Here is a 135,379-nt window from a genome sequence, read left to right as displayed (position 1 = left end):
CAGGTCACATCAGATGATTTATCAAGTTGGGCGTCGCACCTTCCTCCATTCTTCGGGGTAAAACTGCACGAGCGCCTTCACAAGCAGCCGACACCTTTGCAGAAGCAGCTTTTCATTACGAACTTCCCCGAGTGTGATTAAAGGACGCCCGTTATCAAGTTTATGACCCACGTGGCAGGTGGGTCACTATAAGTGAAAGAAATAGCCCGATTAACGTCTGTTGATGTCTGTTTTTTATAACCACGTGCTGCTTGAAACACAGTGAATGAGTCAAAAGACTGTTCGTTATCCATGTTGTTTTTATTTGAACAATTCAGGTCATAAAATATTTACATGCAGAGGATGGAAAATCCCGACAGATGCGGTCGTCATGTCCAAAAGTGGCTTCTGCCTCCTGATCAAAGGCAGGCGTCACCATGGAGTCGTCTGCTGCTTGTTGGGGGGAACAAATGGCCTCATTACAGGAGCGGCGGCGCTGAAGGGGGGGGGGCGGAAAGGGCGCGGATGACCCTCGACCCCATGTGCTGGATGTGCATGTTTATGTGAGCAGCTACAGAGAATAACTGATTTTAAGGACGTACCTAATAACTGTCAGTGTGTTTGTGTCTTCACTCCACTGGGCAATAAAACACCCCCCCCCCCCCACGACAGTTCATTTCCTCGGAGGTCATTAGGACCCTCCAACAATACCCGGCCGGCTCGCTCCTCACAAACGCCGCCTCCATTTAGTTTGAATTATTTCTCCGTGACGCCGCGAGGAAATGCGGAAATTCTAAATGTCTGGCAGAATTTATGAATTTAACAGAGGCGGCCGGCTGTGTTTATTAAAGGGGAAGAGGGGCGACGTGCTGCTGCCTGTCGAGCTGGAGATGCTGCGGACGGAATATTGGAGGTGGGTGGAAGGGATGACATAATTACGCTCGCTCCGAACAGACTCGGCACAAGTGAGAATTGACATTTCATGGTTTAAAATCAGCTTTAAAGTGAAAAAAAAAAGCACACCGTCGGTAATGCCACGTTAATTCAGCTCTTTAAATAAAAGTACCACACTTGATCTCCTAAAACACATGTACCAAAATACTGTACCTTACTTCTAGCATGTGACTCAAAAGCTATTTTACGACCTTGAGTGACAATAGTCAAGACAAAAAAAAGGGTTTTCCTTACAACAAAGCAGATATATATCCACCAAAACGCTCCGTCAAGGCTTACGTAAACTAACATAAACTAACAACTGGTTAAAGTGGTAACCATATATAAATATATATATATATGTATGTATGTATACGTGTCGGAGCAAACTACATACAAACGTGTGTGGTCCTCTGATAGTGCTTCTGCTGGGTTAAATGCATTTATACTGAAGGGTGCACAGATCTTGTGATGGTTCTATAGAAGCGGTACCGTGACGCCAACCTTTGTGCTTCAGAATCAGGCCTGGTGCCGTATGAAGAGCGTTTCCTGTACCAAACTACACAAAAGCAGAAACATAAAGGCGGCCGACTGGCAGATGTGGGTTCACACATGACAAGTCTCTTGAATGGGTTTTAATCTTCGCTCCCATTGGAGCTTTTTAAAGCCCAAACTCAAGGGTTCTAAGGGGAGCGTGTACCTTCACTACTGCTGCCACCTCACAACTCTTCATCGGATAGGTTTGAATAATACGTATACCTGCGACACTTCCATCAAAGCCTATTACTTTTCTCTAAAAGACACACAAGTATTTCACAATTATACAACAACATTAATCTTGCAATAAATATTCACCAGGATAGCGCGACAGGGACTGTAAAACACCTTCAACTGACTGGAAAATGTGTCAACGTTAGCTTGGGTTTTTCCATCGGGGGGCAGCTATTGTTTGATTTCCTGCCCCGTCGTGTGGCGAAGCGGCGGCGCCTCGGCGGAGGCCTTAGCACGGCCAAAATAGGCCGGAGTTGCCTGGAAGTGGCGCTGGTTTCCACGGCAGCCGTAGAAATGGACGCACAGACCCCTTCATATGTACAGTAAGTGCGTTAGTTCCATATGATATGGCACTATTTCTTTACCCCACAGGCACTGGCAGCTTCCTCAGCTAACTTCTAACTTCTTTTTTTCTACAATCAGTTGCTTTTTTTTTTTTTTTTATCTCTGCCCCCTGAGGTGCTAAAGTTCTACGCTGGAGGAGGCCCGATCGGTACCAAAAACACTTCCCCTGGTCGATAAATGAAGCCTTCAGATATGATAAACGTACCCGAGAGGAGGCAACACCCCCCCCCCCCCCACACACACACACACACCGAGAGCGGACGTGAGGGAGGAGATCTCAGAGTCGGGACATTTCACCGGTCAGACCAACCTCTCCCACGCACTCGTAGTCGGGCTCAGCCGTGGCGGCGTCCGGCCCCTCCTCGCCGGCCCCCGCCCTGCGGTCGTCGTCGGAGCTGCTAGTCTTTGGGAGGCGGATGGTTTCGTAGCCGGGATCCGTGCCGTCCAGGACGGGCTCTTCCGGCTGCTCCGGCTGGGAGTAGATGTCTCGGACGGTGGCGTAGAGGTCACTGGAGGACGTGACCAGGCCTTTGATCTCTGCGATGCTGCTGTAGTCGTGCTCTTTGTCTTCCTCCTTCACGGCCTCGTCACAGTTTGTTTTGGCGACGGAAGAGTACAGCGGCGCCTGGCAGACACAGCGCAGATTAACGCGAAGCTCCGCAATAAGAAGCACGGAGCAGGGCTCCTTTGTGCTAGCGCGCCGCTAACGTGCGGTAGCATATCGCGTCATGTTATGTGAATGCCGTTAAATTGTGACGTGGGAAGTTTGGGGGGGTTCATCACACGTTTACCTCTTTGTCTGACAGAGTGGGGCTGTCGATCCCCGGGGCGGGAGACAGGGGGGAGTCCAACTGTAGCAGATAAAAAAAAGAGCAAGAATCAGATTTGGGCACGGCAGGAAGAGCACGATGTGACAGTCAAAACATCCCCGAGGCAACACATCGGATGCTCGTCTTCTCCAGACGGCGGCTGCCGGGAACAGATCCAATATGGCAGCCTTGGCTGAGCGGCGCCCACTCCCGACAGGTGTAGCTTTTACAACGCGTCGCATCCGAAGGTACGGTTTGTTATTTATAGGCCCAACGCGCCGTCTGTGATGCATCAGTCACCGCTTTCATTCCGCTTTCATTAGCAATTAGCCGGGACGCCCTGGAGAAGTTTTCATGTGAGTGAAGGTGACGTCGTTCCTAAAATGTTTGCCCGTGCACGCTGCCACCTCCATGTTATTGGCTGAATTGTGATAAGGCGCAATAAGGTGTTTGCACGTGTGGGGGACGGGATTACGGGGCTGTGTTTACATGTGTGAGGTGGATATGGTGACGCAGGAACGGCGGTAAGATGATTAGGCTAATCTGGGAGGAGGGACAGCCCAGGTGTCCGTCGCACGCCCACGTGCACACATCTAAATCACAGTGAGTCCGATTATGTGGCCCGGGCGCGCTCGAGGTCGACACAAACAACAACGCGTCACCTTCTGCTGCACCTTCAGGGTCTGCAGGCGACACAAAGAACCGCGAACGAGTGTTAGCGCCGTGTCTGACGGTTCAATAACCGCGCGGTCGGGAGTGAAAGGTCACGATCAATCGTTTCTCCTCGAGTCTGCGTCGCTTTTCAGCCTCAAGTCGGTGCGAGAGCGAAAATGTCTGCAGCATTTAGCAATTGGCTCCCCAAAGGGACTCGCATTTTACATACCGGGAACCCCAGCAATGCTACAGACGAGGGCCTGTATGAGTGTGTGTGTGTGTGTGTGTGTGTGTGTGTGTGTGTGTGTGTGTGTGTGTGTGTGTGTGTGAGACAGCGAGAGAAACTCTCTGGCTGTTACTCCAGCCCGAACCATCCATCATGAAGCCAGACTAACTGTCATAGTGATGGTGGCCAGCTGGCGCTCACTTGGCTCTCACACACACACACACACACACACACACACACACACACACACACACACACACACACACACACTTTGACAAGACAAATCACTGACCGGTCCTGGTCGTACGCGAGCGCAGACCACGGGGAGTCTGGAACATTCAGAGTTAACCTTAAATCAGCCCCAGGGAGTCGATGCAGCAGGATATATGTAAACACGCACGTGTTGTCGTGCGTGCGTGCATATGATACACACATCTATGCAGCGTGGGGGTGGGGGTGGGGGTGGGGGTGAGGGTGGGGGTGGGGGTGGGGGTGGGGGTGAGGGTGGGGGTGGGGGTGGGGGTGGGGGTCTAACAGAATTACTGCTGACTAGACACGCCGCCGAGGTAAATGTGCTGTGCACTGGTGTGTGTCTGAGCTCGGAAGATGGAGATTTTATCATGAACGCCGGGGTCAGATGAAATGGGAGCCGCCCGCCATCCGCACCAGCAGCGGTAATTAACTAATTGGATTGAACAGCTGAGACAAAGGAAGAACAGAGGAGGACTAAAGTGGGGGGGGGAGACCAACAAAATAAAAGGAGTTAATGGCAACATGTTATTGATGCTGCTCAAAAACTATATGGAGTTAATACGTATGGAGGTGTATAATGATGATGATGATGATGATGAGGATGATGATGACGATGGCATGTTTAAACCAGCCTGGGGAACCACCAAGTTTTTATAACCCCCCCCCCCCCGAGGGAGCCGTTAATGTACACATGGATGAATCCAGGTGATCCATCTAACGTATAAACACATATTTCAGCTTCCTGCAGGCGCCGGAGGGAAAGTGGCGCCGGGGGGGGGGAGTGGCGGGGGGGGGGGGGGGGGTCATTAGGATTCGGCTTCCGGCCACCGCGGACGTCTGCAGTACATCAAGCGGAGCAGCGATCCATCCAGCGGGTGTCCAGACCCGAGGAGGTGGGCCGACACATCAAACGGCGCCGGCGCGGATTGGCGGGCGTGCGCACGTGCACACAGGAGGTGCGTTAGAGTTCCTGTATGTGGGGGGGGGGGGGGGGGGGGGGGCAGCCACTAGCTCTCTTTATTACCTGAAACTCTCCCTTCACACCCATACTTTATTACACAATCATCCCTCCTCTCCACTTCAGACAGCTCGATTTAGTACCCCCATCAGACCCCAATGGGACGCTCCTGTTGTGTCGATGGTCTCACCTCCCCATTGTGTAGCCCGGCGCCGGCTGACCCGTTCACCAGCACCGGCTGGTTGTCGTTTTCGTCCAGAACCTTCTCTGGTACTGGTGGAGGCAGGTCCTCTGGCTCCTCCGGAGGCCCGTGGGAGGGCACGTTGGCGTTATTGGAGCGCCTTTTGGACTCCATGTCGGCGCTGTGGCGGCTCTTCTTTTTCAAGTCGATGGAGGCGTACTCCGCCCCCGTGCAGAGCGGGCCGCGCTCAGGTGTGACCGGGCTGAGGTGGCCATTGAGAAGGGCGTGAGGGTGATGGGGAGGCACGTCAGGGCTCGGCTGGGTGGTACCGTTAGGGAGGCCCAGATGCGCTGGCGGATCTTTGATCTCCTTGACCGTTTCGTACAAGGAGTCTTCGGCGCTCACGTCCCGCGAGGTGGCGGCGATCTCCTTCACAACCTGGGTGTAAAACAAACGTCGGCATTTTACCGCCTCTAATCAAGCGAGCGAAGCTCGAATCAGAGTTTTAAACACGGACCTCGTAGGTGCTGTCTCCTGAGGCCGGGGGTCCAGCAAGGGCGTTGTCAGGAGGAATGCTGGGGAGTTCGCGGTCCTGAGGACATTTGGAGGACCTGAGCTCTGATTGGCTGGAGAGAATCTCCTCCGAGGGCTGGGGGCTCGAGTCCTGAGTGTCTGTGAGGACTGGTTTGGCACAGAAGAAGAGCGGGTTCAGGACAAGTGAGAAAACACGAGGTCGGGAGGTACGGTTATGTTATTTCCTGGAACAGATTCGGTCCCGTTTTATTTACAGCCTCTGACATTTACACAACGGAGAACGTGAGGGAGAATATCACACAGATGTGGTGCTAGGAAACAAGAGCCAAGGTCTGAAATGAAAAAGAAGGCGGAAATCGTTGCATAACGGCAGCTGCGGAAGCTAAAGTTAATATCGGGAGGACACGTTAATAAAGGACGGGAGCGCCGCGCGGCCCTGGACCGGCAGTGCTGGCGCTCTCATACCCAGAATCGGCCACGTGAGCGGGCGATCTGGCCCCACGACTTACTTGTACCGCTTGTTAGGGGGCCGTTGCGAGAGCTGCTGACGGCCACGTCGGTCGCCGGGCTCTCTGCCGACTGGCTGCCCGTCTCCTTCTGTGGCACCTGCGGGACAAACACGCATGTGACGGGTGCTTCTGGCTCAGACGCCCCAGATGTATGAGCCCTCGCCTTCATCGCCCTGGCCCAGCCTTTTGATTGCGTCACAGGTCTGTATATCATGTCACATATTTGATTGTTATCGTCAGTAATCGATTTGATACTTCAGACTGAGCTGCTGCCACTGGCGTGTGTGTGCGTGCGTGTGTGTGTGTGTGTTTCTTTTTAATAGGACTGACTCACTCAGACACTAAAACCAAGAAAGTGACGGTTTGGCAGGGGGGGATTAGATTGATAGGCCTCCGCGTGGTGCGGATCAAAATCAAATTACGAGGGACGACAGGTCACGGATGCCCGCGGGGACATTTGCGTTGCAGAATCCACAGCACAACAACGCGGCGCCTGGCGGCGCTCCAGCCCTGCTCAAGGACACTTCAGCAGGGCGGATTTTTCTGCCCGTTCTGGGCTTTGCTTTCGACTCCTGCTGCGTTCAGCGGACTCGGGCATCAGGAACTCAGGAAAACACGCTGAAATTACAGCTGCAAATCCCCGAGGGGCGGCCTGATTAGAAGCCAACTTAATTACAGACCGTGTTTCTGTTGGCAAGGATCCCCCCCCCCCCATTCTTCAACTCTGAAAACTTCAGGAAAAGCAGTGAAAACAAGAACCAGTCCAAGTCAGGGAGCTCTTTGTTCAGGTTTGTTGTTTTGCTTCTCTGGATGTGGACCAGAACGTTGTGCCGCAGAAGCCCCACAGCCCCACCTAGTGGCCGCTCCCCCTCACAGCTATTGGCGTCTATGATGTAATCTTTTAACCGTTTTATCACCCAAGCAGTTCGGCGAAGTTCTGTGAAGAAAGCTAACTTTGTCTCAGCATAATTCTTCATTTATTATCTTAATTTCAGTGTTTGAGTGAATACTAAAGGTGTGAAGGCACTGAACGCTTGCTTTATGTCCCCATCCAGGAAAAAAGGTCACTGGTAAATAATTAGACAGAAAAGTTAATACTGGAAATGGACAATGAGGAAGTCCCTGAGGCACGCTGGTAAACAGCTACAGAGAAAGACAAATGGAATGAGTGTGTGAGTGCATGCGTCCTTCATTTAAACAGGACCCGGCACCCTGGGGTGATGCGTCCACCCCATGATTGTATGTTACGGTGAAGAAGGAAAAGGTCTCTGAAGAATGTGCTCGTGGGACTGGGAGGCCTTCGCCAAACCAGAGAGAGAGTGATGTTATAACACAGCAAGCGGGTGTGAAAGTCAGGCATTAGTCACACCCAAATGTTGCTGCGCTCGCTGAGGCGTCGGCGCTACGTGAGCACGACACCCTCGCCCTCGTCCAAGCAACATATCTACGCCGCTTCCCTCTTTCTTGAACGTTCTAAAATATTCTGAACGGGGGGGACGACGGCGCTTGTGAGTGATGGGAGAGGTTCAGGGGTGTCGTCTGCATGACGGAGCTGATCGTGCAAGGTTCGTATGTAACGTGCCGTTGCTGCTTGAAAAATATCCACATTTAATGCATCTGAGGAACCATTACAACTATCAGCCATTTTCCAGTCTGGTTGCCTAGGAAACTCAAGTTTGGGGAGCGAACGCAGCTAGAAATAGTTCAGCGCCCTGCTGGCTGGCTGGTGCTGCCTATGGACACAACCAGTGTAGCTGCCTGTACTCTCTGTTCTTCGTGTTAAGCTAAGCTAAGCTAAGCTAATGCTGAGTGCTTTTGCTAGGTATTCTGCGCCTCACTCACTCCGTTCATGAGGTTCTCGTGATCGCCCTCTTCGGGGCCATTGGCCGCCTTCTTCTGCCTGGGAATCAGAGGATGGAGAGATGAGGGAAGAGAGGGAGATAAAAAAGAAAATGATTACAGGGCTCAAAGGGCAGCGCTGCCGTTGCGATTGGGATCGTCAGCATTTCTGTGTGTGGAAAACAAAGCCATTACTGTCCTGGGCTCAGGTGGAGCCTTCTGTGTTTTCAGGTTAATGTTTATGGGATGTTGAAGCAGGGCTTTTTTTCTGCATCATCTGTATTAATAGACCCAAAAGACCCATCGGGTGCTTCAACACAGCAGCCGGCTTGTTTGCCGGTTTAAAAAAAAACCCACTTTGATAAATGAGACAGGATCAAATAACAAATATGGAGGGAATGGATCACGTTTCATCCCGTGGAATTCGTTCTGCGCGTGTGCGGTGTGGTTCTCACCCCTGGCAGCTGGCGCACAGCAGCAGCAGAACAGAGACCAGCAGCAGGAGGGTCAGGGTGCTGAGCACGACGGCCAGAACCAGCTGCACGCCTCCCGACCACAGCGCCGCTCCGGCATCAGCCGCCACCTCCGAGCGGACCACGCTTGCCTCCGGCCCCCACCACACCCCGCTCAGCACTGGAGCCATGATGCATCACACAGGGGAGGACATTGGAGGTACAAGCTGGAGGGGAAAGGGAAATAACAACCAGCCGGTTTTAAAACGTGCGTGTTTTAAGCTTTAAACACAAAACGACATCAATTATTTTTGGTCATACACTCTAATTTCTTCAATAGAGTGGAATAAGAAAGAATACGACAAAACACACAAGTAATACTATACATCGGGGGGAAGGGGGGGGGGGGTCCGTTTTATCTTAAATTATGTTTTAAATTGGATAAATAAATAAACAGTTTATGTTCCAGTGCCTCTTGTTACCAGCAGGTGGCAGCACACAGCAGAGTGAGACCGCAGTGCAGTCTGCGGCAGAGCCCTGCACACACACACACACACACACACACACACACACACACACACACACTGGTGTCTCAGCTCTGCGCACAAGCATAAGCAACCTTATCACGTCTCCGTCTGACGACCAAAGTTGGAATCCGCCGAGCAGATTAGACCCCCGATGACACCGTGGGTGATGAACGAGGACGGGTGGTGATGGGGGAAGACCCACCCACGAGGCTGCGGGACAGTTTTAGCCCAAGAAACCTCCGGATATGAGTGCTCAGCACTGCAGTACGTGTGAAATGATCAAAGAAAGAGAGAGAAAGTGACAGAGGCCAGTAAGATGGGGGGGGGAAACCGTCATTTGACTGCTGATCTGTACATCCTGCCACAGCAGGAACTAAACCAGAAATACAAATAGAGACATATCTCTCAGCCTTTCCTAGATGAGGTGCAGGAGTGTGTGCTGACGCGCCCCTTTTGTTCATTGTACCGTGCGTGTTCCTGGGGAAGCAACAGTTCAGGAAGTTTTAAATGCAAATCAGTGCAAACGGCTGTTTTGACTTCTTCAAAAGACGGAATTCCCATCGGTGTTGAGATGCTACATTTGGAAACATTCCGAGGTCTGACGGGTGGGAGCGGAGCGCGACCTCACCTTGGCCCCCGCTGATGAGTCAGGTCGACCTTGGTTGGAAAAGATAATAATGAGGGGGGGGGGGGAGGGTGCTGGCGGGGTTAACCAGTCCAGAACACACCAACCCCTGAAGTGGACCTGCCCGCTCGCCAGGTCACGGTGAGGATACGACGGTTTTAAAACATCCTCCTCAAAAGTACTGACCAAAGTACTGAAAGCCTCCCACAGATCCAGTGTGTAAATGCCCCCCAGACCCCCCCAGACCCCTCTTTCCTGCTTGTTTGTGGACAGAATTTGGCTGCATTACGTCACCGGGTCACGGGACCGGCGAGGTTCTGCTCGCTGAAGCCCGACCGGACTTTCACCCGCCGCGTGCTTCGAGGGCCGAAACCCTCACGTCCAGATGCCACAAAGAGCCACCGTGTGCCAGCTCGATGTGCCTCCGCTGGCACTATAAACGGAATAATTACCGGCTGCCACGGCACTTTGTTGCTATGGCAACTGCACCACCTTCTCTCGATTTTCTATTTATGGCAGTAAACAGGGGGGAAACATTCTTTAGGGGAATACAAAGCTTCGGATGGTTTAAGGCAGGTGGTTTTTTTTAAGTGAACACATTGAATCGTGCCTGGAATTTATCTGACGGAGCTCCTCCATCTGTGTGGTGTTGGTTTAAAGTACCTTTAAAGAGTTTAGGAACGTTTTGGCTGGGTTTTGCTGCATTTAATTACAGCTGCTTTAGCTCAGCTGGGTCACATAAACTGTTAGTCACTGTGAAAGTGCGGCTTTTGACTCAAGCCAAAACGGTTAGCAAGAGCTTTCTGTTCCCCCTCCCTGGTCCAAAGACCTCACCCACATGAAACCCCCACCAGGTGCCTGCTGCCTCTGGGCTTTCTATCACATTCGGGTCGGTAAACCACGCGAGTTTCAGCATTTCTTCTTTCCCCATTTGCATCGCTGGTGAAAGACTCAAAGCCTCCTTTTAAAGTCCCGCTTCCTGTATTTGCTCCGAGCTCGGTCCGTGCACGAGCCGGGCTCCTTCATTCCAGTATTCCCTGCTTTATTCCGCCACATCGTTCCTCCAGTGAGGAACCTGTTGAACACTAACACGGATCCAGCTGTGGCTAACATTCCTCACATACTCTCCTGCTGACTCAGACTGTCAGGGGGTAGATTAGATGAACCTTAGATGAGTGCACAGCTCAGGGTTATAAAAGGAGCGATTGGCGTGCACGGCCAAGGTGCACGACTGTACAGTCACACCATTTCTCCCAGTACTCCCAGGCTTGATTGACATAAAGCAGAAGCCTTGGGAAGGAGTGGCTGGCTCCCATTTCACGCCAGAGAACGACAGCCGGGAAAAGACATTTGAAAGGGAAAAACGGGAAAAAAAAACTCACATTCCAGCCGTGCGCAGCTGTGCACAAAAAAAAAAAACACGCGAAGCAACCTGAGCCACACCACACCATGCAACAAAGTAGAGCCGGAGGAGCCAAGAAATGCAGCTCCCGCTTCTCTACAGGGGAGAACTCTACCTGTCGCCTGTGAAATGTATCCGAAACGTGCACGTGCGTGCGCGCACGCAGGGCGTCTGTATCCGTTTAGGGGCGGCGGCAGGCGGGAGGAGAGACGGTGAATTAGCATCCGGAGCGGCGCCGGTGGAGGTTCACAGCTGGACGGCTGCTGAGAACGGAGCTCCGGGAAGCTCTTCAGGAGACGACCTTTTTTTCCACAAAAATAAATAATAATTAATAACAAAGCGGAGGGAGAAGAATGTGCTGCTCCATCCAAAAGTTTGGACCGCTACAGTGCGCGGACGTTCAGGACGTTCACCTCCTGAGTTGTGGATACGAACATGACGCTGGGGATAAAACTACAGCCCCGTTTAAAGTAAAACATCCCATCAAAAGCTCCACAGTGCATCAATGCAGAAGCATGTTTGGTTGTCAGGGCGACGCCCCCCGGTCCTGATTAAAGGAGATGAAGGAGGAACGCCGCAAACAACTAGCTGCTGACCATCTTGTGTCCTGACCAGAGGGCCATTTGGATGGTGGGGGTGGGAGAAATGGGGGAGGGGAACGATGGGATAGGGGACGACTGCCAGGGGAAGAGAACACAAGATTAAAGAGGGAGGTGTCTGTGTGTGTGTGTGTGTGTGTGTGTGTGGGAGGGGGTGATGAGGACCACACTGCAACAAAAACAGCTGAAGAAAACAAAGAACATTTCGAGATGAGAGGAAATGAGCGACGTCCCGCCTGAGCCGTGCACGTTGCCGTGCACGCCGACGCGGGGGACCCCCGCCCTGACCGGGGCGATCCCGCCGAAGCAGACGTGACGTACACGTGACATCAGAACTGGCGTGCGGCGCGTGCCCGGAGCCCGCGGGTCTCGCTCGTGAACCCCCTCCCTGAGAGAGGGGGGGGGGAGAACTGGAAGACAGGTGGGTCTGACGGTCGCGTTGCCACGGCAACGCTGCCCCTCCTCGGGGTTAATGGATAAGGTATAAAGAACTGATCAATCCTGCATCATTTAGCCGGGCTGTGCCCCCCCCCCCACCCGTCCTCTCGCGTTACTGATAATAAATGGAACCTATATTGTGTCCTCAGCAGTTCGCAGCACTTTGCTCCTCTCACATCCTCTCACCTGTATCTGCTTACAGCAGCATTTATATCGATCTCCCACCGGGGACACATAAGAAAATATGCTCCCCCCCCCCCCCGCGCCCCCCCGAGCTGATAAACACTAAACTGCACGGATCCGCATCCCCGCACCTCCCGTGCACTGTTGTTCTCTCTCCATTGTGGAATTCTTTACACAAGGTCACCTGTATCCTGCAGTTACCACGGCGAGTCCTTCAGCAGCGAGCGTGCAGATGTGCGTTAGCATCTGGAAGGCCCCCCCCCCCGCTGTAGGCAGCAACATGTGTCTAATGCCCCCCCCTCCCAACCCCCTCTTCGGTGTAAACATGTGTCCACAGCTGCAAAATCTGCCTTTAGTTACTGTCGCCCTCCCTCCTGGGAAAGAGGCATTTCCTGCCGAGGACGTTGAGGACTGGACCTGAAAGCCATTAGGAGCAGAAGCCAGCGGAGATGGAGCAGAATCCAGCGTTCAGGGTTCCCTAGTGAACAAAAAGGCTTTTGTTTATTTGATCGCGCAGTTCGGGCGTCCACATTTTGCCTTTATATCTAATTTGCATCCCTCCCCCCCCGTTCCTCCTCCCTTATCTCCCCCGTTATCGTCCATTTTGCGGGCGGTCGCTTTGTATTTGAATCATTTGGACTTGATTCCGCGAATGTTCCTTTCGCTGAGCTCGACACTGTGCGACTGTGAGGCGCCATCACACTCTACACAAAGATGCCCTCTTACCCACACACACGTACATCCTGAAACACTCTTTTTTTATGTCACTTCCTCTTTTCTCTCTCCTTCCCCATCCTCCAAAAAACCCAAAACAGATTCATCAGCAGGTTTATTTCGTCTCCTTGTGACGATTCTTTTGATTTCAAATCTAGTTCACCCTCTTTAAAAAGGGGAAGTGGACAGAAATGGGCGATACCTCACCCGGCGACGCCATAAATGTGACAAGGGGAAGAGTATTAACATTAGTTTCTGTCAGGCGCTTTAACAATATTCAGAAATAATCCCTCCGCGGCGCCTCCATCCAGCAGTGAAATGTGCTCCGTGGTCGTCTCAGACTCATTATCTTTGTGACAGCTCTGCCGCTAAGTTAATGATGTAATACTGAATCCTGTGGAAAACACACAAAACCCCAGCGATTGAGCAGCGGTGCCACTTCCTGTGATTTAACAGCTCGGCCGGGCATGTCATCCAAATATGTAAATGTGGGCAGAGACGGAGCGTCGCAATGATTCCAGAGAGTGTCACTCACTGGCTGTTTCCCCAAGTGACCTTTGTTAAAAATATTTTTTTTTTAAAATAAAAAAAGCAGGATGGGGGAGGTTTTGGGGAGGGTGTGGAACAGCTGAACTTTGAAGGTGAAGAGCCTGGACAAGGTCCCTAAATAAATACAGAAGACGTGCATCTGTGCCTTGTGAGGACCCTTTTTGATATGATGCATTCAAGCTGAAAACCCAAGTCTTCACCCTCCAACAGACCTTTAAAGTTGCCAGGACCAGACCCGGTGTCCTCTCTTTGCTATGTAAGTGCGCGCGCACACACACACACACACCCCTCTGATTAGGGAATGTTAGATTTATTCAGCAGGAGCAAAAAAAAAATCCCTCTATCATCATCACCTTGAGATCCAGATTAGCATGACAGTGAGCGGAGAGCTGATCCGGGCCCGTCATTATTCACAGGCCTTTAGGTGTGAATAACCACCAAGATAAAGGGATTATGGGGGAGAATGGAAAGGCTGGCGGATGTGAGTCTGCCGGCAAAATCAGCTAATGAGATGCAACAGATGCCTGGAGACGCGTGATTACACCCCTGCGTTTGCAGCACACAGACGCCCTCGTCATGTTTATTCTTTTGCCCGTTTCTGAAGGGGGGCACGTTCTCATCAGGCTCTTCATTCGTGACATCAGCCTCCTCTACAAAAGGTACGAATCAATCGGTGGGTTTCTGTGTACCAGAGTGGGGGGGGGGGGGCGTGCAGGGGCATCTGAGATGGAAATGTGACCCGTCTGTACAAAACCCGCAGCAGGGGTGGGTTCATTAGGCGACCCAGACGTGATCAGCAGGGGGTCGGGGCCCTTCAGCCCTCTGCAGCGTTGGATATTACACAAGGCATCTCCTCACCAGACGGAACCGGATTCTGGCGTGTTCCTTCAGAGGGGCAGTCGTTGATGAGGGGCAACAAATGAAGCGGCCTTTGAGCCCAGATCTTCGGTCTTCTCCTCCTCCCTCGGGTTCACCTCACGTCCCCTCTCTTCCCTGGGTTTGCTCTCCAGACCACAAAATATTCAACCCGTCTGCTCCCCAGTAACGATATGGTAAAATATGGAAGCCTGCAGAGACTCAAAGGGCATATCTCCGAGCACACGCGGCGGCTGGGGGCGGGGTGGGACGTGGCGGCGGCCACGATGAAATTCGGGATTCCGGGTCTCATATATGAGGAACCTTTCGGGTCAGTTTCCCAACAGGATCAACCACGAGGCAGCGGGAGGGCCTGAAGCTAGATGGTTGTGAGTTCGACTCCCCTTCAGACGTGTCAGTCCTGAGCAAACGTTGACACATTTCCCGCCCCCCCCCCCCCCACCGGGGTCTGCGTCATCGCACCGCTCCACATCTGCAGTGTGGATTCAACAGCCAAGCGCTGAAAGGACGGTTTATGCGTAATAAACAACGGCAAAGATAAAATATTTGCTGCTGTAGCCGCTCTCACATCCGCTAATGGTCCCGGGGGGGGGGGGGGCAGCAAATGAAGCAAATGAATGTGCACCAGAGCAGCAGGCGGAGGGCTGCTGGTGCCAGAAAAGCTGCTGTCAGTCACACGTGCTTGTAAATGGATCTCACACACACACACACAAATTTAGACAGAACTATAATTCATTCAAAAACACACACAGTCAAATGAATAGAGATGAACCAATTAGCCGGTGAAAGCCACACGCTAGTCTGTGTGTGTGTGTGTGTGTGTGTGTGTGTGTGTGTGTGTGTGTGTGTGTGGGACACCTTCTCACCCTCCAGGACTTCGTCTAGCGACGTGTTAAAACGGGTGTAAAACAGGTGAATTCTGCACTGAGGGCCGTGCCACTGCTGTGTGTTTAGGGTTAAAGTCATTGTTCAGGGCTAAACACATTATTTCCTTTCAGTTCCTCTAATATGAGTTGCATATGAGTATTGCTCTACTGCCCAATGTGTGAGATCTTGTATTTGCTCCATACTGAGTAAAAAAAAAGAGGACATTTTGGGGAAGTGGGGCCGTTTTGGCTGATTCTCACAACTTCTAAGAACTCTTTCAGACACAGTTTTGGTGTTCGAATTGGGTTTAGTTGAGGTTCAGAGTTAAGGGACTAGTGGGGATGGTTAGGCCCAGGAGCTGGGTCATGCTTTATGAAAGTCCCCACAAAGATAGTAGTCCAAGGCTGTGTGCGTATAATATGACCAAATCAATAAAACGTGGGTCATTAATTAAAAAATCAAAGGAGGGGAAACAAGGACTGTTTAAACAGGAGCCCATGAAACATGGTGACTACAGTAGGATTCTGTTTTCTCTAAACCACCCGTGTGAATCAGCCTCCGCAGTAACGAGACACGAAACGACCGCGTTAAAAAATAGCTGCGTTGCGTTCAAGACACTTGTGACTTTCTGGTTGCCCTGCGTGTGACCTTTCTTCAGGAAGGAGGCGTTGCTCACGCCAGTTGAGCCTAGCCCGCTAGCTTCAGTAGCTTCTCCTACAGATGGAGGAACTGATTTTAGACTTATATAAGTCTTATATGCGTTACTGTTAACCACCAAGGTTACGACATGATATTGTGGAGATAATGGCTTGATTTGATGGTTACAGTCCTGAGATGAAGCAGCTCTGCAGAGACAGGATGTTGTCTGTGCTTTATGATTTCTCAGAGGAGGAAGCCAATTAAAAAGCACATTAAGACTTTAAACGCGCGCTGAGAACAGTGGAGTCGCTCTTTGCCACCAGAAAGCAAGAGCGCAGTCGACCAGGATTCAAGTTAAAAGCACTCGATCTGGCTGGTGACGATTACGATGATGAAAAGAGAGAAAAAGGCAATCGCGTTGGCTCCCTTCACACTGTTGAACGGAGCCAGAAAAGAGATTGGAGATCCCTTAAGCTGCGGCGGAACACAAATCTGCAAATGTAATTCCTGCAGCGGTTCCTCGAAAAGCACCAGAGGTTGAAATTGCATTCCCCCCCCCCCCCACCACCACCACCACCACCACCAATTTTATCAAAAATCAGGCAAAGACAATAAGAGCTGAGAGGTTACAGAGTCCGTGTGTGTGAGGGGAGCAAATGCAGGGTTATTGCACTGTTGTGAGGACAGCTGCTGATTGTATTCTAACAAGACCTCTAAAAATACCCCGAGCACGCACTCAAGCAGCCACACGTAACTTTCCAAATAAGCACGGGAACCGAGGACAGAGAGGGACTCCCGAGAGGAATCGGCGGAATGTAAACAGGCCGCCCACGTGCACGTTTCCAGAGCGCCTGATCTGAGGTCGTGAGATGACGGCCTCGTTTGGAAGAAGACGCCCCCGAGAACGCTGCAGTTTGTTTGTGCCGTCCACCCGTTTGTTTGCCCCTCCTGTCCTGAGAGGACCTCCAAACGGGGACATCCAGACGGGCACTCCGTGAGGACGCCCTCTGGGTCCCACTTCTTGGACTGCTTTCCCCCCCCCCCCCCCCATCTGTGACATAAATGTGACAGGCTGCACGCGCTCCTGCTGTCTTCTACCACTTCTCGTCCATATGATGCCATTGTTGTGTCATTAGGTCCACGGCCCACATAACCAGCTGCTCTAGAAAGGCCTTTCTGGGTCGTAGGGGGATTACAGCCGGGCTGACGCTGTGGCGCAGCGACCTGGGGACCACGCTGGGACGCCTGCAGCCTCAACGGGAGCACCAGCAAACATTCACCCGCCAGAATGCACAAAAGAGCTCGTTGCACTAATTAGCAGGAACATGTCTAGACAAGGGAACGTAAACAGCAGCTAATTTCCTGTGTTTTGGCTTGTCCCCCCTCTTGTCTTGGGCCCGGCCTTGTTGCTTAGGTCAGCAGGCTCAGGCTTCCTCCAGCTTTCAGCGGCCGCGCTCATTGTTCCGCTGACAGGCCGCCGATAAACGATCTACGACTTAAAACTCTTACGGCACCTTCTGAGGGGTTAAAACCTCTTTTTAACTACCACAAAAGCTGTGATTAAACAGTGTTAGACCGCGCTGCGCCCCGGGGAGAACTGTTGATGCGTGAGATTCATTAATGGCGAGGGGCGGAGCCTGGGCGGTGATGAGCAGCGTGTCTCCCCGTCTCCAGAGAAAAGGAGATTTCACTGATTGGGAAAGACAGACTGTGCAGAAAAGTGTGAAAGGCGGCATATGTTTCAGCCTGGACTCAAACCTGCAGCACGCACGGTGCCCACAAGTGCGCTGACCCGTGAAGAAGAACTGCTGAGCGTGCACGTCTGCGTCCGGGCGCTTTCATCACAGCGAAAGTGCTGAATCTGGACGCCTAATTGACAACTTGACCTTGAAAGACGCAGGTGAGAAATGCTGCTTCTTAAATGTGGAGTTGACCGAGTCGAGTTGGAGTAAAAAGGGGGGAAAAAAGCAAACGTGAGGTTATTTTGGAGCCCGTCTGAGCAGGACGAGACACCTGAGCGGGTCGGGGTGCATCTCAACAGGCGACCGGAACCTTCCGAACTCCTCGACATGCCAGATGTGAGTTGTGGGAGCAGCACGTTTCTGCTCCAGCTGTTTTTTTATCTTCCTGCCGCAGCGCGAAGGGGAGGAGGAGACGCCTCCTATACGCAGAAGTTGCCATCTGGTCTTCATCTCCACCTCAGAGGGAGGAACACGGTATAGAAGGGCTGTAAGCAGCCGCACAGCTGGAATACAGCTGCTAACGCTGCTGCCTGCTTCCAAACAGATAGTTCTACATCACGCAGCGTGTGTGCTGGCTGTTAGCTTAGCCGCACGGCCCAACAAGGGTTTGGGGTTTTTTTTCTTTACGTTTCTCACCGCAACCGTCGATTCCGATGACGATCCGATGATGATGATGATGATGATGATGCACATTTCCCTCCCAGGGAGGCCGACTCCGGCTGCGCCGGCTGCTGCCAACGCTGCAGTACCCGACCAGAGTCTCGCTAAATCTTCAACACATGCACACGGCATAGATGAAAGTTGGGTGTGTATGGAGGAGGAGGAGGAGGGGGGGGCTTTATTGTAACTCCCATGATCCTCTACTCTACAAACTGACACAGCTGCCAGACATATCCTCTTTGCTGGCGCCTTAAACCTCCACTCCTTTCCCTTCCTTTCTTTCTCCTCTCTCTCTCTCTCACACACACACACACACACACCCACTTCACACACTCCACAATCATAACCACTCTGAAAACAACATGTGTCCTGCTGCTGCACCCTGATTGTCACAGACTGACAATTGATGAAAACTCCTGGAAGGACCCGTCCTTCTGCACGAGCCGACTCCAGGACAATAAACAGGAAATGCAGTTCAGATGCCACTGACGAATGGTGACGGAGGGAAAATCAGCCAGCCGGTGGTGGGGGGGGGGGCAAAAGATGACACGGTGTGATCTCTCCCCGCCTGCCAGGACAGAACACACCCTGTTCGTGCAGCCCTTTCCTTTAACAGTCGCACAAACGCGAACCAACACCAACCCCCAATCAGTCGGCGGTTAATTATGTGTCTGATTCACCTTCTCAGCTAAACGGACTCTACTTTCAGAACATTCCAACAGCCCCAAATTCATTTTCTTAAAGGATCATAATGGGGTTGTGCAGGTCCAGCTCCGCTTCAGAGGTTGGAGGCGTATCAGGACGTGCGCCTGCATGCCGAGCTGCCACTTCAGAGGTGCCAGTCCCCTAGCAACCCCGGTGATGAACGGTGAGCGGGGAGCAACTCGCTGGTGTTGCCAGGAGCCCGATGAGGCAGATTCACACTCAGGCGCGAGAGCAAAGCCTTTAAAAGGTGCGCGCTACATGAAACCTGCTCATAAGGGACACGGCTGCTAACGTGAAGGTAAATAGGACACGTCTTCAGCTGTTGCGTTGCTGAAATGACACTTACCGAGACGGTCAATATGTCTGAAATGAGGAATCAATGACGTTGGGGAACGCACGCGTCACTGAAAGCACATCTGGGGTGTGAAAATCATCAGAAACGCAACAGAACCGTCGTCAAATACGAGAAGAGACGCCAGGTGGCACGGAGGAGGATTTAAATTCACTAAATTGCCTGCGACTGCGCTGACAGCGCCATGTTTTATGAAGCACAGCTGGGCCGGGCTATATGCTAACCGTTAGCCATTAGCGAATGCGAGATGACAGGGCGGAAGGCAGAGCGACGGCGGAGCGGAGTCGCTGGCGTGCAGAATGGCGTGCAGCGCCAGCCTGAGAGGAATGAAATGTGAAGTTTCTGGAACAGCTTTTTTTTTTGGGGGGGGGGGGGGTGGGGGAGGCACCACCGAGGGCTTTAGGTTACATCCCTGCACATGTGAGCGCTGACGCTAACCAGGATTTTAGAGCGCTAATCAGCAGATTGAGGGAGGCGTTTAAATGTTGGGAGGAAGTGTCAAACTACAACATCCCCATTATATTCCACTGACCTTAAAAGAGGCAAATATTGCCAAGTCCTTGTTTATGAACTTGTGTTACACTGAAGCAACATAATCCTCACAACAGTTACACAATAATCCCCAAACCTGTTGTGGTGCTTCTAATTTAGTTGTTTCCGGGCAAATGTATTTACTGATGCGTCATTTTGTGTTGTGTGCCGGTGTGGGTGTGTGTGTTTGTGTGTGTGTTGGCACAAAGAAAGGGCAAAGCAATTTGTTTAGAGCGAGATGTTTCAGCAGCGAGGCCATTTTTTAAAATCAGGACCAAAGAGGAAGTAATAACTGTGGGGGGGAGGATGGAACATTATCCAAATCAGACTAAGCAGCAGCAGCAGGAGAGCATTTTGAATGAAAAACGAGTCTTTTAATGGAAAAATAATGCAAAGGAAAATGACTTTCCAACCCCCCCAAGTGACAAATGTAACAAAAGGAAAAGACTATATCTCACGGTAATAACATGAGGGGTAAAGCTCCAGCTGCAGGTAAGGGAAGCGTGAGGATGTGCTTCGTTGGATTCCACTTTTTATTTCCCGTCTTATTTCCTTCTTGCCTCGCCATTCCCCTCGTCGCCACTTTTATCTCTCCTGCAACCCTGCATTTTCTATAACTTTCCTCTCCTTTCATCACTTCCTGTCTGGCTTCCTCGGGTTTTATAGGGGGCTCGGGGGACTGGCCCTGGGTCAAACCATGTTCATGTTGCTGCTCAGCAGAGTCCCGCTGCGCCGGGCCTCAGAAATGTCCATCTCTTTTTCCTCGCTACTCGCATTCCAGCCACTTTCATCCTCCACTTCCTCACCCCCCACCCCCCACCCCCCCCTCAAAACGCTCTTTGCTCTGTCTCACATCACCACTCAAACCTTCAAGTTTCACAGGGCTTTTTTGCTCCCTGGAGTTCTTCACACTCTCAACCCAAATGCCGTCTTCAGGTCATTTTAGGAATAAACCCATAAATGTGTCATTGAACGACCTTGAAACAGTTACAAGGAAACACTCCTAACCACCAAAATAGTACCAGTGAAATGGCCCCAACTCATTTAACAATCAGCTCTTTGTCTCCTCTTCCTCTTGGCTCAAACATAGTTCCTTTAAATCTATTTACTCATTCATTCTCACCCTTCTCTCTATGTGCCTCTCCCTCTTAATTCCGTTCTTTCTATGCACTTTGCCTTTGCAATTGTCTGCTTTTGGATGGTGAAGCATATTTACCAACAGCCCGCGGAGACAAACAAGCATCTTTTCAGACCTTGGAAGTGATGGAGAAAGGAAGGAGGAGGAGGAGGAATGGGGGGGGGCAGAGACAGACAGAGTAAATTCCCTGGATGACTGTCAAGCGTCGGTAAACAATCCTCTCATTTTGGAGAAAATACAAAATCAATGCTTCCAGTGTTGGAGCTGTTGCACACACACGCTACTGTCGTCATCTCTGGTGCACACAGGCATCACACTGAAGCCACGGAGCCCATTAATACCGTCGCCGGACGAGCTGCTCCCAGCCTGGACGCTAGGTTCTGACAATTCTGACCTATACACACATCAGTAATAAAGTGGGCAAGTTCAGTGTTAAATATTAACCAGATAATTAGGGATGGTGCAGGCTGCTGTTTTACTTCCTGCTTATGTGGCCCAGTGATCACAGCAGCGCTGTTTTACTGCCCCAGGACAGTGCACCTTTAGCTCACGCTAGCTGTAGTACCGCGGGTGGCCACTAGGGCTACGCTGACTAATTCGATTCTATTAGAGTCGCACCGCGGAATGTTTAATATTCTATTAATATTCTATTAAAAAGAATCTGTGTGCTCCTTTGTCTGTCTGAGGGTTATATTAATAGGTCACTGCCTGTAAAGATAACAGGGGCATTTCCTCTTATGAGCCGACTTGGGAAAAGGGTGGAGCGACAGACAATAATAAGTTATCATGGAAGCGGTCAGCTTTCTGTGAGCGTGTGCCACTTGGGGATTGACACCACTCACAGAAAGGTTTTTAGCCTTTGTTTTAGAAGAGGCAGAAGATCCATGCAAGACAAAGAGCACCGAGGCGGACGACAACCAAGCATTGAAGAGGGGAAATCAGGGCAGAGACGGGGGCGTCCTGGCGTCAGCCAGGTCTGGGATCCATCCATCGGCCGTCCGTCTGTGCAAGGAGAGAGAGCAGCAACAAGAGCACGACCCCCCCCCCCCCCTCAGCACGCCAGCCCCGATACATGAATCACTCGCCTGACATGCACTAAACACACTCACAGGCATCAGAAAGCTACGTAAGAACCATCTCTTAACCAGCCGGACTCTGGCCTCCTTCACACTCGGCGTTCCCAGCTCCCCTCATCACATGATCGGCAGCGCCGACCCCCTGGAGGCATCATGACCTCGTCATCGCCGGCAGAACAGTGCAGAAAAACAGAAAAAAACCAACAACAAAAAAAAACAACCACTTATGAACCTTAAGCAGAAGCTGATGCGGCCAGCAGGCAATTCCACAGAGCTCACACACACACACACACACACACCCACAGTCTTCACACAAAGGCATGTGCACCAGTGTGTAAACAATCCTCCTGTGAGCGCACGTTGTGCATGTAGGTGTAAACGCCGCCCTGGGGGGCTGGAAGCAGCACAATGTGCACAGACGACCCTCCCGGTAGGTCACATGATACAGAAGAACAGCAGCGATGCGCATGCACGTCTCCGCTCACCCGTGTCCAAAATGTCCACTAAGAGAGGCTCCAGCCAGTTCTGGAAGCTCAGCTCACATTCGGCGAAGGGTTTTGGCGGCGGGCGGCGGGCGGTCGACGCCAGTAAACACTCGAAGGCGATCGAGAGATACTGTCCGAAGGAAACTCCTCCTTTCCAGCCATTTTCCTTAACGCTGGTTATTTTGCGTTCACCTCCTGATGTGATAAGCTGCTTTAATTTGTATACTTTGTACTTTAGCTGTGTGTGTGTGTGTGTGTGTGTGTGTGTGTGTGTGTGGGCAGGATCAGACAAGAGCTTTCTTCTGTACATCAGGACAAACAAGTCCCGCTGCTATGCTGCATTCCCGAGCATTCTGACCTCAGCTGTCTCCTCTCACGCAGGTGAGGCGAAGCGGGGATTAAAACGCTCTCCCTCCCACCGTTGACGGGCGGTAACGCGCTCCCACGGCGCCGCCGCCGCTGTTGAGCACGGATGAAGCGGGTCACGGCGTCCGCTCTCCCGAAGAGCTCGATGGTGTCTCTCTGACTGACACGTGTTGCGTCGCGCTTAAAGGATTATAATCATTTTCTTCTGATAACCTGCTGTGGGCGTTTCCTGTGTCAAAAATCTGCCGCTCGAAGGAGGAAGCGGGAGTCGAATAACGCCGAGCCTGTCGGAGATCTCGTTTAACACGCGTCAGGAAATGCGACTTCAATAAAAAGTGACGCTTTTGATGTAAAGCTCGTCGGGCTGCCTGCCTCAAAAAAAGTTTATTAGCAGAGTTAAATATCGCAATATCCCGACCGAAAAGCAGGTTCTGAACAATCCAACGCCACCTAAACACTACTGACTCGACTATGAAGTAGCTGGTAACTATGGTTACGTTTCCTCCATTAAATGAAGGTAAGGACTCGCATTTTTCAGCGAGACTGCGGCTGTAATTAGAGCAACGGCGTTCAGATGATTTAGAGGCTCTGAAGCCGCTCGGGGAGGCTCCAACCTGCTGCGGCGTGAAGCTGGATCCAGAAACGGAGAGAGAGCCGCGGGGCAGCGGGACGGTTCCCCGGCCGTTCCGGCGCATCACACACTTCCTCGCTCTATGATCCCCGGAGGCGCAGCGGCTCAGGTGTGGAGAGTGTGTGTAATCTGTGTGCTGACATCTGGACGGGCCACCGTCATTTCAGCGTCTGGGTCTTCTTCAGCCTCGCCGCAGCATCAGAGCGAGCAGCTCCTCCAGGTCGTGGGGGGGTTCTCCAGCATCCCGGGGGGGTCTAACGGGTTCATTTCAGAAGCCTTTAAGACCGCACGGGCCGGCTAAAGGCAGCTTTGGGTAGTTTTGCTTTGTAATAAAACAGGGAGTTACATAATGATGTCATAGCTCCCAACTCCATCTGACCCCTGGAGAGCATCAGCTCCAGAACCCAGCCTGGCTTCCTCTTCTGATACTAATTAACGTGTCATGTTGGGTCTTTTTAATTTACACTGGGGTTATAATTGGTTTCTGCGCAGTACTTCCTCGAGCCTCTCTGCTACGTGCGTTTTGGAAGACGCGTTGCATTAATTGGAGCACGCAGGAGGCGCCTGTAGACAGATTTCAGGGTATTTTGAGGCCAAGCTAAGCTAAACAGCTGCCGTTTTAAAGCATGTTGGTTGCTCACTGTGCCTGTGAGGGACGGAGCTGCCGGATCACAAAATGTTTGTGCGGCTTAAGTGTAATTTTCTAAAACGAGGGCCGAGCGGACGCCAGGCTACCAACCCAGGCTCTGCCTCTAACTTGGCGTGCAACAGCTGCACGTGCCCGACCGCCCGAATACCAGCACCACGGCGGAGGCTAAGAATAACCAAAAGTCACAAATGTCACAAAGAATTTGCCGTCACGCCGAATCAGACGCGGGGTTGGTGGCCGTTTTCAGGCTAAATGTTTTCTCGAGGCGGTGGCGCACGCAGAGAAACAGCTCAGCGCTTATTTTAAGGGCTGGTTAAAGATTTAGGATTCAAGACACGACTGCGCGCAGCGGTGGGGTTTGTTCAGCCCGATTCTTTAAAGGCGTCGGAGGGGTTTTCATTAACGTTCATCGAACGATACAAGGAAGCCATCAACAAAGCCCAGATTGTGTTGGCTCGAGTGAATGTCAACTTGTGTGAAAGCTCGTCTGCAGCAGAGGAGACGGCCAACAGCTCCCATTCACCAACATCAGCCGGCTGCACACACACACACACACACACACACACACACACACACACAGAGTGCGGAATAATGTGTGTGTGGTGGGGGGAGCTGAGGTGATTGTTGATAAAGGCAACAAAAAGACAGATGACAAGCATTTAACGGTTGTTTGAGATGAACTGCTCACCAGCAGGAATGAGATTAAATACGTTTTAAGTTGCAAATACATGACTGTAGCCATGACAACCGCAGGGAGGTCTGAGACTATAAAGCCAGTTTGAAAGCATGCAGCACAGTTTAAACACCGAAAAGGTACCGGAAGGTCAATAAAATCGGGCTTTTTCTCTGCTCCTTTTATGAGTAAAATGCAAAATGTGTCTTAAATGTGTATTTGGGACCCAATCAAAACGCAGCTTGTGTGGCACATCTGCTAAATTCTTATTTTCGTATTTGTGGAAGGCAACAAGTTCCAGTTTGATTGTCACTGCTTTAAAAATCGGGACGGAGGCAACTATACAACCTTTGAAGTTTATGCGCGCGCGCGCACACACACACACACACACACACACACACACACACACACACACACACACACACACACACACACAGAGAGAGAAAACAAGCGCATAACTTTTACACCCCGGCTACAGATTGATATGAAACGGGTACTAACCAGAGCAGAGGCGCGTCCTTTTTAACCATCCAGGGGCTCTTCCCGCCGCGGTGTTGCTCCTCGGTTTCTGGCTCGTCTCAAACCTCCCGGTGCTCCGCTACAACGGTGACAGCGAGACGGTGTGTGTGTGAAGGCGAGTGCTTCTCGGCGCTGCGCACATTCTCCGAGCCGCGGAGCTCAGTCTGAAGCTCCGCCAGGCGGGGAGGACGCTGCTGCCGCTGCCGCTGCCGCCACCGCGGGGAGGACGGGGAGGAGTGCGCGAGAGCGGGCGCGCAGGGCCTCCTGGGAAACGTAGTTCACGAATCGCTTTGGAAGAGAAACAAGTAATCAGACAGACAGACAGACAGACAGACAGACAGACAGACAGACAGAAAGACAGAAAGACAGAAAGACAGACAGACAGACAGACAGACAGACAGACAGACAGATAGACAGATAGATAGATAGATAGATAGATAGATAGATAGATAGATAGATAGATAGATAGATAGATAGATAGATATGACAAAAAAAAAGACAAAAATGGCCCGCTGAGCCAAAAGAACATAAAGCCTCATCTCAATTTTGCCAGAAAACATCTCACTGGTCCTCAAGGGGAAATGTTCAAGACAGAAGTTGAACTTTTTGGAAGATCTGCCATAAAAGTAACACTCCTTTCACAAGGGAACCTCATACTAACAGTACAATATGGTGGCGACGGTGTGATGGTCTGGGGCAGAGTTCTCCAGAGAACCTTTGGGATTGTTCCAGGGAACCCGAAATAGTTCAGGGAGTTACTCTGGACCTGTACAAGGAAGTAAAAAACAAAAATAGCTAATCCCTTGCATTGCATGTGGTCATCCCAGAGGGAAATAACTTTGCCTTACTGGTAAACGCATCCGAAATGTGTTAATGTTTAAAGGTCCCCAAGTGAGTTCAGTGCAGCGCAGCTTCACATTTAACATACTTATGATTAATTACTGGGTCTTTTTCCAGTAGGGTTTCCTCATGAAAGCATTTCAATATGACAAGGTCATTTCAAAACTTACTGTTTTGCTCTTGAGGAAGACTGGACAGATGAAACAATAGCTCCATTCCCCTGGAGCATTCATTGTTTGAGTGGCCTCTTCCCCACTTTCTTATGTTGGATATACAGCACAACGGCTTAGTAAATATTCTATCTGCATGTGTGTGTCTGAATGTGTGTGTGTGTGTGTGTGTGTGTGTGTGTGTGTGTGTGTGTGTGTGTGTGTGTGTGTGTTTTAGGTGGGGTAGGAGGATATAGGAAATGCTTCTGCATCTCAGTGGCCACGGGTCTAAATTTAGAGCTCTATGAGTCCACTGTTTAACTGTCACAGGCTGAGTCGGAGTCAGGAAAGAGATACAAAGAGTGTGAAATTAGCTCAAGTTGTACAAGAACTTCACATGCACGAACGCTCGCACACACGCGCGCACACACAAACACACCAACACACACACAAACACAAATGAGGTCGCTATATGACGTTAGTGACCAGGAAATGCAAATGTGATTTTGAAAAGTTCTGTATTTGACTCAAGAGATAAAGAATAGGCCAGAATAAACCTTTTGATTAAAAACCTTTTGATCTATTTCTTCAAAGAAACAATTCATGCTCTTGTGAGACTTCTCAGCGCTTAAAATACAGCATGAACTTGTTCACAATTCAATTTTTTCACAATGTTGACATTTGATCTTTTTTCATCAACTGAATGCAGGCAGGCCTGTTACTGGGGACCATTTTACAGCCTTCTGCGTTTGATTATGGGTTGTGTCTGATTGTCTCGTTGGAAGGCAGCACCTCCTTTATTGACTTACTGCATGACAGCCCCCACTCAATTGTCCTGTCTTGTTGTAATTCTCCTCCCAGACAGGGATTGTCAGATGATCACGGTAAGTGCCACAGTCAGCTTTCCTGTAGTACATCTACAATCTCTGTCATTTCACTGTGAATATACTGTAAATGTGTTTAGGCTTAAATCCATGTTGCAGGTGAACATATATGGTTGTCAATAGTATGACTAGGTGCTAAGCTTTTAGAGCGCAATTTATATTAGGTGAGCAAAAAGTGTGATACTATGTAAATGAAACCCCCAGGTCTTCCCATAGCTGGTACGAATAAACATATCATTGGGACAAAATCCATTTATGCGTTACAACAGCTGCATTTCTCGGCTACTGCAGTAGCAGTTCCTTTTGTCATCTGACTCCCTCTAGTGGCCAGAGGCAGGAACTTCCGGTCTTCTTCACTGATGAGGTCATGACAGAAAACAAACATGGCGGCTCCCAGTAAGAGCGCCGTGGTCCTGAAGGCTGTCAAGAAAATTGTGGTCCAGTTTTGTCCCTTTGAGTCCAATGTTCGGTCCACTCGGTAAGCAACGCGTATTTGACTTTGGTCTGTGTTTTGTCTCTTTGAATGTGCACCGAAGATGACCGTAAAAGACGTGATAGTAGACGTAAGCAGCGGTGATTGCGTTCCTCAACAATCCGGAGTTTTAATGTCATTTATGATGATCGGTAATATTTTCTTATTGTTTAGATCGGCTGTCCTTCTGTAGAGGGGATCTATCTATCTATCTATCTATCTATCTATCTATCTATCTATCTATCTATCTATTTCCTTTAGTTCTTAAAATGCAACTTTATACACAGAGCTTTGCCTACGTTTCTGCATAAATATAAAACTATTATCTCATTTTAAAACATGTTTTAAAAATAGATTCAAGAGAACAAACGGAAATATATTTAAGATCGATCAGGAGAACATTTCTTCTGCATCATCTGTGGATAGTTGAGTGATAACCAAAAATCATTTTAGAAATATAAATACACATATAACACATTTATTGTCTGTTTTAGAACCACGCATGCATACACGCTCCTTAAACAGTAGTTGCCTGTCACATTTTTAAGGTTACTGATGTTTTAAAGACCTTTTTTCTGGCCTCTCAGGGAGTTTCTAGCTGTGGTGGCTTCTGAAAAGGCCAGATCCACCAACCTGAACTGTGAGGTCGTTGCCATGGTGAAGCATGACAAGTCGGAACCCCTGGTGGATGTTACCTATTGTGAGTGTCATTCCAACGTAGAAACAGAGTTGTCAGTGGAACATTATAAAAAGGGTCATATCCCAAAGTTCCTTGTATTTGCTGTGATGTTTTCTAGTTTTTAGTTTCTCATACTTGCAAAATCTATTTTTAGATTCAAACAATGTTTTAATTGTCAGTCTTTAAAAACTGGTGATTTAGCATCCCTAAATAAAAGTTTAGCTGGAATTCAATTCATTCAATTCAGTTGTCCAGATAAAGTAGGTGAAGCAATGACCTCAGTGTTGCCAAATAACCTCTGATTCTCTTCTGAAAGTCATCATGGGCGTCTGTCAGAGGTCGGCGGCAGGAACATTTTCCCATCTGTCAGCTCGGATTAATCGTTGTGGTTTCTGTCCCTTTTCCCTTTGCAGTAGATGGAGAGAAGCTGGTGATGGAGGGGGCTAATCTGAGCAGCAGGGAGATGCTCGGGGCGTTCCAGTCGCGCTGCAGCGCCAAGGACCAAGCACAACCTGCAAAGAAATAATATGTGCAAACTGTGTGTATGTATATTTGTATTTATAATAAAACTGTAACAGCTGTTTCTTCTGTGACCTTAAACCCTCATCCCTCGTGAGTCGGTGCTCCTCAGCCTGAATCACGCATTCCCAACTCTTCCCTCCCATCAGCCAAACCTCTGCAATACACACATTAATTATGATGTCAACTTATGAAACATTGTGCAACCTTATGCAAGACCTGACCTTTGACACAGATGCATTTCCAGACATCACTTTGTTAGTGTCTTTAATCAGATTTGAGCAAATGAACTAGTTTAATATTTGTATTTGTGTAGATTCTCCGCGTTGGAACAGTTCAGTGTGCCAGTGCGTGGCGCCATCTATCGGAGAGAAGACATAGTTGAAGGCCCTATTTAATAGCGGGAGACTACGGTGGCTGCCAGGGATCAAAATAGTATTTCGGCCGCGCAGGTTTATTCCAGATTTACGCAGAAATCCAATCACAGCAACAATTCAATCTTAATTTTGCAAGTAATTCTGGTATATAATTCTGGTAATATTAGGAAACAGTAAAGTCTGTTATGGGTTACTGCGGAAAACCTAACTTTGCGAAAGTTATTAATAGTTCACGCCATATGTTTCATTACCGACAATAGGTTGTTACAAAGTGTCAACAAGTAATTTCTCTCAGACGTGCGCATAAATTTGATTCCCTTAAAGCCCAAATAATGTTAATAAATGCTGCTGACAGAGAGCAGAACTAAAAAGTTAGTTTGAATGCTTTTCTAAAAGGGTCTCCATCATGCCTCTAACTGAAACAGCTTCATTACCTAATGGTTAAGCTATAAAACTGTTTTTTTCAAATACTAGGGTGAAGATTTAGGTTTTTAATGATAATTTAACTTAGATAATTGCGTTTACTATGTTGCCCATATTAATGAGTTATGGGGGGAGTGAATTTAGAAAATAAATATTTTTCTTACTATCATTGGGGTTTTTACATGATGTATCATTGGAATATAAAAGCCCATAACTTACATTAGGAAAGGCCACATTAGGAAAACGCCATTAAACACGCGCCGCTAAAGAGGCGGGACTTTGACGTTCTGGTGCGTGAAGTAGAGGACTGTGATTGGTCCATCGTGTTTGGCCGCGTGTTTGGCCGCCCCTTTAAAAACCAGCGCGTTCCCACAGCAGGAGAGACCGAATCCAGAGACTCTCCACAGGCTGTTCAGGGTCAACACACCAGAGACCGCAAACATGGTTGAGAAGTTTGTTGGGACGTGGAAAATGATTTCCAGCGAGAACTTTGACGATTACATGAAGGCGATTGGTACGAGAGAGAGAGACACGCAGAGAAAGAGAGAGAGAGAGAGGGATGATTGGATGAATATTATTTGTCACTAAGGCAACAGTGATTTGTACTATCAATAGAAGGAAATATATTGTATGTTGAAATAGCCTCATGGTTTTTTTTTCCAGTTTGAAAGATTTTTTTGATAGATGTGTTCATAGTTTTTCAATTGTCTCTGCAGGTGTTGGGTTCGCAACCCGACAGGTGGGCAATCGGACCAAACCCAATTTGGTGGTCAGCGTGGACGACCAGGGGACGGTGTGCATGAAGTCTCAGAGCACCTTCAAAAACACCGAAATCAAATTCAAGCTGAACGAGCCCTTCGAAGAGATGACCGCCGACGACAGGAAGACGAGGGTTAGTGCGAAGGCCTGATGACCGTGAACGCATCACGGCCCGTGCGGTGGTTCGCCGTGCGGGGGACTCACGGTTTATCTCTCTTCTGTTGCCCCCCCGCAGACCGTGGTGACTCTGGAAAACGGCAAGCTTGTGCAGAAACAGAACTGGGACGGCAAAGAAACCTGTATCGAAAGAGAGATCTCGGACGGCAAATTGATAGCGGTGAGACACTTTCGATGAAATGGACTCATTTATGCGTCAAAAGTCACATTTTAAGTGGCTCGTTAACGGGTTTGTAGTGTGATAACGTCATCATGTGGTAGAGAGCACGCACCTACCATAAAAGAGCAGTAATTTTCAATATTAGTGCTACTAAACCAGTAGCCATTAGCGATACTTTATGCCATTTACTGATTAAATCCACATAATTGCATGTAATCATTGCTCAAACTGTCTTTCCATTTGCTATTTCCCCCCCACAGAAGTGCATCATTGGAGATGTGGTCGCTGTCAGGACATATGTGAAAGAGGCATGAGGAGGGTCTCAGTGAGCCCCCTCCTGGCTGGACGACAGGCTCAGTTCAATGAGCGTATAATTCCAAACTAGTCTTCTTCCTCCTCCTCTTCCATTTCTCGTCACTGTTTCTACAGCTGCACTCCTGTCCCCCCCCCCCCCCCCCCCCCCCCATCCCCAGCCTTTCTTTTATTCTTTTTTTTTTGGTGATTTGAATAAAAATGAGAATTTACCCACATGACGTCTGTGTGTTAATGGAGTGTGTTACTTTCTTATATTTAATACCAAAGTCTTTTTAAGAAATTCTTGAGAGCGTTCCAATTATCCCGGCCAGCTGAGGAATGCAGGAAACTAATGGGAACACGGTTCCTAATCTGACAGGCTGATTTCCTGGCTAATCATGTGTTCCCCTCCTCTTTTTCCACCTTCTTGGCCGTTCCCTGCTTCCTAGTGTTGTTACTGCAGAGGTAAAATCATATTTCCCATTCAAGGGTCAGATGTGGAGTTTAGTCGCCACGGCGATACATGAGGCCTGCTGGCAGGGGCTCTTTGAGGAATGTGAACTCCTTTTTTTCCACGGCGGGAGGTCAGTGAGTCGATGTGTCCCCCTCTTCCTTTTTAGGGAGGTTGAACATTTCCCATCGCGCATGGGTCGGCAGCTGCAGCTAAAGAGCATCGCGAGCGGTCGTCCGCGCCCTTTGGCCAACGCTCAAGTGTTTGCGTAGGGGATGCTGGGGTGGGGGGGGGGGGTCCTCCCGCCGAAGTGGCTAGTTTCCCATGATGGGAAAAGGTGACATCGTCGCCGAGTGGAGAACAAACACAGGTGGGCAGAACTTTAACGACCATGTCGTAAGCAGAGCTACGCAAAGATCTGAGTTACGTGTGTGACTCGGTTATTGAGAACAGATCACATGATCAACTCATAACCATTTGCTTCATTGTTTGATTGGGGGGGAGCTAACGTCTGCTAGCAGCCAAACCCTCCAAACAGCAGCAGCAGTGTCACATTTCCAGCGTTTTTGTAGCTCGTCTGTCTGCAGACTTCCACCGAGAAGCAGAACTTTCTCACAGCCAGTGAGAAAAGATCACATCTGCTGTGGATTGACTTACAGGTGCAGTGTCTTGTGATCCACAGGCATCGGCGTCACTTTGCTTGGATATCTGCAGGGTACGAGGCCGACCCCTCCGGATCTCCACCTCACTTTTTTACTGTCAGACATCTTGATTCGATGAGGAGTTTCTCAATTATTCAGGGCTTATTCTGGAACTGGAGCTGAACTTTGTTCAGTCTTTAGGTTCCTGAAAAGCTGGATGAGCTAAAGACATGTGGGACATCACTGATTCCCGGACAGACATGATAGAGAGGGAGGTTTTCCGGGAAGAGTCTCGCTCTTCCTCCACAGCCAAATCCAAAAGAGCAGCAGAGCAGATACAGAAGGAGTTCAGGAAGGAGCATGATAGCGAGATTCCTGCTGAGACTTTACAGGACACAGAAAAACAACAGGAGTGATCTGGAGCTGTGACGCTCAGAGTTCCTCCCGGAGTTTAAAAAAAAACAAGATTCCTGCTTAAAGTCAGAACAGTTTCCTTATAAGAGGGATGTTTATGGCATTTCTGGATATAGCGTTCTTTTTCGTAGTTTGACACATATTGTAATTTTGAAGCATTAGTGCAAACGTCTCTTATTGATTTCATGTTTTATCTACATTGTTGTGCGTGCCAACGTGCCTGATAGGTAAATGTAGAAGGTTTTTTTGCTGACACTAGAATGTTTGGATTGTCCTGGACTTTAGAAGAACTCAGAACCTTTGCGCAACATCTGGAAATCTCTGCTGGACCTGCAGCGTCGACGCCTTTCCTCTGGTGTTGAACTGACAGAGCCAGATATGAGTTGACGGTCCAGTGGGGAGCATGAAGCATACGGCGAAATGAGTTCGTTTTTCCGAGCCGGAACCTGTGACAGGAGCTTTAAACGGGAGGCCCCAGGTCCAGAAAGCCCCAGGTCCAGAAAGCTGTCCAGAAACCACAATGCTGACAACTCCATGCAGTTAGTAGAAAAGAGCTTAAGTGTAGCCCCGCCCATTTTTAAACGCCACCCCTGCCCCTCTGGAAAAAAAAGATGAAGGATTAAAGAAATGTTACGTAAAAATAAGCAGAGCGAAACTACCAAATCAACTAAAGAGGTCCACCTTGTACCCCCCATCCAAGATCAGTCGCCAGGAGCAACGGAGCATTTGGATGGAACTATGTCGGCCGTGGCCCCACCGAGCTGCGGGGGGGCATGAGGGGGGTTTCTTAATCTGAAACTCATAATAGTCTCTCCAGCACGTCTGGGGATGTTATGCAGGTCGGGCAATGTCTGGTAGCACAGAGCCACGCTGCTCTATGATCGCCCAAACACACACACACACACACACACACACACACACACAGATGTCTGGGATTCCAGGATTAAAAGTGGAGGGGAGTTCTTCAGAAACCCTCTGCACTGCATTGATCATAGAATTTACTCATTCACATTTATCCAGACAAATAAAAGAAAGAAAACCATGGAGCCACTCTGGCAGGACGTTGGAGTGGAGCTGACACCATCGCTCCCAAGGAAACACATTTTAGCCTTCGGGGGCCCAATAATAATCGTCGTTTTTCAAATGGCGGAAGGGCGATGTAAATCTTTAAAGTGCAGCTATGCGAACCAGAAGCCACACAATGGTTCCCCCTGGGGGAGCGCTGCAGACCCAATATGGCTCTTCCTGCCTTTACAAAAACGTCGTTACCTGCTGACCCCGAACGCCTCTGTTCATATCTGTTAAACAACAAAAAAAAAACAGAAGAAGAAACGCCTTCAAAAAGGCAGGAAGTGCCGCACACAAGCGCTCATGGCAACCCCCCCCCACCCCCCCTCCCAGTGACATGTGATCTATAATCTCAGTGGGGTGATGTTATGGAAGAGCGAGGAATGGTGTGTGTGTGTTCTGCCAGATGGGAAATAACATGCAGCAGATCTGTGTTTGTGCACATGGAGCCTCCTTTGTGCCCGACCCTCAGAAAGACCCCGATGACTCTCCAACATGCAGAGAGGTTTATTTTCGGGGCCCAGCATGGACGGCAAGAGCTGAACTTCTGTGAGGAGACGCTTCAAAGGCAAAAAAACACGACCTTCCTACAGCCCGAAGGATGCTGGGAAGTCAAATCCCAGTCCAGGTTTTGCTGGGTCTGGTTTCAGGGCAGCACCAGGAGCGTCTTTAGCAGCTGTCTGTGGAGCTGATGACGCCCTCCAACTATGAGCGCGTGCTGCGATGCTCAGTCTTCCCCACAATCACGTGCACGTGCCTTCAAGTCCCCACTTTCTGCTGCTGCTGGCGCCGGCGGAGGTCAAATACATTGTGGGATATTTAGCTTCCCCAAGCCCACACCAGCCCCGTCAGATGCATCCTTGGAAAATGGGCGGAGCAAGTGCCCGTCCAGGAGCCAGCTGCGAACCACTGGATCGGTACCTGGGCAGCGGCCGATGACAGATAGAGCGAGAGGTTCGTATACTCAGCCTCTGGGGTCGGTTCCCAGGTCCCGCTGGACTCTGATCAGTCTCTTTCTGGTTGTTTTTCTGACTTCATATCAGGTGAACAATGCCCCGTGTGGTCACGATAATGGGGTCAAAAACAAGCGTGTCGCTCATTTCCGGATCACCGTCGCTCCGCTATTGACCTGCTGGCTTCTGGTTTTGTCGTTAGAGCTCAGGATCCCATTGTCTCCGGACAATTGGATCGACCTAATCAGCCCTCTGATCTCCAACATCCTCCACCCTGCAACATACGTCCTCCTCCGTATCTTCTTGGAAATCTACACGTTAGCTTTGTGTTGCTGAAAACGTGGACGTTAACCTTTAAATATCGGACGTGCGGAACGGCGGCGGTCCTCAAACGCATCAAAAGGCCAACATCAGAAATGCTCCTGTTTGTCTTCTCCATTAAGGCCTTATAAACACATCATGCTGCAGGTGTAACCGGATGGTGTTTGTCGTATAAAGGTCAGGTCCCGATTCTCAGTGGGGGGGTTTAAAGCCACATCCCTCAAACGTTTAGTGGCGTTTCAGCCGAAGCCGGTAAATAACGCACGCGATGCCGCCATCGTCACTGAGGGCCGGCAGACAGTTTGGCCTCGTCCTGAGGACATTTAGCAGCAAAAACAATGGGGCTATTAATAAAAACGGTCTTCTGTTGGCTTTGAGACGCGTCGTACGGGACGTGCACTTCCCCACAATCCACCGCAGAGTTCGCCGCGACCCTTAATGGGTGGGAGGAGGGAGGAAATGGGAGACGCTATTAATCACACGCTGACCGTTTTCCAAGAGGCCTGTCAGCAGGACTTTCAATAAGATAAACAGACAGAGTAGCCGCCCCCTCTGAGCATCGCATTCGTTTAATAACCACAACAGGCCGTAGCTTTATTGTAGGCTAAGGTGACAATCGATACATGCAGCTATTGTTCGGTAAGTGGTTTCTAAGTGTAAAGCTCTTCAGACCAAGGAGCTCAATGCTGTATTTCCATATGGATGCAGACGTATACGGTCTGTCAGGGACGGCAAATGAATGAGCCAAAACCGACCAAGGGTCCCGCCCGTGGGTTCAGGACGAGCAGGAGGACACGTGACGCACATCTTGGAGGACGTGAAGTCCAGTCTAAATGACTTAGCTCTTATACTGGAGAGAAAAGGGGGGGGGGGGGGGAGTGCTTGATGTGCAGATTTGATCAGTTTTAAACCGCTATTCTGCAGCAGGAATCTCCAGCGGGTAAAAGGTAAGAGATGTGGAAGGTGGAGGAAGTGAAGAGGGGGACTGGGGAGAGGAGAGAAGCTGGCGCTCCTCTTGGGTGTTCCTGTCAGGACTCCGGGGAAGCAGATATAATTCACTTAATTACTTCTTACAGACTCAAGGCGAAGCAGCAGAATCCCAGAGGGTTTTTTTTCCTGCTAAACTGGGCCAAAGGTACACAAAGTTTCCCTCTCACAACTGTGCAGGTGCTTTTTTTTTGTGTCTGCCATCAAACAGATCACAAATCATTATCGCCAGTTTTGGGTTTTTTCATTTGGTGTCAGGAATCTGAAACGTTCTGATAAGATAACATTTGAGTTCAAAAAGTTCAAAGTCACATGGCCCACTGACAGATTTACATAATCGCCACCAAAGTCCCAGTGACTCCAATCACATGACACCCCTCCCTCCAAATCCAGGCCCCGCTGACCCCCTTTACCCTCCGTTGCCTGACGGACCTTTGCAGAGATCTCCAACCCAACACACTAACCTTTGTACACACAAAGCGACGTGTGGCTGTTCGAGGCTTCGGAGCAGAAATAACCTGAAATGTTGACTCAAGCAAGAGCAGAACGCACAGAAACCATCAGGTGTCCTTACTTTCATTTATTGGGCATGAGCATGAAAAAGGCACGAGTTTTAAAGTTTCTCTGATCTAAAGAATTTCCGCTATGCTAAGCTAACTGTTGTCCACTGCGTGGGCTCTCAGAACCCAAGAGAGGCGGCTAAGCATGTCTGTCATGCTAACAATCGGGCTTATCTCATTCAACTTCCGCGACACAAAGTCTCAACAATGTGAGAAGTCTGCACCACAAGGTAAAAGCTTTAAAATACCACCATCAACTGCGGAGAAAATAGTTCCCCCGCGCCGACCTTGGGCTCTAAGTGAATGTCTGAGCTCATGGTGCACTTCCTGTGTAGACACAGCAAACTTTATTTCACAAGAACTTTATGAACTTTGTTATATCACACAGTCTCCTGCTGGTCCCGCATGCATTAATGTGCATGCCAGCTCTGTGAGCGTGTGTGTGTGTGTGTGTGTGTGTGTGTGCGCGGTGGTGGGGGGGTGCAATGCTTGTTTGATGTGTCTAAATCTTGCCAAGTAGTCCTTTTTTTAAACTCAAGTAATTTAATTACAGTTTTACATTTAACTACAGCCTCTTAATTCAAGTTGTCTGATAATTCTGATTTATAAAATTGTTCAGTTGCATCTAAAATTGGTACCATTTCTAAAAGAACAGTCTCCAAGCTCCTAGAACCCCCCCTCCCCCCACCACCACCTAACCTCCACCTTAAAACCCAATCTTATCCCTCCAACATTCCGTTGAAGTCGGGAGGAACCACCTGATTCGGCCACACTAGTGAAATGTGTGTTTTGCTGCTCCCTGTGTACAGATGCACAAACACACACACTTCATAATCCCAGGTTGCCGGTTTCCACGGGGGTCAGCGTTTGCCGGACACAGCTTTTATTTGGGGCCGATTACTTTTGGGCCCCGTCATCGCATGGCCTCTGTTGACGGGGATCACACTCATTGGGCTCGCATCGGCGTCCGCCTCACTGCTTCCATTCAAAACTTCGGGCAGAGTCATTTACAATTTACAGACCTAACGCCTAACATGCCGAGGCTGGCCAGCACAGTCAGCAAATACAGCCCTCCGGTCACCCCTCACCCCCAAACCAGCAGCGTCCCATCACCAGGGAGGAGGAGGGAGAGAAGAATAAAAGGAACTTAAAGGTGGGAGACGCTAAGAGGGGTGAATAAGTGGGGAAAATCTTCTAGATGTATTTATGAAAGCAGGGGTGGTAATAAGAGTCTTTAAAGAAGAAAAAAAGCTGTGTTTGCATGTAGAGGAGGGGTTCATCAGCTGACTTGCTGGCAGCTTTTGAATTAAATCCGTTTCCGCAGCAGCTTTTCCAGAATTTCTGACCCTAATGGCCCCAGTGTGCCAGACCACTGATTTGGCTCGGTCCACCCTCCCCACATCACCAGGCATCAATGAGGAGGAGGGAGGGATGGAGGGAGCAACGGGTGGGGTGGGGTGTGGGTACATTGACAGCTTTTCATGCATCAGGTGTTACCTTACCATTCCAACATTCCAGCGCACCATCAGCAAGCCGCGCCCGCACGATGCAGGAATTTCTGCTTTGAAAATACATAGAGGACAATTTGCTACAACAATAAGTGGTTTTATTTTGCAGCCAGAGCTTTAGGTGAGTCAGTAAAGTGACGCGGATCGTTAACCTCATCGTGGGCGTGCGGGGCCGCAGATAATGGCCTCTTCTGCCCTCTAGTGGCCGGTGTGAACCATTGCATCAACGGCAGAATCCAGCAAGAGACAGGAGCAATAAAGTTAAAAAGGACACCAGGTTGAGTCGTCCATTGTTCTTGGTTTTCATTGTTTCACTTTTGCTTTGCTGCAGTGTGACTTGCCCTTTGTCCTGCAGTCTTTGTACTGATTAGTCTTTTTTCGGCTTATGTGCTGTATTGTTCGACATTACACGCTGTTCCTAAGGAATTACCCTCATAAATAAAGCATTCAAAACACACGAGTCACCTTATTTAAACGGAAAACTCAGCCAATGTCATTTAATAAACACTTAATAAAATAAGTGACTAGTGTATTGAACTTCTGTGAGGATTTAAAATACTATAATGAAGGAAGCGGCTTTAAATGGATTTTACCATTAATGACAGCAGGGGAGACTGATATTACATTTCCCCTAAACTTGATAGTTTTCCACAGCTTTTCTTCAGCAGACATCTTGGTTTAGGTAAACTATATTATTGTAATCAAAGGTATTGTCCTAATCTACAAAACCGTCGGGAAGAAGAGTTTTCAACACCGGCGCAGGTTTCAGAAACCCCCGTATTTACCCCCGGTTGCTCTGCTAAGCTAGCGCTGTGCCGCAGAGCAACCGGAAACAGGCTGGACACCACCGGGGCGACGGAAGATCTGCCCACCGGGGTAAAGAAGCCCGAGCACCGCACCAGACATGTCTGCTTCTGCCGGGAGCGACACCAGCCGTGACCTCCCCGTTAAACCGCCCCAGGCCTCCGCGACCACAGAGTACTGCGCGACGTTGCAGCGCTGGATCTGGCAGTCGTACTGGGGCTACGCCGGCTGGCAGAGCTGGCTGTGCCTCTCCGCCTTCCCGCCGCCGGGGACAAGCGCCCCCGCGGCGGGCGCGCACGCCTCCGCCGCCGGCCAGCAGAGGTTCGACACCCGGAACTGGTACAGCTACCCGGTTCCTGTCAGCTCCCCGGCATCCCCGGCTCATCCAGGCGGTGCTGCGAGCGGGCGGAACCAGGCCCCCGAGACTCCGGCCCGGCCAGGTGTGTGATGGAAAGCTGTTTATTCTGTCGTAATCTGGGTCATTGGTTCTTAAACGGAAACAAGCTTATACGCTTGTACTTTAAACTCTAATTACCGCTTTTGTTGGAAATTGTGCCGCAGAAAAGGTCCGTTACTGCATGTTTTATGGCAGTTTAGTTCATATTATAACGCTGGATAATTGCCCTGTACGGGGGGAGTCAACCGGAAAGATCAACAATTCTGAAAGTTCAGACTCATCTGGATCATCTGGTGTGGAAAGGAGAAGCTTTTCAATACTCGTGGACGCCCTTTTTCTGTCTCCAGGACAGGAGTACACCATTCCCTCTCCTCTGCAGAGGTTCCTGGCGGAGACGGTGGACTTCTTCATCCTGTTCTGCGTGAAGGCCACCATCGTGCTGTGGATCATGCACCTGAGCGGTATGAAGTGAGTGCAGGGCTTATTACGGTGCTTTAAAGGGCTTTGGACCCTGCTGGGGGAAGACAAACCCTCTCTCCTCTGAAGGGACATTGCCAGGTTCATCACGCACTTCATCGTGGAGGAGATCGACGAGAACACGTCGATGGAGGACCTCCAGAAGATGATGGTGGTCGCTCTGGTCTACAGGGTGCTGGTGTGCGTCTATGAGGTGCGTCCAGGAGCCGTCCGCATGTTCAGATTCTTTTCATTTCCCAGCCGTGGTCGTGTTCCTCCTGCGGCGCTGCGTCGCGTCCCGCAGGGGACAGTGATGCAACGTTGCACGAGGAGTTGCCTGAGGTGAAGTCATGCAGGAGCTCCCTGGTGGTGCGTCGGCTGTCTGGGTCCCCTGTGGGAGGGGGGGCAGCTCCGGGACGTCGGGGCTGCTCCTCTCGGGCCGACGCTTTATGACCCGTGGGTCTGCCTGTTTAAAATGTTGTTGTCCAATCAGACGCTCTGCATCTGGGGCGCGGGCGGCGCCACGCCGGGGAAGTTCCTGCTCGGCCTGCGGGTGGTGACGTGCGACACGTCCACGCTGGTCCGACCCAACCGGGTTCTTGTTGTCCCCGCCTCCAGCGTCTCCCTCTCCGCGTGAGTGGTAGACGCCAGGACATAAGCAAAGACCTGGTCCAAAGACGGAGCGAGTCTGCCCGTAACTTCCTGTCCCGTCTCGTCCGCAGGTCCACGGTTCGGGCGCTCAATAAGAACTTCTCCATCGCTTTCCTCTTTCCCGTCTTCATCACGCTCCTCTTCTTCCAGCACAACAGGACCGTGTACGACGTGGTGGCGGGGACCATTGTGGTCCAGTGCCGGGGGGACAGATAGCCCCGGGTCGGCTGGGCGGCCCGATATGGTCACGTTTGAAGGGCGGTCAGAAGAACCGAGCTGCGTTTTTATTTATTGGTTCAGTCCATAAGCTGTTTGGAAACCTTCTCCAGTATTGAGTGTTTTATTTTTGAATTGGATCCTTGTGAATGTTTTCCTGTATCATATAGTGTGCGTATTAATTCTATTTCCTTTATATAAGTTCCTTTAAACAGTATATAAGTGCATAAAAAGAAGAGCTTTTAATTCATTTCAGTCTCTTTAAATTCTTTTAATTCCGGTTCAAGATTAATTCAAAACACTCCATAAATACTTTTAATATATCTCCATATGTTTAGGGTTTTGGGGGAATCTTGTGTTTTTTCTTATAGAGACAATAAGATTGGTTTGCTGATAATGAAGTTTATTTATAGCTCTTGTTGATTTATTGATGCAGAACAGTTTTTTATCTGCGCCGCATTGACTGTTGCAGCGTTACGTCTCCACTTATGCAAATTCTGCTAAAATTGTAAATAAATAACTATTTTGTTTGTGCATAGTGCCTAAATGACGAATGACATTTGAAAAGGTTGGCAGACTTTTCCTTCACATCTAAATAAAAATATTTTAAATAATGCATCAGTTGCTATAACACTTTCTTGCCACAAGAGGGAGACACGATTAGCTCCAAGTGATGGAAATACCAATAAAGTAGTTGGTGGGTGTTGGAATTGTTATTTAATATTTTGGGACGTGCAAAAGGATACATGTTTATATTATCTATGTGGTGAAGACTGATGGAAGCATTGAAATCATTTTGATTTGGTGAAATAATGCAGAAAACGAGTAATGCACAAATTGTCCTGACAGTTTGCGGCCACACGAGGGCGCACGAGACCAGATACGGCATGTAAAGGAAACCATGAAGAAACAGGTTGAGTTGATGGATGTTGGAATAATAATTTAAGCCTTTTGGGACATGCAAATTACATATGTGACACAGCATCATGGCCGCGTTCAAGTGATTGTTCAGATCTTAAGAAGATGACTTGCACTAGGATTCCTTTAGTCATAAAACAGTAAAAATTGAGTTGCCTTCTGTCAAGAGAACCCCGGAGAACCGCAGGGAGGACTGAGATGAATAAACGAAATGATTGAGAACGACTCTTCTAATACAGTTGTTTTACCCTTAATCTGAATTCTGACTCGTATGTTCACACTTAATGTTACATCTTAAATTTTGGCTTAAACCTATTTTGCAGCTACGCACAGCATAACACACACGCGCGTGTGCGCTTGGGCGACAGATGTTGCGGTCACAGCTGCTTACACGTGCGTCTTCTTGACGTTCACACCCTCCGAAGCAACAACGCTTGTGAATTGCAGGACACTCCCAACAGGTAGCACTCTTCAGCTAACAGCTAACAGGAACGACTGCAGCCACGCCGCTGCTGTTATATTTGTTATATTTGTTTACCACCATTACGATCCAGGACTGTAGCCATGGACACCAGTGTGGCCCCAGTATGACTACGCGCTGTTGGTTTTCAGCTCACAGTGGATACAAGGTTGTGGCACAATTTGTTCAGCAAGGTGTGGTTTTGTGTAGTTTGTGTAATAGACTCTATTGTGTGCAACTATCTCAGAGCATGATGAGGTGATGGCTATGTAGACTTTACAACCAGTTTGACTTTGGATCACATTGTCTTTCTTCCAGTGCCTGGTAAAGTTATTTTTGAAAGCAGGTTTGACTGTTACGGGGTTTTTTTTTTCTTTCCTTTTTTAATCTCAAACGTGTCGCCTCTAATAAAAGTGAGATCTCGGGAGAGGAAGCGCTGGCTGAGTTAAGGTGGGGCGGATGGGACTGAACCACCTCCAGAGGAAGAGAACAGCCACGTTCAGCTCCGCAGACCTGTGCAGTCCGGTTTCTGTCGCTCGCCTCCCAGACGGGATTTGAGTCCAGCTCCAGGTAACACGATCCTTTTTTTGAGATTGGTGAGTTTTCAGTGGCGATAAAGCATCTTTGGGATCTGTCTCGCAGGGTTCTAATGGCGTCCCTCATGGTTTGGAGCGTCACCATGACAGTCGTGGTCGCCCTGACTGGACTCATGTTGTTCCTGTACAGTAGGTCCGGTGCTCCGAAGACAGGTGGGGGGGCGACGCCTGGAGGAACGGCCAACGCCACCGCTTTAGTGGCACGAGAACAACGCGCCAATTCAACCGTGGCGGCCAATCAAAACACGCCTGAGACGTCGTCCCGGCCCAGAATCAAAACACTGGATCTAAAGGACTGTGACTCTGACAGCAGCGGCCGGGCCCATCGCGGATCCTCATCCACGGAACCACAAGGACCCGCGGCTCACAGGAGAGTCCACGACCTCCTCACCTTTCCCCCCTCCAGATTTCCCAGGGACACCCGCTTTAACGCGCTCCTGCCTGCAGGCCAGCGCCAGATGTTTGAAGGGATTTTCCATTTAAATTTGACCTACAGGAGGGACAACGAGCTCCACGTTCACTGGAAACTGAATCTGAGGCCGAACGCCGATGGACCCCAGATGGAACCGGTGGCGTGGATCGGGGAATCGGGTCGGAGATGCTTCAGAGAGCCCAGGAAGCGCATCGACGTGGGCGTCCTGCAGAGATCCTCCAACATGTGGGCCGGCCAGAACTGCTTCATGAGAACCAGCAGCTGCCAGTTCTACCTGCGTCTGCACCGGGATTGCGTCACAGAGCCTTTCCGTGGTGCGAGAGTTGTGGCCGGGGCGAGAAGGAATTCCGGGAATGTGGCTCCGTTCGTGCCCTCGGTCCACACGGGCGCCGTGCCCGATGCCGCCAAACTGGCCGAATTTCTGCTGAGCCTAGACGCAGAGCACAGGATTTTGATGAGCTTCTTCAAGTGGAAGCTGTTTTATAACGGCAGACGAGGCCGAGCCGAGGAGAGGGTCGCGTTTCTCTGCCAGGCGTGAGGTCGAAGGAGGAGGTTAGAGGTCGACCAGACATGGCGAGCAGCAGAAATGAACGTTAGAGCCACGTCACACGTCAGGGTCAGCGGCTCGTCCCTCTGTTTCGACCGTTCGTGCTGTCTGTCGGCGTATGCGCGGCGTTTTAACACTGAAAACACAACTTAGGAGCACTCGATAAGACCCTTCAATTCGTTTTAATAGTGCACGATTTTGGCGGGTTGGCGGCCATATTTGGAGAAAGAAAAACGTCTTTATACTCTAGTTTTTGCTGCTTCATCGACAATAATAACAATAATCGTCAGATTTTAATACTGCGACGTGTTTGTGATACAGGAAACAAGTTTCCCGTGTGTGTGTGTGTGTGTGTGTGTGTGTGTGTGTGTGTGTGTGTGTGTGTGTGTGTGTCACACTCTCTGAGGTGTGGCTGACAGCTTTTGTCCTCGAAGCGAAGGCTCAAAGAAGCTTTCATGACAGCCGGGATTATAGGACAGTAATTGTGCACGTTCCTTTCTCGTGCACATGCCCTTTCAAAAGAAACTGCAATAAGATGCTGGTTCGGAGTCTCCGGCAGGTGATGCGAAACTCACATTCCACAAAAGGGGAAAATTGAATCTAGTCCGGTCGGGGATTTAATCTGGGGGGGGAGAGAGCGCAAAAAATAGCCCCGAAGAAGAATTAGGGGAGATGCTGCTGAGAGGCAGAAAGATCTGATTTCACTTCAGGAAGAGGAGCTCTCACTTACCGATGCAAGTGCATGTTTGCTCTGAGGTGTGTGTGTGTGTGTGTGTGTGTGTGTGTGTGTGTGTGTGTGTGGTAAATAGTTAATAGGAGGCTTGAAGCTGCTGCAGAGCCGAGCAGGGACCCAGGGCGAGGGGGCCTGGTCTTGTTGCTGGGACGTGGACCCCGCTGGTCCATCGGGCGCCTACCTTTGACTCCTGCTTTGAGCGCTAACCCCTCACGAGAGGCGCGAGGCGCTAATGGAAGCGCGCGGCATTGATTTCCGCTGTGATGAGCTCGTCTTTGTGCAACGTGAGCTCGGAAGGGTCCGACTGTCAGAAAGAAAATAGTGATTAAAGGTGTTTGGACCAGATTAAAAGGGGGCGGCTGGCGGGGCGCACACATGAAGAGGAGGTTCGGATCTCAAACTGGGCTAATCAGGCTGGTGGTGAGGGGAGGTCTGACTCCACCAGTTTGGATTTCATCTTTATAATAGGCCTCGGGGGGCACCAAGATAAATCCCCTCCTTTCATGGATAATAAGCCCCCCCCCGAACAGCGCACCCTTCAGCCCACACTTGAGGAATGTGGAAAACAGGTCTTCCTATCTGGATCCAAATACTAGACTTGAGTGCAGATTTATGACTCTGTATTTAATACAATTAATGCCATTGGTGACGTTGTTTCCTGTTTGTTTGTTTTAATTTTGCTGTTTGCTTCGTGCTATGAAACTAAGCGACTCCAGCGTCAGATGAGCCGGGGTCACTTCTGGGTTAATTACAGGTCAAAACACCAACGACACCCTCAAATAAACGGAGACGAAATCGTGGAGATGCTACAGCTGCTTTCTGTGGTGGTTTTTTTTTTTGGATTCCACATTAATTTTTAGAATTCCATTTAATTTATTTCTCATATTAACTGATATCAAATCAAAAGGCTCCCGTTTTATAATTGGGCTGCATGGTTTGAATGTTTCCACACGGAGGCGTTATGGCTCTGGGTGGTTCTGGTGCGTGTGTGCGTGTGTGTGTGTGTGTGTATGTGTGTGTGTGTGTGTGTGTGTGTATGTGTGTGTGTGATGCTTAAGTACCAAGGACAACACCAGACGCGCTCTCCAGTTAAGAGAGCAGGAGGAAAACAAAACTTCCAGCGTTCCCAGTTGCTTCCGAACTAAATCCCATCGTCGCGCACGCCCTCGGGCACGCACGGACCGAAGGCAGTGAAGCCGCGTCGCAGTCGGATCCGCCCGGAGCGGAGCGGAGCGGAGCGGACTCTCCTCCTGCCGGCGCAGGAGCGATGCCCGGGGCGCGATGTGCTCCAGCCGCAAGATCCTGTGGAGCCTCCTGTTCCTGTCGGCGGCGGAGGTGGGCCTGGGTGTGGCGAGCATCATCCTGGGAGCCGTGGGCATCAGCCGGGTCCGGGGGCAGCTCCGGACGCAGCAGGGGGACGCCTCGCCCGTGTGGAGCGGAATGTGTGTAGGTCACGGGAATGTGGGGATAACTTCTGTCCTTTCTGTTCTTCCTTTCCCTCCTCTGGCGTCGTGGAATTCTCCAAATGAAATCACCTTTTCTTTGTTACCAATTTATTCTGTTGGGACGCGATATTAAACTTTATAGGACAACTTAAAATAGCGACTTAAACTATTTATAAAAATGTTTTTTTCTTCTTTCTTATCTTCTATTACTGTTTTGCTACGCCGGTTTTAGGAACAAACAAACCCCGTCGAGCTTGAACCCTTAAGAACATGCAGATTTTTTTTTAATTGCAGGCGATTTAAATGATATAGTCGGAGCTCTGCTCAGATTTATTTGGGTTTCACTTCCGTGTGTCAACTAAACGAGATGCCGATGAGAGCTCCGTAAGCTGCTGCAGTCATTTAGTCTCCACATTCATCCCTCTCTGCTGGAAGTAGAGATCAATTTCCTTCACTTGTGCTGGACCGGACCGGACTGGGAGTTCAGGCTTTTACGCTAATATCTAACTTCCTGTTCTGGCAAGGCCGCTCCAAGCTTTAGATTCTGCTCCTGAGGGGAAAAGGGTGGCTTAAAGTTATTTTTGGTAGATGAAAACAACCATCTTTCTTCATTATGACTGCTAGTTTGTGTGTGTGTGTGAGGGTGTGTGTGTGTGTGTGAGGGTGGGTCTACTAAGGTGTTACGCAACGCCTGTTTATCAAGAGGGGCTGATCAATGGATGGATGGATGACCCGGTCAGATGCTCAGATCCGCCACAGATTGTTGCTTCTTCATCACAGCGGCTGTTCTGAGCTCCACCACACAAAGATTAGTAATGACTGATAGACAGAATCTCTTAATATTGGACTTTATGCGCTAGTATAAAGGCTCTGGGTTGGAGGTGTCCTGTGCACCGTGCATTCCTGCACCTCCCGTGACCAGGATGAGCACCGAGCAGCTGTTAGCAGAGGGCGGAGGGATATATATACTGTAGAGATCTATACTATTGATAGCAGCGGCTATCCCTCTGCCCTCTCGGCTAAGAATTAATGTCTCCTGTTGGTGGAGAAAGCAGAAGTTATTCCTCATCTTTTTCTTCTTGGAAAGTTTGGAACGACACCTGTTGTCACATATCTATCAAAACTTTCCAGGAGCATTGAAAAAGCATTGAAAACCCAAACCGATGATCCAAACACTGACGGATAAAAGGTCATTAATCTTCCACAGGCTTTATGATCTTCAGCATTTAGCTGCGTTAACATTACAGGTTGGCCGGCTCGCAACTTCAGCGCCCCCTGGGGGGAAAACACGCTAATGCAGGCCTGGTTTTGCTCAGTCCATAGGTAGGTGGGACTGATCTGGTTAAATCTATGTAGGAAAGACTTCAGATGTGAGTTATTAACCAGTTAGAACATTAACATGGAGTGAATCAATTCACTTTTTGATGTCACAATCCTCTCTTCATAGTTTCTGGTCTGCGGGTTGTGCGGAGTGCTGTGCGCGTGGAAGAGGACGGGTCTTATTGTAAGTACACCCGCTCGCTCTACTCAAAGACACAATGTTTCAAATGATTTCGCCACTTCTTGTCTTCATGTTCTCCACTGAAGCAGCTACTATCTATCGCTGTCAGCTGTCAAACGCAGTGGAAGCGATAGTCGACGGTGACACCGTGCGCTGGTGCCTCGGTCAGAACCCGTGATGGAACCGGAGGAGACAAGCAGTCACTTCTCTGTCCGTCCTCCTCTCCATCTTTAGTTGCTCGGCGATCACCTCGCGGTGTGTGCGCGGGTCCTCGGGTTTCTCTCCCTCTCCGACTGGCTCCTGCAGGCGGAGCGCTAATGATGGATCAATGTCAGCGCAACGATGTGCTGGAACGGACGCACTTGCCCTCTTTACCCCGGTGCATCGCTCCTCTCTACCCCTCAGGGCTCTGATGCCCTCCACCTTCGGGAATGTCCGACCTTGCCAGCCTGCGGGAGGGTGGGGGGGGGGGGGGGGGGGGGGGAGTTAGAGCATTAGGTTATGGTTTGACTACGGACTCCTTTCCTCACTTAACCGGTTAATGGCTGAAACTGGAGATGCAATTTCCCCATGTTTTTGTAGGCACTAAAGGCATCAGCACAAGGAAAAAGTACCTGAACACACACACACGCACACACACACACACACACACACACACACACGCACACACACACTTTAGTGTGGAGTAGAATTGATTTTTCCATCGAAACCAGCAGGAGTGGGATCCTCTCCAGAGATCCTCTCGTTTCTCTATGGCTGATTACGATTTAAATGAGGCAATCCATCCCAGAATGATTGATGAAATATGGAGACTGAGACAAGGCATCGCTGGATAGTGCGAAAAAGAAAGATGGAGGGAGATTCCCAAGCATTCCGGAGAGCAGAGGTTCGACGGCGGTCCAGTTGTGGACTGGCCTGTCCGGGCTGGTGCAGCACTGGGCCCAGTCACCCTCCATAACTCACTCATCACTAATCTGTGCATCTTCTTTGTTTCGTGACACTTCTGCCCCCCAGATGATCCTATTCTCAGCGTGCTGCATCTGCGGGCTGATCGGTGGGATCCTCAACTTTCAGTTTGTCAGAGCTTTGAGCAAGCGTCCAGACTCCGCGAGTTCCATCCATCTGGCCGCCATGACTCTGGCCTGTCTGGGTAAATCCTCTATCAAAGACACTAGCGCCCCTGCATCGTTGCAATGGGGCGGCGTGTTTTAAGAATCCAGTCTTAGGAACCAAGTAAATTTAACCTTTTAATCTTCCAGACACACGATTTTGTACTATAATCACTTTTGACGCCCTCACTAGGACTAATAGCGCCACCTGGCTTTTAAAATTTGCTGTCACTTCAAGTAAAAAGTCTGGCGCAAACAATATTTAAAACGTTTCTTGAATTGACGGCTGGACAAAAGATTTCATCCTCATTTCCCCACCTTATTTCCAACATTCCAGGGATTACCTCCTGCACCTTATGCACCTGGCTGACCTGCCGTCTGGCCTCCTCCGAGCAGCAGAGGATGTTCCACGAGAGGGAACACTCGCTACACCACTCCCACGAGATGGCTGAGAAGGTCAGTGGTCAGCTGAGCAGGGAGCGGACTCTCCACTGGCTTTGGTCACCTCACTCTGTCCTGCTCCCTACAGGAGATCCTGGACAACTCCAGCAATGGAATTCCGCAGATTTCCTACAACGGGCATGCGACGGAAACACCGTGACTCCGTTGTGCCACTGAAACGCTGACGCAGAAACAGTTTGCGGAGCTCCTGCTGTCAGCGACAACAGAATATTTCCTGCGTCCTGCAGAAAACAGAAGCCAATCACAGGTGGTGAAGGGTTCTGTTCCCCGTGAGCCCGCTCCATCCAACAGGAATCGTGCTTCTCCGTTCTTATGCAGACCTGAATCCAATCCAACACTAACTCAGGTGGCACAGGGCCGCGTGACATCCGATGACCTTTAGGTGACGAGGAGGGAGGACGATAATGAGCAGGAAGAGCAGATTTCACCCAGTCAGGCGCCTCAATGTGACAAGCACAAACCAAGCATGCGAGCTGATTAACTTGCTTTGAAGCTCTACTTCAGGCTAAATGTTTTATATGTCTTCTCATGTGTCCATGAACTCTGGATCCCCAGAGTATCCGTGGATAATTGAATGCTATGACCAGACATTACAGGAATGTGCAGTAGCTGTACTGTATATCCATGCTTGGAATCTACCTGTAGCTCTATAATATACCTACTGCACATGTATTTTTATAACTGCTTCTTACAACGTTGAATTAAATTAAGGGTGAGAAAATGAAGTCGTATAAATGACTGCAAAATATTGCGATATTGGAGCTGCGTTTGAAAGTTACTGCCTGCATGTAACAAGTCCAAAAGTCTGGACAGCTCAAGACGATAAAGTTGTCGATTAGACGATCATCACACATCAGAACACGCTCAATGATGCTAATGGCAGGAGAAGCTGCAAGGAACCCTGGCTGACTAAGAAACAAATGTCACTGTTTCTCTATGAGAGAACAGACATAGCAGCCCTGGAGAGGATCTCTTCTGCTGCACGGTACGTGTGTGTGAGTGTGTGTGTGTGTGTGTGTGTGGAAGAGAGCAAGACAGAGAGGAGGGGAGAGAGAGAGAAAATGCTGAAATGTGTCACTTGCTATAGATGCTCAGTCATCAGTAACACTAGACATTCCATGCAAGCATACTCTCTCTCTCTCTCTAACTGACAACTGAGGTCACCCTGATGATCTGGATCTGTCATTAAGATCCCAGCACAAAATCAATGATCACATCACGTGAGATGAGGCATGCACCACCCTTGCAAAAACACCTTTATTATTTACATAACAAAGGGCATGTTGTCACGAGGAAACGCCCTGTCTTTTCTTTTTTCTTTTCAATTGTGGTTTATATTTAGGTGTAATTTAAAGTAATGCTATAAAAAATCTTTTGTAAATTTGACGAGTTTAGTTATTAAAGTGATATTTACAATTTCACATGGGTAATCACGTTCTGATGTAATTTCACCGCCTGCACAGTAGGCGGCAGAATCGGGCACTTTTTACAAAACGGAACTAGAAAAACGCTTGACTTCCGGTCTTCGTAAACAACATGGCGAACCTGGAGCATGCTGAGGGCGAGCCTAAACATGAGAATATGTCTGTGGAAATCTCCGCCGGGGCTTCTCCGGACCAGCCACCCGAACAGTCGCAAGTAATCGGCCCCAAAGGCGGACGCCGTCCTCAGCTCGATCCCATCGTTCGCAGCCGCTTCCGCGCTCCTGTCAGCGCCGTACTCGTGCCTGGTGCTCAACACGCACCGCAGGCACGTCACCCTGCCGCCCGTCTACCTCAGCAAGAAGAGGTCGGGCATCCGAGGAGAGCTGCAAACCCAACTGCTCAAGTTCTCACAGATGTAAAATTCATCTTTTTTTTTCTTGAAATCGTCCTCTAACTAATGACCCCGTGAAACCCTATTAAACTTAATTAAGAACTAGTGTTTTGGTGGCTTACGGAAGTCATAATTCGGGCACTACAATGTTTTTTTATTGCGCTGAAAATATCTTAAAATTGTATAGCACAAGGTTATGCTGTTTAAATGTAGAGGATGCACAGTCATGTTTTCGGTTTTATCTCCCTTTTTATGCGAATGGTGCAGTGTTCACTTAATAAAAAAATATCCTATCATTGTTTTAATAATCACCCTGCTGTGTGTTCTCTCGCAGTCTAAAAGGAGTCCCTCTGGCCTATGACAACATCCGGATACTAGGCCAGTATGGGGACATCATCAACGATAGCGGCTACATCCACATGGACATACTGGCGGATTTCATTCTCTTTCAGCCCAGGAAGGGACAGAAGCTGCTGGTGAGACTCACAGTCTTATCGTCCATTTCAGTTTTGTTGTGGTACTGTTGGGAAGTTTGGAACCGTACAAGGCAGAACAACAGAAATATGTGTGCCAGATAAATAAAACCGATGCTGTGCAAACTATGGCTTTCCACCACGAGAGCCAGGAACTTTGAGGAATTACTCGGCCCCCGTTTATATCTGAAGACTCGCTTCAGGAGCTTTGGGATGGGCCTGGAATGCTGAACCTTTCTGACCGAGCATGTCTGTCGGCCTCCGCAGCTGCAGGCATTTCTGACATTTGCTGCATTGGCACACCAATAAATAACAAAAAATAAATCACTGCTCTGATTTGAATAGTTGCACCTACGAAAATTGTGACGTGAATCTTTGCAAGGGTCTTTTTCTTTTAGCTGTTATCTTTGAATCCCACTCTGCTCATAGGGCAAAGTAAACAAACTCGGGGTCAGCCACGTCGGCTGCCTGGTGCACGGCTGCTTCAACGCCAGCATTCCCAAACCCAACCTTGTTCCCATGGAAACATGGCGCGATGCAGGGCCAAGAATTGGAGCGGAGCTGGAATTTGAGGTGACTGCGCTCGATGCCGACACTGTGGGGGTGCTGCTGATCCGCGGACGGCTGGACAGGACCAGGTGAGTTGTGTGGCTCTGTGGGTCCCTGTGTGCGAGTTTATTCTTTGATTACAGATGACTGTGTGCGTCTGCGTGTATCTCAGGGTGCAGGAACTGCTGGCTATTGGTGAGACCTCAGAGTCCAGCATCACCGTAGACCAACCAAACCCATCAGACACTGAAGCAAATGGGGAGTTGAACCTAGACCCCACAGACGAGTGTACCATTAAGAAAAAGAAGAAGAAGAAAAATAAGATCAAAGAGGAGACGGAAGAAGTCGCAGATTCTTCCTGCATCCAGCCGGACGCCAGCGCGACAGAACTGAAACGGGCGGTGAACGACGAAAGTGGAACTGGTGAGAAAAAGAAGAAAAGAAAGAAAGAAAAACATCTGAAACCGGAGGAGGTGAAGGACGAGGAGGTTCAGGTGTCGGTCATGGAGGTCCACGGCAGTGACAGTGGTTACCAGAGTGACAAGCCGCACAAAAAGAGGAAACACGAGCCCGCCGCAGATATCACATCGAGCGTCGGTGATGGTCCTGAGCCTAAAAAGTCAAAGAAGAGGAAAAGTGGAATTGAGCAGATTGCCTAAAAATAAGCAATCCAATCCCGAATGTATTGCTTCCTTTGCATATCCCACACATCAGGATCAACCCTGCACTAATAAAGAATGTGCTTGTAAAAGTACAGACAGTTTTAGCTAGCAAAGCCCGTCATGTTTGTCTCAAGTTGCTTGGAAACGGCTCTCGCTATAGTGCAGTTCCGATTCTCACCTGCAGGGGGAGCAAAACATTTATTCGTGTTTGGGTTACACACATTAAGGGTTCCAGCGTCCACTCCGATAAGAAAATAAACACAATGGTCTGGTCCGTAGCCCGGGAAGGAGGAAGACAAGACCGCCTGCCTTATTTAAACAACCCTGTTTCCCCATGTGCCTTAGTTGTGTTAATATCCAGAACGCTCTTTGATGTTTACATCTTTCTGGCTCAGTTGTGTCCAGAATTTTCATTCACTGTAATGGATGATGTAAAAACTAGAGGCAACTGTTTGTGGTGTCTCATCCTGTTATTTCGCAGATTTCATACTGATGTTTGTGGTCTTTAATGGGCTGAAAACCAATAAAAATGGGTCTGAAATATTCAGTGCATATCCCACATGAAAAGGAACAATCCCATTTTTGAATACAGGGGCTTCTTGTTAGATTTTATGCTCATTTTCCTCACAAAACTAGTTCTTAAATGCTGGGCGTTAAGTGTCAGGTGATAAAAGTGCTGAGAGACAGCCTAAAGATCTCAGTGTTTTCTTTACCTCCCACCCCTGCTCATCGGTGGGGAGCCTCATAAACTGTGAGGTGCGAAGAGTTTGAGGGCTTATCAGGAGCTGCAGATAAGAGCCGTAATTAACTTGGCTCGTCGTCATCGGTCACATGTGATCGTACGCATCTGTGCTCCATAAATCAGATCCCTGAAGACTTTGGCATGTTTAGATAAAGGTTGGGGTAAAGCAAAGCTTTTCTTTGGACTGAATTTTAGACCATTTTCTGTACAGTAACTAGAGCTTTGAGGCTAAATAAGCTTAAAATCCCTCTTTTTAAACTTTTATGCAGCAGCTTGTTTAAATAGGGACCAAAGATTTTTTTTAGAATTAATGTCTAAAATAGTTTTTGAATCTTAAATCACCCTACGGGAAGAGGTGCCAGGGATGCATTTTGATCCACTAACTATCCTACTTTATTAAGAATGATACAAAACGTGTTAGCTCTAACCCTTTGGCTGGATCGGCTCCAGCTCCCCCCTGACTGTCATCCAGAACCCCCTGAGTCCAAGCCCATCTCACATACACCTCTCATGCACCTGCACCCCTCCCTCCGTCACCACTTATTTATCTTGCCATTCCTCCTTCAAACTGCCTCCCCCCACCCTGATGTCCGTCCTCCTACTTCCCTAACTTGTGTCCTTGATTTATTGGAGGCGGTGCGTAGTTCACACACATTCCAGTTATGACACACACACACACACACACACCCCTCCCGCCTCCCCCTCCTGTCCTGCCACTGGGCTCTCATATCTGAGCACGGTGGGTAGTTTATCTTCATGATCCTCACACAGAGAAAGGACAAGGGTGAGCAAGAGGGATGAGACAATAAGAGGAGTGTTGATTTTGTTGCACAGGCCACACTTTGGTCTTCTCAAGGAGTCCTCAGTGTGCGTGTGCGTGTGCGTGTGTGTGTGTGTGTGTGTAGGTTGGCTCTTCTCTGTTTCATGTGTCAGAATTTCCAGGCCAGACAACTCCTACATAAAAGCGCCCCAGAAGTCTGAAGCAGAGCTGCCGGTTCTCATAGCCACTGATCCAGGATCAGAACACACACGTATATGAAAAACAACCTCTGCCGCACATTAACGGGCTCGTTACTCACTCGTATTCACTCCCGCACACCCACCGCGTTCACCAACCCACGATCCCCGAACCCCCACCCTCGCACGCTCTCACTGGCCAGGCTTAATTAGTTACATGGTCAGTGCTGCGGTCTGTTGCAGCGCCCCAAAAGGCCGCAGGTCATAAAAGCTTAAGCGTTCCACCAGTCGTGCAACCGTGGCTATATATCCTCCAACGCGGTGCTGCCCGGGCCGAGTCGCACGCACCAAAGCTCGTCCCTCACAGACCCACTGACATCCATGAAATCCCTTTATGGTGTTTTCAAAGGCATTTTTGGGGGATTTTTTTTCGTCCCTTCTGCTTTGCATCTCTGTTTTTATGCTCCCTCAGGTAGATAAACAGCCCACGCTCAGCTCGCACGGACAGATTCAGGCGGTAAACTTTTTCCCAAGGGGTCAGTGTCCACGCACACACACACACACACTCACACACACACACACACTGATGCATCAGCACATGCACACACCGTTAACCCTGAAAGTCAACATTACTTCTTGCTTAGTGACTCGGATTCCCATAGTTAAGTTTGTTTCCTTGGCACCCGCCACCCCCAGTAACCTAGGAGATGACAGATGTGTGTTTACTGTTACCCAATTTCACCAGAGGGAACTGAGCTTGTGTGTTTTTCCTCATGGTAAAAACCCATTTTGACACCTCTGGGAGTCATCCATTAGCAAGCTAATGAAACTATTAATTACGCAACATCAGTTGTCGCTGCGATTCTGTCCCATGTTTCCTCCCACCTGAGGTCCTCTGTGGGGTTAGAGGTGGCCGTGAAGGCAGATACTTAGATTACATTTTTAAAAGTTATTTTAGAAGTATTTAAGTCAATCAGAAAAATATTACATTGAGACATAAAACGGGCCGAACATAGAGCCTTGAGGGACACCACATTAACCTGGGGTTTGTATTTTCCCATGTTTGTGTTACACTGTGTGTTAAACTCAGCTGTGTTTGGTGAGTGTGAATGCCTGCACTCCTCCCTTGCTGGTTTTTCTTCTGAAATTAAAAGGTTTTAGACTAATCAGCAGTTATTGGGAGGCTCTTAGACGTCTAGACAGTGTTCAGATCCAACTGTAACTCCTCCACTCACGTCACCATAGAGATGAGGCAGGGACACAAGCCCCAAGACAGGGTTTTATCACATTTGTGCTGGTTTCATGAAACATGAAGCTAAGGCAAATTAGCACAGGCCTGAAGGTGAAAATAACTATTTGTCTAATGTGCAGAAGAGGTTTTATGAGTATCTGCTAGCTCTGAGATATAAATTTACTGAAAGGAGGGGAGTAATGAGGAGGGGTAAGAAGAGCACAGACCCTCAGCTTCAAACTCCCAAAAAACAAGTCAGCCCAAAACAGAAAGAGAAAAAAGAGGGTGTGGGACTGTTATTCCGAGGAAAAAGTGTCTCGTGTTTAGTCACGAAGTTTTGGAGGACAAACCCAGGATACAAGTAAATGTTTTACTGGCATATTTTTCTCGTGAACGTGCAGAGCTGCAGGTCCAGGACAGAAGAACCTGGGCGGCAAAAACACACAAATTCAAGAAGAAAAGAAGGGCCTGCGTATAACAAACACGCCTCACATTCTAAGCGGAAACACTGTTAAAAATTAGCCATTAAATGGGGTCTTCATAAACTGAGATTTACCAACAACGATCTGCTAAAAACGCACGTGCTGACTTAACTTTAACTTATGTTAAACATTCCAGAGGAGCTAACGTGTCACCCCAAACTTCTGAGGACGTGACCAAGGTGATGCTACCAAAACCGTTTTTGCTTCTTGTTGTAAAACACAGTTTGCAGCGTGTGAATAAAAAGGAATCGACTCACAAAAGGCAGGGGGAATGCTTGGATGTGGGAGACAAGCCTGTGGAGGGCGTCTCTGACATCTGTGTCATCGTCACGGGCGGCTTTTCTGAGTGTGCGCGCGGTCGAGAATATGACTGTTAAAACAAGTGAAACACGACACCCTGAAAACACACAGTGAAAAGCCTTAAAACAATAAACAGCAGTCAGAGGGGCTGGGGGCTGAGCTGAGGAAAGGTGCTGACATGGATCGGTACATGTGGGTGTTTTAGTCTAATCCGGAATGGAGGAGCTGGGGAGGCGTGGGATTAGATCTGGAAAGGCTGGTGGAGATGCAGCGGGGTCCCGTTCCAACTTCCACATGCACGGACACACGTTTCACCGCCACCCAGACGCGTAAACACCCGCCGTGACTCAACGCCGGGGCGGCCAATGGGAGGCCGGGAAGCAGGAGCCGGTGGGATGAGCGAGCCAATGAGTCGGCGTCTGGGTGTGGAGAGTCGGACTGACAGAGGTCAAGAGTTAAACTCATCCCCTGCGCTGCCCCTCGTCTCCTCCCACCCTCTCCAACGTTCAGATACTTTACACACGCACAAGAGAGTTTTTATATTCAGCCAACATGCAGCTACGCGTCAGGCCGTCTGCGCTGAGAGGAAGTACAATCTGCCGCCGTCTCCGCTAATCTGTGCAACAGGGAGGATCTCGGGAACACTGAGGAGGAGACGAGTGAGAGGGAGACGCCGAGAGAGGAGCAGAACAAGCAAGACGTGTCCAGTTTCAGATTTACAGTGGTGGTGGGAGAGATTTGGCTGTGTTCTTATAGCACACTGAGGACTGGGCAGGAGGAGGAGTGAGGCAGATTTACATGGTGAGAACAGGTCTGAACTGGAGCAGAGCTCTCCTGGATTTTAAGGGAACTACTGGAGGACGACTGGAGGAGCCGTTGTAAAAGATAGGGCCAGAATTTAGAAAGAATTTACAGTCAGTAATTCAGATTACAACCCCCAGTCTGCGCTTCTGCACACGCAGCAGAAATTACACCAATGCCACTTAAAGGGAGGCGAAAAAAGCGACATAAATTCAGTATAAAGTCAACAGAAGCTGCAGAAAAACAAAACCCCACATAAAGCCCACCGGCACCGGCGGCTGCTGATGATTGCATGTAGCTAAACATCAAGCTTCCTGGAAGTGATGATGCTAAAAATGCTGATTCTGGCAAAATCTAAGATACCGAGGAAGCAGATTTTTAAATGCTTGACGTGAAAAGACAGATTCTTAAAGAAGGTGCGATCAGTCAAACATCCACTGTTGACAGCACAAACGATATTTTATTTCTGTGTAATAACAACAAAGGAGAGCAGGAAATGCCCCCCCCCCCCCCGTGTGTGTGTGTGTGTGTGCGTGTGTGCGTGTGTGTGTGTTTATGCCTCTTTTGGGGTTTTACTTCTTATTTAAGACCAATATTTACCCAGCAGCCCCAGGGTGAGATTACCTCATTTTCTCCCACCCAGCTGTGCTTTCTCAACGTTTCCATGACAACTGCCGGGACGACCCATCGTGTTTCTCCGTCTGCCCACGAAACAGAGAGCAGGAAAGAGAAGAAAAGCAGGAGATCAAGAAGATATGAGTCAGGTTTGAGGAGCAAAGTGCCTGAAATCACTTTAGGGGAATAAAAGCGATTGAATTACTGCTGCTGCTGTCTTAATAGTGGAAACGTATTAAAAGTTTTGAGTTTTATCGAGTCACACTATGAAAAGTCAACATCTTGGAGTGGAGTAATGTTTATCCTCACCAATACTTAGCTTTTACAACCAATTCTTCTCTTAATCTTAGATAAAAACGATGCAAATGCGTGATGATGCTCTTACTCACGTTGCTAACTGTTGCATTATCACAGCATTATCACAGCATTTTTACTTAAACATTTTTGATGCAGCAAAGGCTCCTCAGAACCCTCAAAGATATCATATGCATCCTCACAGGTCACTGCCTTTAAAAACAAATCAGAATCCACAAAACTATTAATAAAATCATTTTGTTTTGATGAATATGCCTGTGGAATAAATAGCCACCAGTGGGTTTTAAAAGCACCGTATTAAGCTGAGCTCAGCATGTTCCAGACTGCTCCCCCTAACCACAATAGTTGAGTTGCCCTTGAGTCGGTTATTTAATCCTCAAACACCAAAAGTCTGGAGAACGTTGTGTACTTTCTCGCTCACACTTAAAGCAAATGAGCAAATGCTAATGAAAAATGTGAATTCGGTAAATGACACGTCAAGCCGCCCTAACCACCATGAAAATATCTAATAACTAAATTGCGCCACCTTGCATCAGTCAGCATTGGCGCGAAGTCAGCAGCTCCCTCGGTGAGTGTCTGAACTGCTCTGCCATGGGAACGGACAGTTATTTGCTTTAATTTGCAACAGAAAAGCCGATGGTGTATAGTGACAGTTAGGGAATGTTCTATTTGGTCTTCTCCCGGCCTGTTTAAGTGATAAAAGTGTCATTATGTAGCCTCTGAAGCGCAGGAGAGAGTGCAAACAGCACCGAATGACCCTCTGTCAAGAGCCTCCGTTCTTCAGAAGCTCATTAAGGGCCCGCAGGAGGACAGCGCATCACCTCCAGCTTACCTTTCTCTTTTTAAAGCGCCACTTCGCGGATTCCACCCATTCGGCGGCTGACTAACGTAAGAAATGGACTCTGTTCGGAGATAACAGGAGACTTTAGAAGGGCCACGCTGCGAGGAGGCATAGGCGACTTATTAAAACAGCAGGAAAGGCCCTTGGACTTGAGCCAATAGGATATAACGCTGATCCGACCGGATTTGCTAAAGTTTGGGATCACTTGTTGAGATGCTCCTCCGCCCCGGTCCCGTTGTGTGGTAAATGGTTTCATTCGGTTCGGGACCGTCTGTGTCTGGCGCGGTTAGATAATTGTTGCGTTCTTAGAGACCCCGTCACTGAGTGTCGAGATGCAAGGCCACTTTGGAGATGCCACCGTCACAAATTCGGCCAGTGACCTGAACCCGATGGGACCAGATGGGCAGGTGGATCACGAGCGGCCCGGTAAGACCACCCAGATGCGCCTGAACGACCACCGCTGGAGCGGGGACGCGGACGGGGGCGGCGTGCGCGCCGCGCATTTGGTGATGGGTGCCCAGAGGTGCTACGGCGGCGTGTTCCACGGACATCCCGGTAAACCCAGACGGAGGAGGCTCATCACGGTTGTGCAGCGGCAGGCGGCCAACGTGCGGGAGAGGAAGCGGATGTTCAGCCTGAATGAGGCGTTCGATGAGCTGAGGAGGAAAGTCCCCACCTTCGCCTACGAGAAGAGACTGTCGCGCATCGACACGCTCCGGCTGGCCATCGTCTACATCTCCTTCATGACCGACCTGCTGAGGCAACACGGTCAAAGCAGCCCCGCGTGACTTTTATTGACTGAGGAATAGGGAAAAAAAAGGCACCGATCAAGGCGCTGCCGGTTGAACCGAGGTGGCCAAACCGCAAGAACCCCTGGATGTATCTTCAGCGTTCAAACTGTGAGACGGTTCAGTGTTGAAAACTTTGAACCAGACAGGCCTTAAATAAAACTTTTAAACCAGTTTCAGACGTCTCAAACCCAGTCTTCTCTCCGATTATCAGATTAGACACGTTAGACACGTTTTAAGTCGCCTTTAACCCGTTTAGATCACGTAATTATTCCGTCTTACAGCTATTAATCTAAATTCAAGTTCTATATATTCTATGTACGTTTTTAGGTAATCACAAAAGTAAGGAGGTTGTTCAGGTGTGTTGCTTCAGGACCTTGGACAGAGGTCTGCAGGCGCCAGACAGGTGAGGCCGAGAACTTGCAGGAGAACCCCCGAAGCCCTCCCTCCTGACCTTTATCAGCCCCGTCACGTGCAAACGAGGTTCCATCCGTCAATTGGCACAGACGCAATGCTCGTTATCTTTGGCACCGATGTGTGAAGTGAGCCGGGGGCGTAATTAAAGGGACGAGATCAGCTCTGGACCGCTAAACTGCGCCCTCAGAAAGAAACACGAAGGAAATCTTTGGGGTAGGGGACAGGCCCGGACCCCTCGGACCCTTGTGGCGGTTCGCTCAGGCACCCCGAGCTTTGTGCCATCCTCCCTCATCAATATTGGGGCGTCTTGGCGGATAATTTACACCATGACCACCTCCAAAAATGGCGAGATCCCATTCCAACCACATCTGCTGGAGTTGGATCTAAGGCTGCACACACACACACACACACACACACACACACACACACACACACACACACACACACATCCATCTTTATCACGTCCAGTGTTTACATTGCTCTCCAACAGAACGCCGCCTTTCAGCGACCCCGCTGTTAGGACGGACCCGCCCAGAAGGCTCCCTGGGACGGCCCGTCTTTTAAACCTGACCCGCTGTGTCCTCATCCCCGCGGGAGTCGGGCCCGCTTAATCGCGGGGCTCAACGCGGAGACGCTTAACGGGAAAATAAACACCGGGCTTCTGCTTACGAGCAGAAAACTCCCGCTGTGACAACCTCCTGTGTTTCAGTAGGAATGATATTTTTTCACCGCTGCACAGAGACAGACTTGATACAGAGAGACAGTAGACAAGAGACTTGGGGAGAAGTTCTCCGGTTTGTTTTGGGATGGGGGCAAAACACAAAAATGGCACAAATGCGCGCTGACACGACAGACCGACACGCATAGAGATTCTCGTTTTGGGTATATTATCAGCAAATTGAGATGTAGCCACGATCTACAGTGAAGGCGGGGCAGGTTAATGTCGAGTCTTGTGATTTAATAACGACGCGCCCCGAGTCCACCCCCCTCTCTCAAAGTGCTGTGTAGAGGAGCCTGCATGTCCCAAAAAAAACCCATTCCTGATATTAAAGTTGGAACTCTCCCTCTCCCGCAGTATTATGTTACACCCATTCTCGCCCAATCACAGCCCTCCCAAAAAATCCTCCAGCCTGCTCCCCGCTATAAGAGCCCCGGTCACCCCAGTTTGGCAGACACCTCTCTACTTCTGCGACTGTTTGTTGACGTACAGGAATTTCCGGTCTGGGGTGATAACAGGAGTCCAATATCGGGCAGAAACACATTGGAAGAGACAATGCGGGACGAGGACTGCTCCCCGATGGACAGTGCGGGAAACAGCGAGGAGGAGACCGAGCGTCAGCTGCCTCGCAGAGGTGCGAGGAAGCGGCGGCCGACGAGGAGGAGCTCGGGAGGGGAGGAGGAGGAGGGAGACACGGAGAGCCCGAGCCCCGGGACGAAGAAATGCAGGAAGAGCAGCGAGGGTGGAGGAGGCAGCGCTGGCAGCGGTGGCAGCGAAGGCAGCAGCAGCCCGGAGCTCTCCTTCGATGACCTGCAGACGCAGCGCGTCTTGGCCAACATACGCGAACGACAGCGGACGCAGTCCCTCAACGAAGCTTTTACGTCGTTACGTAAGATCATTCCCACCCTCCCGTCGGACAAGCTGAGCAAGATTCAGACGCTGAAGTTGGCGGCCCGGTACATCGACTTTCTGTGCCAGGTTCTGGAGAGCGATGAGCTGGACGGGCGAGGGACCAGCTGCAGCTACGTGGCGCACGAGCGACTCAGCTACGCGTTCTCAGTGTGGAGGATGGGGGGCGCCTGGTCCTTGTCCACCACGTCCCACTAGCTGCTGCTCTGGATGGTACGTTACGCTGCGCCAGGTGCCTTTTAGACACTAAAACGAGCCTTTTTGACACTAAAACGAGTGGTGCCAAAATGTGCCCACGCGTTTTTACGCACCGAAGTCAGATGCACAGTGGCCCATTTTCTGCCCTGATCAATTCAATCAGTTTGATTTGTTGTGAAATCAGCATTAGTTCTGTACATTTTATAAACAGAGGGAAATATTTCTAAAACAAGGAAGCTGTTTTCTAAAACCCTTTAATTTATGGATGTTTTTCCTTTCCTTTAGAGATATTTAAGAATTCACTCTCCATCCTTGACACGTCCTAGATCCTGGGTGCTTCAATCAACCTATTAAAATGTGCTGTATTTCTCCTTCTTGTGTTCACAGATGATTCAGAGAGGGGGACAGATGAAACAGGCCAGTCCTGGAGATATTCTGAAACAGGCCACACGCGGTGCAGCGTGCAGGGTCCCTGTGCTTCAGGCTTCAATGGAGAGCGGGCTTTTCTTATTCCCCTTTGCATGAACTGGAAATGTCTGCGAGGGAGCACTTAGGACAAGACGGGACGGATATGAAGCTGCAGACCACTGCGACGATGAATGTTGTGAAAATAAAATGATCTCCGAGGAGACGCTTTGTCTCTGAAATGTGAGAGAAGGCCGACAATTCATTCCACATTCCCTGTGACAACACAGCAAATGAAGTATTCTGTATTTATTTTTCTACACATGATATGAATTCCTCTCTCCCTCTCTGACGAAAGTTATTTATTTTCTGGGGAGCTCCTCAGAATGTCTAATGGGGCGGGAGGCTGCACATTTCGACTGTTGTAAATATTTGGCAATATCTTGAATTAAAAAAGAAAGAAGAACGAAAGCATACCTGCTAATTGTCTGGGTATTCATTAAGTGATTAGATAAACAGTATTAATCATTCTCTACTCTAAGGGTCACTTTTCAGAGGCTCAGCACTTTAGAACTTTATGATTGGCTCTTGATAAATTCCCATTTAATGAATCCAAAGCGGAGGAGCCAAAAAGTAAACATCTCATACTCGTGGCCGACTCTTTTTTAGAGCTCAGGGATCTGGGGAAGCTATAATTAGTTGGTGGTCTGTTGAAATGGGGTAAATGTGGGGAGGGGCAGGAGACATGTACCATATTCCCAGATGTCCCCCGAAGATCCACGGGTCAGCACGGAAATGATCTCATTACCTTTAACTGTCTTGGACCAGAGCCCCTCCCCTTCCCTTAAATGTCCCATAAATATTTAAATGACACAATGTCAGAGTAAGAATGCTGAAAAGACCCTCGTGGGATGTCCCATCGGTGGAACTTATCCCACATGAAAGCTCCTGACGTCAACACAAACGCCTCGAGGTGTTGTTGCACGTCTCTCCGTGGGTTTGTCGAGGGATGATTATGGGAATATTCCCGTGTTTTCACACCGTGCGTTGCGTGCGGAAGGTAAAACCATCAACTCTGACCCGGGGCCCTCTCCAACCACTGGGGGGAATCAATTCCCACCCTCAGATCACCGTGGCCATGTTATCTTAAATGTGAGGCTGTTGCTCTGACACGGAGGAATGTCACCTCTGAGGCTTTCATACACACACGCACACAAACACACACACTCTCTCTCTCACACACACACAGGTTATACATACATTTTTCACGCCTTCCAAGAGGAAAACACATTCCACAAAGAGAAAAGACAGACAGACAGAGATCCCCTACCATCACTTTGATGCTTTGAAGCAGCGACTCCTGTTATCAGTGTGACGGCATCTGGTTCTCTGGATTTAAGTGTGTTCTGATCGAGTCTTTGATGGCTGACACCCACTTTCTCCCACGCATTATATCTTCTCACTTTGCAGCCCTTAACTGATAGAAAATTCAAAGCCCTCCTGCCCTCCTTGTGTCTTTCAGGGCCGGTAAAAGAGCATTTATTTGGAGTTGTTATTTGGATGTTGAAGCGCTCCGGGAGAAGCCCGCCTGTGTTTATTTCCTTTTTGCTACTTTCAGCTTTCTGTCTCTCTTCCTTCATCCCTCTCTGAAGTTCCTTATAACAGGGTAACAAGAGCTGGTTTACATTAACCCAAAACCCCAGGAGAAGACAGGGGGTAGAGGAAGTTGGACACACACACACACACACACACACACACACACACACACACACACACACACACACACACACACACACACAGGGAGAGAAAGAGAGAGGGAGCAAACCAAATTTGCAGGTCTGGTTCCCATTAGAGCTAATCATCTGTGCTTCATGTCAACCTGAGGCAGTGTGTGCGTGTGTGTGTGTGTGTGTGTGTGTGTGTGTGTGTGGTTGTAGGTGTAAATGTATGTGTTTTCTGCTGCTTTTGATTAATGGGCTGCAAATGAAGACAGTCTTACCTGAGGACATTCTAAATAAGTGTTGCGCTGCATAATTCTGAAACCTTGATTCTCCACTGGGCGCTTGGAAAATTCTACTGAGAGCTGCGTGAACGTTGGGCACACACACACACACACACACACACACCCACACACACACACACACACACTGAAACAACAATATTTTGTTGACGTTTGCTAAACTTTGATTGTATATCTACTGACAGCAGGAAACTAAATGCATAATTTTGCCCATAATGTGACCATTTGCCAATTTTCTGCTGATTAATTGAATATGTCTGACTGATTAAAGCGATTTTGGCATTCTGAAGTTTAGGCATTACCTGTAATGTAACTGCAACCTTGTCACATAAAACAGAAACTGCTCAGTTGAAACTTTGCATTTAAGCTAATGGATGTGACGAGTCAAGACAGGGTAATGATTAGAAATAACCTTCACCTCCTATCATGCTGTATAGGAAGGTAACTGCAGGTCGTCCTGCCTTTTCCTGCTTAATTACAAAGTGATGGTGTGCAGGAGTCAGAGGTTGATGCTAATTATTAGTGCGCATCTGGAGAGCAAATGAAAGTCAGTGATTACTGGACGGCTGTTGCTTCTTTTTTCTGAAGTTCAGGCTTTATTTTAAAGAGGTGAGGACTTGAAACAGCACTTCTTAAACATTGAAATTGCAGCACACCTATAACACCAGTATTTGCTCCACTTTTGATCATGGTGCGCCTCATGGTCCAGCTCCCGGACCATTACTTTTCTGCATTTTCCGAATGTCTTTTTTGTCAAATATTTTATTTGACCTCATTAACTACACATTTGACTCACATTTGACTTTCCTTCTGTGGAGCTCTGAAGAAATCATTAGATCCTGACTCATTTTAGCTTCTCGAAGACCAACTTGGGCAACTTAAGAAGGCAATAGAAATATTTTTTTTCTCTAAATCTACGGGGCATCTCCACTCGTTCCTCCCGTCATCTCTTTGCGGCGTTTGGCCGCATCTTCTGGCTCAAAACGCTGCGGTGCTTAAATCCAAATAAAGCAGGGAGCATTTGGCAGCTTGGCAAGTCAGTTGAAAGAGAATCTTAAGTCTACACAGACGGGGGCTTTGTTACAGCAGGAAGGAGAAGGGTGACAGAGCGACAGGGAGGAAGTCCGGGCAAAAACTGGCCAAGTGATATAAGGACTGATATGAGGACTCCTACACATGCACGTTCCCTGAGGATGGTGCCAACGACACCCGTCACTCCCAAACCCAACCTTTGACCTGTCGGTGCTGACCTTGTCCCCAGATGACGGCGACCCCCAGCTGGACCACGAGCCACCGCATCGATCACCACAAAGTGCCCAGTCAGGTCAGTAATATCCTGGAGATGAATGGGCGGGGGAGTGGAGATAGAGTCCGAGCTGTGGAGGAGAGGGAGGACAGAGCAAAGAGCTGATTGGAAGGGTGAGTTTGAGAAAGAGCAGGATGATAAACAAACGAGAAACGGAGGAAGAAAACGGGGGCGGGAAGAAGGAAGCAACCTTATATGAGCCGCTCCTGCCCTGGGGCTGTTTATCTTGCAGATTGAGTTAAGCGCAAGTTGCTTATAACTCTCCACATACCAGACAGTATCACAGTGACCACCGCTCAACGTACATAAACATACGCACTTTATGAAAGAGCAGCATCGGCTCATTTAAGCACATAGGGTCTTTCTCCTAACTTAATTTACTTCAAACTTATACAAAGTGCCTTTATTGGATTGTAGCTGTTTGAATGTCAAATTCTACATTAAAAATAAGCGACCTTGGGGACTTAGACTGGTATGAGACATAGATCGGGCACTGATAAGGTCACACAGTTGTAACAAAAAGTAGCATTTTGCACCCAACAAAGGTCCATTCACAGCAAAGATGCAGGTTTGGCTTTCAATCATTATGATGCTCAAACACACACGGAACCGTGTAACTATCGTTGTGAGGCCATCTCATTGATATAACCTGAAACCAAAACTCCCCACCCTGAAATTCAATAATAAAGTTGTGACCTGTGGCATGCAATCCCCAGGTAAGGGGACACCAATACAAACGAACTTCCTTGTATTTCTTACTTTGTGGGGACTTTCATAGGCATAATGCAGGACCCAGCGAACTCCAACCTCAACCCAAATCTAAGCTCAACCTTAAAACCGCCTCTTAACTCTCAAACAGTCGATCAAAGTTGTGAGGACCGGCCAAAATGTCCTCACTTCCCAAAAATGTCCTAACTTTGCTAGTAGAATAAGGATTTTGGTACTCACTATGTACAAACACACACACACACACACACACACACACACACACACACACACACACATACACATCATCCTTCTGGATTATGTAAAGTTTTTAAGTTTTACTATGTTGAATAACCAAAGTGCAGCCATAGTTTAGAGGGCCCCTGTTATGAGTATGAGCACACACACACACACACACACACACACACACACACACACACACACACACACACCCTGACACTAATGAGAGATGACTTGGCAGTAGGAGCGATTCCAGCCTCGGCGCTGGTCTAGAGGGACCTGTTCTGGGAGAGACGGAGAGGTTGAAATCAGCAGCCTTCACCACGGTGTTTATTGTAGGGTGGTCTCTCTCCTCAATCTCAATATTTTTTTTACTTTGAGGTGGTTGGGCTGTGTCTCTCCACCTCTCTCCTTCTACTAATTTCCATCCCCAAATCCCCCTGCTCTTCATCCCTCCTTTAATATGTCCTCTCTCTCATTTCCACCCCCTCATTTAACCCCCCCTCCCCCCTCCCTTTGTTTATCTCCACTTACAAATACAATAACACTCATCGTGCCTCACTATGTGCTGTGCACGCTGCTACACGCCAAAGTTCTCTGCAGCAGAGGAGATTGTCATTGGGCTAGAAAAATCTGATGGGGGGAACGCTGTCGAGACCAAGCCAAAGATGTCGGGACTGTAAGAAAACATCGTCTTGCTGATGTAGTGATAAACGCTAGCCAGGATTTTTTTTCCCCAACTGTGCTCGGAATTAGTGTGTCTGTTTTTTGACATTGCAAAATTCTGAGATTACAACATTTCATTTGCTTTCTCTCCCTCCCTCTCGCTTTTAAAAATGTGTTGCTTGAGTGATTTTATAAGCTTGGCATTTAGGGCCATATTAACCATTCTCACGGTGTTTTTGGTCCTTTTAAATGGGCATAAATGTCCCATAATTCCACAGTCCTGCAGCCTCACTGGCCCAAAAAGATCACCTATTATAAAAAGCATAGACAGGCTTTGCTGACACTCAAAGCACATTTAAATGCAACAAGAAAGACGAAGGGTGTGTGTGTGCGCGTGTGTGTGTGTAAGAGAGAGAGAGAGAAATGATGTGGTAGTTATAAATAGTTAGATCATCTGGAGTGAATTAGAGGTACAGTATTTAAGTGAACAGGTCCGCTACCTGCAACCACAGAAACCTTAGACCAGAGCCTAGCTCGAAACACACACACACACACACACACACACACACACACACACACACACACACACACAGTAAAGAAAAGAAAAATACATCAATGAAGGCAGCGAGGACATTAAGAAAAACGGAGGGAGTTTGGCTGTAAAACAAGCTGCGGCTTTAAGATAAACAAGGTCGTTGGAGGAAAAATGCTCCACATCGGCTCAATAATAAAGTGGGACAGGAGTCATAAAGTCTCAGCGAGGTAGTTAAGCTTAAAATGGGCCAGAAGGGCAGCTCACACCTGCATGGACAATCCTACAAGCTCATGCACAGAGATGCGGGGCGGAAAATGAAAATAAGGGAGAGTCATTACTCACAGGGGAACCCCCCCCCCCCCCCAAAAGTGCCATTCATTTATTTTACATTGGTCATTTAAAAGCTAGCACTAGCATCATGGTCATGAGTGTGTGATAACGTTGTTTCCACAAGCCAATTCATACGGTCGCTACACTAATACCAATGATCACTCATCAGTGTATTTCCTCAAAAAGTTTGGATTTATCCACGTTTTTCCAACTTTGCCACTAATCTAAAGGCCCCCAAGAGAATACGACGCAGGAAGTGGGCCCTCCCCCAGCACATTTACGCTCACGCACGGTGAAACCTGAGCCACAGGAAGTGGTCCTGCACAGCATCTTGTCTAGGCAGACAAATTATTCACCATTAAAAAAAAGCACCTTTCCTCCCCTCCTCTATATTTTCCCTCCCCAGCTCTACACCCTGCTTGTCTCCTCCTCGTCATTTATTGTTTTCCCTTCGGCTCCCCAGAGACGAACGGTCACGGAGACAGAAAGCTGGACTACCTGTGTTATCTCAGACTGAGCCGCATTCAGACCCTAAACGAGCTGCCGTTGTGGCTGCACAGGCCCCAAAATTCCGGGAAATATTCTCCTGTGGTGTTCCCTCAAGGCCTGCGGTATTCCTGCCCACAGTATCCCCACAACGCTTTTGTGGAATTTCCTAAACGGATGAAAAGCAGGTTTATTTGAACTGTTTTGAAAAGCACAACACAGATCTTCCTTATCACTGCACGACTGCTTCACATTACTGTATGAATCCAAAGGTCAAGAGGTTGAGAAAGAGACTAAAACACTTGTGCGGATTAAGGAAATACAAAATAGGCACCCAAAACTCGAAAGCAATGCAATATTAGCTAATAAACGTCTCTGATGCACAAGTACAAATGGACTGAAGTGGTTTAACGGTCAATATCTGTTATGCATGACTGTAGGATGCATCACAGCTTAACACAGGCCACAGGTGACTCCCAGCAGGTGATTCTAGTTCCCTAAAAACCTCAGCAGGACGGATGTTGCTCAGCAGAAGAATACAGTGCTTAAATGTTGAAGAGTCTTAGCGGGTTTGACTGTAAGTAAGTCTGAGAATGAAAGTCATTTTCCTTCCCATCAGCTCTAAAAGGCCCGGCTTCCTGCGCCTCTGCGGAGGAGTCGGCGGCCCGCGATCCTGCCTGGCGGCGTCGGGCTAATCTTACATAGCGAGATATACGCTCCCCACAGGGGCAGTAAAAAAATCCGAGGCATATCGTGCCCGCGTGACGCCGCTCAGCACCCGACCACGTGCGTCCGTCCTCCTCCAGCAGGACCGTGTCCATCACCAGCAGGTCGGGTCAGATCGGGTTGTGTTAAACGCAGCGTCCGTTTACCCTCGGGCGAGTTGGCAAAAGGACAACCGGGGACACAGAGACGCGCATTCATACCTACGCACACGTGCACATACGTATAAATGGGTTGATTCTGGAGTAAACATCTTACTCCTATAATACCACAGTGCCCTGGGCTGCTTGGCCCACCAGCTTGGCCTGCTGACCCCGGTGACCAGGGTGATTAGATATTAGGAGCCCTCATCTGCAAACATTTAGCCAGCGTCACCCCAGTCTTCCCCCTGTCACCGTGCCAACAGCGCGGCCGCGCACCCAAAGATGCGACCAAGCATCCGTGGCGACGCTTCATTATCTCAGACATGCTGATCAATCGTCACGTTGCTTCTGTTGACAGGGAGGAAAACACCAACGTGGAGCTATTTCCACGCGCTTGATTGAATTATGACACAAACGTTGACCCACCACGTCAGCAGTGACTGATTGATATGTCCTTAAAGTGTATCCTGCTACTGCTGCGCCACATAAAAACATTATTTTACATATATAAATATATATCTGCCTTTTGTTAGATGTCTTATTTTAAGGGCGCTCGTTCATGATTGTTCTTTCCAGCTTGAAGAATTTCTCAAGGCGTCCAAAAATAAAGGCCATAAAATTATTATGTTGTTGCATTTCAAAACAATATTAAACCGAAGCATCTACTAACGTGCATTTTCCTCATCAGGAAATTACTGTGCGGCGTTGCATTCCACCTTTTGACCTCTGAACTATGACACAAAGGTCGTCCTCCTCCAGGCCAGTTCTTGGTGTCTCGGGTCAAAAGAGTTTGGATAAATCAGCAAATCCTTTACCAAAATGGAGATGGGTTGACAATTTATTTCAGTTGAAGCAAATCCAAGAAACCAACCAAGGAACAGAAACACTAGAAGTGGTGTTTTAATTATCAATTATATAACCGTGGCTAATATGTGTATTTGTGGGGGGAAAAACAACAACATAACACAAAGTCCTCACTGTTGCCATTTAGGATCAACTTAAATTTCAGCGTTTTTCCAAGTTCTTTCCTTCTAAGATCTTGTAAATAACGATGTGGATTAATTTGTTTTTCTCAATAAAAATAATATTCTGAGGAAAATCAAACCGCAGCTTTCTGGAGCTCCAGACTCATCGCTTCTAAACCACATCGATGGTGTCTACTTTTTATACACTGTCGCCATCATTTTTTCATCAATAGGCTACACATTGGTCTTAAAATTGCAGGTATTGTGTGCCTTTGGATGTATAACAACAACAATAATAATAATAATTACTGTAATTAAAACTGTCGTCAACAATAACCAATAGGAGTTTGTGGTGAGTCGCTACTGACATCTAGTGGTAAAGAAATTAAACTGCAGCTTAAGACAACCAAAACGGAGGCTCCAAACACACACACACACACACACACACACACACACACACACACACACACGTATGGATGCATTTATTTATTAGCTGGAATTATTTTAATGTCATAACTTGCGAAACAGGTTCACTAACTCTATGTTTAACTTAAAAAAAGGCATTTAAACTTCAAACAAGCCCAGATTCTTTCAAATAAATACAAAACAACATACTGAATGGTTGCTCAGAAGGGCTGTGTAACCTGTTACCGACAGAAAGTAAAAAGATGTCAATATATGCGTAAAGGTACAGAAAACTAACAAGGGTTCTTCTGTGGTTAGTAGCTCCACACTTATAGGTCCCAGGAACTCACTCAGCGTTCCACCGGGTGTCCTAAACCAGACAAACACGGCTAATAATCTTAGCCAGAGGTAATAATCATAATAATCTAACTAATTAATAATCTTAATAATCTAACTTCCAACAAACACAAAGCTCGCTGTCGGTTAATGTCTCAATGGTGCCATGAATCATGCTGTTGTTCTAAGTTTGACTATCACCCATGTGAACCGACCGGTTTTTCCTCGTACAAAGGGCTCACCATTGTTCAGAGAGAGCACCACGATAGAATAATAGATTATAATGTGAGTATGAGCTGTTTAAATAAATCTAAACTGGACACTGCAGTTTCCCCCCTAATGAACGTAGAATTTGATTCAATGTCAACTCATCAAATATTTTGGAAAGCCCTGTCCCGTGTTATCGGATTATGTTTATATATGTTTTTCATCCAAGTTGCTCGATTGCAGTGAATATGGAAACATTTAAAAAAAAAAAATACACTACGTATAGGTATGAATTAAATATATATAATATACGCGGCTATATTTTTAAAAGTGCTCGGATCAACACGGGCCAAGGCAATGGAAATGCACACGGCTTTAAAGGCGTGTAGTGGGACAGTTTCTTAAAAAATAAAGCCTAAATAAAGCCAAAATAAAGGAAGAATTGTCCGAACACACGCGTCCATCACGATCTCGGCCTCACCCGTCAATCAGTCACGGGGCGGTGACGTCACCCGGCGCCAGCCAATCAGAGCGCGCCGCCCCTCAGCAGCCCAGACGGGGCTCAATCCTCGCTAATATGGCGACTCACCGAGCCGAGCACGGAGATTGGAAACACGACCGCTTTTAACCGCCGCAGTTACCCCCTCCTGGCATGTTTAAATATGTCGGTGTTAAGCGGAGCCACTGCATGCACAGCCTTTTAGACGATGTTTGCAGAGGTGAGTCGGCGTCGTAGCGCCGCGTTTGTGTGTTTCCCGGTGATAGCGGCTAGTTAGCTTGTAGCGGCTAGCGCCCCAGCGCTGCTCCCGCAGGTAAACACTCTGACAGGGACGAGGACGCCACAGAGCCGCCGTGATTCATGGAAAAGCCCGTGCGTCGTTGGTGGCAGCCAGCCCGGAATCACGCTCCGGTAAATGGCTGTGTGCGGGGACGTGTACGCATTTACGCGATGCAAGACGTGGCTGGACACAGCAAAGGGTGTATGCGCCGATCTAATGTGGCGAAACGACAGCGACAAACCACAGTTTTAAAGCCCTTATAGATCCAGGTGATATGGGCGTTAGCTTCGTGAAGGTGTGGAGAGGCTACATTTTAATGTTATGGACGAATATGTGTTGCTGGTAACTTGAACAGGGAGAAAATGCGTCCCAATTTATAGTCACTGGTATAGAAATGTGTGAGAGAGATGCATAACGATTTGTCCCAGTTCTCCCATGATGCAGGCGTCTATGTGCATGCTAGTTAGGCAACTTTCTGCAGCTCCATTAATCATGACATGAGCAGACAGGCCAGCTTCCGACGCTGACCCCTCGGCTGCAGATGATCCTGCCCCACATGCAGAGGTTAAACTGCGGCTTGGAATCGCTTTGCAATCTATTCTGTTCTCTTGTGGTTGTTAACGCGTAATTACATTGTACTGGCATTGCTTCTGTGTGGGTTGTTTCGCCAATCAGCCGTTTGATTAGTGTTGATGTACCATCAGAGATGATGACCTAATCAAGTCTGGTTTTATTTAGACAGGGACATTTGTTCTGTGCGATTAAGATTAAATCCTTGGAGCAAATCACTTGTGTCGACCTGATGGACTCCATGAACACACCTTTGTAACCTGAGCTCTGTTGGGGGGGGTGGTGGTGTTGTTGAAGGCATAGTGTTCTTCCTTAGATGACTTGGTGCTCTTCATCAGGACTGAAATCCTATTAAGGTGTCTTAATCAAAGCTTGGTGGACATTAAGCTCGCCATACTCATCCAGTACCTTTTCAATCCGCTTCATCCCCGTCCAAAACAAACAAAGGTTGCAAACGCGTTTGGAGACGGGGACTCTGTCGGCCAGAAATGTGTGTTAGCTTCAAATGATGTAGAAATATTTTATAGTCATGCCAAGTGTGAAATTCTAATACTGTGGTATTTACATTAAATCAGCAACTGCTAGTGGTGTTGCAGATGTGCTGATGAGCCGGAGGGCGTGTGGTTTATTGGATCCCCTCACACCTGAAGTCGCCCATATGACGGTGTTGTCCGTGGTGTTCTACAGGCTCCACGAGTCAAATATTGCTTTTAGCCCTGCAGCAGTAGCAGGTGCCATTTAGCCTCCAAGGCGAGTACTTCCGAGCAACGTGAGGTGTGCTTGTTTCCATTCTATTGAGTCAGAATGTATCACAATAATCAGCCGCTGAGTATTCATAATCGCTGCGTCAGCATTAAATTATCTGTTTTGTTGCACGCCTGACAGGCCTTGAACACTAGTGGGATTCCTGAGTCATTAGCGGTGCTGTTTTACCGTTTTAGAGCTGATAATATAAACTACCCTGACATTATATCAGCAGTTTTCCATTTAATATATAACATAATGTTAAACGGGTTAAAGATGCTGGTCAGTGGGCGACTGCAGCGCATGGTTTAACTTAGCAGGCAGCTAGTTTTGGCCACTTTTCTGCAGCAGCAGCGCTAATTGTTTTGATTATTTGTGGCTTTTCTCCATTTATCTGACACTAATTCAGACTCAGTATTAATATTTAATCAGACTTATGAATCAGAAGATCTATCTCCTCATCTCTAATCAGTTTTTATCAGCGTCTAGTTTGCACATTTAAATACAGCTCTTTTTCCTGTGGTGGTCCTGCTGGATTAGATCAGTATCATCAGTTACTTTCACTTCCTCCCAGCCTTTAAGCAGGATTCTCCCACAGTAGCGCTTTAACAGGCTGAGTGAACTTATAGCCTGATATAGCTGGACTGATCAGGGATGCAGCTAAGCACTTGTGCACGGGGAACAAAAATAACTGCCCGCCCTTAAGCAGCTCTCCTCGCATTTGTCTGGCTGTCTTTTGTCGATGTGCAGTTCATGTTCAGGTGGTGCCAGAAACTTCAGTTTCAGTTCTGTCCAACTGAACGTCGGTAGCCGTGTGTCTGAATGTGTTTCCCCTACTTCGTCTTCAGAGTTTGTGCACTTGAAGTTGCTGCTTGTAGGTCTAGTGTTTGGAAGAAGGCAGCAAAAGAGGGCAAGGTCAGGTGGAGCCACGCACAACGGTGAGTGCGGATTAACATAATGGAGTCATAGTTCACCTTCAGCAACATGTCAGCCAACAACAGCGTCCCTGTCAATTATGACGTGACCAGATTAACCAGTATAAACCAAAACCACGCCCACCAGCACACAGCTATATAGGTATCCTGCCAAGGTGATCGGTTAGAGCCCAAACACTTGTGTGTCCATGTGACTCTGTTGCCGAGATGTTGTTGAGACGTGGACCTTCCAGATAAGCTTTGGTGTTAATCACCAGGACAGATGGTTTGTGTTTTAAAACCCTGTGTAAGCTGTGATGACTCAAGAGCGTTCCCTGTGTTCTCTGTTTATCAGAGGACAGCGCTCGCGCTTCCCATCTGGAGCGCACTCGCACGTCACACATCTGCACGGCTGCATTCGGGAATGTCGCAGGGAGAACCGGATCCAGGGCTCGGACGGGAAGGTTTCACCGCCGTTTCCTCTCCTCTGAACACGTAATCGATGTTTTCATCTTTACTGGGGGACAAAAGATGATGAAAACAAGGCAAAAAAAAAAATCTTTTCCCCCCTCTGGACGACAGGGTGAAATGGTGGGAATGCATTGATACAGTTTAATAGAGGGGAGGAAACCGTGGTGATAGTCACGAGGCCGGCACGGCAGCTGCCACAGCACAACCTCTAGGTTATTTTGGGATGTCGTTTTAGACAAAACCAGTTAAAGTGTGATTCCTCCACGCAGGTGAACAGGTGTTTAAGACAGCGATGAGATGGTTTATCCCTGTTCCTGGCCAAGGCTGTTGCTTGTTTCCAGGCCAGGTTAAAATCTCTTTGAGATTTTGCTCCTTTAACACCGGTTCTCGGCAGCTCGGCTCCGGGGCACGACGCTCCCGTACATTCTGAGGTGAACTCCAGCCGCGCCACAGTTGCTCCGCCAGTCTGTCAGGTTCGCGGATCCACTGTGACTGTGACGAGCAGCGACGTCTCATCAGCGGAACTGCTTATCTAAGGAACCCTCGTGCAGATGCTTGGCAGCAGAGATCAGTACTGCTGATCGTCACCGTTCCTGTTGCCAAATCTGTCCGATTTCCATGACAGCTTTTCACGTCGTAGTTATGAAGCTGTTTTCCCCCATAACATCGTGCTGCGATCAGATTTTTCCACGTGATAGCCCAACACGGGAACCGATAATCCCGTTTGCACTTCCATACGCGCGTCTGGGTGGATTTTAGAGCTGGTGAATGTTGAGCTCGTCTCCCACGAGGCAGAAACCCGGCTCACCGTGGTGAGCCACATCTGCAGAGGGTTCGCGGCTGGTGTGAAGACCTGGAGCTGGGAGCCAAAGCTCGGTTTCCTGCAGTGACAATAACAGGAAAGACACAGAATGTGACAGATGAGAAGGCACACGCAGAGGCATGTGGCCACACAGGCTTTATCTGTTACGCACAAGACGGAAGATTAAACAATGACGGCGTTCTAGAGGAAGTCTGGCTTTGTTAGTGCACGTGACCATCGTGCCCGGACGTTGAACGTTTCTTAAAAACCTGTTTGAAGTGCACAAAGGAACTCGCGTGTCTGTGTTTGTGTTTCAGGCCAGTCTGTCCATCTGGGGATGGGGGGGTCTTGGAGTCGTGCTCTTCCTTGTCACCTTTGGACCCTTTGCCATTTTCTACCTGGCCTTTTATATCTTCTGCTTCATTGGAGGGTGAGCAGAAGTTCATCACAGCCGGGCGGGTCCGTGTGCAACTGTTGTCTCACTCTGTTCTGTCTCCCAAGGGGCTTTGCTGTCACTCTGCTCTATGGAAAGATCAATTCAGAGAAGCAACTGGAGCAGTGCGAGCAGTCTTACCTGCCCCCCACACAAATTGGTATACTGAAGGTAAAGACGGGCTCAGCAAAGCAGCTCGACCTTCCCCACAACAACAAACGAACCGAGCGCCTTTGCTGTGTAACTGCGTTCCGCTTCGCTCACCTTTGACGTTTTGTTTCAGACGTTGGATGAGATGAAGCTGGAGATGAAGCCTATAAAGATTGACAGGAGACTCACTGGCTCCAGTTTCATCGATGAACCACTCCAGCAGGTTGGTGTGTCTCCGTGCAGGACTGCTTTCGTCATAGCTGTCCGTCAAGATCGTTAAGGCGATACCAGTTGTAGCGTTCATTTCCTGTAAAAGTGAGCTTTATAATGCTTCTTCGTGGGTGTAAGACATACAAATGTTTCCTTCCTTATCACAGCATGGTGAAACCTTGTCTCTTCATGGATGAGAGCATTAGTGACCAAGCAGCTGCTAAAGTTACAGCTCGTTTTAGGAGGACACATGAATTATTTGCACGCCATCCTGTCAAGTCCAAGAGTAGCTGCGTCTGCTCCCGCACAGTCGCATCTAAACGGTTCCTTTGTGAAAACGATCATGACGAAGCATATTTATGCGTCTGGAAACAGAAGCCGAATAATTTTCTATGTGCTGAATCTCGTAAAACATGAAGTTTATCCCGCCAACGCTAAAACGCACCGCGCCGAAGCTTTTGCGGCTGAAGCAAGAGGAAAATACTGTTGAAATGCTGCTCGACGAGACCACAAACAAGAGGAAACCTGTAGCCTGTGGCCTGTGGTTACAACACAGTGGAACTGTTGATTTCGGCCTGTTGACGCTCATAAAATCTGTCAAAGTTTAGTGCCGCCGCAGCAGTTTGTGACGGTCAGGTGACTGTGGTTGCTCAGCTGCTGTGCTCCCGCTCTCTCTTCCTCACTGGGAAATGCTCGCTAATCATTTCCGCCGGCTGTGGACCTTGAGACTCTGCGCAACGTGACATCATGTAAACCTGTATCACCAAATCTCTCACGGCAAATCCTCTATCTGCGCAGCTCTTCCATCAGATCCCGATGCATCGTTAACATCAAAGCCCTCAAAGACATTCTTTGTTTCCTTGTCTGCAGGTGATCCAGTTTGCTCTGAGAGACTACATACAGTACTGGTACTACACTCTCAGTGAGGATGAATCTTTTTTACTGGAGATCAGACAGACGCTGCAGAATGCCCTCGTCCAGTTCTGCACGAGGTACCACACGCGTGCACGCGTTTATGCTCCGCGCTGAATTCGTTTTTCATTTTGTTGTGCAATTTATCGGGCAAAAGGTCAAAAGAGGTGGACTGGCAGCCTTACTTCACCACTCGCCTGGTTGACGACTTTGCCACTCATTTACGGGTGTTCAGAAAAGCCCAAGATCGCCTTGCAGACCGAGAGGACAAGCAAAGTAAGCCAAGGGTGACCTCTGACCTTCGCTAACCGACAGAATGATAGATGATTAGGAGTATCTGACGAGCATCTGACCAATTTTGGTTGCTGTCGGTAAGAGATGTGACGTTTTCTGAGCAGGGGACATCACAGAGGAGCTGGTGGACTCGTTCTTCGAGGCCGAGGTGGAAATGGAGAGGAAGATTTGCCGCGACGTGGTGTGCATTTCACGTAAGGATGAGGAAGGTAAGCACACGTCTGCCATGTGTCGGCTGTGCTCTTCACACTGTCATGAAAGCCCTCTGTCACAACTGTGTTGCCCTCTGTCACAACTGTGATGGTAAAACGTGTGTTGGGTGTGTGTCAGGCTTTCTCCGTGACTTGTGCGAGCTGCTTCTGTATCTGTTACTACCTCCTGGAGATTTCCACAACAAGAACATGAGATACTTTCTGAGGGTGAGTGCAGGAAGCGTCGATTGTTGTCATCTTCAGGATGTTTAAGCAAAAATACCACATCTAAAACAACTGTTTTGATGCTTAAAATAAGGTTAAGAACTGTGGCCAGTGGGTTTAAAAAGCAATTAAGGCCAAATCATTAAGGTCTTAGCTACTTTTTAATGCGTATTAGGGTATTTCTGGGACTGTTATCTCCTGGTTGTCAAGTGTCTCTGCCTGGACAGTTTTCAGAGGATAAAAGCAGCTGCTGCAGGTTGATTTTCAGTAAATGTGACCAGGATGTCTGAAGATGCTCTGCGTTGTCCTTCAGGAGGTGCTGGCGTGTGGCGTGCTGCTTCCTCTCATCAATCAACTGAGCGACCCAGACTACATTAACCAGTTTGTCATCTGGATGGTGGGTGTTGGCGCCCGCGCTGCCAGTGAGACGTGAATAAACGTTGCAGTTTGACAATCGTCCTTTTATACAGATTCGCGACTCCAGCTGTAACTACGAAGCCTTCATGAACATCCTCAAACTGACAGACAAGCCTGCGGAGCTAGAAGCCGTCAAGGACAAAGTGGCGGAGGAGCTGCAGTATCTGCGCTCCTTGGACACAGCCGGAGACGGTGGGGACTTTGGCCGTCCTGTCCCGCGCCACAAGGCTCAAAGTGTAAACGTTAAACTTTGCTCTCCTCTCCTCCCGTGTTGTCTTTGTTTCTCTGTCCTTTAGACATCAATGTCATCAAGAACCAGATAAACAGTCTTCTGTTTGTGAAGAAGGTGTGTGAGACCAGGATCCAGAGACTGAAGTCTGGCAAGGTAAAAAACAAAAAAGGGCGGCGGTGCGGCGCTCGTGCTGCTGCATCCAGTCAGAAAGCTTTATCGGACTATAAAACCCCCCAGTATCAACCAGAATGTTTATCTTTTTTAACGACTGCATCAGGTTTTCTGCCCTTCAGACTGACTTTTGCCTGTCTTGTGTAGGAGGTGGACGCCTTAAAGCTGGCAGCAAGCTTTGGCAAGCTGTGCGTGATCCCGCTGGACCACATCCTCGTGCACAACATAGCGCTGCAGTTTTTCATGGGTAAATTCCCATAAGCATCGTGTACACGGACGCCAAACATCTCCGAAGACGACTGCTGGCTTTAATCCTTAACATTTGCCTTATGCTGTGTAATCCATGACTTCTTCGCTTCATCTAGAATTAGAATCTGAACCTCTGTTCGTTTGAACAGCCTCATGTGACTCCATTAGAGAATGATCACATGTTACAGGATTACCTTTGTGCCTGTTTGCATGAAAACTTTGGTGGAAACAGCAAAGTCAACAGACTTAGCAGCATATCTGGTTATACTGTCATTTATTGAGCTATTTCATGTTAAATGGTGTAAACTGGGAAGTGCAATTTCGGCTACAAGGTCACACGTATATGTCGAATTGCAGCTGCTGGAAAAGACCTGCGTTGACGAGCGTTTTGCTCCTTTTTGCAGACTTCATGCAGTCGGCGGGGGCCCAGGCAGAGCTGTTCTTCTGGCTCACTGTGGAAGGCTACAGGGTGACGGCACAGCAGCAGTTGGAGGCCATGCAGGTCTGGCAGAAAGATGGCAAGAAGCATCCCAGTGCCACCAAGGGGCTACTGAAGGCCGCTGCACTCGGTGTCTATGAACAATACCTCTCTGACAAGGTAGGAGACTTATCAACACCTCATTTCAGTTTCATCTGTCATAATTCAGTTGGTTTTATAAACAAAACTCGCCCGCCCTCTGGTGGCTGCATGACGGCACAACACAAATCTGTCTGTTCCTCTCCGTGATCGTCCAGGCGTCACCCAGAGTGCAGGTGGACCAGGAGTCAGTCATAAAACTAGGAGACAAACTACAGAAGGATGATCCCACTCCAGAGATATTTGATGAAATCCAGAGAAATGTAAGTTTCCTTCTGCCAGCGTTGTGACTCTCCGAAACAATGGAGTATCTGTCTTATTCCCTCCTGATGCCTTAACTCCTGCCTGCCTACACTTGTAACTGCAGGTGTATGACTTGATGCTACACGATGAACGCTACTACCCGTCCTTCAAGCAGAGTCCCCTCTACGTCCGCATGCTGGCGGAGTTGGACATGTTGAAAGAGCCCAGCTATCGGGGATCCGACGATGGCGAGGGAGAATCTTTCAACGGCTCCCCAACGGGAAGCATAAGCCTAGTGAGTCCCAGTCTGACTTTGTACTCTGCTTTCTGTGTAAAATCTCAGTAAGATTGAAGAGAACTGTAATGTAGAAGTGCAGGAGGCTGATGTAGAGTCGGGTCATTAAGAAGGTGCCCTGAATTTATCTGCTGTTTCAGTCTTTAGATGACCTGTCCAACTCCTGCCACGACGAATCTATGCACATACACGCCTTCATCTCAGACACAGGTATGCTCACGCAAATGTTCTGCTGTGGGTCCGAATACAGAGCTTTAGCTCTTGGACCTTGGTGTGGATGTGGTTGTGCCTGTATGTCGGGGTTGTCCCTCCCTTCATACATTTCCTTTCACCGTTTCACCTCCTCCATTCATGGTCTTTGTCAGCTTTACTGGTTTTCAGTTCTTCCTACTTTCTTCTACCATCTCTGGATGATTTTCTGCTCCGCATTCTTTATTTTGGTTGTTCTTCCTCCTTTTGCACTTTCAACATGCACATACTTTTCTGTTTTCCTCCCTGTTTTCTACCTTTTTTCCGATTTCATCTGACTCCCCGTTCGTACGTCCTTCATTCCCATCCGTTTTTGGGTGTAACGCTGGGGTGCCGGTAGCTGACGCTTGTCTCCCGGGATTCTGGGGTGCTGCAGGGGTGTGCAACGACCACGGCAAGACCTACGCGCTGTACGCCATCACCGTGTACAGACGCAACCAGGACGGCAGTGAAGAGTGCTGGAAGACCTATCGCCGGTACTCCGACTTCCACGACTTCCATATGAGGATCACTGAACAGGTACCAGCAGCTCCTCGCGCGTCGGCACGGCCTCCGTTTGCACCCCCGTAACTCCTGATCCGAACTGACCTTTTTAGTTCGAGAATCTGGCCTCCATCCTTAAGCTGCCAGGAAAAAAGACCTTCAACAACATGGACAGAGATTTCTTGGAGAAGAGAAAAAAAGACCTCAACGCGTACCTTCAGGTCGGTTCACGTGTGGCTTCATTTCCTCGTGTCTATTTGTGTGGCTGCACGTCGGGAACTTTTGTGTGTGTTCCAGTTGCTGCTAAACCCAGAGATGGTGAAAGCCTGCCCGACCCTGATTCCTTACGTCTACGACTTCTTGGAGAACAAGGCCTACAGCAAGGGCAAGGGAGAGTTTGCACGCAAGGTTCCTAAAGCGTTTGTTTATTTCCGTTGCCTTTAGAATCGCATCACGTGGCGCCTAAAACTAATTCCCGGTATTCTTCCTCTACACCTGCAGATAGACACTTTTGTAAATCCTCTCAGAAGCTCCATGAGGAACGTGTCCAACGCAGTGAAGGCCCTGCCGGACAGTCTGGCCGAGGGCATGAACAAGGTGTCTGACAACATGGGCCGGATGTCGGAGCGGCTGGGCCAGGACATCAAACAGTCCATACTTAAGGTAGCAGCATCACGCCCACGCTGCCGTAAACCCACGGTTCTCGTCTTTTCCGACCCGCTGTCGCACGTTTCCCCAGGTGCCTCCCCTCCTCCCCAAGTCCGACATCGACCCCGAGCACTGCCGCGTCTCTGCTCAGCTCGACGACAACGTGAGTGGTGGGCGTCCGGGTCAGGGCGGGGGCGCGTCGGGCTGATTTCACATGCTGCATCTCTCCGTGTGTGAACCGGTCGGCAGGTGGACGACAACATCCCGCTGAGGGTGATGCTGCTGCTGATGGACGAGGTCTTCGACCTCAAGGAGAAGAACCAGTGGCTGCGCCGGAACATCAAGAACCTTCTGCAGCAGCTCATCAGGGCCACATACGGAGACACCATCAACAGGCGAGGACACACTCTGGTTCTATATTATGACAGGCTCCCAATTTGCTGAGGTCATCAATAAATGTGCCAACGTCCATGAAATTCTGACCCTGTTTTCCTGTTTTTACAGGAAGATTGTGGATCACGTGGACTACCTGACGTCACCAGAACAAGTTGCAGAATATGTTAAGAAGTTCAGGTACCACCCCCCCCCTTCTTCTCTCTTTGTTCAGCAAGTAATTGGGATTAATGGGAAGAATTATGGTGAAGCTTGAGCGGCGCTCTGTCCTCTCCCAGGGACTCCTACTGGCCCAATGGCATTCTCGCGGAGACGCCGCCTCGTCGGGACAAAAACATCCGTATGAGGACACGAGTGGCTGCCAAGACCAGCCTCCTGGGCATAATGCCAGGTACGCACGTTATTCCCACACTTATTCTCCACCCCCGATGGGGACGAGCCGTGATTCCCGTCTTTTCCCTCCCACATTTCATCCTCGCCGCTGCGTTTCTCCGGGCGCCTCAGACGAGCTGAAGCACATCATCGGCGCGGACACCACCAGGAAGGGCATCCTGCGCGTCTTCGACATGTTCCAGCACCAGCCCATGAACCGCCGCCTGGTCTACGTTTTCCTGGAGGGCTTCCTGGAGACGATGTTTCCCCAGTACAAATTCCCCGAGCTGTTCGTCAAGCTGCACTCCCGCTCTCCTCGCGTCCACAGATACGGCCAGAGAATCAAATGCTCCTCGCTCAAGAGGTGACAGGAGAGGACGGAGGTGGCGGGACGCGAGCTGAAAAGACACGCACAGACTCCGGAGTTTGAGTGAGGGGGGGGGGGGGGTGTGTCCTTGGCGTGAATGCTGGGATGCGTGTTGGTGTGGATGTGCTGCCCCGCCGCTCCTCTCACGCTCCCGTTTCAGTGAAAACACTTTACATCAGACCAGCGTCTGAAGAACGAACAACACAAACTCTGCGCACATCTGGAAACTGATGATTTGCACCGAGACTGACAGTGGCAGTCTTTTATTAGTAGTTTAAGCAGTTTCCATCTCCAAAGCTGATTTCCACCTTCTCTTTTGGGACGTTTTACTTTAGCTTTACTCCGGGCCGATAAATGCTGCTTTTTCCTGGTCCGGAGGGCAGACCTTAGATGCTGTACCGGTTTTAAAGTGCAGGAGCTGATAGCGCAGACCCACATCTTGCCTTACTTCTCCAGCTTCTTCTTCTTCATCTCCCGTCTGTTGGTCCCGTCAGCTGCACTCAAACAACTCGCTAACCTTTTTGTTTCTGCTTATTTATAGCAACCAAATGTATCCATGGCGCTGGGTCCAAAGAGGCGCCGTTTTAAAAATGTGAGCGAACAAATATAAGTTGAAAAGGTGTTTTTTTTTTTTTTTTTTTTAATGTCTGCTTCTTTTCTTTCTCATGAGCCATAATGGTTTGTTCTTTTATTATTCCCCCGTTTCTTCCCTCAAAGAAAAGTCTCCTTTAATGCTCCTGTCATCACCTGTGACAACCAAAGCTCCTCCACGTGCGTGCGTGCGCTAGCGCGCTAGCTCGCTAGCTCGCTGCTCTGATCTTTACTCTGCTCCATTTCCACGCCGTGCAGAAGGCAGTGACCAAAGACTGAAGTGGAAGGCTGTCCAAGAGCAAAGAATGTACTCTCTAGTCTTGGTTTCACTCGTCCAAGTGTGTGTGTGTGTGTGTGTGTGTGTGTGTGTGTGTGTGTGTGTGTGTGTGTGTGTGTGTGTGTGTGTGTGTGTGTGTGTGTGTGTGTGTGTGTGTGTGTGTGTGTGTGTGTGTGTGTGTGTGTGTGTGTGTGGCACAAAGATGCAACCCACACCAGTCAGAAACTGTCAGCGCGAGCTAGTCATCCAGCCTTAAAAGGTCGAGCATGTGACCACAAGATGCGCACTACAGCTCCATTCTCTCCTCTAAAACATCATCGTGGTCAATCTAGACCCCCCCCCCGATCACTTTTAATGAAAAACGTCTTTCATTTTGTGCAATATTTTTTCCTTCCTTTAACGCATGTGCATTTTTCACACATTATATATTATGTATTAAAAAAAAACCAAACCAATTCATAGTTTTAAAGGAAAAACATCGAAAGTTTCCCCACAGGTGTTTTTATCCCAACAACTTGACATTCCGTTGTTGTAAAACTGTCTATTTTACAGACTTGTTTTATAAGTCTGAGTTTCTCCGGGGGATATTTCGCATCCAGCCGCTCACACGGGATCACTCTCCCGGGTCACGACTGCGCTGCGGAACCGGGTCAGCACCTGATGCTTAGCTCAGCGGGCTACTGCTAGTTCAGAGGGGGCCTCCGACAAGTAGCAGAGTCTTTTCTTTTGGATTTGTGCATCTTCTGTTGAGCGTGAACAGACGCTTGCTTTTGTGGACCCTCTTCCTGTCCGACAGGCTCCTGGGAGAGCCCCCACCTGTGATTCAATGTTCCTGTGGAGTCACTGCTAAAGAGCACTTACCGTAGCACCTGCAGGGGGGCTGCTCCCCTTGGACGGATGGAGTCTGCTGCAGTCTCAGCCCCCCCCCCCCCACCCCCCGCATTGATTTTTGCTTGCACAGAGCGGAACATGAACTGGAGCCCGTCTGGGCTTGACACCGAGGAGGTGGCGGTGTTTAACTCTGTGCACACTTTACCATAGAGGAAAGCTCGTCTTAATTTTTAACACCAGTATTTATGACCCATGATGATGTGTGCATATGTGTACAGTACGTGTTAATAGTGTGCCTAAATGTACTGTCGACTCTATTTTCATATTTTTCTTTAACCAGAAAAAAAAAAATCAGAACGTCATGATTATTTTACGTGACTGAAGATGACTTTAGTTGTTTTTTTTTGCATAATGCTTATCAAAAATCTTCCTTGCGAGCAGTTGTGCTCAAAACCGTATAACACTAATTAAAGGTAACTCAGACTGACCTCGAGTGTGTACGTCGGATTCATTGCAGTTGGTTCTACGAAGTCAGATTAAACTGAATTTGTGTGTAAATTGGGGGGCAACTTACTGTGAACCGCAGATTTATAATTTTGGAGCAGAAACTGAAAAAGTAATTATTAAATGTCTGTCTGGTGACATGATGTGCTTTGAAAAATGTTGTATAAATGGCTAAACCAAGATCTTTATACACAGTAATCTTAAATCAACAGCTATTTTTTTAAATACTTTGACTTTTAGATCCGCAAGACTCGATTAATAACCGTTAATTAGTCAATATAATGTAGTTAAAGCAACATCGTGTTTTACTTATGGAAAGATTCAGTCAATGATGACTGCTGGGATGATCAATTAATCAACTAATTCTGGCGTCAACAGCGTGATTCTTTTTAATTCGAGCGAGAGCAACGACGGCATCATTTACAGTCCCAGTTCAGGTTCAAGCGGCTGTTCTGGTTCGGTAGAGTCCAAGATGAGGACACTTTCAAGGACGCGTCCTCAGCGGTTTGCTTCAGTCTTCTTCTGCGCCTTTCCTACCGGCTCAACAATGACAACAATCCCCCACGCAGCCAAGCCTAGGGGACAAAACAGAACGATACTTTTATGCAGCAAAGCCACTGAGGTGCATTTATAATTTAGAATCTGGACACTTACTTGCGGCAAAGGTGATCTGCGCCACCGTCCCCATCGAAGTGGGTCCGCCCCGTCGCAACACTTTCCTGGCCGCCTGGAACACATAAGCTCCAGCCAGGATCAGACCTCCACCGGAGATGATCCGACAGCTCCAGCAGCTTTTAAACGTCTGTCCAGCTTTGGACACCGGAGCATCGTGTTCTCCCGTCGGTGCCTCCGGTGCTGTTGACATTGGTGCACGCTGGATGCTAATGTGAAAAACGACTAGAAACGTTGAAACAAAACAAAAAAATGTACAAACAGTCTGCTTCTATTAGTCGTTTTCATGTAGTTTAACGATGCGGGGTTGGACAAGCATATAAATAATACATTTAAAGCCTCATTTCAATGGCTAGAGAACTTCCTAGCTTCGGGTCATGCTCGTTAGGAGATAGTTCACATAGTGCTTCCGGTTTAACGCGGATGTTATTGTCCTGAGCAAACCTTTCAAAATAAAAGTCGTGGTTGTTGCTTCACTGGTATTTCTGACATCCCTGACGTTGTGATGTTTTCCTTCGGCACCGTTTTTACGTTTGCGTTGTTGTTAATTCCTCTGACAGAGGCCGTCGATTCCTCGTACGTGGCTGCTGTATACGAGCATAATTTAATTCTGAACCCGGACCCCCGAGTCCCACTGTCCCGCCTGGAAGCCCTGCAACACCTGCAGAAAAACCTGGATATCTTCGAGGTCCAGGCCGCCCGGGCCGCCCAGCAGGTACTGACCCGTGTTCTGTCATAGTTAGCAAACTTGTCTATTTCGCTACCTCGAGTTTTGCTATCTATTTCTGCCGCTATGTCAAATTTTGCTACCCCTGTGTATGCCTAGTTGTGTAATAATAACTAAAAGGTACGGTTGTCTTCTACATTCTAATCATTATTAAAGCCAGGGCATATTTTAATAGCCTCCCATCTGCTGCCAGGATTCATTGGATTCATTGACAGACCAACAAACACGTTCCACTGATGGACTTTGAGCCGTGTCACATGTTTTCTCCATCGCATTGTCTTCATTTATTTACCTGTTAAAGATTACCTAAAAAGTCCATTCTCAGTAACATTTTACAGGGATATTTCATTCATCTTTATGCATTTCCTGTATATATTTGCGATTTTTTTTTTAAAAATTAAAATTGTGCAAAAGTCTTCAAATCAACTTGGGTCATTCCTCCTCAGGGAGCCCAAATCATTGTGTTTCCCGAAGATGGTCTTCACGGTTTTAACTTCAGCCGTACCTCGATCAGCGCTTACCTGGAGACTGTTCCTGATCCGGAGCAGGAGAGCTGGAACCCCTGCCTGGAGCCCCTCAGACATAACAACACTGAGGTGGGTGTTTGAAACTCTTGTGACTTTGTCTGTGACTCAGATTCAAATGTGTCCGGCTCAGGTTCTCCAGCAGTTGAGCTGCATGGCCCGCCGGAACAATCTCTACCTGGTGGCCAACATGGCAGACCTACAGCCCTGTTCCGTGAGTGCTGCCCCCTCTTCCTGCCCCCCTGACGGACGCTGGCAATTTAACACCAACGTGGTTTTCAGGTATTGGCAGAACTCTTTAATTGACGCCTGGTAGATGCAGCCAACACACGTTGTTTCTTTTCCCTTCCTCCATCCAGGTCAGATGGTCTGCTGGTGGCACGGTACCACAAGTACAACCTTTACTTTGAGGCGGCCTTTGACGCTCCGCCAGAACCTGAGATTGTAACATTCGATACGCCTTTTGCCGGCAAGTTTGGCCTCATCACCTGCTTTGACATTCTTTTTCAGGAGCCTACGGTTATATTGGTGGAGAAGGTAGGGACACTTAAGCCTTTCTCTTCCTATCATTTAGTCCAGGGTGCCCAAATCAAGGCCTTGAAGGCCGTAGCTCAGCCAGGTTTTCCGTCCTACCAGGAAGAAAACGCTTCCTCCGAGAAAAGTGGGGTCCCAGGAGAAGCCGTTGTCTACCTGGCAGGACAGAAATCTGAGCCGAACCGCGGCCTTTGAGGAACTGAATCTGGGCGCCCCAGATTTAGTGTCTTTTCCCAGCATTCACCTCTCCCATGGCTGCTCTCAGGGTGTGCGTCAGATCATCTTCCCCGCCGCCTGGATGAACCAGCTCCCCCTGCTGGACATAATCCAGTTCCAGAGAGCGTTCAGCCTCGGCGCCAATGTCACGCTACTCGCGGCCAACATTCGCAATGACCAGCTGATCATGACAGGAAGTGGAATCTACACCCCTTTTTCCGCTACCTATCACCACGCCCAGAGAGGAGACCCAGAGGAGGGCAGGCTGCTGGTGGCCAGGGTGCCCGTCTTGGACCCCGAGTGGCTCGGGCACAACGCGGCGTCCGGCGAGGCTGCAGCTGTGGACGAAAGCTCTGGATATTGTTACAGCGAGACCTGTCTCGACTCTCCCGCCTCCACCGCCCCCGTCTTCGTTTCCTCCATGATGTACGACCCTTTCACCTTTGCCCTCCTGAACGCCACAGACGGCGAGATGAGGGTGTGCAACGGCACCTTCTGCTGTTACCTCCAGTATCGGTGGGTGACGGAAACCGGCCGTACGGAGCTGTACGCGCTGGGAGCGTTTGATGGCACGCACACGGTGAACGGGCGCTACGCCGTGCAGGTACCGACGACCACGATCGCCTCGCAACCGTTTCCCCACTCTTGTGACGCTCGTATCCGTTGCAGGTGTGCGCCCTGGTCCGCTGTGCCGGGTCAGACGCCTCCTCCTGTGGACAGGAAGTGGACGAGGCCGAGTCCAAGCTAGACTTTATGTTGGAGGGAAAATTCGCGAGCAGGCACGTGTATCCATCGGTGCTGTCGAGCGGGATGGTCCTGGAGCAGCCGGAGCGCGTGGAAGCGGCGGCGGACGGCAGAGTCAGCCTGAAACACTCAAACGTGATGGGCGGGCTGGTCACCGCCTGTCTGTACGGACGGATGCATCACCTGGACACCGCGTGAACAGGAAACCACCAAAGCCGATTTAATCTGATGAGTGGGAGGTTTGAGGGGTAGCTGATGGCTGATGTTTATTACTGCAATAAAAAGAAAACATGAATGTTCTGAGCTGAACACCAGTACACACACACACACACACACCCAGTACGAGTCAAGGCAGCGTTTACTCTCCTTCAACGTAAACTTAAATAAATGTAGCGGGGTGTGATATTGGTCACCAGACTTTCGAGCAAAAAAAAAAAAAGAGAATACACAACAAGTCCAAGTCCTGTACTTCTACTGCAGGTTTAGTTTTTACACATTTGACTTGTGTTACGTACGTGCAGCAATAATTTAAAAAAAGGAATCGTTTTATTCATTCATTCATTGTTTTTTTTTTTAAACATTGCACCACCATCTTAATATTAATTGCTCTTAAAAAGGCTTTGTTCATTTTTAAATCCATGGAATATTAACACACAGAATATCACACACACACAGCCATGTTTGAATGTCTCCAGTACAGAACATGAGCAGCTGTAGACCTACAACCCCCCCCCCCTCAAAACTGGTCCAAGCCTGATGAGTCAGGACAATCTGAATAAAAAAAACAAATGACTGATCAGGAAGTCAACATCCTGGTCCCGGAAGAGTGTTCCTCTCTTTGTGGTAAACAAAAACAAGTCCTCGGATGGGGAAAAAATGTAGACATCAGATCCAACAAACAGGAGGAAAAAGAGGCTGAAAAAAGAGGGTCACTGTTTGAAATGTGTGTACGTACTCTTTTCACCTTTTTTGTTCCAGTCTCTTGTCAGTTTTCTATTAAGGCTCCTGAGTAGCTGAAGGTCTGAAAATATTTATTGATCACAGAAGAGGCCTCAGTAAGTCTCCGAGTCCGAGTCGTTCAGTTCCTCGTCCGCAGAGACGGAGGACAGCGGGCGCTCCGCCCTGCAGTAGGACGCGTGGTTGGGCCTGAGCGGAGGCAGCGCGTCGAACCCCACGCCTTTAGAGATGTGGTTGTTGGTGGGGTGGTGGTTGATGACCGTCTGCGTGATGGAAATGGCCGGCAGCGCTGCTATGGTGACCATCGGCGAGGTTGGCATCATGGAGTTGAGGATGAGCGCCAAGCAGTCGGCCACGTCGCGGTTGGGCGTGCAGGACAGCGCGGGTGTGTAACCTGCGGGGCAGAGGGAGGCGGTGAAACAGCTGGCGGGCGACAAGCCCGCGGCGTTCTCGGACAAGCCCGCGGCGTTCTCGGACAAGCCCGCGGCGTTCTCGTTCTCACCGTTCTCGTCCACCGCCAGCACGCTGGCTTCTTTCCCCAACAGCTCCTGGACCACCACGGTCAGACCCCTCCGGGCCGCCACGTGCAGGGGCCTGCAGAGAGGGAGGGACTCAGACAAAACACTCACACACACACGCTCATTCCTGCACTATGGGGAGACGAGGGGGGGGGGGGGGGTCCTCACGTCTGCAGAGCAGCATTAGTGCAGTTGATGAGGTTCCTGTCGCCGATCTTCTCCAGAATCAACAAGGCACACGTCTCATGACCCTGAGAGCAGCAGAGTGACGGACGGACAGTGAATGATGCACGTCTATATCGAAGGTTCGGGGGGGGGGGCAACGCCTGGTTACCTTGCTGCAGGCTAAATGGAGTGCTGTGTTTCTGTGTGCGTCCTGTAGCGTCAGGTCCACTTTAGCGCTGTTCACCAGCACCTCTGCAACGCATCACAAACACTGCAGGTTGGAAAATAATCTGCAGTTCACATGGAAAACGTGCACACCTGCTCATATGCTGGTAATATAGAGCCATTTATCTGGTAATATGCTCATATGCTGGTAATATAGAGCCATTTATCTGGTAATATGCTCATATGCTGGTAATATAGAGCCATTTATCTGGCTGCCAGCATAAGAACATCAGTCCCGATGAAGCGGCTGGAGGAGCAGGTAACAAACGGACCAGCACTGCTGCTTCGGCGGCTACGTCTGCACGAGCGAGCGAACTGACCGACAGTATTGGTCTGCCCATTCAGAGCGGCCATCATCAGCGGCGTCCTGCACAGGCGCGTGTCCGCTACGTTGGCTTGAGCTCCGTGGCTCAGCAGCAGGGAGACGCACTCCACGTGGTCGGAAAAGGCCGCAGCGTGAAGGGGGGTCCTGCAACGAAGCCATAAATGATCTGATGCCAGGACGGCCTGAAGGCCGGAGCAGTGACGAGAGTTTCTCCCACCTGCCCTTGGAGTCAGAGGTATTGATAATGTTGGTCCCCATGGACTCGATTAACATTTCAGCCACTCCCTCGTTATCATTTATACTGAAACAAACAACAGAGTGTTAGAGCAGAGCCACGTCCAGACCTGCATCTCTCACTAGAACCCCCCCCCCACCGAACTTACACAGCACAGTGCAGAGGGCTGAAAGAGTTGCCCTTAATCTGCTTGAAGACTTCCTGATCCAACAACACCTCCACACAAGAGTCATATCCTGGTAAAAGGAGGGAAGGGTCACTTTCAAATGCACGTCCAGATGCTCACTGGCATGTTAAGCAGTGTCCTGGTACCGGTACCGTTGTAGCAGGCCCAGTGCAGCGGAGTGTAGCCCTGGTTATCTGTCAGATGTGCGTGTGAGGTGGAGCTGGCCTGCAGCAGAGCCCCCAGCGCACCCACCCGGCCACAGGCCGATGCCAGGTGGAGAGGGGAGCGACCCTGGATGTCCTTCACACACACGTTAGCCCCCCTCTGGAGGAGGGCCTCCACACACTCCTCCTGGCCCGTCACTACCTGTGACGATCAGACAGGAGAATAAATGAATGATTGATAAAGATCAGGTGGAGATGGTGTACTTATGGGGTGGCGGGGGAAGGGGGGGGCATCTCACCCCTCTGTGTAGTGCTGTCCTCCCCCAGCGATCCTGGTTCTCCACACTGGCTCCTTGACTGAGCAGGGAGTACACACACTCGGTGTGTCCATTCAGCACTGCCAACATCAGAGGAGTCCTTGAAAGGATATAAAAACACGAGAGTTAATCAAAGCCGATGTTCTCCGTAAGTATTTGATCTAAAACCAGAGAAGCATCATAATCTGAGTGGGGCTCTCCGGCCCGACACACACTCACTGGCCATTGATGTCTTGTGCATCCACATCAAGGTGCTGACTGTGGCTCATAAGCAGACGCAGGCACTCTTGGTGACCATTCATCGCTGTGAGACACACACACACAGACACACACACACACACACACACACACAGACACAGACACAGACAGTGTGACTCCCAATCTAAATATCTCACACTAATGTGACAATCTGGTTTTAATTTCTTTCCGTTCGTGTGTGTAACAGGCATCACCTGCAGCGTGTATGGCTGTCTTCTTGTGCGCGTAGTCCCGAGTCATCGGCGAGGCGCCATGGTGCAGCAGCAGAGCGACACAGTCCTGATGTCCTCTGGAACAGGCCAAACTTAGAGGCGTCCGACCCTCTGGGCTGCAAACGTCCACCTCAAGGAGGGAGGACAGGAGAACCTCCAGAGCGCCACAGTGTCCGTGGTAAGCCTGAATCAAACACATTCGTGTTACAGAAACTAAAATATCCAAATATGCACACGCTGCCAAGGCCGTGCGCTCACCGCCAGATGGAGCGGACTGACAGGGCTGCAGATGTCAGAGTCACTCACTAAGTCTCTTCCTGAGGTCTCCATTAACTGAAAAGAGATTGTTATGCCATGTGTTACTTTTTATGAATGAGCACTTTCTGTTGCGTCCAACACCTGGTTTTTTCGTTTAAAGAGAGTGTTTAACTGTAAATATTTCAATGGAGGAAATCGAAGCTAACTTGTTCCCCACCTGACCAACAGAGGGCGACACACACACACACACACACACACACACACACACACAAAGACCTGGTGACAATGTTGAATCAAATCATAAAAACCTCTCACTTACCACATCAAGAGGTGTCTTACTTGCCATCTGAAATTAAAATAAATGGACCAGACTAAGAAACTACGATAAGTGAGTCTGCGTGCGGAAGTTTCTATATTTGGAAGATACTCTGCTATTCTTATCTAAATAATATTGCAGCAAGTCACTGGATGTACCCACCAATTCCAGGCAGAGTGTGCGTCCGTAGGCTGAAGCGTAGTGGACTGCACAGTAACCCTGCCTGTCATTAACTCCGGGATCAGCTCCATTCCTCAGCAAATACTCCGCGCACCTGAGCAAATAAAGAGGTCACATCCAGAAAATGACTCTTTGGAACTCTACCTGAGGCAGAAGAGAGAACCTACTTTCCCTCGGTGTCAGCTGCAGCAGCGTAGTGCAGGGGGTTGCATCCTCTTTGGTCCAGAACATTGACGCTTGCTCCGGAACCCACCAATGCAAACACACACTGGTAGTTACAGTTGGCTGATGCATAGTGGAGAGGAGTCCTGAAGCAACAGGAAGCCTCCATCAGTTATTTATGAGCAAAATTCTGCCTCTAGTCCCTATTTGTGTTTAATTCTTGTCCCCTAACATTATGTAGATTCTGCTCTCACCTTCCAAAGTTATCCTTCCTGTTAAAGTCTGCTCCTATTTTCAACAGCAGGTTCAGACACTCCAGGTTTCTGGACAGAGATTTACAGCCACAGTGAGTTCAGACATGACATTAGAGGTAGTTGAGTGATCCTACCACCGGATCGTGACCCACCCTCCAGCTGCAGCAGCATGCAGACACGTCCTTCCAATTTCATCAGGGGTGTCAATGTCAAACCCTGGGCAAATGGGCAGCATCAATTAGCGGAACGTTGACCCAAAGGGCAGGAAAACGTGGCCGGTGTGAGCGTACCTGAGGACAGCAGCTTCCTGCAGCAATCTGAGAAGCCACTGAGAGCTGCCAGGTGTAAGGGGAACATCCCGTGAACGCCTCTCCTGAAGGTAGCAGGAGATGGCAGGTCGTCACACCTCTTTCAGGCTTAATATCACATTTAGACGAGTGGAGGAGGAGGAGGAGGAGGAGGAGGAGGAGGAAGAGGGGTGAATGGCTGTTTCAGCTCACCTGGCTGAGTTGGCTCCATGTTTGATGAGCGCTGTGATGATGAGCTCGTGGCCTTGCCGGGCAGCAATGTGAAGGGCCGTGTTTCTGTTCTTGTCCTCACAATCAATGTCAGCTCCTACACACAACAATATGCAGCGACACGTTGTTAGCAACAGCTACACCGAACAGAAAAGCGACAGAATTCTTCTCACCGTTCTGGATGAGGGCCTGCGAGCAGGAAAAGCGCCCGTGAGTGGCTGCCATGTGGAGGGGGGTCCTGTTGTCCTTACTCTGAGCAGATGGAGTCAGAGACGGTGGAGACATTTTGCATGGAGACAGAATTTTTGTAACTTTAGCGGCTGTCAGACCCTCTCATTAAAGTTAATGGCCAAATTGCTCCATTTTAATCTGGTGGATCAGAGTTCCCATTCATTATTCCAAGCAACAGACCACACCGCCTCATCCAATTGAAGCAAATAAATGGCATTTTCCTGTCAGAACTATTTTATTTCTGGTAAACAAAGTCTTGCTTAAGCCGTTTCTTGGTATTTTCCCCTTTCGCCACACTGCTGGTGCTGCCCGATTACGTTAGATCTGCTGCAGATCTGATCTAGGACAACATATGAACGTGACTCACTCCATCCAAAATAATATCTGATTTGTCATAAATCATCAGATCTGTGTCACATGAGGGTAAAAAGAAAAGAAAATCTGATATGAGTAACTTCAGGCTGATACTATGAATGTCGCCACATCCTCTGAGCAGCTTGCACCCTCCGGGAACCCCCTCCCCCGTGCTCTTCCATATGGCTATGCATCTTGAGTTTGAGGGGGCTAATATCAGTTTCCATCGCTGCTTCCAAAGCGTTATCAACTGACAGGAAACACACACAGCGCACTGTTCCGTGCATGCACACACCTGCATGTTGATGTGTGCGCCGTGGGTCAGGAGCAGCTCCTGGCACAGCGCCCCCTGGCGGGACGAAGAGGCGAAGTGGAGAGGAGAGAAACCTCTCTCATTTTCCTGAAGAAAGGGGACGAGGTTATCATTTGTTACAGATAAAACACAGATATTATGTCCAGCGGCCGCGCACCCACAAACACACCTGGTTGACTTTGGCTCCGGCCTGAATGAGCTCGCCAACTACCACATCTTGTCCGTTGTAGCACGCCAAATGAAGCGGCGTGTTGCCATAGGCATTGACCTCATTGACCTTTCGCAGGAGAGAAGAACAGGATTTATAATGGATCATCACACACTTCATGCCCGTGCTGCACGTTGCTTGTGCATGCATTTGTGTGGACTGACATTAACCCCCAGACTCAGCAAGTAATGCACTGTGCTGCTCATGCCGCTGGATGCAGCTGCGTGGAGAGGCGTGTAGGCTTTCTTGTCCTTACAGTCGACCTCTGCTCCACTGGCCACTAACAACTTCACCACCTCCAAGTGGCCTGAAAGAGAGGAGACGGGGAAGGAATGAAACTACGTGCTTCTACTGGCGATAATCCTCCTGATACTAGTTGGATTTCCATGAAAGAGACTAATCCTTTACCCATATACGCCCCCCAGTGGATAGCTCTCCTGTCCTTCTTGTCGAACGCATTGATGTTGGCTCCTCGGGACAGCAGCAACTTCACCATCTAACATCAAGTGCACGTTAGCCGCCGACATGCACGCGAGTCTGTCAGAGTGACACCTAAAAGCCACCGACCTCAACGTGTCCACTAAAGGCAGCGTGGTGCAGAGCAGTGCGTCCCGCCCGGTCGGACACATTGACGTTGCTGAGCAACGGGACCAGAGCCTCCGCGCAGCGCACCGCTTTGTTGCTAGCGGCAACGTGGAGCGGCGTCTGCCAGTTCTTGTCCCGCGCGTTAACGTCTGCGCTGTGCTTCAGCAACACCGCCACTGCATCCTGCAAAAAGATCCAGTCGGAGAAGTTTGTCTCCCCGTAATCCTGTTTGGAATTTCTAAATTAGAAATATAGAAATTATTCAGAGCGGCTTCCATGGTGGCAATTAAAGCGACAACAAGGTGGCTGGAGGAAAATGATTCAGGAATAAAGTTGATAGGGCGGTGAGACAGAACAGATTTAAACGCTGTTCCAGCAGCTTTTATTAAGCATTTAATCAACACACTAAAACAGGGTGTTAGGCAAACGTGTTACCTCGCTACAAGAGGCGACAGCTCGGTGAAGAGGCGTCAGCCACTTGTTATCTTTGGCGTTAACCCTGGCTCCTTGGAAGGAAGGAGACAACGAATCGTCAACCAAAAGTCATCACATTCCCTCTTCAGACCATTACAGGAGGATGAAAAAGCTTTTCAAGATGTCGCCTTCAAGTGCGTTCTGTGTGGTGTATTTTTGGGTACCAGGTGTTGCGTCATCTGTGGTTGGAAAATGCACAACTCCCGCGACTCTCTTTCAGGCATAGCTTGGGGGTTAAAATAGCCCTAAAGCTGCACCTGTCGCTTGCCCTTCACCTTCTCAAGAAACACCGATCACACAAACACACGTGCGCGCTGCGCTTGTGCCGGGACGGGGGTGGCTCCGCCTCCTGACGGGCTCGGCTGGCTTCACGGAAAGTCAATCTGATACAGACCCTATCGGATGATTCATAAATCAGGGGTCACGCGGGATGACACGGAGACTACTGAGCTGGGAGACACAAGGGAGGGAGACAACCAAATCCAATCTGTCCCTGATCGCTTAACACCGACTTATTAACCCAGTGTCGTGTTTGGCCAGACGAGTGTAAGGAGGAAGTGAGCGTCCAAAGGTGGAAACGGTGCTTGAGTCTCTACCTGAGAGGATGAGCAGTTCGATAATCTCAGCATCTCCCAGATAAGCTGCGGCATGTAGAGGCGTCCGCTTCTCGTTGTCCTGGCACGCCAGAATAAAACACAAGCAAAAAGAGGCGATTTAAGCAAGCCTGTTATTCCCGGAATACTAAGATCTCAATCGTTGGCTTTTTTTCTTCACTTCGGCACATTCCCACGTCGCTCCCGGCACAAAAGAACACCGGACAAACTCAAAGTATGCCAAAGCAGAAGTGTCAGCTCCAGTACAAATGATGGCAAATATGGGAGGAAATGTGGAGCAGCCTGATACGCAGGTCGGGCTTCAGGGTGTCCTGTTCTGGCTGAGATACAACAGAAGACTGGAAGCTGCCAGGAGGCACTCAGTCAGGGTGATCGATGAGAAGCCCGATCAATGGGAGACGCTGCCGACTTCTGCCCTCTTTGCAGTTTTTAATGTATAAACCGATGTGAGTACCCGGGCCTTTTACTCAAGAAGAGCTGAGACGTGCACGACTCACCTGGACGTTGACGTCCTCCTTCTTTAATATAAGGGAGCGAACCTCCTCTGGGTCCACGTTGAAGATGGCTCTCAACAGAGATGGCTGCAAAGACAGACCACAGGCCGGCAGAGTTTGCAGGGTTGTAATTTTCTGTGCTGACAACAGGGTCGTTCAAGGGGAAACAAATGACACCGACAGTTTGATCCGGAAGTAGAGGAGAGACACACACACGGCTTTTTATCACCAGTTTACGACAGCAGCAGCAGCTCCATCATATAACACACGCGTGCACATCATGTGTTTAGGTGTGTTCAGCTGATTACGGTGAGCAAATGCTGCTTAAAATTCTCATTCTCATTCTCAATATTGGGGATTTTCTAGTTTTCCGAGATGGAGACGTGACTTCTTCAGCGTTACTTTTGTTTACTGTAAACAGCCGACAGATGTGGCCGTAATATCGCGTGACATTTTTAAATAACTGGATTTTTATGTCCTGCGACTTGTTTTTTTTACAACTAAATTGGTCTCATTTCCACCCCGAGGCTCATGAATGATAAAACATTGTTAGAAGGCGGATGACTGCACCGGTGTCACCGATATGTCACCAAATAGAGGTGCCAAGTTCCAGAATTCCGTACGCGACACCTAGTTTTGATGTCCTCCTCTCTCATTTCAACATATCTAAAAATATGCCGCCGGTCTCGTCCGGAGTACACCGACCACCCCACAACTGTGTGGAAGACTAGTAATGGTGGTTTCACATTCAGGAACTAGCTTAATGGAATGGCTTAGAGAACAGCTCCCATGTGATGAAGCCAGCTACATTTCAGCGAACAGTTTGTCCTTTGTCCAGTCACTCGCTACACAGGCTCAGGCTTTGCTGGTAATCTATACAAACTAGCAGTTGCCTCATATAGCAGCTCTGTATCGGTGATTACATTGATGCTATATTTAGCCAGTCCACTATATTGTCCTGCAATGGGACACAAGTTTAAATTCAAGCCCAAATCCCCCCTCCCCAATAAAATAGGGAATCTCATCTACAATACAGTCCCCCCATCCCAAGAGAGGAAAAACCAACCCTGATTCAGATTCAGCTAGCTGTACTTCAGTGGTGGAGAGGCTAACAGAGGGGGCCGAGCTCACCTTGTCCTGGTGGGTGGCGGCCTTTCGGCAGACAGGATGGGATCTGCGCTCGGGAGACGATTTGGTCTGAGGAGGTGGGGGAGAAGGAGACGGCTCATCTTCCTCCACCTCCTCCAGCACCACGATGCACACACGGCTAACCCGCTCTGACAGCATCAGGCAGACCGCTCTCACACACCCCGGCACGGTCGCTCCCCCACTCCCATTCACACACAGCAATCACCAGCCTTTCCTCTCACATATGTGTGCAATAAAGGTCCAAAAATGTCAATAACCATTCCCGTAAACCACGTCCTCTCCTTGTAAACAAACCCTGAACATCCCGCAAAATCCAAAGTACAATCCGGCGCCGTCCTTTATCTGTCAGCATAGCTTTGCTGCATGGTTCCCCTCTCGCTCCGTCCTCTTCCCAACCGGCACTCAGGCGCTCTGTGAGCGGCAGCAGCAAAACAGGGAATTCCTCTGCGGAATGGCGGTGGGGAGACGGCATGCGGCAGAATGCACCTGGGCTCCCCGACGGCACACAGGAAGCTACATATCCTCCACACGGAGCTACAGCCGGGAACACACGCGGACGGGGCTGCGGCAGCCAATGCACGAGCCGCTGGCTCCGGGAGGAATGCTGAAACCAGCTCTTTCAGAAGGGGAGGGGGAGGGGAGGGGAGGGGAGGGGAGGGGAGGCGAGGGGGGGGGGGGGGCGAGGATGAAAGGGGTCACGGAGAAACATCCAGGGTTACCTACCAAACACTAGGATGAATGGGCCAATACTGAAGAGTGGATAGTTACATAATATTCACAACAAAAGATGCTTGTGAAGGTTTTTTTTTTTATAAAAATGGAATTAAATTGAAAGTTGTTTCTTGAAACTAGTTCTACTTTCGTTTCGGTGCCTAATTCTTGTCATAACCTCCTCGGTCGTCAAGTTTCCCTGCAAGTAGGTTTAGAAAGAGAAAGCAAAAAAAAGATGCTGCTCCGGTTTTTTTAACACCACACTAAATTTTAAACAAAGACGGTCAGCGAGGTCAAACTGTGAAGTTCACTCAGGTTCTGATTTAACTGATCTGCCCGTTCTAAATTTGCAATCATACAAGAAAACAGGAAAAAACAGGAGCCAGACCCGTGTGTGTTCCAGCAGAGTTCTGGGTGGATCGGTGGCGCCGTTACAAAACTCCAGTTATAAAAAACTGGAACAAACTGGCTTTGCCAGATTATGGGACCGCTAACGAAACCAGCGCATGTCCGTTTGTGCGTCTCAGTCCCCCTCATATTGAACGCAGATCCTAAAAAGGTCGTGCCAAACCACACAACCCCATTAATGTGGAGGGGAGGGCACAACAAGAGAGAGCAAAAAAAAAAAAAGATTCTGCTGGATGGAGACTTTCTTCCTAAAATGTGGTTCTAATGGACGTACAATCCACGAGTTTAATTCAAAACACAGCACAACAATCTTCCTGCTCCTTCAAAAAAAAAAAAAAAAAAAAAAAAATCAACTCAGGGTCACAAAGACGGATGTTTCATAAGCTAAACACAATCTCAACCCCCTGAGAGGCTGTCATGCTTATGGACCACAACGAGACAGGAGCCCCCACTGGAACATATAAACCTCCAGAACATCCCAGCAGCTACATGGAACGCTATCAAGTGCACACACACGAGTGAAAGTATGCAGCTTCCACTGACCTGTGCACCGACCCCGTGACCACATGCACTCCCTGTAATGTAAATGTGTCGCGCGTGTCATGTGTCACGATTTATGGTTGAACCCCAAGTGTTATAGCAAAGACCTATTTTTCCAGGGGAGCCACCAACGTGGTGGAATATCTCAGTGGAAGGCGGCGTCACCAACCAGAATTTAAGGACAAAATGTTCCATTCAAACCGACTTCTGTTGGTGTCGTTCCCCTCTTCGCCAACAGGGGGGGGCATTCACCAAACCGGGGTAATAGAGTTTTTTTTAGCTTTCACTTTTATTTTGGCCAAATATCCCTCTTCAGAGTGTCACACTATGACACACTTCCCTGGAAAATAGTGTCACACCTCCTAAATGTCTTCCTGACATGACTATTTCTGTTCACACAACACGTCCAGTTGTCCATCAACAGTACAACACTGAACAATGGGGGGGGGGGGGGGTGTCGAGGGGGTAACACAGCAACTGCCTGAAACCTGGGGTCAGACCAGAATAGGCCAGAATGCGGTGCAGTAATTGGCACATAATCCTTTTTAAGAAGCTGCTTAAAATACCCGTCTATTTATCGCCTTTACGCGTTAAATCGCACAAATTAAAAACGTTCACATCTGAGATTCAACAGATTTTTTTTTTTACAACGCAATGCTAATCCGTGATAAATATATCAGGATACATAGGTGACGAAATAAACATCCATCCCCAATTCAGCATTAGTAACATTCGCACAATGAGTCTGTGAGGACAGGTTTGTATATTCTTTAGTGCACGGGGACTGTGCACGAACTGGAGCAGCCCTTTTTGAACACAGCCAGACATTCTCTGATGGGAAGGCAACTATTTTTCCTCCATGTTTGGGGTCCGTGCATCCGAATGCATTCATCTACTCATCAGACCAAATGACCTTCTTAAGGTCGACCCAAGACCCAAGACTCACACTTTTGGATAAACAACAGTTAATAGGCATCTTTTAAGAAAATTTAAGTTGTGAATTTGTTGCACATTTAATGGGTACTGCAAAAATTAATATCTCACCAGTTGAGCCAAACAGTCCCATATTTAAAAATATAAAACTGATCGACTAACCGTAGTCAATGTGGAACGTTAAATACTTATGGGAGGGGGGGGAAACTGTATAAATTTAACATACAGGAGTCAGAATAATTACTGTCATGTCCAGTAAAGAGCTGTCAAGTTCTTAAGGTTGCTCCTCTGCTAAATACAAGTTAGATCTTGTTGAAAGTGTCTGATGTTCACAGCTAAACACCCTGAACCAGCACAGCTCCCTAGTTTAGCCTGACACTCCTCCATGTGTCCAGCAACAGGTGACTGAGCAGACACCCCTGCTAAAGCTGCTCCTCTGAGCCGGAATCGCTGCAAACTCGCCTGAAAACACCCGCCTCAGGTGCAAAAGAAAAGAAGGCATCGAACGAATGAAAATGAGGGTTTTCTCAATCTGAAGCTGTTCAGACTTGTCCGGGGGGGGGGGGCTGCAAAGACAAGAGCCGCAACTCATGTAGCCAGCTAGGTTCAGCACTCCATCATCGCCGTTAAAACACACGCACAGTTAAGGGACGATGGTTAACAAAACAGGTTTAACTAAATTCATTTAACTTTACACCAAAAATGGCCCAATGTTAGCATGAACGGTGTTGTTGTCTGTCTGGCTAGCTAGTTAGCAACCGTGCCGTTTAGCTCGCACCACCCCTACGAACCCAAGTGGCATTAACTTAATTAGAATAAGGATAAAAGCGACCTTTCGATTTACATATGCAAAAAATAACCAATTATTAAGCATCTAGGTTAGTTACTGGAGTTGAAGTACTTCGTAGATGCGACCTGGGGATCAGTGCCATTACACACCAGCTTTTATTTGTTTCAGAAATCACAACTACGTAGCGCAATATTGTGAAGATAAATTAATAATCTTACCTGCTCTTGTATCTTTAACACAGTCATTTTTCTCCGTGGAAATCCAGCAAACAGGCAGGAAGCCAGCCGGGATTTACTGTTAAACTGGAGTGATGGGAAGACTCCGCGAAGGAGTCGGATGGTTCAGCTTCCTTCTTTTCCTTCCTGACATGGACAGAACGGGGTCAAAACGGGAAACTTGGGACCGAAATATAACTACTAAACAGAATACACAAGGCGAATCCCCGCAAACAATGGAACTCGGCCACGGCAGACGACTTGATGTGGAGCAGCAACGGGAAGGGCTAAATTCCATAATTTTTAAGTGAGACTTAAACGCCACACTGACTTCTTTGCAGCTGCTTAAAACGTGTCCGCGAGTACTTCACTGACACTCTGGATTTTCCGCCACTCACACACCCTTCATAAACATATCAACTGCATTAGAAATATAAGCATACACGAACACTTTATTAATGTATAATTTCAATAAATGTGTGATTTATATGAACACATCAGCAAGTCAAGCATTTTGTTTTTGTTATAGCCAACATATGGAAGTATAGTTAGATATTAATAATCATAATTTACATTGGTTGAGGCTGCAGACTCAAAATTCACAGATGGGATTTATTTTGAAAAGTATGAAAGCATGGAGGAATGAGTTTTTATTATGTCATTTTCTCAAAACCAAGTCCATCATAACACTGAAACAACAAAACCAGGACTTTGCACAGACGAAAACACTTATCTCACATTTACGACCCGACGTCAGCAAGTACAAATAATTTGAAACGGCGGCTTTAAAGCAGCAAAGATGATTTGTCAGTGACATGTCTTGTGCTTTTTAACATTAGAAAGCAGTTTGCCCTGTGGACCACATCCGCCTCCCTTCCTGCTGCTTTGAAGGTGGCTGATTAAATTCACAGAGGTCCCAAGATGTTTGCCACAAATTCCGCAAACGTGGACGTTATCCGCCGTGTGCCCTCGTGCGTGTGCTCTCAGCGTGTATATGTAATGGAAAGTCTTTCCGCAGGCTTTACAACAATGTGGACCGCTGGGAGGCTGATGCCCACATGGTCTCGCCGACTGTTTTTTTGCCTTTAAACACGACGCCGATGCCTTGTTCCGCTCTGTCTTTCGTTGAGCCGAGCGGGACGATCTACAAATACCCGATTGAAAGTCCCGAGTCGGAAAATTAGAAAGGAATTCCGTGCTGCTTTCCACATGGGTGTTCTGGCTGGGGTGTTCGCTGTAACCAACCACACAGACGCTGGATGCAGGATACAGGGGGTTGTCTTCCTGGACTTGTCGTCTCGTGTTGCTGGTTCCCTCTTGTGTCTGAGGGTGTTTGACTCTCACTTCAGGATGGCTCGCTGTGGGCGAAACAAAACATCGTCAGTTGTTTGTGACGCCGCCTCGTGCGAAATGAAGCCCGACATGCCGTGCTCGTACGACGGACCTGGTTTCAACATCTCCCGACCCCCCGCCTCGGTTTTGAGCTGCAGCGACGGCCGCTGACACGTGCTGCTAAGCTGCAGCGGCTGACGGCAGGTTTCAGAATTCAAGGCAGTCTCCTCAAAAAACACACAGGAATGGTCGGCGTCTAAGTGGAAAACAGGAGGAGGGTTGTTTATTTATGACCGCTAGACGCATAACAGGATCTTTGAAGTCACCGTTTGGGAACTTTATTGTGTTTTTGAATAAAAGATACATGTATGAATATATAAATATATATTGCACAGTCCAAAACGTGAGACAATGCCTCACGACAATAAGGCACAGAGGTCCTAATAATGTCGCTATAGACCATCCAGGCATCACTGTGCATGTGAAACCATGCTTGAATCGACGGAAGATCTCCCTTATGGATTGTCGTGTAAAGGACTAATGCATAGCTAAACAAGTTTGCACACTGTTATAAGCTGATGGTCTCTGGACTAGGATGTAAACATACTGGAGACTCACCTGTTCCCTGATACCCCTGCAGTATAGGAAGATCTATAACATTAAAAGACAAAAATAGATTCTTGTTATTCAATTCAGCCAGACAAATGAACATTTTAGCAGCTCAATGACATCACCTGCATCACATTAAGTCAACAGAGCAATGGCAACATGACAGAACAGCCAGGAGAGGTTAATAAAAATACATACCATGTTGTTTAGACAAGTGTTGCTCAAAGTTAGTTGTCCTAAATATGATCTTCCTGCATAAAGGGCAATGCCAATGACTTCTACCGTTGACTTGGATCCTGGCTTTGCAAACACACGGGACAACAAAGCTTTCTGAAAAGATGAAATGAATAATTAGAACCTGAATTTCGCAGGATCGTTGTCAATACAAACCTCATCATTTCTGATTATTGAAATGTTCTTTGATAAACATACCTGTACCATCCAGAATGAAATGTACAGCCTTTAAATAGTGCCTTTTCATTAAATGTGTCTCCGACGCCTCCACATACTTCAGGCAGTAGAGGCAGCTGCCATTAGCTGCACTGGTGGCATATTTCAGAAAACTGGCGTAGGAGGTGAATAAAAACTGTAAATCTGAGACACAAACGAAATCAACTTTATTGTCAGCATCTGGGCATGTTCAAAACCCATGTACCGAGTTAGGGAGCTCACCATTTGAATCTACAGCTGCTTCCTCGGACTCAAAGGGAGGGTTTGGATGCGATGGGATGAATGGGTCAGCAGCACCGGTACATGAGCTGGCCTCAACACCTGCAGAACAGCAGAAGGGATTCGAACCCGCAACAAAAGCATGGCTGCGTTGTCACCATCTATTCTGCACGATTGCATGAGCCATCGCTGAAAATCCGCAACCAGCAGCGTCAAATTTGGAAACAAAGCTGACGACTCAAAACTCAGCTAGCCGTATACGTATGTTTGTATGTTCTAGAATCGCCACAAGTTTTAATAATAGCAAACTGCTAAAAGCCTTCAAGGTTTAATTGTTTTATACCATTTGTTATTAGGCACTAGAGAAGACAGTTAATTTAATTAATGCAGCCATTAATGCACCTACCTTCTGTCTTCGGTATCGAGGACTTAACGACAGTATCCAACATAGGAAGATGGTGACCGTTTTCTTCCTTTAATGGCGAAGCCTGGTCCTCATAGTCTGTTATTGCTTTTTCGATCGCACCTAATATTTCAGCGGTAACCGCATGCAGGCGCTCGGAGATAAACAGTTTAAGTTCTTCAAGTTGTCCCATTATTTTGATGCTGTGTGTTCGAAGCTCCAGACTCCAACGTCAAACGCCCTTTCTGTGTCCTGCGCATGCGCGACAGTAGTCCGTGTAAGTGCCTGTTGAAAGTATCACTTTAAACGCATATTTGCGATTAAAAAAACAGAATATAATTCAAAATGTTATTATTATTATTATTATTATTATAATAAAGGTTCAACATTTTTTACATGTGTTATCTCTCGAGGATTGTGTACCATGAATGAATAATACTAGTAAAAATTGAAAATATATTTTAAAGAGATTTTATTTTTATTTCAGCTGGTGGGGAGTGATATTCAGAAAAAAACTGCAATGAAGGAGCACGCTTTTAATGTCCATTGTAATAACATGAAATGTGTGACACAATTATCCTTTAGGACAGGCATATTTAGGCCAATCAAGTTTTGTGTTACTTTTCACCTGGTCCTAAATGAATGTAGTTTTTTTTTTTTTAGTTCTGAATTATAAAAAACTTTGATTATCCCCAAGGGGCATAACCATCTTCTTGGGCTTTGGTTGAGAAACTTGAAGGTTCATTTTTGATTACAATTAAATCAAGACACAAGGCTTGCAACCCCCATTTCACTCCCCCATCTCCTCCTCCAAAACAACAACAAATAAAAACCCTGCAGTGGCTGTAATTAATCCTTGTAAAATACTAACAAAAACATGTGTTGTGAGATGAAGTTATTGCAAATTTAAAACTGAATTTAAAGACAATGCGATTTTTAATTTTTGAGACTGTTAAGTGATTGATAACATGTTAATTGTCATAAATGCTGTCGCAGTAAGGGTGACCAGTGGTTTTGGCACAGTCCTACTGTGAGAAGGACTTTTTGCAGGACACGGAGGAGCTGCTGCAGGTGTATCCATATTCACAGCAGTGCTGACCATCTGCGCAACACTGGCCCTGGAACAGAACATCAGATCATGAAACAACACCTCAACCTGGGTTGTTTTTTGGTTTGGTTTTTTAAGTCAGTGTTGCTACATACCAGTCGAAATGGACAACAGCTCCACTGGCCCTGGGGACCTTTGCAGCACGTCATGTCCGCTGGGCAGACAAAGGTCGAATCACACTGAACACCTCCAGCGTCTTGCATGTCGTTGCTGAGTTTTTTGAGAGGCATCATTGGTCTCTAATTTTTAAAAAAAATGCCCACATTAGGTTTTTAAATGTACCACATGTACAACATTGCAGGTTTTCATTCTAAACAAGATGAAACGCATGTTTACATAGCTTGTGTAGCCAATAAAAGCATTATCCCTCATTCAGTTTCTTACTTCTGAAATAAATATACTTAATTGCTTAACCTTTTAAAGGGGAGGGAATATCCATGACTCTATATATTACATAGAAACCTACGATAATAACGTATGTTTTACCTCCAGAAGTCCACTTCTTTCCTCTGAGGCGACAATGAGGGCAGCAGGGACTACAGGTGGTTGCTTCCTGGCTGTGAAAGGATACCTCAGGCCCTGCTGCAAACAGTACCGGTAAGTAGGGTCACAGTGGTAGCCCATGGGACAACAGTGGTAGCCATCCTGACAGCAGCTGCCCTGTAACCATATTTATGTCAGTAACCATATTTATGTCATAGTAAGTATGAATACTTTTCACCACTGGGTTGTTTCTTATGGATGAACTGTGACTTTTGTCTCAGGGGAACTCACAGGGGAATATGGACAGCAGGACCAGCCACCAGCCAGGTTCCTGCAGCAGGTGGTGCCGTCAGGACATCGGTAATGGTTGTCACAGAGGACCGAGCTCTTCTCCTCAGCTGGGACGCGGCTGTCCTCAACCCCTCGGGAGAAATACACGGGTAGAACGGAGGCACTCGATTTCTCCGCCTCTTCCATCACCATGGGGATTCTAAACCACGGCAGGTTCTGTTTCTCACACATCTGTTCGGCAAGGTTACAGGTATACCCTGAAGGGCAGCAGTGGGTCTTGTCAGAGCAACACACGGCCTGAAGGAGGACAAACGAGGAGACGGAATTAGAGGCCGTTTTCAAACCCAGATTTCCAAAGTGCCCGTTACTTACATCTGGATATGGACAGCAGTTGTAGCCTTTCGTCCCCTGACAGCAAGTCTCTTTGTCTGTGCATTGATGCCCATCGGGGCATTTGACACAGGCTACAACCCCCAGCAGGATCGCACCGGCCACCAGACACAGAGTTAACTTCGACATCTGCAACGGAAACATGTCAACACGAGGAAAAAGTGCTAATCTCCGTTTGGGTCTTTCTGAAGGTCTTTTTTACCGTCGGAAAATCGGCTTTCCCCTCTGGCGTCTCACACTTTCTGTTCCACCCTGTCCAAACCGCTCTGCTGCTCTTTATCCTCGAACCTCCCACTCAATAAAAGTGAAACTAACATCTCCATCAGCCATTCATTGCTCCAGGTGGTCAACTGACCCAGATTGTCCCGCAGAGCTTGAGTAATGATTGTTCCAACAGATATAAGGAAATGAAAGACACCAGGCTAACCTTTGACCCTCACAGCAAATGTAAAAATCTATAAAGTCTCTTTCACTTTGAACCCACATCCTCCAATTTTTATCCATTGGAGGATAAAAATTCCAGCTAATGAGCACCCTGCTGTAGAACAGTTAAAACACATTTTGTTGTACACTTTTTTTTTTTTGATACTTTGCATATAATTTAATTTTAGAGTTCAGTTGAGCTTCCTGTTATAAAGAGGAAACGAGTAAACGTCGAGGGTCACAGCAGGCCAAAAATTCGAGATCATATTTTTAACAATGCAATTTTTATGGGAGCAGTTACATAGAAAACTGGCATCAGCAGTGGAGCCATGAAAAGAAGAGTTTGAATTAAATAAGTGCAACAGAGGCTAAAACAATACTTTATTTATGAATCCCCACTGCTTTACATTTACACTGGAGTGTAACAGTTCACAACAGAACACTTATTTCCTGTATAAATGTGTGAGCGTGAAGAAAACCCAACTTCAATATGAGGCTGGCGGGACATCAGATCTACATGCATAACACGGGCACCAGAATAACAGCCTCATCTAGCACGGCAGAATGCAGGATGACAGCTCTGGCATGGAGGCCGCCACACCTAGCTGGACGCTCACGCCACCGTCTCAAAGGTCGGTGGCGGGGGGGTGGGGTGGGGGGGGGGTGGACACAAAAAACACACCGCTGTTTTCATTTCAGCAAAAACAATGATCAAAAAGGTGATAAAATGAGTCAGGATATGCATCGGTGTTGGCAGCAGAGGGACACGCGCCTCTCTTATTTTAATTAAAATAACAGCAGCGTCACCAACGTGCACGTCTCCCGCTCAGGTGTGATCGCTGGAGCACGATGAGTAAACGTTCCCAAAGGCAAAATAAGAGCTGGAGGAGCCTTCAGGACCGCGTCTGTCAGTCAAAGTCAGAGTCTGAATGAGATGCTGCCTTCTTTTTCTTTCTCCTGCCGTGTTTCTTGTGTTTCTTTTTCCTCTTCTTCTTGGACTTTTCCTGTCAACATAAACACGTTTGGATCTTAACAACACGTTATCTCAAGCACCGGCGCTTAAAGCAAATCTGCAGTGTTATTTTGGAGACAGTAACTTGTAAGAGGAAATCGTACGAACTGTGGTTTTCTCCCATTCTTCACTACTTCTCCTTTCCTTCTTCGCGTCAACCTTGATTGGCAAAACCCAGAAAAGGGGAAGTTGAGAAATATACAGTTTGAAAGCAACAATGCACAGATTCGATCTGATTCCAGGTGTGTGAATGGCACTAGTACACCCTCACATTCAGCCAACTAGAAGTATGTCAACTATTTCCACCATGACACAATGTTCACTGAGTAAAAGGCACGTTACTGCTTCCCGAAAAAAAAAGAATAAAAAGCAGAAGATTGTGAAAGCTGGGAAAGTGAGAAGTAGGCCGTAAATGTAAGAGTTATTATTTCCACCTAAATACCATAAAGCAGAAATGATTCAGATTCAAGCCTGTGGTTGATTTTACAAATACACAGCAGATTTACCGTCTCCTCCCAGTCAGAGTACACAGACGATGCTGAGGATGAGTCCTTATAACTTCGCTCCGTCTTTCTTTTTCTGCTCCGGCTCTTCTCATCCTAAGAAACAATTTATTTATTTATGTAGTTTGGCCTAAAGACTTGTTGCATTAAACCTGAATAAGTGCAAAAACCACACTGGCCTCATTCCTACCCACAAAAACCCTGCTGATACAAGGTTGAGTTGCCTGTTGCCAAGGTGAAACTTAAATGCAATAAGATGAACAATTTGACATTCTGTCTTTGTTACTATGGAAAAATGAATGTAGCATTTTAGCTAGCACCTGACAACAACATTACAGATCAAGACCTCAGACACCGAAGTAAGAGTGAATGAGTGAAAATCACCTTTTCCTTCTCGCCATCATCCTTCATTCTTCTCTTTTTCTTCTTGGGAATAAAAATATTTTAAAATCTTAAACTTAAGGGCACATTTACAATAAATATTTTCTTGTGTTTTCTCCAAACAATCAAACCTTGCTTTCTGCATCGGATTCTTCCTCTGAGGTGTTCGGTCCTTTCCTCGCCGATGACTTCTTTCGTTTACGTTTTTTTTTCATCTTCTTTTCATCCTAGAAATAAAAACACACATTGTCGTGCTGCTCTCTGTAAAAGGTTAATGTATGAAGGTCTTTGTTTGGGTCACACAAGGTCTCTGATCTTGAATTCTATCACGATTTACCTCATCTTCAGACTCTGAGGAAGAACTGCTGGAAGAATCAGAACTCGATGAGGAGGAAGATGAAGAATGCTTGACCAAAACACAATGAAATCAGGATTTGTTAGACATTTCTCTTGTTAACAAACTGGACCAATACTGAAGCAACGGAACACTGTTTGTGTGGGCAGCCAGAAAAAAGGCTCAGCTGTCCGTGAAAATACTGGAGGCTTCTCCTCACCCTATTAGATTTCTTCTTCTCCCGCTTCCTTTTCTTAAGACAAATAGAGGCAAACTTAATGAAAAATGCTATTTAATGGTCAGAGTTTACATATCAAAGTCAAAGAACATACTTCTTTCTTGTCCTTCTTCTCCTTCTCTTTGTCTGATGGCTTCTTGTCTTTGTCGCTTCCACCCAATAACTTCTCTCGGTTTTTTGCCAGTTCTTTTCTCCATTTCTAAAACAACATATATGTCTGAAAAAAGGGTGCTTTTGCTGCTGATCTTGCACTTAAATAATGTGAAGTAGATTTACAGTTTAGGAATACTGTTTGAAACCATTTATACAGTCAGAAACATACATCATTCATTTTGTCCTCAAAGTCAGCCAGGGCTCGAGAACCTTTCTTCTTCTTCTCCAGCTGTTCTTTCAGTTCCTCCCTGACAAATAAAAAACAACTGCTTCATAACTGGTATTGTACAATTTAGAAGAAATGCACATAATACAAGCAGCTTTGCACATCATTAAGGTTGCATTATTTAAATTAAAGGACTGGGTTGCAAGCTGTGTACCTGTGAAAGTCCAAATGGAGTCTGTAGATTGATATCCCCCACCCCCACCTCTCTATTGACCTTGTGGCAAGTACATGAAGGATTTGTTACACTTTCAGCATCAACCATCACTCTTGCACCAACTTGACACAGTCCAAAAGAGCAATTAACAGCATCAGAAAGCTGTCCTAAAACTAAAATTCTGGAAGATGCAGGATAGCAATAGTTGGAACTCAGCACTTGCAAGATGGTTAATTTAAAGCAGTCCTATGATTTTTAGTCCTATTTGATGTTTCTTAGTTGTGATTAAACACGATGGTAAAAAAAAGAAAAAAAGATGATGTTTGGGGAATCAAGGGTAAAGGAGATGTGCCAGGTAGAAGCCCTCCTCCTGACTCACCATGTCGGTCTCGGTCGGCTTAAATAATCTTGAATAGTTGGTCCGGAATTCTGCACCGGTCCCCTGGCTCGTGCAGCAGCAATCGGGTTGACATATGCCTGCAGCACACAAAAAAGACGGGACGCATTTTACATAAGCAGCTATATACAAGCATCGTCTATCTTTGCGCATTTGCAATGCTTTAACCGTAAGCTACAGCGGTATGTAAAACGGTGGTGATATAAAGCAATAGCGCTGTATCAATGTTTAATTTCCGATGTCATACATCAACTAAGAGATCATTATCTATGCCAAGAATTAGGACTTCGTGTGGAGCTTAAATTGCTTGGTTGGATAGCCAATGCTAATGGCTGTGCTAAGGCTAAGCTGTTGCTGTCTTTAGCACTCACTGAAATCTAAAATTTAAGGCCGGCATTTTATCATTGTTTTTCATAGGTTTGGTAGCACATCTTACCACTCGATTATCTCTCTTGCCCATTTTCACTTATCAATGGGAGAAAAAACAGAAAAAACAATCATTAGTGTTGGCTAGCTCACATTGTTTAGCATTAGCCAGTGTTGTTTTTTTCCCCACTCACATTTGACGAAGACCTGCCCTAGTCTTCATCGTATTGGTTAGTATCAATACATAAGGGGCGCGATGATTGGGCAGACATTGGGTGACGTTGCAATATAGCTAATGCTGATAGGTCTATGGGGGAGCACAATTCGCGTCATACACCGCCTCAGCCAATCACAATCCCCAAATGGGCGGGCTAATCCTGGGCGACCCCGTTTCTTCTTCACGTTCCAAATATGTACATGACTTGGCTCATTACCGCCATCGCTTGGACCAACTGCATACTGCAAATATAAATCAATTTAACTATGTTAGGCGACGTTTAATTTACCGATCTTACAAGCCATAAATTAGAGACAAATCTAAAAGTCCAAACCGAAATTGATTGAAAGGCCATATTTTTATTAAACTGGTGTAACGACAATAATAAGACACCACCGCCAGTATTCATACACCAGCATAATGCCGAGTCTCAGTTTTCACATGCTAAAAACAAAATGTCACACAGGAGCACAGGTGTAATTGGAATTAAAAGAATAACATGCTGACTTTAAAATAATTAAAAAAAACCCTAGTTTCATTGATGCTTGACGAGAGTGAAATGCGTTACATGATCAAGTGTAATTAAACAAAAGCAGTACTGTTTTGATCATAAACTACTGTACGTCTTAAGTATTTGGAGCTTTCACTGCATTGTATGCACCACCCACACCAGATAAAAGTCTTCAATGATTCACACAGTGCTTAGTCGAGCAGACAATTATACATTAAGCTACAATGTGTTGGCCATCTAGCAACGGTTGCTGGTTCCAAACAAACAAAAGAAACTGATACAGGCAGTTATATTCAGACAGTAATGACTACAGTAACATATATTTGATAAATAGGAATGACAGTAGAAGATCCCTCATGTGATTGTGGGACAGCTTGAAAGAAAACCTGAAGTTGTTGTATTGTGGTAAGTTAGCCTGTGGATGTGCAAACTGTGCCCGGAAGGTTCGGAAAAGAACCCTTAGAAAAACCTGAGAAAGTCAGAGTGTGTCTGAGTGTGTGTGTTAGCAACACTACTTGATAAGAAAGAAGTAAACCAGTGTTAAAAAATATGTTACTGTTCTGCAAGAACTACGACATTAAAAAAATACAACTCTGCTTAACTTGCTTTTTTTTTTTTAGTAGAAAAAAATTGAAATTGAATACATGAATACAGGGGACACGGGTTTAAAATCAAGCAAAAAAAAAAAAAAAAAACTGTACAGGAAATATTTGTGCATTGTCATCATTAAAAATCATAGCCAGTCATTCAAAAGCAAGTGAAGTTCAATAAGCACCCAAAGAGCCTCTTAAAATTTTCAATAGACAAAATACTCTTGCCAGGCGACATTCCGCGGACCCTCGCTAACCCTACACCTATCCGTATACATGACATATCTGTGGGCTGACCACGTACTCATCAAAAAGGTTTCTATCATTAGTTTGTACATGGCAGTCTACACTGTACAGTTCCACTGGCTAACATTCCTTAAACTGTCAAACTATTCTTACAAATTCAATATTTACCTAAAGAGCTGGTGTAAGCATTACACATTGTGGCCCAGCATCTCAAAGGACTCAAGTAACAATTTGATAAAAAGCATATAAGACTTGCCAATAATATATATATAAAAAAAAATTAAATATGGATTATTGGCGTCATGTAAAACGTTGCTGGTAGGACTGTTTGCAACCACCGTATCGTGGTGGTAAATGGTATTTTCTAGTAATAAAAGCCTGAAATGGCGGAAGCGATTCGACATCAGGTGAGTGGCAGCAATAATTCTTTCATTGTCTCAGCACTAATAACAGCATATCATAAAGACCAAGTCCCATGAAGAGTGCAGAAACCATTAGAATCCCGCTACTGGTCTGCAGTTACTCCAAATATCCTCAAGGTGGCAGAACTAAAATACAGGAAGGGCTGGAATGACGACGCAGGAGGCCGGCTTGCGATGCCTTTTAAGTAGGTGGGTGGATGAGCGTGCTTCATGTCAGTGGTAGTGTACGTGCTAAATATCTGTACTGGAGACGGGCAAAGGGCCACGATGTCCACCGAGGTTCCCGTCTCACGTCCCCAGAGGTCCTCACCGGTTTCTGGTTTCCTTTGCATTGTTAAGAGTCAATCGTCAAAATTCAACAACCTAAAAGCAGCAACAACAATCTATCAAATCGTGGAAGGATAGCTTTTGTGCATTCATCAAAGGGTTGGCGCCGTCCTTGCCCTTTTCTTTAGGAGTACTTTTCCTCCAGCTTTAGAAATCGCCCCCCTTGTTTTTGGTTTTTACCCGACGTTGAATCAAAACTGATTGGACACTGATCGTCGAGAAGTTCCAACCATTCGAGGGGAACTATCGATGCGTATCAAAAAGTGGAGGGATACTTTACTGAAGGCGGCGCAGCGCTCTCCCCAGCATCTGAACAGATCAGCAGGAAATCTTATGACTACAGACGATAAAAGAAAAGCAGCAAAGTACAAGAATCTGGGGGGGTGGTGGTGGTGGTGGGTGGGGGGTGGGGGGGGGTTCTGGAAGATCAGATCGAGAACAAGTCGGTTGGAACTTCTGCTCGATCGTCTCCAAGGGTCAACCTGACAACAACGAATGGAGTCGATCAATATCTACCTGCTGATCAGTGTCCAAACAGATTACCCAACCAACTGTGCATGTTGCCCAAGCATAAAAACCAGCGAGGTCGGGTGCACGGCTGCGTCCGCAGGGTGAAGGAGGACATCAGGCAGTCCTCTCCTCCATAGTGGGCTTATTGCTCGGGATGGGCTGCGCCGCATAGACACTTCGACTGTGGCTGTCCACGCTTTGGAAATACGGGTGGCTCAGCGCAGCAAAGGCCGATATCCTCCTGGAGGGGTTGAAGGCAAGGAATTGCTGGGAAAGAGGGAAGGAAAACCACAGCTGGTTAGTGAATCAGAAGGTTGGAGAACATCATCACCAATTTGGATCCGTTTGGTACCATTAAGAGGGCCTGTCCTTGCTCGTCCATGTCCGGAACGAAATTCTCTATTGGCTTAGGGGGTCGGGGGGTGAAGGCACTCTGTGGCAGGGCCACTTCCTGGGGCCAGTCTTCTGCTGAAGGCACTCCCACAACACTGGGGGGTTGAAGACAGGCATCAGTACAGTTGGAATCCATGAACACAAACACATAAAATTAATAATGTTGCTCTTGGCAAGTGTCTCCTAGCTTGGATCTCAGTACTTCGTTACAGTTCTCAGAAGAAACGAACAGCACGGAATGTAAAATCAATCCGGCATCCTAATTCTCTGCAGGGCTGCATCCCGGTTGTTCGAGCGCTGCTTTAAGGGCGCCGCCATCACGCAGACAGGCGATGAGCCCCGCTGAAGGTACCAGATGTAGGAAGGATCTTGATTCCTTCCTAGGTTGTGACAATTAAAACTGGGCTAAATGTGTAACCGAGCTGTAGGCGGAACCAAATCTCAGGTGTTTGGATTCTCAAATGTTGCAAATAGTCGATTATATATATGAGGAATGTCTGACTCCAATCTACTGGGAAGCGCAGCTAATAATACTCACTCAAAAATCTTGCCCAGCTGATCAACATCTGAGTTCCCTCTAAATAGCGGCCTGGGAAAAAGGAAATAAGCAGGGTTATTTTCAAGGCCTCCGCTCCGACATCTGTGTCTTCTTTATACACTGTGCTGTGCAAAAGGCAATATTTTAATTTCGTTTTGGAGGGCACCAATTATCTCCACGTTGAATAAATTCCCACAGTTAACTGCAGATGAAGCGGCCCCGACGTGCAGCGTTTGACCCGAGGCAACGAGGAATGTGTGACTCTGCTGCGAGCGTTTGAAGTAGCCACACACTCGCGGCGCTGTCTCGTGTTGCCAGGACCGCTGAGCCGGGAGAGAGGGAGGAGAACACGGTAGCAGCGCCGCTCGCGGTTCCTGTGGCTTTGGATGGCCGTGGGCAGCCATGCCTGGCCTGGCAGCGCCGCAGATTCCACTCGCCGTCACCAGCTCAGGACAGAAAAAGCCCATTTAGAACCAGCGCGCGTGTGTCCGTCCCTGGCCCGGGTAAAGAGGAGGACACACGTGGAAAGAAAAGCTTAAACAGAGACGGGTACGCGGCCCAAAGCCTCCTGCCCGACATCCTGTTAGAGGAAACAAGATGTGCTTCGGAGAAACGGTCGTATTTTACTGATCGCTCTCCAGCAGATGTCAATGTAATGCAAGATATTGTCACACGGGTGCACTTGAAGAGAGCTGCACTTCACTCGACGGGCTGACTCGCCACCATGTGCTCCCTGTGTTTTCCCACTTGCAGGAAGCTTCGCATAGCTCAACACCCACACTTTCCTACAGACTCAGACGCTGGGAAATTAGTCACAGAGGGGCATTTTGCACACATTTACAATGACAGCTAACCTTCTGTTCCGCTTCGCTATCTGAAGTGGAACTAAGGGTTCCTTTCCACCTTATGGAGTCGGCACCCCAGGGGTCTCAGGTTTTCTGTGCGTGTGAGCCATCCTGCTGTAAAACGGCTGACTTTGGAGGAGGGCTGATACCGCACATGCAAGTCTTTTCAGGATAAAGCAAAGCACTGAGGTTTGAAAGCCATTTAAGATCAGACCAAACCAGTTCTGACTGTTGCAAAAGAAGAAGTAGTTGAAGAAGGAAAAAAAAACAAAACAAAAAAAAAAAATCACCGACAGCAAAGTCATCGTGCCAAAACAAGTAGTGCTGATAATTCCAAGAGGTCCATTTTTAAACTTGGAGTGGTTTGTTGAGGGGGATAACCGGATTCTCAGAGCTGGCAGCGCGCACGTGCCGAGGGACAGCACAGGGGCACGAAGGCAAACTTACATCCAGGCTCCTTTAGGCCCGACTTTAAGATTTCCACACAAACAAACAAATGTGTGTCAGTGAAAGGAGGCCCGGCAGTGGGCTCGGGCCGAGTCACGCTTTCCTTAGCGGCAACATGGCTGTGTGGCTCATTCCACAACCTCTGGAATGTGCGCGTGCACGTTAGCATGTGAGCGCGTCGATCTCCCTGGGTGGCAGAGGAGAGGGTTCCCGATGCACGCCGGAGCGTCTGAGCCCCGCGTGTACGAGAGGGGGCCATCCCAGCGGACGCTCCGGCCCGGCGACAGAGTGTGAGAAAGTCAACATGGATGCGGAGCCTCTCCCACGTTAACGCAACACAGTAAACCTTTCCAATCTGGAGAAATGTCAACATGCAGGAGTGCTCGCTCGCTCCCCATTCACTGGCACTATGAGTCACGGCAACGCCATCCCAGCCATGCAGATGCAGACTTGTATGATATTTGCTCAAATTCCTTTGTTCGCTATCATTAGTCAGTTGTCTCCTTTCTTGTGCCACAAAACCGTGATGACAAAAGTGGGGAGGAAGATGCCCGAAGCATCGTTATGTTGGTCTTGAGAAAAAGGTCCAGGATTCAGAGGTGGATCTGGATCAATGGATCAGGGCGAAACGCCGGTCAGTTACCAACTCATCGGGCACAAAATGAAGCCTCTCTACCCAAACTGTTCGCGGTTATTATCCCCACTTCAGCACGACCGCCGACCAATGAGCAGTGTTTGTTCCCCCTCCCTTGTTCCACACTTTACTTTCTCTGGCCTTCTCTCACCGCTTCTCCCAGGTGCCCTTTAATCTCTAACAGGTGGCCTTTTAAATGCAGCCATCTTAATCACCTGCAGAGACACCGCGCGCGTGTGTGTGTGTGCGTGTGTGTGAGAGAGGCCATCAAAGAGCTCTACCTTGCCTTCCACCTTGAAGCAGACTTGGACAGATGCCAGATTGTGAAAACACACATGTACGCAGCAAAGCTGTGTTTTTTTTTCACGGTTTATTGTGTCACATTGAGACCAGAGCGGCTCTGATGCAGACACACAGCTCTCAGTGCAGAGCTGCCAGGCTCAGGGTGTCTCTTCTGTTATAGGAACACGCAAAAGGAACGAGGGCGGAACGCTCTCTGTGCACATTTCGGTGTTGCACAGCTATGAAACCCCATATTAAACCCATAATAAACCCACGTCAGGCAGGGCTGCTCATTCAGCCCACTGTATATAAATTGAATACTGTTTGAACTGGTGAACTGTTATGGAAATTTATGAGGAATGCCTGACTGGAAATCTGACTCGGAATTATATACTGCCACCAAATCCATAACATCAGATATGCTCTGATAAAGCATGGAGCCATGGAGGTTGGTTAAACAATCATCCCTAAGTCCTAAAGGAGGACTGTGACCAATGATAATGCTGGATAAATCCCGATTATGTTGACATTAAGTGATTCGTCGTTTGATCTAAAGAAATCTGGGAGGATTATACGAAACGAGTTCTGCGGCTTCCCGATTAGGCAGCAAATCGATGTTACGGGCGACCAATTGCGACGCCCTGACGACCTCTCATATCATGGAAATAGGCTGACAGTGATAGCATCAATGCAACCCCTTGTCCATCCACCGTCGCACTTCATCACGTGAAAGTATTTCAAGGCATGATCTCGTCTACCGAGATCCCTTTTTACTTTCCTTTTAGCTCCGCTGACTTCCCCAGAGAGACTGGAGGTAATGTTAGCATGGCATTTATCTTATGATGTCCTCTCCACTGACCTGACTCCGTCTGGGACCGTTCATTGTATCCCAGTGTGGGTCACTGGGCACGCGTGTCTGCATCTTGGGCCATAAAGACAGTTGAGGAAGGAAGCATAAATTACAGCCAGGGCTCCTCCTGGCTGCCTACCTCCGACACACTGTTCTTATCTCCTCCTGAACACAGCAGGCTGGTTAGATCGCCGTTCACTCTGGATGCCAAAGCCCACTCCTGCACATGGTACTGCCCAAATATCAGAATTAGGCTGAAGTGGCAATGATAAATCATGGCTTCACACCCTGGCAGAGGCATGTTTCTTTTTTTCTGTCTTCCTTCCTTCCCAAAATCAGACAGTTGAACTAAGAAAAACCGTCTGTTATTAGCTTGGCTCTCCAGCGCGTGTGCGAAGTTCGTTAGACCACAAAGACGCTGAAACCACAGCAGGCAGTCTCCCATTACTGTAATGGCTCGATAAGCCAACTGCTCACAATGCATCTGACAGGTGCCATGTGAAGGAAATCTTGAAGTTTTACAAATACCCCAATAACGCAGCTTCTTCTTCTTGAGTCTAACCGAAATGGAAAAATTCACCCTCCGCGCGCCGGACGGTTGGAGCGGAAGCTCGCCCAACATTGAAGGAGTTTGAGGGATTAAAGCCTCGACAGTTAATGACTTGATAATGAGCACGTGTCTGAGCATTAGCAGCGCCACTACCTGTATCCTTAACTGTACTTATACGCTAAGCTAAGCGGTTGTTTCGGTCCATTCGACCTCAGAAGCCTCCTATAACTAATTTAATAGCCTGACCAGTGACCCCAGTAAGATACACACCTATACACACAGTAAGTGCTCTCTAACCTCAGGCCAAACCCAAAAATGTATAAATTTAAATCGACACACACAACCCATTATGAGCTACAAAGTGTTTCCATGGTGACGCTAGGCCACAAGAGACCGTTGAGTGTTAAGTGTAAAGATATAACCCTAACCCTTCTGCATTCCATCCACCACTGGCGAACACGTCTGCACACAACATATTTATCGGACCAGAACTGAAGCCCTTTACAGGCGCGTGACCGTCACATTTTTCACTCACCTCCTCCTGAACATCTCGGCAAAGATGCAGCCAACGCTCCACAGGTCCACCGGCGTGGCGTAGCTGGACTGGAGCAGCACCTCCGGCGCTCTGTACCACAGCGTCACCACCTGCAACAGACATCACCTGGGAGTTTTACTTAGGCCGTCATTTCATATAGAAAACATCCCTTAATGGCACGAAACGACTGCAATGGGGTCTTCCAATCGCCTTTATGCACATGACAACACTTACTGTTGTAGAAGTAATATTTCTATACACCCCCCTCTGAGATTTATGCAAGGTATGAAGTCATATCTGGAAAGATGTGTCAGATTAAAACCTGGCACATGTACAAGAAAATAGCTAATGTGACCTGAGGTGTAACGTATCAGTTTTTCCCACTTCTTCCCGAGCGTGGGTTTCCAGGCTTGTCACAACTTTTGCCGAGGGCTCAGCACGCACGTTGAAGCGTAGCCTGCAGGAAAGCTGCAGCATTGTTAACAGCTACAGTAAGGAAAGCCTCCAGACAAAACCCAGTGACCCCTGGTAAGAGTGGACCGGTTCCAGGTGCTTTCCTCAACTCCAAGATTTTTCCAGCAGTGTTTGGCTGCTGTTGCTCCACACACGGGCCCTGCAAAGCCCGTATGTGGAGCTCCGCGTCTGAGGCGAATGTTAGTTGAAAGAATGCGGTGGTGTCGCTGCAGCTTTTCCGAACGCTGGCCCAGTCGCTCTCCAGGAATATTGGAAACAAAACGCCGAGCTCCACGGATGCTCCGGCTTGTTCTCTGCCACTGTGACGCACTACAGGTTAAGTTTAGCTTGTGTTTTCAACACTACTTTTGGTTTGGACTCCTTTACAGCGCTGAGTTGTGCCCAATGCTGTAGCCTGACCTGCACCTCTTTAGAAATGCTGAGTCGATGTGGATCCCATCCGTCCATCAACGTCTCTGCCTGCTCCCCTCTTGTGTCCCGGTTTCACTCCACATGCAAACATGCATCACACATTCTTCGCGGCCTTCAGGCCTAATTTCTGTTACGAACCGACTGAATGCCTAACGAACCAACGACGTTCCCATCTGCCACTCTTGCTAACAGGCTAAATTAGGATGATGTGCTTGTTAAAACATTAGCAGCTAAATCAGAAAGCCAGCAGAGCCTGCGCAGATCTTCACAATGGTATCATTTAGCTAAAAGCAGCACTTCTGTCCCGACTCACTGATCCAGAAATATGATCTAACTTGGCCAAACGCTACCCCAAATAATTGCTCAATGAGGCAGCTGAAAGTAAACATTCGGTCACATTTTTCCGGCTACACTGAATCACGCTATTAGTAGTGCCAGTGGCAACTTTTTGCACATGTCTGATCTTTTTCGCTGAGCTTCCTGCTTCAGAGAAAGTACGGTCAAAGTTAAACATGAATGGAAACTGCAGCACCACCAACAGAAAGGCCAGACAGTGTTGCTAGTGTACTTTAATAGAGCTGCATTTATCTAGATCATGCACAGACCCCAGTATAACGCACCCTTTAATTTAATGCCGTATTGACACAAAGGCTCTTTAGGTGACATTTTACATTCGACTCCACTGCTCGGAAGCCTGGATGCAACACACTCGAATGCATGCAACAACATCGCTGCATGCAGCTTGTAACCCTACAGTCAAATGTCAACCTGCATGAATACATACATACAGCCAAGCTTTCTAGGAAGAACCACAGACCATGAGCTCGGGGTATATCCGCCTCTGAACAGAATCACTCGAAATCGTGGCCACAAGTGCAGATTAAGCCATCAGCTTGTGCAGATACCTAGCGGCACCGGGAGACATATTTAAGAGTAAAATTAGAACACCATAATGAGATGAGTGTGTGAACTCAATTTTGTTTGTGCAATTTACTCTACATAGCTGCATATTTCCAAAAAAACATACATTATAGTGTAAAATAGATGATGTTGCCACCATACAGCTACTCTGAACAGGCATTTTGCAGCCGTTATCCTGCTCATCAGCAGATCCTGTTCGCTGGTCTTTCAGAGTAACACAACCGTGGGTGAGGCTGTAACATCTCTGAAAGCATTGTTATCACGCACAGCCACCATCCTGAGTGCACCGATGTATTTACATTCAGTATGAATCAACCGTGTTGGACGAGAAATCCCGAAATAAACCCTCTTGACAAAGGAACACGCTCTGACTCATGGCCCAAACACACAGCATAATAACTGTTTTCATGGAGACTATTGTAACAACACGGAGGATGTTGTAAAAACAGAAAAGGACATTCTCCAGTGGCAGCGTTTTTCTGTGCTTTATTTGGTCCTTTCCCTTCCTCTTCTCCCGACCAGATTTGCTGTGCATCTTCCTTAGTCTTTCTTACCAATGTCACTCTCTGTTCTGCTTCCCACGTCCTTTCAGCTCACCGCTCTTCCTCTACAGACACACAAATGGCATGCAAAACAAGCAGAAACAGAAACTTAGCCGGGCCTGAAATGTTTAACTGTTTTGTCAGCTTGCATTTGAAGTCCGTCTCTCCTCCTCTTCCCTTCCGCATGGCAACAGAAAAGCCAGAATAGGTCAGATAAAGCTGAGCACAAAATAAAGGGAAAGAGAAAAAGAAAGAGAGAGAGCGCGTGTTGGGCTGACTCTAGATTAAAGGACAACATTCTAGGAATTCCTCTCTGCTGAGAGCATCCTCCCCCTCACCACCACCACTCGGCTTCAGGGAGGAAATGGTTTCTCGTGGCCCAGAGGACCTCTAGACCTCCTGGGCTGGACCTCCAAGCTTGACTGGCTTGCAACATCCGGCCCCATGCCACCATCCCACTGTAAGTGCACATGGACATTTGACAATAGGGCGCACGAACGCGGAGGTGTTTGGTTTGTGTTATCTGTCAGCACGTGCACGTGACTGAGCGAGCACCTGCTTTTTGCCTGGGTTCACGTGCGTCGGTGCCAAATGTTTTCCCTCGTCTGCTGGCAAATGTATGCAAGTTATCTGCAGAATGTGTTTGATGTTTTAGGGTTAATGACTTTTGCAGCGGAGGAATTTACCAGACGTTTGCTGCCGTTGCACCGATTTTTCCACTTTTGATCCAATAATGTGACCAGTGGTGCATTTATGCCCACCTTCAAGAAGAACGTGGGGCAGGTTCTTGGTTGCATGTGTGACGCTCTTCAGCAGGGCCACAGCTGTGAGGAAATGACTCTGGAGACATCTGGACTAAGGTGATGAGCACCGGTCCTGAGGAGTGGGCACGCACCTCCTGTTCCAGTACAACATTCCCATATCCAGTGTAATTAACATTCCACCGGCTTAATGATCACAAAGACCCTTAAAAAAAACAGAAAACTTTTCAGTATAACAAGGGCTCAGGTGATGTTACACAAATTCGACTTTGATGTTTCCAGTGGATCTCCACAGACCCACTCGTCCTTCGCCATGACGACCATTTTCCTTTCCCTCTCCTGAGCGGGGCCTTTGCTGTGACCCAGTGCCACGAGGATGAGACCGAGGCTGCAGCGCTGGCAGCGCAGGGGCCGGTGGGGCTTGGCCAGGGGCCTGTGTTTACATTCCCTCTCACTGAGGAAGCCCAGGATGAAAGAGCACCACTGCATGTGCAGACGCATACCATTTACAGTACACACACGTGCACAGTCACAGACCTGCGCTGCATCAAGCAGCCTGTGACCAAATCACGGCGTTTGGAGCTCTCTTTTATTATATCATAAATATTCACAGCCGTCTCTCGGGTTAAGGCTTCAACTGCATCAAGTCCTGGAGCCTGAACTTGATTACGTTCCTGACAGCAACAGGAATTAAACTCTTCCTACACAAGTCTAAGGAAGGAAAAAGGATACAGACCCAAGTGTATAAGCAGGCCACATATGGGAAAACGAGAGCGGATGTATGTGAACGCTGCTACGCACTCGGGACTACAGCAAGGCTGAGGCTGGAACACTGAGCCTCTGGAGAGGCCCCACTGAAAGCTCTAGCAGTCAGCCATGTTGTAAACAACATTATTTCACTCCTCCCTCACTTTCCCTCCTTGTCTTGTTCTGCAGAGAGGACAACTCCAATACCCTACAATGCAGCAATTCCAGGCCAAGAAAGGAGATAGGAAGTGGAAGAGATGATTCCGAAGACCCCATTTGAGCGGGGAAGAGTCGAGCTGCGCGGCTCGGAGGGGAAAGTGCAAGAGCAACGCGCAAACTATACAGTAGAAAAGGGAAAAAAAGGGGCACTACAAATGTTGCCAAAGTATGTGCAGTGTACAGGAATGCAGCATGGGGCCCTCGGCGAGTGAAACAAAGACAGCACAGTCAGTGGCGCTCTCTCCCCAGTGCTACCACATCCGCACATCATTAGCTGGAAAATTCCTGATATATGCTGTAATTTTTTCTTGCCCCCCCCCCCCTCCTCTTTCTGTTGCCATTGCTGGTACTGACAAGGGCTTAATTTCCAGATGCCGGTTGCACATTCACTCTCTGCATATATACCCACCAATTAACCATGTTTTCATGCCTGTGGCTCAGTCAAAATCACCTCCAATAAATGAGAATAAAAAGAGCGCGTCGTAACTATTGACAACGCTAAACAGGGATATATAAAAGAGAGGAGCAGCGGCCTGGACCCAAGATGCTTAAATGTATAACAACATGGTCAGCGATGTCATCGTCTGTATTTAAGGTTCAGTACATCCTGGCTAACGTGCGCGTGTGATTCCTGATGTCAAATCGAGGCCAGCCCCTTTCCTCCAGCCCGTTGCAGCCACAGAGGATGACTTCTCCTTTCTTTCCCCATGCAGAGCGTTTGAGGAAATATCTAAACATTCCCAGAGTCTGCTGCACGTGCTCTCCTGCGTGCACTGCAGTTTCCACCTCTGCCCCAGACTGCAAAAGTGATCCGGAGTCTGTGAAAATGTAGCGATAACACTACTTACTGTGTGGGGGAGGCTCTGTCTTCTAGTCAAATTAACAGTTTTAGACACCAAATAAGGGAAAATTGTCAAGAGGCGTCGAACTTGTGTGCATCGCCGTCCCTGTTCTGAGAGGTAGCGTCGCACAAACATGAATCTACCCGACAGATTTGACAGGAACCCATTTTAAACCTGTGCTATATGAGACAAACGGTCATGAATTCAACCTCCAAAAACCACCAGATGTCCACTTGTTGGGTGGCGTGCAAAGGCCTTCATTAAATCATTAAGAGGTAAAGGTGGGGGAAAAAAAGCTGGAAAACTGATTGACAGTGAGCTCAGATGGTGGGGAACTGTGGCATTCCACTCAAGTTTTTCAAATCCAATTTGACAGGTGAAAACATGCACATGACACCCGAGTGCGGGAGCTCACGTCTTTCATGAGACCACGCGTTCCGCCTCGCATTACATCCGACCTTAAGGCCTCCTTGAGTTGCAGTTAGGGAGATCCTGTTAGGAAAGATTGTGTTTCGCCACTAAATCATCAAACATTAAAGTAAAAAGTCAGACTTTTTGAAATCATTCTAAGATGAGATTCATTTTTCAGTGTTGGAGAACTGATGATCTGTTCCCAGGAACGTCGCTCCAGCATCTTAACCCATACATCAAGGCTAAAGATACGTCGATATGTATATAAATGACTGAGGATGTCCGGGGTTATGGGCAGCCATTGTAGTCGTCCCTTTGGTGTGGCAAAGATCCAAACCTTAGTTGTGGACATTGGCTGAAGCCGCTCTAGTTTAATGATGGTTGGATATGTTGTAAATGGTGAATGTCTGGAGCATTCAACAACAATGAGGAGGTTAACGAAGGCCAATAAGGACTGACCACGGAAGAGGAGCAGCGATGAGGAAAAGGCAGGGATAAAATCCTTCAGGTGCCAACTGTTGTGGATCCTCTCTCTGAACAAATGTCCCACTATTTGGTGTAAACGTGCACCAAATAGTGGGACATTTCGACTACAAACCTGAATAGCATTGTGATCGTATTTCCAGACATGTGGTGCATTTTTTGTACCCCCCCCCCCCGACCCTTCAGCCACCCCGGGATCATCAATACGGCATCAACGAAGCTCCAGATCTCCAGGGGCAGCCAGGAGCTTTATGTGACCCCGGCACCGACCCAATGGGTGGTCTCCCCCATCTCCCGCCTGCCTTTCAGCAGGGGTGGATCCTGGGTAATGCTGGGGCCATCATTCAGGCGCAACCGTGCACAGGAGACACGTTTTCTGAGAATGACATTAACAACCCTGCATGTTGCTGGGTGAGGAACGAGCCCACGGCATGAAGAGAAGCACAAGCATTGCTGGTAAATTATCAGCACAAAGTAAGAAAGTGGTATACTTCCCAGGCACGAGGGACTGTTCGTAGGGACTGTATGCAAATGCCCTTTATGCACTCTTGTCATTCTATAAGTGTTAAATGAATCACTTTGAAAGCGAGAGAGAAGCACTTAAGCAACAGCAGTTCTCCAAAGCCCATCTGTCTAGCAGTAACAGTGGCATTTGGTGACTAAATAAGCAACTGCTGGTCCGTTGGGCAAAGGGGAAGATCCTCGTGTGCCCTTGTGTAGCTGTGCACGGCACACGGTTTTACAGTTAGATTATCTGCTTTTATTAGCAAGAGAAAACAGTCAATAGATGAATGAAGATCGTGTGTGTGTGTGTGTGTGGGTGTGTGTGTGTGAGCATGCGTGCCTTTGTGGGTGCGTGTTTTTTGGACTTCTGGGGGGATTCCAGACACAGGCGCATTAATCTACAACCGAAGATCCTATGATCACGTTGCAGCACTGCCCTCCAGCACATGCGCACACGCGCGTGCACACACACACAAACAGACACACACACAAGGAAATGAGGGCGTCAGTCTTTTACTCGCCTGTGTGCATCAGTAGTTTCAGGGACTAGTAAAGGTCAATTCCCATATAACCACTCTACCCTTAGAAGACAGAAAGCCTCCGTCTAGTTATTCATAATGTCACCGAACCTACTTAAACATCGCTTGTGGCGTAATAACACCCACACACACCCCGAGTTGTGTAAATTCCATGGTTAGGTATGAGCAGCGTTGCTGTGCGAGTAATCAATCAGAAGGCTTTAGTCTTCATTCTAAAAAGGACCCATTTGCAAGTTGTTTCACTCTGAATCATAAAAAAAAACCACATCAGTTGTGATAATAGGAAACTAAGCACGGGACTTCTAATTACCACGCATTACTCAAACAGCAAATAGGCCTGGAAAATTTTGAAACATAACCGACGATCAGCCGTGACAATTCTAACAGACCTTTATCAGGACTTCCTCATGGCCGCCCGCTGCCTTCATCCTGAGAGCACCTGCTTACTCTGGTCATCAGTCGGCCCCATTATTGGGGTTCAGTTAGTGATCAACAGTTGAGTCAATTGCAATTACAATTTCTATATGTCACTAATGCCTTTCTGTTTATATTCAGTGTGACAGGGGTCAAACGAACTGTCCACTGATGCGTCTTTAGGTTTACAAGAAGCACGTTTGTTAATTATTGATGACCTAAAAGGCTCAACAACTTCAACATGGAAGAATAACCAGAAATTAGTATCGTTTCCTGATGCTTTACAAACATATTCAAAATAAATCCGCTTGTTTTAAATTTTTGCCCTTTTCCCCCCACATTTGCACGGTGACGGAGCTATTTCACATCGCTCCGATGACCCGTCCACATATTAGGTGGTCTGAAACATCACAGATGAAATCAAGATATAACCCCAGCACGTTGATTAGCAGCACAAGCTACACGCGTGCACGAACAGCTCGATCACCTCATGTGGTCATCAAAAGCTTTTAACAGCGCACTCAGCTATTGTTCCGAGCTGCGTTAATCTTAAAATCTTGTCCGTCCTGAATTCAACTCTTCCGACAGACTCTTTTCAGCCTCTTCATTTTATCTGGTTATCAGAGCCCCGGAGCTCAACAGCTGCACATCAAAGTGCCGACAGTGGGAGGGGAGGGGAGTGAGTCTCTCCTCATCTGCCCCATCCCTGTCTGCAATGGCCACTGAGGGATTCCTGAGACTGATCACAGGGCCTCTTTGGCTCTCACTTTACACAGAGAAACCCTATCATTGGGCCCAGCGCTGCAGAGCATATCTACTGATGCAAGTGCCACCTACCTCATTCATCTACCCTCTGGAGATGGGATGGGGGCTCATACGCGCTCTATTAGCTGGGCAGTTTGCATGAGTGGAAAATTTTCCAATTAGGGCCGGGTTCTTGAGCAAAAAAACAAAAAGAAAAAAAAAAGATACCGAATAAAATCTAAATATTAAATTCAATGCAAGTGTCCTGCACAGAGGCAGGTTTCAAGGATGCAGATGCAAGTTCAAAAACGCTTGTGCGCTTCCTGTGACATCACGAACAAAGTTATCAGATAATGCGATATTCCTGAGTCTATTTGCGTCTCTGGCCCAGTTAAAAACATCCTGTGACCCACTTTTGCAGTGTTTGCTTTGAGTCCCTGTGTTGTAAGAAACTGTTGGATGAGGCCTGCTGACTCCACCGAGGTGAACAAACAGAACTCACCACAGAGGTGAGCGCCATCTGGAAGCTGTAGATGCGGGCTAAACCAAAGTCGGCCAGTTTGATCTGTCCTCCGCTGGTGACCAGAATATTCTGGGGCTTCAGGTCACGGTGAACCACGCGGTGCGAGTGCAGGAAGTCCAGACCCTGGAGCAGCTGGTACATCATATCCTGCAAAAGAGTAATCAAAGAGGGGGAAAAGGGGGGATGAAATAGGTAAAAATGTGAAATGTGCACCACCTTCTTAATAAAACAAAGCCTTTGTGCGGCGCTTTCACGCCGACTACGAACTCAGAGTTATTTCAAACCCTCCTGCCTCCACGAAAGCTTTCCCAAGCCTCCAGATCGATGTTTGAATTCACTCCCAAACAAAGGCCTGGATGACAAGACCCCGCAGAGAGAAGTAAAGCATAAAAGGCCGAGCCTCTGCGGCGCAGGCGGAGTTAACCAGAGGAGACCCGTGTCGTTTCTTGTCAACTGCAGCAGATGTTTGATAACTGACACACACACCCAGTAGGGCAGAGAGAGGCCTCGCTCTGGACAAGCACGGGTCTGTGTTTCTCAGCAGCTGTCCAGCTTGAGTTAATTGGCCCTTGTCCTCTTTTTAATGGCCAAAAGTTGACCTCAGAAATGTTCGGGAGCGCTGCGATTGTGACAGTCTAACCGGAGTAAATCATTGAGAGCAGCGGCGAACTGTGCCGGAGGTGGGCTTGACTCCGTCTCCGTCTTACACAACTGTGAATTTTCTCAGGGCTTCTGCCATTTTTCAAAAATTAAAAGAAGAAATAATAAAAATAAATAAATAAAAATCAATCAATCAAAACAGACGGCCTCCGAGACAAGACGAGAACCAAATGGATGCGCGTTTGGATGGAATTCATCACGTCACTGCACAACACACGCACGCTCCCTCCCTGCACACTTGCCCTCTGCACACCCGCCGAAAGCCTCCGCCAAGACCTCACAAGTGACATGGACCTGAGCCCGCAGCTCCATTCACAGGCCCACCAGCTGGTGAGTGAGTCAAAGGGGTCTGCACACTCAAGCAGAAAACATTAGCAAACGGCGTGGGGCTCGCTGCCGTGCTGGTCACAGAGGAGGAGACTGGACGCCCAACAATGCCGCAAAGACCAGGAGTGATGTGTGTGTGTTTGGTACACACACACACACACACACACACACACGCACACACAAAACTGTCACCCTGGGTGTGTTTCAACATACAGTTCCATTTGTGTGTGTGTAGGCAGAGTGTGCATGTGTGCGTGTGTGTGCGCCCTCTGACCAAAGCCAGGCAGGAGGCATAAACAGACCTTCCTTTCTACATCTCCATCCAGCCATGACCCGGCGAGGAGGGCAGCAGACAGACAGGGCCATAAGAGAAACAGGCAGGCAGTTGGTTATTTTGTGTGTGGAGCTGGGGGGGGGGGGGGGCAGCTATTGTGTCAGCCCCCAACTCCACCACCACCAGTTCCTCTTCGCTTTAAATAGCCATTGCACCATGCGCCCTTTCAACAGCATTTCCTAGTAAACACTAATTACCTCAGAAGTGTGACTCTTGGGCAAACACACAAACAAACGTGGCCCCCTTCACCCGCGTACCATCTTCCCTCCAATATCAATTACACACGACACACATTCTGGCTCGGTTCGGAATGTGAAACGAGCACATTATTAACCCCACAAATGTGAAAAATTAACAGGAAGGAATCAGCCGGAAGGAAGGAATTTGGATTTCAGCTACAAGAATACCTAGACCAACGCACAACTAGATAGCATGGGTCACGCAGAAATTACACAAAAAGGCAACAGGAGTGACCCTAAAAAAAAAGCTGGAACACCGGGGGAAAAAAGTAGTGAGCCCTCCGCGAGATGCAGTCAAAACATGGCTTTCTGAGTGCACCTCCTTTTCTAATGCAAATGTACCAGAGGCAGCCATATTGTTTATTGTAGCTCGGCACAATATGGGACATCTGCCGGTTAGCGTTAGTGTAATTCCCTCCCCATGCTTCATTAACCTCCTCCTTTATGGGCTCAGAGAATAGAGATGGGAAGGCTTGGACATTGGTGGAAGAGGAGGGTGGGCCGGACCCAAGCGCCAGCCCGGCTGAGGAGCACCCAGGCTGGGGCAGCCCAACTGCTTGATGTCCTTCCAGCTCATTTGATTCCTGGAGGAGGACCTCTTTCATCAATGAGCATGCGGTGGGTCTCGAGTCCAACTGAGGCCGAGTGGGTGGTGGAAGGTGGAGGACGGGCTGGGGCGGAGGGGGTGGACTGGGTTTGAGGAGACACTTGCCTGGCCTCTTGCTGATGGTATTCAGGAGTGAAAGCCGTGCGTAAGAATCTGCCCTGCATAGAACTAATGACGTGACATCTGAACAAAATTGTCCTTTTCCTCCGACACTTCCTGGTTATTCTTTCATTTCATCAACTGACCTATCGCCTCGGTGTTCAAAACTACAAATCGTCATTGTTGGAGTGCTTCTTAATGTTTCAAAAGGATGAGGAGTGTATCAAAAGGAGCATTGTTAATAACAACAAGTATCAGTTTTAGCAGAAAAAACCCCGGGAAAGCCTCCAGTGCCATCGATCTAATGCCACAGCACCCAGCCATCATTTGAGCTCGACACAGAAAGGACACACATGTCTGGCCCTGGGGTGAAATCCAGCAGTTACTGGAAAACCTGCAGTTTCTCTCTTTTTCGAATGCGACACTTAAAACTAAAGATCCCCTCGCTCCTAAACGCAAGCCCGTAGCTCTCTGGTGTTACACGCGATAGGCTTACAGACCTCGGGGTGAAACACGATGAAGATTTTTAAAAATAGACAAGTATCGAGACATTGAGGGAAACTTAGAGAACAAAAGAGACGCCTGAACACCCATTTCCGACCTGCAGGCGACGCGTTCGGACGAGGCTCCTTTCACACGGCACCAGTTTACCGGTCAGCTCACAGTTACACGTCAGGACAGTTCATGTAACGATTAAGACATCTGAGCTTGAAGGTCTCCGACCTGTGAGACCTTTACATCACAACTACCACTTGTCCCATCACGTTGCGCAACTTTTCCCCGCCACATCCAGTGAATTCCAATGTCCGTGTGGCAGTTAAACTCCCAGGAAAGTTAATGTGTTGGCTCTAACTATTAATGTCCATTTTAACATTCAGGAGGATAGATGATGATAGACGATATAAAAGTTGAGTGGACGCCTCAGCTTGATTAAAATCATCCCGGAGGAGTCCGAATGTGGCCGGATTAACGGCCCCAGGTAGCTCGGCTGTGAGGCAAGAGAATGTGGCCGGCGAGCTGGCCCGTGCGTCGGCGCATGCGCTGCGTTTGGCTTCTGTCCAGTTGGCCTGGGAGCAGAAGCGTCCCACCGAGTTGTTTACTAACAGTGTGCTGTGTGCGGTAGCAACCAGTAGAACCTAGCGAACCGCTGCAAAGCGTTTTTGGAAGGACTTGCTGATTCACGGACGAGTTTACTGACGCGTGAACTCGTCCGTCGCTGGTGTCGATTCAGCTGTGGCTAACACTTCTTTATGGATTGTGGTGGCGTGACATGAAAGGTCCCCAGTGTGGCCCAACAGCTACAAAGTGAAATCCCCACCTAGCTGGGGGCAGTGGCGTGACTCCACCCATAATCTAACAACTGCAAACAGCTTTTTGGACAGAAAGTTCAGTTGACTGAATTATTCACACCAGGCGAGCGACAAGTGTGGTCTTTGGAGGCGCGTGTAAATGCTCCTAGTGAGCGAGAGCAGACGAGCCTTTCTCTGGGGCACATCTGCCACACGTGCTGCCCTTTGAAACACTCCGGTTCCTCTGAGAAAACATGCCCTTTGCCACACAGGCACGATTACGGTCGTGAAGTTTTACGGATTAACAAATATCTTTAACCAGATATGTGCCGCGTTGCTTTTAGACTGAACGCAGTCGCAGCCATTTATGCCAGAGTGACGAAATACCTTGATGGTCTCAGGTGGTACTCCTGGATCGGGGGCCTTCTCCAGATAAGTCGTCAGGTCCTGATCCACATGCTCAAAGACCAGAGTGAGTCTGGTTTCTCGGTCAGTCCGAGAGACTGTGCATACATCAAACAGCCTAAAAATAGAAAAGCATACATGAGAGAAGGGAGATAACGCCACAATAAGCCTCGCAACAACATTTGGACTCAATGTTCTGGGTTTTTTTTGAGTGCATCTACCGGCTTCTGTGCATTGTGATGCGCATCGTGTTGTATGTGAACAGATAGGTCTGATATTTCAGATGAAAATGCTTGCAGACAAAGGGCACCGTGTGCTGCAGGGCACGCTGAGGCACTCAGGAAAGTCAACCAACTCCTTCTATGCAGAGCCCTGAACAACACTGTTTACGTGTGTCTCACTAGGCAACAAACTAAGGCCAAGAATCCAGATTATGCTGAAGACTTTCCAAGGCAGGCTTTGGTGAAAACCTGGAAGAAGAAGAAGAAGAAAAAAAAAAAAAAAGCTGTCCAGTATGTTCCTCTTCAAAGCGCAGGGGACCACAAGCAGCATTCCTTGTGTGGCACTATGACAACTCCTGATGCTCTATGGGAAGTCGAGTGCAGCCTTGGCTGGAGCCGCTGCGAAAACAGCACTTTCCATCACGGCAACACAGCACACACAAGGAGGCACCGGGCAGATACCCTGGTTCAAAGTGACCAGGTTTTCATGAGATTTTCCCCTCACAGAAACACGTCTTTGAGCCCTGAACCAGGCTTTAACACTACCTGCATGATGGTCGACGGTGAAATCAAAACAATGTGCCACTGTAACGTTAGAAGCCGTTCAAGTAAATCCGAGCATGGAAAGTAATGACTAAACCTCTCCGGAAACCCTTTCAATATCTTCCGAGGCACCTTGTGTCCATGCCAACACCCTTGTAATCGGCGTACTTGCTGGAGTGAGGGGTGATTCATTCAAGGTATTCAAAGGTGATGTCACAGGAAAGACAGCGCTCTATTCCTGCAACATGGAGTTAAACGCCCCTCGCGGCTCAATTGTTGGCCTTCAATGGAGGCTCTCGCCATACACTGAACATATGGAATGAATAATGGGGCTCATTACAAACGTCCAGGAGTTGCCTGGAGTCTCACAGAAGGCCCGTCATGCACCCTTTCTGGCCCGGACGGCTGGGCCACGCTTGTTGCCCCAACTGCAGGACGGTGAAATCCCAGCGGTTGCCCTGGCGATCCGATGAGCTTTTATTATGTATGTATTATTTAAACACGATGGGTCAGTTTTTTTGGGATTGTGAGCAGAGACGGGGGTCATTTGGGCAACGGAAGGGACGGAGCCTGCGCCACCATCCGTTTCAGCGACATCCCATCTTTACCCAACCTCTTCAGCATAAACATGCGCTGCGCCGCATTCAAATGTGCACGTAACCAACGAGACCGCCAGCACACACATGCATACATGCAACATGGCAGCGGCTTACAGAGGAGCAGAGCATGACCACACTAACGTTTACAGCCTCCAGTCAACATCCACAAGGAGGCCTTCCTTTATGAGTCTAAGTATTTTTATTACTAAAGATTATTCTCTTTAGTTAAAGGGCCAAAAAAGGATCCAAAAGTCCACCTTCTAATTGACTGGGCTTTTAATTTTAACAATATTGTCTTAAACCAATAAAGATAAATAACACGATCAAGAAGAGAAATTTACGATGCGATATTATTGCATCACCACACCGGGAGATTATGTATTTATGTACGATTAAGGTAAATTTAGGAAATCTCCCCTTTGCTCCACGCTGTAAAAATTCCATGTTGAAAGGAGGACCGGGTCGGGCCTCGGCCAGAGCTGACGCACGAGCAGAAACCTGACTTTGGAGGCTGGAATTCACTTCAAAACTGAAAGTAAATGTGATGTCTGTGCACTTTGCACTGTGGACATTAACAGAACTTTCTACACTTTCAATGTGACGGACACCAACAGAGGGGACTCCCTCCGCACCCGACCACCTAAAATTAGAATTTGCACATTTTAAAATCAGGCCAAAAATAAAAATCTTATTGGGAAAGCAGTGTCTGGGGTTGCATTATTTATATTTCCAACAACAAATAGGAAGAGTTGGTTCTGGTCCGTTGTTTGGAATCGGATCATGAAAAACCTTAACTACTGTCCTTTCTAACGTAATCTTCCTTCCACCAAGTCCAAAAATGTGTGGGTCTCATTCTAGCTGTTCCTGTGCTGGTCCCGTCCTCTTGTTTTGTTATCAGTTCTTCAGTTACACATTTATTCTACTCAAGTTTGGGGTCAAAGCCCAGGCGGCACAGAGCGAGAGATGTGGAGGCGAGTCTGGGTCCAACCGAGGTGCACCGACAATGCAGACGGTATAAAAAAGCGTTACCAAGCGACAGAGATAACCTTTTGCAGTGGAGTTTGGCTGCACGGCCGCCCTTCTTCTGACCGACTATGCATGCAGGATTTGCGGTAATGTGATAAAACTCTCCCTCAAATCAAGTTACCTAATCTGCAAACAAATGGGTGAAAGTGAACACAGGCCAAACATATTGGGTATATGTGACTTTAAAGAATAAAAAAATAACACAGGAAAAATGCAACATAACGACGCGTTCCACAGCTCGAGCTGTGGTTAAAATAGTCACTAATATGGAATAATGGTCAACTTAAAGTACAAGTGTGATAGAAGGATGTAAATAGGGGCCACGGGCGGACAGGTGTGCACATCCCTGAAGTCTGACAGTGACAAGCATTCAATGCAAGCTGCACATGAAATGACAGAAAGTGGTTTTTGCTTTTAAAAACAGCTCAGAAGGAGTGTTTGTATGTGCCAACCCTCACGGCGGAGTATGAGTGTCGTCCCTCTCACATATGCCCCCCCCCCCATCACTTACCTGACAACATTGGGGTGCTCAAAGGCTTCGAGCTGCCTCAGTACCGCCACCTCCCGGATTGTAGAGAGCGGCATCCCCTCCTCCTCCGTCTGGACACGAACTTTTTTTAGTGCTACAAAGCGTCCTTCGTTCTTCAAATCTCTGGCCTTGTAAACTTTCCCATAAGCGCCTTCCCCGATCTCGGCCACAGCCTCATATCGAGTGTTGGCACTGTCTGTGTCCATTTTTGCGGGGTTTTTTTTGGTTTTCTGTCCCCTCTCCCTCTCTCTCGTCTCTTGTTGAGAATATTGCGGGGAATCCCGGCGAGGGTGACGAGCCAGAGAGTTTCTCACAAAGGCATATTCACAGAAAATGGTCGGCACGTGCAATGCCTAGATGACAGGGAGACACAGATGGAGGAAGACACCATCTTTGTCAGACGCGGTCAAACTGGGCTCCAGGTAGGCAGCAACAGGACTGTCATTACGGTTCATTTCCAACACCAGAGCCCCGCTGCGTCTCCTCCTCCTATTACGCACAGCAACTCATGTCCTGCTACCTCTAACGCATATGTCAAATAATTCGAATTAAGCGCATAAAAAAATTGGGTTTAAAGCAAAGGCTGCGATCAGCGAGCTGTCTCGTGCATTTAAAAAGCCTACACCCACGTGCAGCTTTGCTTTAAATGCGTAAATGCGCACTTAAACTGTGAAAGGAAACCAAACCAGAAAATGTAAAGGAAAACGCACAAAGTTTGAGCAGAAACGTGACGCGTTAAAAATGTAAAAGCTGGAAACGCGGAGAGTCCATATTTTAACCTGACTTTGTTTCGTCAGAGTTTGATGCGACACAAACTTAGCGAGCACGTGGCTGGCGACTGATTGCATTGTCTGGACTTCCTACAGAAACAATCCATTTAGAACGGCGCAAAAGTCGCGTTTCGGACGCTTTAAACTTTATTAGTAGGTGGAACAATGTTCTAACGTAGTTTTAAAGTGGTTTTGGAGTGCTTACGTACATCCCTCGATTTTTTTCTTATTTAATTGCGCGCTGACCCTCGCTAATTAAAATAATTCCGGCAAGTTGCGCAGCTGCTCGGTTCAGTCTCCAACGGATTATGGGGCTTTAAATAGACACTTTCTGATATTTCGAGGACATCAAATATCACATCCGACACCAATATCTAGACTTTAAGTGTTTACCTTGGATTAAGCTGTCAACACAATGCTGTGGAGTCGACATGTCCGACAAAATGCTGAGGAGGCATTGGTGTCTCGGGCAAAAACGTCCTGCATCAAACGCATCCCTGTGCTCCATGCGGGGGCCACACAGGTAGTCG

General features: G+C 48.2%; 16 protein-coding genes and 1 long non-coding RNA gene across 31 annotated transcripts; 11 read left to right on the top strand and 6 right to left on the bottom strand.

Annotated features, from left to right (window-relative positions):
• Window positions 1–279: 279 nt before the first annotated feature.
• On the bottom strand, window positions 280–25,625 carry pag1 (phosphoprotein membrane anchor with glycosphingolipid microdomains 1). 2 transcript variants are annotated; one of them, XM_003969381.3, is made up of 8 exons: window positions 25,371–25,625; window positions 8,446–8,669; window positions 7,994–8,051; window positions 6,152–6,248; window positions 5,626–5,789; window positions 5,118–5,546; window positions 2,820–2,879; window positions 280–2,653 (listed from the first exon to the last, which is right to left on the bottom strand). In XM_003969381.3, the coding sequence occupies exons 2-8, from the start codon at window positions 8,631–8,633 to the stop codon at window positions 2,306–2,308; spliced, it is 1,344 nt and encodes a 447-aa protein (XP_003969430.2). In that variant the 5' UTR covers window positions 8,634–8,669; window positions 25,371–25,625; the 3' UTR covers window positions 280–2,305. The 2 variants fall into 2 exon arrangements, with proteins under 2 accessions (XP_003969430.2, XP_029701097.1); XM_029845237.1 differs by lacking the exon at window positions 25,371–25,625 and adding an exon at window positions 11,112–11,310.
• Window positions 25,626–27,585: 1,960 nt separating this feature from the next.
• Window positions 27,586–29,007, top strand: mrpl53 (mitochondrial ribosomal protein L53). The gene is made up of 3 exons (XM_003969307.3): window positions 27,586–27,739; window positions 28,321–28,433; window positions 28,826–29,007. Exons 1-3 carry the CDS (start codon window positions 27,645–27,647, stop codon window positions 28,936–28,938), a joined length of 321 nt encoding a protein of 106 aa, XP_003969356.1. The 5' UTR covers window positions 27,586–27,644; the 3' UTR covers window positions 28,939–29,007.
• A 1,075-nt stretch (window positions 29,008–30,082) lies between these two features.
• fabp4a (fatty acid binding protein 4a) lies at window positions 30,083–31,272 on the top strand. Its single transcript, XM_003969308.3, has 4 exons — window positions 30,083–30,245; window positions 30,448–30,623; window positions 30,726–30,827; window positions 31,088–31,272. Exons 1-4 carry the CDS (start codon window positions 30,173–30,175, stop codon window positions 31,139–31,141), a joined length of 405 nt encoding a protein of 134 aa, XP_003969357.1. The 5' UTR covers window positions 30,083–30,172; the 3' UTR covers window positions 31,142–31,272.
• A 7,559-nt stretch (window positions 31,273–38,831) lies between these two features.
• On the top strand, window positions 38,832–41,163 carry fam8a1a (family with sequence similarity 8 member A1a). The gene is made up of 5 exons (XM_003969382.3): window positions 38,832–39,268; window positions 39,573–39,693; window positions 39,772–39,895; window positions 40,175–40,314; window positions 40,404–41,163. The coding sequence occupies exons 1-5, from the start codon at window positions 38,929–38,931 to the stop codon at window positions 40,546–40,548; spliced, it is 870 nt and encodes a 289-aa protein (XP_003969431.2). The 5' UTR covers window positions 38,832–38,928; the 3' UTR covers window positions 40,549–41,163.
• Window positions 41,164–41,884: 721 nt separating this feature from the next.
• LOC101067562 (uncharacterized) lies at window positions 41,885–45,044 on the top strand. Of its 3 annotated transcripts, none has more exons than XM_029845257.1 (3): window positions 41,885–42,095; window positions 42,341–42,496; window positions 42,569–45,044. In XM_029845257.1, exon 3 carries the CDS (start codon window positions 42,576–42,578, stop codon window positions 43,491–43,493), a length of 918 nt encoding a protein of 305 aa, XP_029701117.1. In that variant the 5' UTR covers window positions 41,885–42,095; window positions 42,341–42,496; window positions 42,569–42,575; the 3' UTR covers window positions 43,494–45,044. The 3 variants fall into 3 exon arrangements, with proteins under 3 accessions (XP_029701117.1, XP_029701116.1, XP_011607772.2); XM_029845256.1 differs by having other exon boundaries at window positions 41,885–42,120; XM_011609470.2 differs by lacking the exon at window positions 41,885–42,095 and adding an exon at window positions 42,184–42,250.
• Window positions 45,045–45,303: 259 nt separating this feature from the next.
• Window positions 45,304–49,473, top strand: tmem196 (transmembrane protein 196). Its single transcript, XM_029845275.1, has 5 exons — window positions 45,304–45,681; window positions 47,128–47,184; window positions 48,196–48,331; window positions 48,628–48,746; window positions 48,820–49,473. The coding sequence occupies exons 1-5, from the start codon at window positions 45,517–45,519 to the stop codon at window positions 48,889–48,891; spliced, it is 549 nt and encodes a 182-aa protein (XP_029701135.1). The 5' UTR covers window positions 45,304–45,516; the 3' UTR covers window positions 48,892–49,473.
• Window positions 49,474–50,256: 783 nt separating this feature from the next.
• Window positions 50,257–52,822, top strand: polr1f (RNA polymerase I subunit F). The gene is given in 5 exon segments (XM_003969385.3): window positions 50,257–50,411; window positions 50,413–50,591; window positions 50,902–51,043; window positions 51,470–51,678; window positions 51,762–52,822. Coding segments are annotated over 5 exon segments (1,140 nt in total). The 5' UTR covers window positions 50,257–50,288; the 3' UTR covers window positions 52,249–52,822.
• Window positions 52,823–58,285: 5,463 nt separating this feature from the next.
• ferd3l (Fer3 like bHLH transcription factor) lies at window positions 58,286–59,499 on the top strand. The gene has a single exon (XM_029845278.1). The coding sequence runs from the start codon at window positions 58,868–58,870 to the stop codon at window positions 59,321–59,323; it is 456 nt and encodes a 151-aa protein (XP_029701138.1). The 5' UTR covers window positions 58,286–58,867; the 3' UTR covers window positions 59,324–59,499.
• Window positions 59,500–60,888: 1,389 nt separating this feature from the next.
• twist1a (twist family bHLH transcription factor 1a) lies at window positions 60,889–62,446 on the top strand. 2 transcript variants are annotated; one of them, XM_011609392.2, is made up of 2 exons: window positions 60,889–61,580; window positions 61,953–62,446. In XM_011609392.2, the coding sequence occupies exon 1, from the start codon at window positions 61,014–61,016 to the stop codon at window positions 61,563–61,565; it is 552 nt and encodes a 183-aa protein (XP_011607694.1). In that variant the 5' UTR covers window positions 60,889–61,013; the 3' UTR covers window positions 61,566–61,580; window positions 61,953–62,446. The 2 variants fall into 2 exon arrangements, with proteins under 2 accessions (XP_011607694.1, NP_001098068.1); NM_001104598.1 differs by lacking the exon at window positions 61,953–62,446 and having other exon boundaries at window positions 61,014–61,565.
• A 9,142-nt stretch (window positions 62,447–71,588) lies between these two features.
• On the top strand, window positions 71,589–84,615 carry snx13 (sorting nexin 13). 2 transcript variants are annotated; one of them, XM_011609472.2, is made up of 25 exons: window positions 71,589–71,756; window positions 75,635–75,747; window positions 75,819–75,921; window positions 76,034–76,123; window positions 76,981–77,102; window positions 77,180–77,298; window positions 77,421–77,525; window positions 77,647–77,735; window positions 78,046–78,129; window positions 78,203–78,341; window positions 78,446–78,534; window positions 78,700–78,799; window positions 79,206–79,399; window positions 79,537–79,641; window positions 79,746–79,916; window positions 80,057–80,126; window positions 80,542–80,684; window positions 80,762–80,869; window positions 80,946–81,056; window positions 81,150–81,311; window positions 81,388–81,459; window positions 81,546–81,691; window positions 81,801–81,869; window positions 81,968–82,080; window positions 82,194–84,615. In XM_011609472.2, the coding sequence occupies exons 1-25, from the start codon at window positions 71,745–71,747 to the stop codon at window positions 82,427–82,429; spliced, it is 2,865 nt and encodes a 954-aa protein (XP_011607774.2). In that variant the 5' UTR covers window positions 71,589–71,744; the 3' UTR covers window positions 82,430–84,615. The 2 variants fall into 2 exon arrangements, with proteins under 2 accessions (XP_011607774.2, XP_011607773.2); XM_011609471.2 differs by lacking the exon at window positions 71,589–71,756 and adding an exon at window positions 71,777–71,947.
• Window positions 84,616–85,555: 940 nt separating this feature from the next.
• btd (biotinidase) lies at window positions 85,556–88,348 on the top strand. Its single transcript, XM_011609476.2, has 6 exons — window positions 85,556–86,018; window positions 86,477–86,626; window positions 86,688–86,836; window positions 86,914–87,091; window positions 87,354–87,908; window positions 87,974–88,348. The coding sequence occupies exons 1-6, from the start codon at window positions 85,809–85,811 to the stop codon at window positions 88,244–88,246; spliced, it is 1,515 nt and encodes a 504-aa protein (XP_011607778.2). The 5' UTR covers window positions 85,556–85,808; the 3' UTR covers window positions 88,247–88,348.
• A 40-nt stretch (window positions 88,349–88,388) lies between these two features.
• On the bottom strand, window positions 88,389–101,439 carry ankrd28a (ankyrin repeat domain 28a). 2 transcript variants are annotated; one of them, XM_029845222.1, is made up of 29 exons: window positions 101,301–101,439; window positions 96,555–96,638; window positions 96,040–96,118; window positions 95,405–95,475; window positions 94,952–95,152; window positions 94,793–94,880; window positions 94,549–94,691; window positions 94,346–94,453; window positions 94,159–94,263; window positions 93,452–93,530; window positions 93,261–93,375; window positions 93,051–93,133; window positions 92,913–92,976; window positions 92,761–92,829; window positions 92,512–92,652; window positions 92,327–92,438; window positions 92,168–92,194; window positions 91,849–91,923; window positions 91,573–91,774; window positions 91,340–91,424; window positions 91,103–91,220; window positions 90,792–91,005; window positions 90,622–90,709; window positions 90,456–90,539; window positions 90,234–90,382; window positions 89,858–89,940; window positions 89,692–89,774; window positions 89,508–89,599; window positions 88,389–89,399 (listed from the first exon to the last, which is right to left on the bottom strand). In XM_029845222.1, the coding sequence occupies exons 1-29, from the start codon at window positions 101,325–101,327 to the stop codon at window positions 89,101–89,103; spliced, it is 3,168 nt and encodes a 1,055-aa protein (XP_029701082.1). In that variant the 5' UTR covers window positions 101,328–101,439; the 3' UTR covers window positions 88,389–89,100. The 2 variants fall into 2 exon arrangements, with proteins under 2 accessions (XP_029701082.1, XP_029701080.1); XM_029845220.1 differs by lacking the exon at window positions 101,301–101,439 and adding an exon at window positions 97,683–98,310.
• Window positions 100,662–101,860, top strand: LOC105417214 (uncharacterized). The gene is made up of 2 exons (XR_003890292.1): window positions 100,662–100,773; window positions 101,324–101,860. It is a non-coding gene; the product is annotated as an uncharacterized lncRNA (long non-coding RNA).
• Window positions 101,861–101,898: 38 nt separating this feature from the next.
• On the bottom strand, window positions 101,899–104,652 carry LOC105417213 (zinc finger and SCAN domain-containing protein 10-like). The gene is made up of 7 exons (XM_011609473.2): window positions 104,314–104,652; window positions 103,911–104,009; window positions 103,671–103,832; window positions 103,437–103,568; window positions 103,248–103,280; window positions 102,742–102,885; window positions 101,899–102,655 (listed from the first exon to the last, which is right to left on the bottom strand). Exons 1-7 carry the CDS (start codon window positions 104,501–104,503, stop codon window positions 102,105–102,107), a joined length of 1,311 nt encoding a protein of 436 aa, XP_011607775.2. The 5' UTR covers window positions 104,504–104,652; the 3' UTR covers window positions 101,899–102,104.
• Window positions 104,653–104,831: 179 nt separating this feature from the next.
• On the bottom strand, window positions 104,832–106,944 carry LOC101069841 (progranulin-like). Its single transcript, XM_003969392.3, has 6 exons — window positions 106,785–106,944; window positions 106,565–106,711; window positions 106,193–106,489; window positions 105,905–106,078; window positions 105,514–105,657; window positions 104,832–105,428 (listed from the first exon to the last, which is right to left on the bottom strand). Exons 2-6 carry the CDS (start codon window positions 106,709–106,711, stop codon window positions 105,336–105,338), a joined length of 855 nt encoding a protein of 284 aa, XP_003969441.2. The 5' UTR covers window positions 106,785–106,944; the 3' UTR covers window positions 104,832–105,335.
• Window positions 106,945–107,353: 409 nt separating this feature from the next.
• On the bottom strand, window positions 107,354–110,996 carry fam133b (family with sequence similarity 133 member B). Of its 8 annotated transcripts, none has more exons than XM_029845249.1 (12): window positions 110,840–110,996; window positions 110,386–110,483; window positions 110,007–110,066; window positions 109,796–109,874; window positions 109,568–109,672; window positions 109,456–109,488; window positions 109,239–109,307; window positions 109,033–109,128; window positions 108,905–108,946; window positions 108,524–108,616; window positions 108,103–108,176; window positions 107,354–108,009 (listed from the first exon to the last, which is right to left on the bottom strand). In XM_029845249.1, the coding sequence occupies exons 1-12, from the start codon at window positions 110,861–110,863 to the stop codon at window positions 107,832–107,834; spliced, it is 951 nt and encodes a 316-aa protein (XP_029701109.1). In that variant the 5' UTR covers window positions 110,864–110,996; the 3' UTR covers window positions 107,354–107,831. The 8 variants fall into 8 exon arrangements, with proteins under 8 accessions (XP_029701109.1, XP_029701114.1, XP_029701113.1 ...); XM_029845254.1 differs by having other exon boundaries at window positions 108,122–108,176; XM_029845253.1 differs by having other exon boundaries at window positions 108,126–108,176.
• A 329-nt stretch (window positions 110,997–111,325) lies between these two features.
• cdk6 (cyclin dependent kinase 6) lies at window positions 111,326–134,316 on the bottom strand. Of its 2 annotated transcripts, XR_003890278.1 has the most exons (8): window positions 134,062–134,316; window positions 131,144–131,279; window positions 127,181–127,348; window positions 118,667–118,776; window positions 114,524–114,574; window positions 113,945–114,080; window positions 113,599–113,859; window positions 111,326–113,391 (listed from the first exon to the last, which is right to left on the bottom strand). XR_003890278.1 is itself a non-coding variant. In XM_029845247.1 (7 exons), exons 1-7 carry the CDS (start codon window positions 134,283–134,285, stop codon window positions 113,707–113,709), a joined length of 978 nt encoding a protein of 325 aa, XP_029701107.1. In that variant the 5' UTR covers window positions 134,286–134,316; the 3' UTR covers window positions 111,326–113,706. The 2 variants fall into 2 exon arrangements, 1 of the variants encoding a protein (XP_029701107.1); XM_029845247.1 differs by having other exon boundaries at window positions 111,326–113,859.
• Between the last annotated feature and the right edge of the window lie 1,063 nt (window positions 134,317–135,379).

This window comes from Takifugu rubripes, chromosome 12, assembly GCF_901000725.2.
Source record: "Takifugu rubripes chromosome 12, fTakRub1.2, whole genome shotgun sequence".
In the NCBI taxonomy this organism is placed as follows: domain Eukaryota; kingdom Metazoa; phylum Chordata; class Actinopteri; order Tetraodontiformes; family Tetraodontidae; genus Takifugu; species Takifugu rubripes.
Note: the sequence above shows the minus strand (reverse complement) of the source record. Positions and strands in the feature narration are given on the sequence as shown.

What these genes read in the sequence shown, in the direction of transcription:
- pag1 (XM_003969381.3), bottom strand. Translation starts at nt 8,633, where the DNA reads ATGGCTCCAGTGCTGAGCGGGGTGTGGTGGGGGCCGGAGGCAAGCGTG. An exon ending in CCCCCTAACAAGCGGTACAA is followed by an intron (nt 5,790 to 6,151) that starts GTAAGTCGTGGG and finishes GTGCCAAACCAG; the next exon opens with TCCTCACAGACACTCAGGAC. An exon ending in CCACTCTGTCAGACAAAGAG is followed by an intron (nt 2,654 to 2,819) that starts GTAAACGTGTGA and finishes TGTGTCTGCCAG; the next exon opens with GCGCCGCTGTACTCTTCCGT.
- mrpl53 (XM_003969307.3), top strand. Translation starts at nt 27,645, where the DNA reads ATGGCGGCTCCCAGTAAGAGCGCCGTGGTCCTGAAGGCTGTCAAGAAA. An exon ending in TCCAATGTTCGGTCCACTCG is followed by an intron (nt 27,740 to 28,320) that starts GTAAGCAACGCG and finishes CTGGCCTCTCAG; the next exon opens with GGAGTTTCTAGCTGTGGTGG. An exon ending in CCTGGTGGATGTTACCTATT is followed by an intron (nt 28,434 to 28,825) that starts GTGAGTGTCATT and finishes TTCCCTTTGCAG; the next exon opens with TAGATGGAGAGAAGCTGGTG.
- fabp4a (XM_003969308.3), top strand. Translation starts at nt 30,173, where the DNA reads ATGGTTGAGAAGTTTGTTGGGACGTGGAAAATGATTTCCAGCGAGAAC. An exon ending in CGATTACATGAAGGCGATTG is followed by an intron (nt 30,246 to 30,447) that starts GTACGAGAGAGA and finishes TTGTCTCTGCAG; the next exon opens with GTGTTGGGTTCGCAACCCGA. An exon ending in CCGACGACAGGAAGACGAGG is followed by an intron (nt 30,624 to 30,725) that starts GTTAGTGCGAAG and finishes GCCCCCCCGCAG; the next exon opens with ACCGTGGTGACTCTGGAAAA.
- fam8a1a (XM_003969382.3), top strand. Translation starts at nt 38,929, where the DNA reads ATGTCTGCTTCTGCCGGGAGCGACACCAGCCGTGACCTCCCCGTTAAA. An exon ending in CGAGACTCCGGCCCGGCCAG is followed by an intron (nt 39,269 to 39,572) that starts GTGTGTGATGGA and finishes TTCTGTCTCCAG; the next exon opens with GACAGGAGTACACCATTCCC. An exon ending in ATGCACCTGAGCGGTATGAA is followed by an intron (nt 39,694 to 39,771) that starts GTGAGTGCAGGG and finishes TCTCCTCTGAAG; the next exon opens with GGACATTGCCAGGTTCATCA.
- LOC101067562 (XM_029845257.1), top strand. Translation starts at nt 42,576, where the DNA reads ATGGCGTCCCTCATGGTTTGGAGCGTCACCATGACAGTCGTGGTCGCC.
- tmem196 (XM_029845275.1), top strand. Translation starts at nt 45,517, where the DNA reads ATGTGCTCCAGCCGCAAGATCCTGTGGAGCCTCCTGTTCCTGTCGGCG. An exon ending in CCGTGTGGAGCGGAATGTGT is followed by an intron (nt 45,682 to 47,127) that starts GTAGGTCACGGG and finishes CTCTCTTCATAG; the next exon opens with TTTCTGGTCTGCGGGTTGTG. An exon ending in CCCACGAGATGGCTGAGAAG is followed by an intron (nt 48,747 to 48,819) that starts GTCAGTGGTCAG and finishes TGCTCCCTACAG; the next exon opens with GAGATCCTGGACAACTCCAG.
- ferd3l (XM_029845278.1), top strand. Translation starts at nt 58,868, where the DNA reads ATGCAAGGCCACTTTGGAGATGCCACCGTCACAAATTCGGCCAGTGAC.
- twist1a (XM_011609392.2), top strand. Translation starts at nt 61,014, where the DNA reads ATGCGGGACGAGGACTGCTCCCCGATGGACAGTGCGGGAAACAGCGAG.
- snx13 (XM_011609471.2), top strand. Translation starts at nt 71,897, where the DNA reads ATGGAAAAGCCCGTGCGTCGTTGGTGGCAGCCAGCCCGGAATCACGCT. An exon ending in TCGATGAACCACTCCAGCAG is followed by an intron (nt 76,124 to 76,980) that starts GTTGGTGTGTCT and finishes CCTTGTCTGCAG; the next exon opens with GTGATCCAGTTTGCTCTGAG. An exon ending in AGGGAGAGTTTGCACGCAAG is followed by an intron (nt 81,057 to 81,149) that starts GTTCCTAAAGCG and finishes CTACACCTGCAG; the next exon opens with ATAGACACTTTTGTAAATCC.
- btd (XM_011609476.2), top strand. Translation starts at nt 85,809, where the DNA reads ATGTTTTCCTTCGGCACCGTTTTTACGTTTGCGTTGTTGTTAATTCCT. An exon ending in CCGCCCGGGCCGCCCAGCAG is followed by an intron (nt 86,019 to 86,476) that starts GTACTGACCCGT and finishes ATTCCTCCTCAG; the next exon opens with GGAGCCCAAATCATTGTGTT. An exon ending in AACACCAACGTGGTTTTCAG is followed by an intron (nt 86,837 to 86,913) that starts GTATTGGCAGAA and finishes TCCTCCATCCAG; the next exon opens with GTCAGATGGTCTGCTGGTGG.
- ankrd28a (XM_029845220.1), bottom strand. Translation starts at nt 97,838, where the DNA reads ATGCTGTCAGAGCGGGTTAGCCGTGTGTGCATCGTGGTGCTGGAGGAG. An exon ending in CCGCCACCCACCAGGACAAG is followed by an intron (nt 96,639 to 97,682) that starts GTGAGCTCGGCC and finishes CTGTCTTTGCAG; the next exon opens with CCATCTCTGTTGAGAGCCAT. An exon ending in GCACAAGACATCAATGGCCA is followed by an intron (nt 91,221 to 91,339) that starts GTGAGTGTGTGT and finishes TATCCTTTCAAG; the next exon opens with GACTCCTCTGATGTTGGCAG.
- LOC105417213 (XM_011609473.2), bottom strand. Translation starts at nt 104,503, where the DNA reads ATGGGACAACTTGAAGAACTTAAACTGTTTATCTCCGAGCGCCTGCAT. An exon ending in CTCGATACCGAAGACAGAAG is followed by an intron (nt 104,010 to 104,313) that starts GTAGGTGCATTA and finishes GCTGTTCTGCAG; the next exon opens with GTGTTGAGGCCAGCTCATGT. An exon ending in TTTCATTCTGGATGGTACAG is followed by an intron (nt 103,569 to 103,670) that starts GTATGTTTATCA and finishes TCATCTTTTCAG; the next exon opens with AAAGCTTTGTTGTCCCGTGT.
- LOC101069841 (XM_003969392.3), bottom strand. Translation starts at nt 106,711, where the DNA reads ATGTCGAAGTTAACTCTGTGTCTGGTGGCCGGTGCGATCCTGCTGGGG. An exon ending in CCTGCTGTCCATATTCCCCT is followed by an intron (nt 106,079 to 106,192) that starts GTGAGTTCCCCT and finishes ATATGGTTACAG; the next exon opens with GGCAGCTGCTGTCAGGATGG. An exon ending in GCTGTTGTCCATTTCGACTG is followed by an intron (nt 105,429 to 105,513) that starts GTATGTAGCAAC and finishes GTTCTGTTCCAG; the next exon opens with GGCCAGTGTTGCGCAGATGG.
- fam133b (XM_029845249.1), bottom strand. Translation starts at nt 110,863, where the DNA reads ATGGGCAAGAGAGATAATCGAGTG. An exon ending in AGAAGAAGGACAAGAAAGAA is followed by an intron (nt 109,489 to 109,567) that starts GTATGTTCTTTG and finishes ATTTGTCTTAAG; the next exon opens with AAAAGGAAGCGGGAGAAGAA. An exon ending in CGTACGATTTCCTCTTACAA is followed by an intron (nt 108,010 to 108,102) that starts GTTACTGTCTCC and finishes TTATGTTGACAG; the next exon opens with GAAAAGTCCAAGAAGAAGAG.
- cdk6 (XM_029845247.1), bottom strand. Translation starts at nt 134,285, where the DNA reads ATGGACACAGACAGTGCCAACACTCGATATGAGGCTGTGGCCGAGATC. An exon ending in TACCACCTGAGACCATCAAG is followed by an intron (nt 127,349 to 131,143) that starts GTATTTCGTCAC and finishes ACTCTTTTGCAG; the next exon opens with GATATGATGTACCAGCTGCT. An exon ending in AGATGGCGCTCACCTCTGTG is followed by an intron (nt 118,777 to 127,180) that starts GTGAGTTCTGTT and finishes TGTCTGTTGCAG; the next exon opens with GTGGTGACGCTGTGGTACAG.